Source organism: Cibotium barometz, chromosome 8, assembly GCF_041138505.1.
Source record: "Cibotium barometz isolate CiBa-2024 chromosome 8, ASM4113850v1, whole genome shotgun sequence".
In the NCBI taxonomy this organism is placed as follows: domain Eukaryota; kingdom Viridiplantae; phylum Streptophyta; class Polypodiopsida; order Cyatheales; family Cibotiaceae; genus Cibotium; species Cibotium barometz.
In genome coordinates, this window is record NC_141053.1 from 845,405 (window position 1) to 967,500 (window position 122,096).

At 45.1% G+C, this 122,096-nt stretch overlaps 1 protein-coding gene across 3 annotated transcripts; it reads right to left on the minus strand.

The window, feature by feature from the left end:
* Positions 1–3,375: 3,375 nt before the first annotated feature.
* Positions 3,376–105,833, minus strand: LOC147635817 (uncharacterized). Of its 3 annotated transcripts, XM_086801165.1 has the most exons (7): positions 105,525–105,833; positions 71,137–71,410; positions 54,068–54,283; positions 39,839–40,094; positions 39,401–39,589; positions 3,856–4,140; positions 3,376–3,730 (listed from the first exon to the last, which is right to left on the minus strand). In XM_086801165.1, exons 1-6 carry the CDS (start codon positions 105,748–105,750, stop codon positions 3,871–3,873), a joined length of 1,431 nt encoding a protein of 476 aa, XP_086657291.1. In that variant the 5' UTR covers positions 105,751–105,833; the 3' UTR covers positions 3,376–3,730; positions 3,856–3,870. The 3 variants fall into 3 exon arrangements, with proteins under 3 accessions (XP_086657291.1, XP_086657290.1, XP_086657292.1); XM_086801164.1 differs by having other exon boundaries at positions 3,376–4,140; XM_086801166.1 differs by lacking the exon at positions 54,068–54,283 and having other exon boundaries at positions 3,376–4,140.
* Positions 105,834–122,096: the final 16,263 nt, after the last annotated feature.

Consider the following 122,096-nt stretch of genomic DNA (forward strand, 5'->3'; position numbering starts at 1 on the left):
ATCGACTCTCTATTTTGGAAGAGATCTCATGCTCAGCCTAACTAAGCCCTTGAAACTAAGCAAAACAAGTACAAGGCCTTAACAGAGCACTAGTACATGCGATTTAATTCTTCTTTACCAAGCACAATATGTGAAACGAGATAAACAATTAGGTTTGGCGGCTTTGGCAAGGCCCATTCTGGACATTCTCCCACATGGTGTAGCATAGTTGTGCACGCTTCGGTTGGAAAGCCTATTCCCTTGGTCGATGGCTTTAGTCTCAAAATCTATCACTCGGGAGCCTACGTCCCTAATAAGCTTCTCCTTCCAATACTGCTCTTCCCTTTATATTTTTAATTACTTTTTCCTTCCATCCTCTCACTTTTTACTTCCTCTTACCCCCCTATTTATTTCTCTAATTCAATTGCCGAAAAAAAACATATTCTTATTCCTTTATAATAATTTTTCATTTTGGCCCGATTATATTAAAAACATCATATTTTCCCTATTCACTCTCTAGGGCTTTGTTCATTATTATAAATTTTGCTCTTATAATTCCCCATTGGCTCAAGCCCCTCTCTCTCAATTACCTCCTAGCCCCACTTCGGCCACATATAATCATACCCCACCATTGAACACCCGTTAAAAAAACAAGCCATACCACTCTCACACTACCTCTTTCTTCTAGCCCCCACAGAAGCTCATGGCTCTTTAGCACACTCTCTAGCTGGCATTGGGGTTCTACTACTACTACCTATAGATTGTGATCTTGCTCACCTTCTCAGCATTTTTCCTTGGCTTGTGGTAGCCTATACAGTACTCGTCTCCTCTTGAATGATTCAACCACCTCTTCTCCAATCGCCTTCCTCTCGCTGCTTTGATAACCTTCTTTCTTAGCAAAACCATCCAATATGGTTGAGTTCCAAGGTTCTTTTGTCCAAACTATAGGTTGTTGAAAGCTATCATAAGGTTAAAGAACTTGTATAACGCACAGAGGAGTCAATGATGGTAATATTTTTAGTGCATCCTTTACCCCATCTTTGTCTAATAGTTTTAGACTCTTTTATATATATAAAAAAATTGGGGATACAATCCTTTTTTTTTCTCTTTAGCTGGTTGGTAGAATCGCTATACTCATTTTTGAGTTTCAACTCATAATAGTGCTTTAACACTTTAGCTTTCTTCTTTCCTTTTGCAACCTATAATTATTTTTGGAGACTTGTTTCTTACCATTGGCCTTTCCCAGGTCTATTTACCTACCATTGGTCTTTATTGCTTACCATACTTTATGTGATAGAACTAAAAGCCTCATAGAACCCATACAAAAACCATTTGTCAATCATTATTGCTAATAATGTGTCTAATTAAACATAGGGTGCAATGGTGCATCCTTGGTGGGAAGATATTAGAGTTTTAATATAGTAATGATAGCTTCCTATACTAGCAATTAAGCTCAAAAGTTGAAGCTTAAGAAAATTATTAAGCTACACAACCACATCCATAAAAATCCCTCCATGCATGAATTTTTCCACTAGCTATGTAAAATAATCCCACAAGGACACAAAATTCACCAATTGGTCATCACCATTAGTAGATACCTTAATTACGAAAGTTATAAAAAAGGGGTGGAGTATAGGCTGGAATATAATGAGGCATGGATTTATATTCCCATTTTTTACTTTACTCTCTCTCTCTCTCTCTCTCCTTTTACTTTTCTTACTCTCTCTCTCTCTCTCTCTCTCTCTCTCTCCACGCCCAGAGAGAAGCCAAACTCACAAAAGACAAGAGCCAAACTCACAAAAGACAAGAGCTAGACTCACAAGCCCATAAGCTTTTGCAAAATCCACATGTAGAGGTAATCACTTGCTCCTTGTCACACACAAGCCAAAAAAACTACTGCCCAATGCATGACTACCACTTGTCCAATATTCATTCACATTTACCAACTAATAAACATTCCCACCCTAAAGCTCTTCACATTGGTGCATGATCGATGGGAACCACCTTTGCTCCTCCATTGCCAGAAAGAATGGCCTCTACTCTCACCTCACCTATACGAGTTGAGAATTGGAGAGACAATGAACATCCCTACCTCTTCTATAATTAGTTCTCTCTCTCTTTTGTGAGTATTTAAAATTTTACTAGGCATAGTTGAACTAGGCAATGGAAGAGCAAGGAAGAGGGAGGAACCACTCTGCCAGTGGAGTAAGAGAGGGGAACAAAGAAGTGAATCCATATGATTTTTTTGGAAAATGTTTCCATATAGTAGTGTATCTTATCCATATTCACCTTAAGAGTGAGCGCTTACTCTTATGCAAACTCTCCTCTTCTTGTGTGTGAGTGCGTTGCAACGGTGAAAGATCTCGTCCCTTCTTCTTTCTATTTAGCTAGTGAGGAGGCGTCGGTTGTGTTGCAAGAGGAAAGTTTGTGTGCTTGAGGGTTCACATCTTGCTTGGAGAAAGATGGGAAATACTGTAACCGTCCTTTCTTGGGTTCCTTGCATGTGGAATGGTGAGAGCACTCTATGTATGAGGGAGCCCTTAACCTTATCCTTGGGATTGTTTATGGTGTTGGAGAGAAGGTTGTCTCAAGAGATGTGTATATACGTGTCCAAGCTTTGATTGTGTGATATATGATTTGCTTTTTTGTTTGTTTATTGCATTGAGTAGGGTGTAGGTAGTGTAGGTTCTCTCCAACTAATGCCTTTTTATCGTCTAGAAATAATAATTGATGTGTATTTAACCATAGTTTGCAAATGATCGTATGCTAAAAGTGCACTCAACAATTTTAAAAATTTTGTGTGCTTACTTCTCATGATTCAAAGAAAACAAAAAACGTGACTTACAATGTTAGTACAACCAATGGCATGAGCTCATGACATGTATTATTAAATCCTTTATCTACTAAACTTTGCATCTAATGATTGACTATATTATTAGAATTGTACACAAGTACAACATTGTTTTTTTTTCCATGTGACATCACACTTCGTGAAAGTAAAACAAAATTTGCTATAATGTAAAAGACTCACATGATGATGTCCTCATGTCGAAAATATAGTGTTTCATCTCTCCTCATGCATGTGTGATTATGCTATGTGGTGGCAAGCAAAAACAAGACTAAAAAACCTCTTTGCAAAGCACATCTAATCATTGTGTGCTCATGCTATGTGGTGGCAAGCAAAATTAAAGGCTAAAAAAACCTCTTTGGAAAGCACATTCTAGAGTGATTATGCATCACAAACCTTGGTATTCATTGAGAGGAAAGAAAGGCTACCTTTTTTTAAAAGGCTTAACATCTTCTTGGACAACTTATTTGCTACCTTAAATCTAAGTATAAAATTTAAATTTTGCAAACAAAACACATGACTAGACATAGTAGAGTATGTCTCTCTAAAAATCTAATTTGAATTTCAAGTTTTTGAAATTTGATGATGTGGCATTGAAATCTTCAGGAGGCTTATTTTTCAAGCTTTGTTTGGGTTGGTTGCAAGAGTCTTAGACCACTTAACCAAGTCTTTGGAGAACTTGGAGAGCCTAGGGTACCACTTAACCAAGTCTTTGGAGAACTTGGCCTAGGGTAACTTCTAAGCTCCACCAAACCTCAAAGTTTGTCTCCTCATTACCCTATGAATGCACGATGCTGGTCCTTGATCTGTGTGTGTGCACATAGTTTGCTGCTTGATTCTGGCCAGTTTCCATCTAATGCTAGCAGCGAAGGAACATTTACTCCATCAACAGTGCTTCAATCTCTATTAATAAAAAAGAGTGACATCTTAAAGACATGCAGTTAGCACGGATGAATGCTGTTAGTGTTGCCTAGGGGATTAACCATGTCAGAAAATTCTTTAGGGTTTTTCATCAACAGTCCATTCACCTTGCAAGAAGAGGATTAAGTTGCAACTCCTTGTGCTCTAGAGCCCGTTGATAGTCGCGAAGACAGGCGGCTGTAGTTCTTGGGGACATCAATGCTGGACAGGAATGCAGGGATGACATTACACTTGCGAAGATACCCCTCCAAGAGGACCTCATCTGGGATGTTCAGTGCATATCTTATATGGCTCAGTGCCTGACTTGTTGCAGAGTCATTGAGATCAGCCCCTTTCTTTTCAAGATGTTTGAGCAACTTAACATATTCTTCTGCATTGAACTGTAAGCCGAGCTGCATGCACATCATAACAAAAGAGTAATCAGTAATATCAGAAAATAGAGCATTGACAACGCCTGTGACAGATGTAATGAGGAAAAGCTCCAAGTAACCCGTAAACAACCTTCACAACTGCTCCAGCCCATGCTTCTGCTCTGCTCGTTTCCTCTTTTGAGCTCCCATCTATTCCAGCCCATGCATCTGCTCCAGCTCACATTATTACATCCCGACAAGTCTAGCATTAGGGCTAGATGCGTGTGCTAACCCAAGATTAGGGTTAGAGTTGACCCATGATTAAGGTTAAGATTAGCTGGGGCGTGGGGACCTGGAGGGTTCACACGTGGGCTAAGGGTGCCAGCAAAAAGAGGTCTAGATTGGCAAAGAGCTTCTAATTAATGGCCTAGGGCTAATAATGGCTAAAAGCTTATAAATACAGTAGGAAAGCTGATAAATAAAGCAAGGGCCAATAATAGCCGGGGTATTACTATGTAAGTGACCTTGGGGTCACTTATTAGACCTGAGGTCATGGTGGCTTGGGGCTACCAAGGAAGTGTGCAAGATCGTGTGGCCATGGAGCTGCGAAGTGAGTGGTTTGGCCTAGTGGTATGGCACACTAGGTTGGGGCCATCGGCACCAAGCAAGCTTGTGGGCAATTAGACCTCAGGCACGGGGGGTGGTTCAAGGTATTGAACCCACGGTTGGGTGGTGAGTCACTATCCACAATCTATCGCAGTCATGTGATGTGAATGATGTCGGGTTTATAAAACCTCGTTAGGGTTTCGGTTCTAGGTCAGATAATCCTTGGGTGTGGTCTGCGGAGATCTTACAATCTACTCCTGCTCGCATCTTTTCCACTTCCTTATTAGCATTTTTCTTCCTCTCCTCAGCCATCTTCCTTTCCTCTCTTTTTTTGCCCCGGAAAAGAGACTTCTATTAAGTATGAAAAAATTCTACAAGGTAGATTTCAGACCAAATCTCAACCAATCTGGTGCCTTGCTGGCAGCACAAGGTTCCTTTCCTCTTTTCAGTCCTCAACTTACAGGTTATGGAAAACTTTTGATTGAGTTTATGTTTGCCTCCCAGAGTCCCGCCCTTGATTGGCATAATGGCTTCAGCCTCTCCCAATCCCTCCCGATTTCCTATGGCTGGGAGAACTACATCATTTTCTGAAGACAAGCTTGCTACTCTCAAACATGATACAGACCAAGAAACCTCCAATACCCTCATGGGAAGGATATTTGGTTCCCACTCTTACCAAAGCCAAGTTAGAGTTTGTTGTGTTTCGGCAGCCCTTTCCTCGGATGTGACTGAGCAATTCTCAAATGCACGTCTGTTTGGATGGGGTGTGCTTCCTAGTAGATTATGTTTGCCCCGAGTTGCCACAGGTTTTCGACAGCAACCCTTTTTCTCTTAGTGCCAGGAAGATCTTTTTCTTCAGATTTCAGCTCGGTTTTGACCCAGTTGTTGAGGACCAACACGTGACGCCTATTTCATGCAGGTTCCCTGGCCTCCAGAGGGCTTACTTTAGACTGTTGGACTCTATAGGGGCTGCTTTTAGGGAGGTTTTGGAGGTCCTTGCTCTTCCAGGACACGCCATCTTTGCTATTGCTGCAGTTTCTGCTGATTTTGATGGGCTCCCAGGGTGAGTGTACTTGTTTTGGAGGGTTGCACCCATACTGTTAGGGTTCTGTGATACTAAGTACCAAAAGGAGAATGTTAGACTTAGTGGTGCCTGCTACAATCAAAGCATATCCTCCCCTACCAAGCACCAAGACCTCACCATAAAAATGATCTAATCTTGCATTAATGCATCCATCCTCCTATTGGACTAAGAAAAATTGTTGGTTTCCGGATCAATGATTCAAGCAGACCTACTTGGCAAAGCTTGGCTTTACTAGAATTGAAAGGGGCACTACTGCTTTGATATGTGCACTATTCGATTGGGCTTGACATATCTTCCACGCAGCAAAGTGCACCAATTCTCAATTAACATATGCACAAAACTTCTATGATGGAGCTCTGTGAGATTGGATCTAGCCTTTAAAGAAGAAGTGGTAAACCATGTCTTGTTTGTGACAGCCTGGTTCATTGCTTCATGCTCACATTTCCCATGTGCTTGTGTTGGCCAGTTGAGGAGATCCATAGGCAGATTAGACTGCCTTCCTCTTTTATCTCTATTGTAGAAGCATGGGACACCATCATGCCTCAACAATTAGTTTTTGGAAGGCCCTCAAAAGCCTTCCAGAGGATCAGAGAAAAAAGCCTTCCAGAGGATCAGAGAGATGCCTCTATGCATCATCTCAGAGGAAGCCACAGATGGATTGAGCAGATTGATGCAGCCATCCCTCGTGAGTGGATCACTTGCACTTTTCACCACGAGTATCATCCATGCTAGATAGGTGTTTTCTCCAGGATTGGAGTGCCTATGCAGGTGTTTGCTATGTTGAGTAAGGCTAGGGTAATGGTTGGTGCAGATCAGCATCCCTTTCCTAGTGCTACTTCACAGCCTGTCAAAGTAGTGGGCCGCTGCAGGAAGCATTCATACATTGACCTTTCTCTCAAGTCCGTGGTGCAAGACTTCTGGATTTTATGGCTTCATGGCGATTGCCCTATCAGATAGCTTCATTGGGGTCCTGGTAAGTGGGAGTGCATTGATGCCAAAACTCCCATGAAAAGTTCCTTTTCTTCAAATACACAGTTACGAATGCGAGGCTTTTTTTTGGTTTTGACCCATCATGTCCTAAATGGCCGGCTGCTAATTGAGTCTGTACAACAATGCATTCAGAGTTGAAGAGACTCCTAGTTTCATTGGCAGTTTCACGAGAGACAAAGTTTACATCACTTGAGGCTCTATAGCATGGTTAGCCCAATCTAGTTCACATATTTTTAATGAGGGTAGGGATCGTGGCTCTGTTCTCATGGTGCATAGAGGAGTGGTTAGTAGAGATAGATCCATCTATAGGTCTATGAATTGACATTTTGAACTCCTAGATTTGTTATCTAGGAGCACAGTTCCGTTTTTAGGAGACATGATTTGGCATTGGTCACTTTTCCGCATGATCAGTTCTCCGTCCAGTGTTTTGTGGATGTTGAGGACTTTTTGATTCTACAGGACTTGATGGTCTTGGACCTTTGAATCTTCCAGGAGGTTGTGGTTTTGGACTTATGGATGACAGGACTCTACTTTTTGGTGACTATGGCTTGAGAACAGGACTTAGACCTTGGATTATGTGGGGTGTGTGCCTGAAAGGTCATTGGAGTCAAATAATGGACATGTGTGGGAAACAGGTTATTGGAGAATGTTCACATCATTATTAATGGGTGGGGAAGTTTATCATGAAATGACCGAGCAAAACTATTATAGTTATTAAAGAGCTTTTGGACCGGGATCAACTATGTTTTATGTATGTGGTTTTAAGTGGATGAACTGTGTGTCTTTATTTTAAGGGTTTAATCACATAAACAGTCGTGTGTGAGACCCCGGATTTGTTACAGAGTGGGACCATGGGGTTTCTTCTCAGAGGACTGTCATGGCATCATTGTATCCTGGATATACCTTGCATTTTGGGATGATGTCTCTTTTGGTTGGATGTACCTTGTATTTTGGGATGATGTCTCTTTTGGCTAGTGGCCATGGTTTCATATTGATCTTTTCATACTAAAAAAAAACGTTTGTAACAAGATCTGAAGGTTTTCAGCTACAATTATTCTATGGGGTTATCAACCATGATGGGTATATGAAGGCATGCTCTTGTGATAATCCTCATCTTATATAAGCTGCACCTTCATAAGCCATCAATTGTCTACACATGGTCACTCTTCCTCACTAAACATAGTCACTCTTCCTCACTATCCTTGTTGCATGGACCAAGCATTCATTTCTTGTAGTTGGATCTCCTGTTAATGATTCACATAAAACTTTCAATTTTTGTACACCATTCCAACCTCAAGGTGTTATCAAAAAGGGGGCTGTTTTTGCCTCCCTCTTCTTTGTGCTCTTCCATTACTATCATTAGAATATGGATTTACATGCCAAAATATTAGCCCACAAAGATCCAAGCAATGTAGGATGTATTTATAGCCGTATGCTACTTCCCTTGAGAAAAGTCAACATATTCAAAAAGTGTCTTAAATGTGGAATTGAGACTACCATATCATACCTTGTATAAGGACATAGGATTTCTCCCACAGCGGAGAAATACTATTAATAGAGGACTTAAATGCATGCATAGCGGAGCTCCGACGACGTGCTGAAGTGACGTGAACCTGCGCTGCTGCCCCCGCCTGCCCTCTGTTGCCTCCGCCTGTTTCTCTGCTGCTCCTGCCTGCCTCTGCTGCCTTCGCCTGCCCATCTGCTGCCTTCGCACCCCCCTTCGCCTGCCCAACTTCTGCCCTTCGCTAGCTTTTCAGTCCCCGCCTGCCCTTCAACTACCCCCGCTAGCCCCTCTGCTGACCACCGCCTGCCTTCGCCTGCCCCTTTTGCTGCCCCCGCCAGCCCCCCTTTTGCTGCCCTGCCTGCCCTTCAGCTACCCCCGTCTGCCCCCGTCAGCCCCTCTGCTGCCCCCCGCCTGCCTTCGCCTGCCCCCTTTTCCTGCCCCCGCCAGCCCCCCCTTTGCTGCCCCGCCTCCCCCTTTGCTGCCCGCCCCCTGCCTTCTTCAGTCCCTGCCTACCCCTCTGCTGCCCCCGCCTGCCCCTTTGCCCTTGCTTCCCCAGCTGCTCCCCGCCTTTGCCCCCCTTTCTCTGCTCCCGTTTTCCCAGCAACTATTTTACCTGGATTCAAGTCGGCCGCCCACTTTTCTTGATTGATCTTATGGCTTTTTCTGCCGCAGCCAATCGCTCATCACCCCCACTGGCCGGGAGAATCATCATTTTTTCACAAGACGAGCTCACCTCTCTTCAGCACGACATTGACCTTGAGGTCCAACTTGTTGCGAGAGTTTATGGTTCCCACCCTTCTCGTTCACAGGCCCGTGAATGGCTTCTAGCAGCTCTCCCTTCGGAGCTGATTGTGCACTTTCAGGATACTCGTTTACTTGGTCGAGGCTTTTCCAGGTGGACTTTCATTCTTCAGAAGCTACTTCTCAGGCTTTGGCTAGCAGCCCCTTTCCTCTTGGTCCTAGGGAGATTTTCTTCTTTCAGTACCAGGTGGGCTTTGATCCAGTGGTGGAGGATTAGCGCCTTACCCCGGTCTCACTACGGTTCCCTGCTCTTCCTTGGTCCTATTGGAAGCTTCTAGCTTCCATAGGGGCATCCTTTGGCCAGGTTCTAGAGGTACCAATCCTCCCGAGCTCTCCCGCCCCACCTTGCGCGGCCGTTACCGCCACTCTTGATGGTGTACTCCGGGTCCTTGTGCTTGTTCCTGATCCATCGATTACTGATGATCATGTTATGCTTCAGAGACCTGACGGATCTCATTTCCGCCAGAGGATGGAGATTGCAGGCAGACCTAACCAGTGTCGGATTTGTCGTCGACAGGGTCACATTGCTAGAGATTGTCCTAGATCGAGGGGCCATGCTAGGAGGCGGCGTGGTCCTGCCCATCAGAGGCCTTCTGCAGATGCCGAGACTCTAGCTGCTCCTTTGACACAACAGACCACACAGCGTTGGGTTGTGGTTAGGGAGGCAGGCACCCTCGGACCCCCGTACCTGCCCCTTCACCCACACTCCCTGTGGAGCACCCTAACCCCTATGTAGCTCTTGCCTCACAGGATGTTGATCCTTTTTTGGAGGATGAGGCCTTGCAGGCACATGATCTAGATCCCTCACAAGAGGATGCTGCATTACAGTTACAGGATGATTGCACCCTTGAGGATGATGTTGCACATTCGCATTGTCATGGTACCTCTCCAGTTCTGAGGACGCTTTTCCCCGGAGTGGGAGAGAGAGGTAAGGTTTACATCGTCAGATTTTCCCTCCCTTACCTATGCGAGACGTACTTCCGCCTCTAAAGGGGGTCCTTCGTCGACCACGAGATCTGGTCGTTCCTACTCTGAGTCTTTATGAGGATTGTCTCTTGGAACATTCAAAGTCTTGGGGGTTTTTTTCCACGTCGATGGAAACAAATTGTAAAAACCCACCTTCATTGTGGATATATTGCTCTTGCAAGAGCATAAACTGGATGCTAGTCAGTGTGGGAGATCAGGCAAGCTTCTCTCGAGACACACCTTTTGGTCACCGACTGTTGGTACCAAGGGTGGTGTTTGTATCTCTGTTTCAGCTTTGATCTTGCCTTGCATCATTGGACATGGTGACATTTTGCCTGCGAGAGCGCAGTGGATCCTTCTTATGCAGCAGGGTACTACACGCATTGGTATTCTCAATCTCTATGCTCCTAACAATAGAGGTGAGAGGATTGCCTTTTGGAAATCTCTCACTAGATTAATGCCTCTTGCCGACCATTGGAATATTGGTGGGGATTTTAACATGGTTGAGATGCCAACGGATAAAAGAGGTGGACATGAGGGCTTGGTGCATCCTCTTGAAAGAGCGTCTTGGGAGAGGTTTATACTCCATTCATGGTAGAGATTGTTGGCATGAGGATGACATTTTGAGGAGTCCATCCACTCTTCTTTATTCATGGTCTAACAGGAGAAGAGATGCAAGATGTATCTATGCACGGTTAGACTGATTTTATGTGGATGATTGGGTGCTTGACAGAGGTGGACATACTTTGATTGCTACAGGCACCTCCAAATCGGATCATTGCCCAGTGGTTTTATGTATTAGAGATCCGAATTGCCATGGATCAGCACCCCATGTACGCATCCCTGATCATTTGTTTTCAGATGCAGAACTATCGCGTCGTATGCTTGATATTTGGAGATCTCATGACTTCGTACAGGCCTCTCAAAGCCTGGCCTCTGCTCTCTGTGATATTAGTGACTTTTATCACACTTGTGCCCTGTCTAAGAGGCAAGAGGCCTTGAACTTAGAAAGGGCTATTAGACGTAGATTGGCTGCCTTGCAACAAGAGCACGAGAAACATCCTCATGCTCAATGGGTTGCAGATTCTTTATGTACTATTAGAGCAGAACTTCATCACTCTTGAGCAACGAGCGGAGTTTCGTTTCCATGCCCAGGAATCCTTTTGGACACAGATGGGTGGCAGATGTAACAAACATTTCTTTGCTTCTCACGGCCCATCTCATGCCAGAGATAGTGTCAGGCAGTTGTAGGATTCACATGGCACTCTTCACTCAGATCCTCTCATGGTTAGAGAGATTGCCACCGATTACTATTGCCAGCTTCTTAGTGCTAAGCCGCATTCTGATCTGAGACACATGGCACAGAGGAAGGTTTGGAATGCATTGCCACATTTGATCACCGAGGAGATGTGTGCCGCTCTGGATGCCCCTTTTTCTATGCAAGAGTTCAGTCATGCTCTTCATGCCTTACCTCATGGTAAGTGTCTAGGGGAGGATGGCCTCTCCCCTGTTTTTTTCACTACTTTTTGGGATGAGATTGGGGCTCAGATAACATCGGCTTTGCAAGAGATGTGGGACACAGGTTCTATGCCTTCTTCTCTCACTGAGGGGCTTATTTATCTTATTCTTAAGAGCGGGGATAAGACATTGATTGGCCAGTGGAGACCTATCACCTTACTTGGGACTGCCTATAAGATTCTTGCTAAGGCAATGAGCATCAGATTATTGCAGCCAATTTTGCAGGATGTTATTCATGATACCCAAAATGGAATCTTAGACGGCAAGAGCATCTTTGATAACATTTTCTCGTTTTGGGAGGTCGTCGAATGGGCTAAAGCGAGCAATCAGCCCTTAGCCATTCTACTCTTGGATTTTGAGAAGGCCTATGATAGAGTGGATTGGGACTTTCTTGAGGGTACTCTTAGTCATATGGGCTTCTCTCAGAGATGTATCAAGGGAGTTTCATGCATGTATCATGATGCCCATAGTAGAGTTCTTGCTTGCGGTGATAGAGGACAGCGGTTTCAGATTTCTCGCTTAGTACGAAAGGGCTGCCAATTAGCCCCTTTATTATATATCATAGTTGTAGAGGCCATGAGCATCTTTCTCCGCTACATTGCTGGTATTTCAAGATTGAGGTTGCCTCTTCGTAGTCATGAGGAGTTGGTTGACTCTGAGTGAGCTGATGACACAACCCTGTTTTTGGAGGCTTCACATATATGCTTAAATTCCTTCCGGGTAGCACTAGAGGAGTTTTGTTTGGCAGCAGGGGCACTCATTAATTGGCACAAATCTGTTGGTTTTTGGGTTAGTGATTCACCGAGAGTTGATTGGGGTGCAGAGCTTGGTTTTACTTGGATCAGCAAAGGATGTACTGCTAGATATTTGGGATGCCAAGTTGGGATTGATATTTCTCTTGCACAGCAGTTTGCTCCGTTACTTATGAGTATCCGGAAGAAGCTCCTCCATTGGAGCTCCAGGAGATTAGATTTAGCCTCCAGAGATTTGGTGGCTAATCAAGTTTTGCTTGCCTCAGCTTGGTTTATTGCCTCTTGTTGGTGCTACTCTCGTGCGTGCATTGGCCAATTGCGGAGATTGATCCGAAATTTTCTCTGGTCGGGCTTGGATGGTACCTCGGACACTCGTGCTAGGGTAGCTTGGCTCACAATTATTCAGCCCAAAAGAGAGGGGGGCTTGAATATTATCGATCCGGATGTTCAATGCAGGGCGTTGCTTTGCAAACTTGTGGTCAGAGGTTTCCTACCAGGCACTGAGCCTTGGAAGGATTTTTTCTTGTCTCAAATTTCCAGATGTACACGCAGGGTCGGGAGAGACTGGATGCCCAACACGTTTTTTGTTCACAGAGGCTGATATTAGGACACCATCTTTCCCTCTTATTGCAACCATTGTCACAGCATGGAGAAGCATGAGATATTTTTTGCGACAAAGGCTTCCTAGGTCTTTGGATGAGGCTGACCGACAACCTATTATGTGGGACAAGCTCATTAGGGATGAGGCTGGTCAGCCACTTCGTGCATCTCGTTCTATGCAATGGTCAGGATAGGAGAGATGCGCATACACAGTTCTTGCTTGGAAGACCTTTAAGAGTCTTCCGGAGGATCAGAGAGTTGCATCCACTCAGCATCTTAGGGACTCTCGCATTCATATTGATCAAATTGATGCAACTATTCCGCATGAGTGGCTTTCTGGGACCTTTCACGAAGACTATCATCAGAGTTGGCTGGGAGTTTTTTGGAGGATAGGCATACCTCTGTAGGTCATTGCTCTGCCAGGCCAGGAGGATACAGATTTCCTCATGTATTCTATCATGCCTGGTGGGAGATTGAGGACATGTAGTATGGAGGAGATCATACCAAACACTAGGCTTAGTCCAGTGAAGATTGTTGGTGCTCGGGGAAGCACTGGTTCATTGACCCTTCTCCTCAAATAGTGACTCATGGCTCTTGGTGTTTGTGGCTATATGGTGGCAATCCTATCAGATATCTTCAATGGGATCCAGGAGAGTGGGAGTGGATTGATGCCTTCGATCCTTTGAAAAGCCTTCCTTTTTTCAGTTTCACTGTTCGGAATGCCAGGCTTCTCCTCACTCAACAGATGCATAGGATCCCTACTCTCAGGCCTCATTGGGAGAGCTATGATATTTCTCCAGTGATACAGTGCAGATATTGGCATAGACTTTGGCACTCATACAGAAGGAGCCAAAGCTCTCATTTCTTTTGGTTATTCTTACATGGTGGCCTCCCCACCAATCAGTGGAGATCAGTTTTCGGTGTAGCACCTTCCTAGCCTAGATGTGCGGCACATTCTCAGTCCGTACAACATTGTCTATGGGGGTGCAGCATTGCACAGCAGATTTGGGGTCCTGTAGCCCAACTTATGGGCAAATTGAGTGGCCGAGCCATGCATGTGACTTGGGGGCAGTTGCTTGGCTCTCCCAGTCCGGTCCACAACTTTTTTATGAGGGCAGTGGTACAGATTCTGTTTTTTTCATTCGTAGAGGTATTGCCCAGCATGGTCTATTGCAGGATGTTCCTAACTCTGATTATACACCACCTAGACACAGGATTGACACCAGTTGGGAGATTATTGCCCGTATTACAGCATGGCAGATCTGGAGAGCTAGATGTACAGAGGCTATTGAGGGTGTCCAGATTTTTGGGTCTCAGTGCATTAGTACTATATGGGGTGATATCATCCACACTCTTATGGCTACTTGGGCTTGCATTTAGGGGCCCTCTCGTTGTACGCAGGCGAAGCGTGTGATATTTATGCCGGAATGGGACCATGGCATCTTCTTTTCCTCTAGTACCATAGGTCTTACATAGCATGATGATGCTCCTCAGTGGTTGAAATCACCTTACATATTGGCGTGATTCTATTCTCTTCCGGCTTATAGCTGTGATTGTTGTATGTTTTTCTCATACTTAATAGAAGTCTCTTTCTGGAAAAAAAAAATGCATGCATAGAAAAGAGATGCACAAATCCTTGACTTTCAAGAGGATGCATTGATTCTTCTTTCAACAGATTGAGATGCCACAGTCCCAACATATGAGAAAAACTTAGTTGAAATGAGTGCAACACATGGCTTGCATATATTTAATGGGATGACATGCTGGCTCACACTTTAGCCTTTTCAGGGCCTACTGCGCCTTTAACAAATGCTTTTGACCACTGGGGCGACTGTCACTCTGTTGGGACAATCCTTGTAAGCATGGTTGAATACGCACTTGTAACATGTGCTTCCGTAAGGAAGCACATGTGCTTTCGTAAGGAATTAAGTTGGAGGGATCTTTGTAAGGACACTCTGCAATACAGAGTAGATTGCCTTATTGGGTCCCTCACCTTGATCACACCGAGATACTGGATTTGCCTATCCTGCCACTCATGCCAGGGGCTGACCACACTCAGCTCTCTTTCAGCCTTAAAATCTCTAACAGCCTGCCAACTGGCCCTTTCTGAGATTACTCACTTACCACCACTATCACTTCTCCCATGAACATGACGACATAAGTTCTCATTAGATGCAAAAACGAGCAGGAGTCAGCGTGATATTCATCAAATATTCTTGGTGCCGGTTCCTAGAGACAAAATCAACCACTCCTCTCACTGACCCTGCTATATGGCAAGCCTACACCAGACACAACTCAATGTGGCAAACCACTCTCCCATTGACATCTCAGATAGACCCTGACCCACTAGATCTGCCCTTTTACTACCAAGTCAACTACCCAAGCTATCCAGAGACTCAAAAAAGGTAAGGCAAAAGATCACCAGGACTTACAATTAGAGTTTTTCTTCTGAAGTTGTGAGACCCTTGCACTGATCCTAGCCAAGCTTTTCAACGAGTCCATTTACCATGGCTAAGCCCAAAACTGGTCTGAGAACACCATTATACCCATTCATACGGTAGGGAGCCCAATGAACCCACATACTAACATAATGTCATGGTTTGCCACCTCATGGCCAAGATACATGGATCAGCTGTAGAGGCACATATCAATGACTAGATAGCGTGACAGCTTCGAGCCGACGCCCAATCTGGGTAGGGCAATTCCTCTGCGGAAATCCGCCGGGTATACAGAGTTTTTAGTGGGTGAACTTAACGGCAAGTCCCACAGTACCTGGGCTCCCTCGGGAGTTCTTGGTCGCTGTCATGCCCAGTCTCTGGGTCCTCCGGGGTCATGCCATAAGCTGTTCGAGTCGCAGAAACGAAAGTGTTCGTCTCTGACCCCGGCTCGAAAAACAAAAACAAAACAATAGAGTGACAGCGGGTCAGATCCATGGGCCAAGCAGCTTTGGCAAGACCATTCTACACTAGACTATATTTTTACACTTAGAGCCCTCATTGAGGAAGCCAAATCATGGGACAAAAGCTATCATGTTTCTTTGTTAACTTTTGCAAGGTCTTTGACACGGTCCCACAAGCTTGACTGATTAGCTGGTTGAGACATATAGGGATGGAGAATGAGGTCATGTGGGCCACACTCACGATCTATGAGGTCGGTCATTGACCAGGTACGCAGAGGGCAAAGGTCCATGCATTGTAGGGAAAAAGACCGGTTGATGTGGGGGATCACCACCTCCTGGGGAAGGTTCCAGCTGCCTTGGCAACTACGGAGGCAGCCGAGAAAGGGGAGGGGGCCTCGAGAACCTATCCTAGCCTACAGCCAATCGCTCGAAGGAGTGGCTCCTACCAAAGGGTCCGAACTAGGAGAGAAGCCATGGTGGTAGTAGAAGTGGGCTAAGAACACCTATGCCTCCCAAACCAGTATTGAGCTGCTCTTCGCCAAGGTGCTCTCAGTTTGAGCTGCTGAATCAAACTCGATCCTGATAAAAAAACAGCAATAAGAAATCGGATACCTGGGTCCTCCTATAAGAGTGCTAAAGTTGATGCCAAAATTGTCCTAGCGTGGCCAGAGGGTTGGAATCCTTTGAATCCATCCAAGTAGCAACAATCTAGAATTCCGTGCAGTGTAAGTGAAGAAAGGCAAACTCTTCGAAGGGTTGGCTGCATCAATCCACTCCCACTCACTAGGATCCCAATGAAGAAATTTGATGGAGTAAGAAGGGTCTCAAAGAAACATTATTTAACGACGAACCAGAAGACAGTCTTCGAACCAACACCTATATATCACGCTCATTGAGTCCCAATGATTTTCTTGGGGTAAAATTCAAAAAACTTTGCTAAGAAATGACAATAGACCAAACTTTACTACCTTGGAAGGGTTGATCACTCACAAGCTCCCCTAGTTAACTCAAGGTTGGTAGCCCATAATATCTATGGAACTCAACCTTAATCTTCATTAAATAACACACTAATTTTTGGCAAATATATGGAGAACAAAATGGGGAATGGGCTAAATGTTTTCTTCACTTCAATTAGTGTGTACATCTCTTCTAATCTCTTCCATAGTCAAAAACATTTTCATCTATCTTCTAGATCCTCTTTTTTCTCTAAGCCTTGACTATAACCCCGCTTATGCACCTACTCGTATGTAATCACACATTGTGGTGGGCATTTATTGCTCTTAAATATGTGCATGTACCCAAACACAATTGGCATTCGTTAAATGTCTCAAGACGATATACTCCCATTATGAAGTTACTTGTCATCCATGATCCATTGAGCTTGCATTTTCAACACTCCCCCTTGTGCTCAACTCCATCTAATGCATGCCAAGTTCCTTTTTGAACTTTTGAAACTTCTCAACTCCCAATGACTTCATGAAAATGTCGGCTACGTATCCCCTATGCTAACATATAGTAAATCAGTATCACCTACTACCCTCTCTCTATATGTACTTAGTTCTAGCATGAAACATCAGATTATTGTGGTGGCAAGTTATATACTGCTCATATTGTCATAATATAAAGTGACCACATTATCCATGGGCTGATCCAAATCACCAACCAAGTAGCTTTCTCAATCAAGCTACCTCACATGTATAGCCAGAGTAGCACCTCTATACTATGCCTTAGTGCTAGAAAGAGCAATTGTGGGTTGCCTCTTTGAACTCCATGAAACTATTGCACTTCCTAGCCCAATCTGTATGTTTAAACCCATGCACAACCTACTTGCCACCCTCATACATACTGACACTTCGGGCACTTATTGAAGAGGGCAAGGCACAGAAGAGAAGGATATACTGCTACTTTGTGGACTTTCGCAAAGCCTTCGATACCGTACCACGTGCCATGCTTATGCACAGATTGCATGACATTGAGGTACCCGAGAATATGCAGTGAGGGATATATGCTTTGTATGAGTCTGTGACAGGCAGAGTCCGAGCTCCAGGCGGACTATCTGATATGGTGACCAGCACGATAGGGGTGAAGCAAGGATGCCCGCTATCGCCCACCCTCTTTGGATTGTACATCGATGTGGTCTCCGATTATGTAGACAGATTGGGAGGCCCAGGGGGATGCCTGGCAGGGGTGTTGATACCCATCTTGTTATATGCTGATGATATTGTTCTAATCTCAAACTCTCCAGAGGGATTATAGAGACACCTGGATGCATTACAGGCTTTCTGTGCGGATAGAGATCTGACAGTGAACCTTGGAAAAACCAAGGTTATGATGTTTAACACCACACAATCATGGGTGACGAGATCAGAGCCTCAGTTCACTTTCTCAGTTGAGCCGGTTGAGTACGTCACGTCATATGTCTACTTGGGAGTTACTTTCACAAGACCGTGTTTCTCCCTGAAGGAGGGAGCAGCAACTAGATTAGCTCGAGGGCATGCAGCCTTGGGGGCACTTGAGAGGCAGCGCGCACACATACAGTTTTAGGAGCCGCGCACCAAATTGTGGCTATTTGATACACTTGTCACACACCGACCCTCCTGTACGGAGCTCCAATATGGGGGGCCAGCATACATCACAGATCTCAGAGAGGGACGGATGAGGGATGGAGGCAAATGGAGAGACCACTGATTATGATGATTGCCCGCATGATTCGGAGCAAATCATCAGCACCACATGAGATTGCTCGGGCTAAGCTGGGTGCCGCACCAGTAGTGACCGAGGCCCTATTCCAGGCAGTTACCTTTTTACAGCGGCTATGGGAGCTCCCTCAACAGAGGTACTCCCGATTGGCATTGACCTCATCCATACAGTTGGCAAAGGATGGAGATACTCATTGCTGGTACGCTCAAATGAGATCATCGTTTGACCTACATGGTTTGCGGATAGAGGCACTACCACCCTTTCAATACAGTTTGGATTGTCCATTTTTGGATCTCACCCGCTCAGAGCAAAACCACGATGGATATCATCAGAGTAGACACAAAGAGGACATGGACTAGTCCCCTTGAGCCCTTAGGCACAAAAATGGCTCATTACAAGAGCCATTTTCTACACCTCTCACCAAATGATTTTATCACCCACCCGGCGTACATGGATGTACACCTATCACATGGGAGCAATCCTAGACTTGTAGAAGAGATCTCACCAAGGGCGAAGAAGGTGGTTGGTGCTCTACATCCGAGAAGATAAAACCTGGGCTGTAAATCAAATCACCTCCCCTGATTGGAGTGCACCTCGTAATCTGCTGCAAAAGAAAGTCCTTCCAAGGCTCAATGCCAGGAAGAAATCCTTTGACAACTAGCTTATGAAGTAAAGCCTTACACTGCACCTCCAGGTCAATGATGTTCAATCCTCCATCTTGCTCAGGCATAATAATGGTATCCCAAGCCATACTCACCCTGGTATGTACAGTGCCATCTAATCCTAGCCAAAGGAAGTTCCGAATAAGCCGACGAAGCTGACCAACACATCCTAGCACGACATGACAAACCAAGCCGTTGCCAACAGCACTCAGTTAGCTACCAAGACTCTAGAGGCCAAATCAAGCTTCCTGCTACTCCAGTGCTGAAGTTTGCTTTTAATGCTCATGAGCACAAGAGCCACCTCTTCTGCAAGCAAAATGTTAATGCCAACTTGACAGCCAAGGTATTTGGTAGTGCATCCTCTCAATCCAAACATCCGAACCTCAATTTGTCTATTATGGAGAGTCACTAATCTAGAATCCCGCTAATTTGTGCCAATTGATGGTGGAGCTTGGTGCCAAACAAAACATCTTCAAGGCAGTGTGGAAAGTACAGAGGCATGCATGTGAGGCCTCCAAAAACATGGCAGTATCATCTGCCAACTCTAAGCCAGTAACTCTTTCTCTATGCGAAGAGGCAGCCTAAGGCTTGAAACCCCTGGGGTAACCCTAAGAAGTCTACTCATAGCTTCCGCTACTACAAGGTAAAGTACTGGAGGCATTCCTGCCTCATGGAATGGGAGATCTAAAAGCGCTCACCATGCTCCCCGCCGCAGGCCAAAACTGGCCTCCCTATACATGCAAGAGACCCCTCTGATCCACTCTTGGTAGAAACACATACATGCCATGGTGCCTTCCAAGAAGTCCCAATCCACTCTCTCATAAGCTTTTTCAAAGTCTAGCAAGAGAATGGCAAGGGGTTGTTGGCTAGATTTAGCCCACTCCACACCTTCCCAGAATGAAAAGATATTATCAAAAATACTCCTCCCTTGGAGGAAACCATTTTGTGTATCGTGAATAACGCTTTGAAGAACAGGCTGAAGCCTCATACTCATTGCCTTCCCTAAGATTTTGTAAGTAGATCCAAGCAGAGTTATGGGCCTCTCCACTATCTAATATTGGTCTTGTCCCCACCTTTGGGGACAATGTGCATAAGATCCTCCGTGAGAAAAGGAGTACACCACATCCCCCGCAGAGCAATAGTAACATCATCACCAATGTAATCCCAAAACTACAAAAAGGAGGATGGAGAGAAACCATCATCCCCTGGGAATTTGTCTTTCGAGAAGGCGTGCAAAGCATGTCTCAGCTCATCCTTCAAAAAGGAGGCATCCAAAGAGGCGCACATATCATCTGTAATAATAAGCCTAGGCATGCGCTCCCAGACTTTGTGTTGTGCAACATCTCTGTCCAGAGAGTGGGCCTTTGCAGAGAGCAAGGTCTGATAAAAATCTGAGGCAATACTCCTCACCATATTTGGATTGGTGCGAAATTCTCCCCGAGAATCTTGCAAGCATTTCAAACTATCTCTACTGTGCATAGGTCTATGTGTAAGAAAAGACGTTTGTTGCATCTGCCACCCATCTGTGTCCAAAATGCAAACACCCCACCTATCCATGAAATGCAAACAGCCCACCTATCCATGGCCACTTGTAACTCAGCTCTAGCAGTGGACGAGATCTCGGATCCAAGGGGACTCAAGATGCTTCTCGTGTTCTCTCTTAAGCACAGCCAACCTGCGTTTGATAGCTTGCTCCTTGTCTAGAGCCTCTTCTTTCTTGGCCAAGGAAGTAGAGTGGTAGTGCTAGCTAGTCCTCTCCAAGCCAAGGCAAGTCTCTCCCAGGGGTCAAGATCATCAAAAAGCCTCCAAATCTCTTTAACCTCTAGAGAGGTCTCTGCATCCTAATAGACAGAGTCTCGGATGTGAACACGAGGTACACCCTTTTGTCTTCCAAGTTCCTTGATGCACCCTTTATGAGGAGTCTCCATCGTGGTGAGCACTCGGGCACCCGATAGTTCCCAATTTAGACACTCGCTGGTGGCCAAGTCTGGCCAGATGGTTAGAAGATGGCTTATGCAGACTTGAAACTCTGCCAAGTAGGATGCATGCTTGTGCGGGCTATGTGACGGCATTAGTGAGTGCTGGAGAACAAACTCAGGACACTATTCTCGGGTTGTGAGGCGGCCTGGGTTGAGGGTCCAGATGGTTTCAAATGTCCATGGGAGCTGTGTAAAGTCCCTACAAGAACTTGTTATAGTCTAATACGATCCCAATCGGATAATGTGGTCAGCCATTTTGGACTAAGTCGTGGGCTGGCCAATGTGGCCGACCTACGTCCATGCTGACCCTGGGTACTATACATAGACTAGTTTGGCAGCCTTAGTTGATCATCGAGTTCGTTCTGTTAAAGAACTCTTGCAAGCAAGACATCCTCCGTCCAGAGTCTCTCTAGATTGCAATCAAAGCTCCTTACCCGGAGCACACGGGTGGGCAAACGCCATCAGTTTGTAATCGAGTTTTTGCAAGTAGTAATATTGTTTACTCTCCACTTATTTTTGCGATTCAGTGCTTTGTATTGTGTTGATCTAGCTTCCGCTATAGTGTATTCTTACAAGGATTGCCCAAGTTGGCTATCATTTTTATAAGGTGGATTTAAAATATAAAAAAACTAGCAGATGCAACAAACCGTTTTTCTCAGCGCATGGACCTTGTGCAATAGGGACAGTTTGAGACGCTCGTAAGATTCTCAAGGAGAATTTCATACTAAGCCAGATAAGGTGAGGAGTATTGCCTCAGATTTTTATTAGATTTTTCTCTCTGCAAAGGCCCACTCTGTGGATAGAGATGTTTAATGACAGAAAGTCTCAAAGCGCATGCCAAGGCTTATTACACATGATATGTGCGCCTCTTTGGATGTCCCCTTTTCCAAGGATGAGCTGAAACATGCTTTGCATGCCCTGACGCCCAGGGGATGATGGTCTCTCTCCCTCCTCCTCTTTGCAGTTTTGGGATGACATTGGTGATGATCTTACAACTGCATTGTAGGAGATGTAGTGTACTAGTATGATGCCCTCTTGAAAGGCAAATGCCCAGGGGATGATGTCTCTCTCCCTCCTCTTTGCAGTTTTGGGATGACATTGGTGATGATCTTACTACTGCACTATAGGAGATGTAGTGTACTAGTATGATGCTTCATTTTCTCATGGAGAGTCTTATCCACCTTGTCTCGAAAGGAGGGGACAAGAAGCAAAGGCACTAAGTATGAGGCTTCAGCCTATTCTTCAGAGAGCTATTCATGATACACAAAATGGTTTCCTCCAAGGAAGGAGTATTTTTTATAATATCTTCTCATTTTGGGAAGTTGTGGAGTGGGCTAAATCTAGCCAACAACCCCTTGCCATTCTCTTGCTAGACTTTGAAAAAGCTTATGATAAAGTGGATTGGGACTTCTTGGAAGGCACGATGGCATAGATGGGTTTCTCCCACGAGTGTGGATCAGAGGGGTCTCTTGCATGTATAAGGAGGCCCATAGCATAGTTTTGGCTTGCGGGGGGCGTTGTGAGTGCTTTCAGATCTCCCACTCCGTGAGGCAGGGATGCTGCTTAGCTCCACTACTTTACTTTATAGTAGCAGAGGCTATGAGCAAGTTTCTTAGGGTTACCCCAGGGGTTTGGGTCTCAGGCTACCTCTTTGCCTAGAGGAAGAGTTATTGGACTCAAAGTAAGCAAATGATACTGCTATGATTTTGGAAGCCTCACAGGCATGCCTCTGTGCTTTCCACACTACCTTGGAGATGCTTTGTTTGGCAGCACGCTCCACCATCAATTGGCACAAATCAACAAGGTTTTAGATAAGTGACTCTCCGTAGGCGGATTCGGGGTTTACTTGGATTGAGAAAGGATGCATTGCCACGTACCTTGGCTGTCAGGTTGGCATTCACATCTCGCCTACACAAAAATTTGATCCTATGCTCATTAGCTTTAAAAGCAAACTTCAGCATTGGAGGAGTAGGACGCTTGATTTGGCCTCTAGAGCCTTGGTAGCGAACCAAGTGCTACCGCTGGTGACCGCTTGGTTTGTCGTCACGTCATGCTCAGTTTTTCACAAGGGATGCATTGGCCAGATTTGTCGGTTTATTCGGAACTTCCTTTGCTCTAGGTTATATGGCATTGTCCACACTAGGGCGAGAATCGCTTGGGATACCATTATTATGCCTAAGCAAGAGGGAGGATTAAACATCATTGGCCAGTTTCGTCGCCTTATTCGGAACTTCCTTTGGTCTGGATTAGATGGCACTATATACACAAGCTTGGGATACCATTATTATGCCAAAGCAAGAGGGAGGATTGAACATAATTGACCCTGAGGTGCAACGTAAGGCTTTTCTTTGTAAGCTGGTTGTCAGAGGATTTCTTCTTGGCACTAAGCCTTGAAAGGACTTTCTTCTACAGCACATTACGAGGTGGATTAGGGGAGGTGATTGGATTTACACCCCACGTTTTATCCTTTCGGATGCAAAGCACCGGCCACCACCTTCTTCGCCTCTGGTGAGATCTCTTCTGTGAGCCTAGGATCGCATGAGGAGTTTCTTGGTTCATGTTTCTCTGTGGACAGTTGAGAAGGCTAACATGCAGCCCGTTGTGTGGAATGACTTGATTTTGGATGAATATGGTAGACTTGTTGGGACAGCCAAGCATATCCAGTGGACTTCCTCAGTCCTCAGCGACTCTTTTCTCCACAGTGTAGGATTGGAAGAGGCTCAAGCATAGTCACAAGAAACACCATTCTCGGTGGTCTGGAACGGCGTTTCCTATGCTCATGGAACGCTAGAACGGCATGGAACGGGCGGTGATGTGGTGGTTTAGTGGGAACGGCTGTTGCCATTTTGAGAACAGCGCTGCTGTTTCCAAAACGGCCAGGGATGCAACAGCCACCGTCCATCTGTTAAAGGTACCAAAGGTACCTGATATAGTACCTAAGGTACTAAAGTACCTTCAACTGGTACTTTTGACAAGATAACAAAAAAAACGGACTGTTGTGTGTATGCGCTCACCGCTGGCCGCCTCTCCCTAGGACTGAGCAGAGCGTTGTCACTCGACCTCCTTAAAACTTGAAGTTCACAGGCTTTACACAAAGGTGACCAGTGTGCTCCTCCTCATCACTTTCATCTTCTTCTCCTTCAATCATCAATCATTCATGGCACCTAGAGCTTCAGGCAGCAAGTGATCCAAGAGGCAAGCTACTTGGTCATGGTGGGAAGAGGTGGACTGTAATGAGTCATATGCAAGTGGAGGTGCCAGGAAATGGAAGTGCAGGTATTGCAAGCAAGCAAAGACATGACGTGCCAATTGTTTGCAAGCTCATTTGATGCATGAACCTTGCCATGATGTGGCTTTTTGCCAATCAGTTCAAGAAGGATGAGTTACAAGAAAGGCTCAATGCACAGGTGTTTTGAGCTCCACCTCCAAGGTCTGTGGTTGTAAATCCCTCTTTTTTTGCTTCTAGTGCATCTAGTGGTACTTATGCAACACAAGCTGGGAGTATTGGCTGTACTCCGGGTCCTCTTGGGCCTTTTGTTGTTCCCATGGCACCACCATCACGAGGTGGCCAAAGAACTATTCTTGGTTCATGGGATCCTCGGAAGCCAGAAGTAGTGGATGCTTCACCATATTTCTAAGAGATGGTCCATGCAATCGTTGGATTTGGACCCACATATACTCCTCCATCATCAAAGACTTTGAGGACCACTTTGCTAAAAAAGGAGAAAGAGGCCATTGATGCAGCATCAGAGAATATTTGTGTTGGGTGGAAGAGGAACAGGGTGTCTCTTATCATTGGTGGCTGGAGTGACTCTCACTCTCACACCATCCATGGTATAATGTATTGTGGCTTATTCATGAGTTGCTCTGCATTTCTTATCCATACATGATGCATCTGAAACAGGGAAGAGCTCCAATGTGCTTGTGGAGGAGTGGGCAAACACCGCCGACACCATTAGCCTAATGAGGTAAGAGGAGTTGAGAGCATTTCCCAAATTCGATGGGATAAATATCATTCACCCTTGCATGCAGCTGGTTTTGTGCTAGATCTAGAGTTCCAGCGGTGCCGCCAAGAAACTGATGAGGTGGTCGTAGATGGTTGGGAGAAAGTATTGGGAAAATTGGTACCAAATCCTTCCCAAAGGAGGTCTATCAAAGATCAATTTTCAATTTATAGAAGCAGGCAAGGAAGATTTGGTTCAGCAGATGCGCAGAGAGACAGATGCAGTGTGGGTGCTGCCTTATGGTGGGAGGATTATGGAGCAGGGACTCTTAAGCTTCAATGTCTTGCCATTTGTATTTTGACCCAAGGAGCTAGTTCCTCTCCTATTGAGCAATTGTGGAGTGTATTTAGCCACATTGCCTCAAAGAAGCGGACTATGGGCCCTGGTGAGTAGGAGTGGAGGGATGCCACGTCAACACACACACACATATATATTCCCGTTGCCTCAAAGAAGCGGACTCTTGAACCCCAGTGAGTAGGAGTGGAGGGATGCTTTTAACCCCATGAAAAGCATGCCCTTTTTCAATTACACTGTGTGGAACCCCAAACACCGGGTTCTAGGACATATTCAGAGAGTCCCTACTCTTAGACCTCATTGGGAGGCTTATGGGATCCCCCTTGACATTTCAGAGAGATTTTTGGCAAATGTTGTGGCACTCATATAGGGAAACGATAATTTCCTCTTTTATTTGGCTTTCTCTACATGGTGGTCTTGCCACCAACCAATGGAGATCAGTCGTTGGTGCTAGCCCAGATTGTCCGAGATGTGCAAGAGCTTTAGAGACAATCTACCATTGCTTATGGGAGTGTAGGGAGGCACAGAGGATTTGGATTCCTATAGGTCACCTTTTTGGAAGGATGAGGAGGGATTCCTACATTTGTTCTGGTGGTATTGCTTGGTTGACACAATCAGACACTCAACTCGGGTTTGAATGAGGATTACCACTCCTTTCATGAGGATTACCCAAGGAATGGGTCGGCGGTGGTGTCTTGAAGACATGTCAGAGTCTGGTTACATATCACCAGCACAAAGGTTGGACATTGCATGTCGCTAGCATTACAACTAGGCACATTTGGAAGGCTAGATGCACTGAGGCCATGGAGGGCACCTCAATTTATGATACACAATGCATTTGCAGGATTCGGTGTGATATTATCCACAAGTTCATGGTCACTTGGGCCAGGCTTCAGGGATCTTGGAGGGCTGTAGAGAGAAAGTTTGGCCAGCTCGTGAGAGAGTCGGGACCTTGCTAGTAGCACAAGGCACCAGATTGGTTGAGATTTTCCCCCTACTTGATCTGAAATCTCCCTTTTTGTAATTTTTTTTCCATACTTAATAGAAGTCTCTTTTCCGACTAGGGGAGGGGGGGAACTGGCATTGACTACCATTACACTTCAATGAGATTGACCTATACATCTTGTGTATTAGGGACTTGTATTTTCAAAACAGAAAACCAGGTGCAAAAAATTTGTCCTGTGACCGCGAGCTCCCCGAACCCTGAAACGCTCCCCTCCGCCTCTGTTCCTCTGCCATCGCTTCCTTCCTCCATCGTTTCCTTCCTCCTTCGCTGCCTGAATCGCTCCCCTCCGCCTCTGATCCTTCCTCCGCCTCTGTTCCTCTGCTTTCGCTTCATTCCTCCATCGCTGCGCCCCTCCTTCCTCCTTCGTTTCCTTCCTCCTTCGTTGCGCCCATCCACCTCTCTTCCTGCTTTGCCCCCCATCCTCCTCCACCGCCCCTCCTCCCCTCCTCCCCTCCTTGCCTCTGCCCGCCCTAATTCGCCTCTTCCTTCCCCTCTGTTCGCCCCTACCCCTGCTCGCCCTTCTTCGCCCTCCTGTTGATCGTTTCACCTCCCCTCCTCTAAACACCTCCCCTCCTTCCTCCGCCTCTTCCCTCTACGCAGCCCTGTTGTGCTGCCCTTCCCCCGCCCCTCTTCGCCTTTGTGTCCAGCCTCTCCCCCTTGCCTCCCTTTCCTTTTGGCTTTTCCCTTTTCCACCCTCCTTTCCTTTCCTCCGCCTCAACGCCTTCCTCTTCCCCTTGGTTCGGATTGCTCCTCATCCGGGTTCAAGTCCGCCTTTTTCTTCGATTAGCATCATGGCTAATCATTCTCCCTCGGCCGGGCGAACCATTGTATTTTCCAAAGCCAAGCTCGCGGTCCTCTACGCCGAAATAGAGAAAGACTCCAAAACGACCCTCATTGCCAGAATCTTTGGATCTCACCCATCCCGTCTCCAGGCTCGAGATTGGGTCCTGGAGGCTCTGCCCTCCGACCTCGCTCTACACTTTCGAGATGTCAGGTTGCTTGGAAGAGGTTTCTTCCAAGTGGATTTTGATTCTGAGGACCAAACAGCAAGGTCAATCAACCAGATCCATGCCCGAATTCGGAAAACAACTCTTACTCCTTATTCAATATCTTCCCCGACGTACTTGTGGGTATCTTTTGCGCCCCAGAGCCCGAGCACCGTATGGTCTCAACACCCTCTAGGATCCTTCGCAGGTCACCTAGCGCTTCACTCATAGGCCGCTTCCTTGGTCCCTCATCCACCGTACCGGAAGCTCACCATTTAAATCGAACCGAGGCTGGTCAAGGCCTCGGCTGACCTTGCTATGCGAGACGTCCTCCGTTGACTCTCCGTCAGCTGTTACAACTTTATCAGCTAGGTCCACGATCTCATTCACAAGACGGTCAAAATGCTTCCCCAACCATAAGACAGTCATTTAAAAATAGGTCATAAATACAATTTGTTTTGAAGGGCAGCCCTTTGCCATTGGGACCGAGGAAGATATTCTTTCTTCCCTACTCCAGCTATTTTGACCCTGTTGAGGAAGACCGGAACCGTTTCCCGATTACTCTCAGATTCCCAGGTCTTCCTTGCACATATTGGCCTATGTTAGAGAGAATCAGGTCTGCCTTTGGGCTTGTTCTTCAAGTGCCCCCCCTTCATGCCTTGCCAATATCTTCTGCCCAGGTGGTCACTTCCTCGACGGATGCTGTCCCCAGGGTCATGGTTCTTGCCCGTGACATTGAGCTCTTTGAAGACTATGTTTTGCTTTCGAGCCCTTGTGGCCCTTTGAAGCAACGTATGGAGATTGCAGGTAAACCCAATCAGTGCCGGGTTTGTCACCAACAAGGTCACTTTGCTCGAGATTGTCCTCGGACTCGAGGTTGCAGGAGGCCTCGTGTCACGTAGGCTGTAACGCCTGTGACGGAGCTTTCTCTTCAACGCGTGGGGATAATCCCCGCAAGGGATAATCCCGGCAAGGCACAGCCTCTTGACCATTTTTATTTTTGTTATGAAGACTCTGGGAGCGTAGCCTCGCCAGATTTCAATTTACACTTTTGCGAACGTCGTCTTGCTAGAGTCAAAGTTTTTGTTCGGAAAAATTTGTGTTTGTTTTGTAGTGACAAACAAATGTGTTCTTCTGTAGACACACCTTCTCTGCAGTGTCACCACTCAGGTCTAGTCCGGAGTGACTTGGTCCTAATTCGAAGTGAATTGAGGGTGACACATGTGGTGATCACACATTTGGTTCAGAGAAACTAAATTTAAGCTGAGCATAGACTTAGTATTGACCATCAAAGTCACGTAGTTTGGCGATAGTGTAAATCTAAAACTGCGGTGTGTTTTACTTGGGCTAAGAGGACCGGCAATGGCGTCAGTTGTGCCCAAATTAGACGAAGTGCTTATCACGAGAAATCAAGGTAAGCCTAATTAAGCCGTAGTGCTCATAACCCTTCACAATCTTTTAACATTTGCTAGAAGATTGTGATAAACTTTGGCAAATGAGAACCATGTACAAGCGTAGTCTTGATGTGGTTATGCCTTGTGTCCAAACAAGTTGCTTACTGTTTGTAGCAACAAGAGAGCCTTGGCCCGTAGAGGCAAGCTGGCCCTTGTTGGTAGTAACAAAATAGTGTCACTACTTGGGCCTAGAGAGTAGTGACCAGTTTGATTTAGTCACGTAGATTGCCTTGTCAAAGTAATCCCTAAGGTGTGTATTACTTGGGATAAAGGGGCTAGCAGTGCTGCTAGCAGTACTCAATTGAATGGTTTATCTAGGAGTACTAATCTGAGGGATTAGCATACGCCTAGATAATAATAGCAGATTTAGGATTGATTTGTAGAAATCAAAGGTAAATCTGAAGGGATATAGTCTTGAGATGTAATGCTCAATGCCCTTATAGAAGTTGATCGACGAAGAGAACTATTCTTAAACTTACTAGCATGGTTTTCTCTTCTTTTTATTGCCATGCGTCGACATCCCACTGCTCGAGAGTTTGTGGTGATCTTTCGAGGGGGGAAAGAGCATTTTTATATGTTACATCAATTGGTTTGGTGGTAATTTGATGGTATGGGACATCAAATTCTCACGGAATCGATTGTAGTCTTGGTGGAATGAGACGCCAAGGCTTGTGCATGTAACTTGACTCTTTGGCAGGTCTGTATGTACACTTGTCTGTAGTGATAAAGTGTGCAAGATAAAATTTGAACTTTGAAAATTACCAAATATAGCCATAAGTTGAGATAAAACCCAGTTACAGAGTTCGGAGAAGCTCTAGGTAGCAAGACCATGATGGTGTACTAGTGCTAACAGAGTGATTTAGTTTCGGAGTGATCTAAATCTAGAGGTTAGCAGTAAGACTAGTTTGGTTGGACAGTTTCATGCATGGGGGATGCCCTATAGCATTTTGCAAGCGTAGTCTTGCCTATGTTCAATATAAGTGTGCGATTGTGAGCACATTTTAGTTGCTACCATATGAATTTTGGAAATATATTACTTTCCTACATAAGCAATTGTAATATTACATGACAGGCTATTTTGCTTACAAAGTTCATGTGCGTGTAAACCCTATAAGTCGTATGACCCCTGGGGAATGAGTGGAGCATTTCTAGGATTTAATAAGGTTTTACATGGCAATAGTGAGTAGTATCTCACTCCAGACGAGCCTGGTTGTTGTTAGTATCGGATCCGACATATGTAGTGTACATAAACTCGAGCTGAGTTAGGATAGAAGGCTAAGCCGGAGAGCTTAGTGGTAAATCCTACTGTATCTGGTGAGTTTTGACTTAACCGGAGTGTTAAGAAGTAAACTCAAAGTCTGGGGCTGAACTGGAGTGTTCGGAGGCAGACATATCTTTTGTTAAATCGGAGAATTTAGCAACAGATGAGCTTGGGGTGAACCATGGTACCCAGGAAAAAAGCTCTTCACACTAAAATAGTGCACAATAATTTTAGGGTGATAAAAATCCATCGCAGGAATGTTTTACAACTTTCCATAGATGATAGATGAAGACCATGTACTTTACGGAGTTAAAGTACATAGGTGGTGACTTCGGCGCCACATTTTTTGTAGGAAGTCACCAGTGGTGTGGTTAGGTCAGCCGAGACTCCACAAGACCTATGCACTAGTTTTTAAGTTGACCTCTATGATAAGGACGTCCAAAAATTCGTGTTGTAATACCAGAGATTGTACTGCAATGTGCAATGGAGGGGTCAATTTGTGTAGTCACTTCTTAGCAGCAAGTGACTTAAGCATCTTGTTATAGATAGCTGTATATGGTACTCCCACTCGGGGGAGGTACGCCATTGGGTACGGAGTTACTCACAGACTAGTATGTCAATTTGTGTAGTCACTTCTTAGCAGCAAGTGACTTAAGCATCTTGTTATAGATGGTTGTATATGGTACTCCCACTCGGGGGAGGTACGCCATTGGGTACGGAGTTACTCACAGACTAGTATGGAGCTACTAGTGTGATGATAGTGGGTACGTAGTTACTCACTACTAATACATAGCTGCTAATAAAATAAAGATCCTCGAGTGAAAGATACTCTAGATCAACATTTTAAATTACCGAACCACAATCCATGAGTATTGAGGTACTCATAAATATGTTGACGTTGCTCAAATCGAGGGACCGATTTGTTCGATGGTATGGAATAAGCAAGGAGAGTGGAGTAACTTAAAAGTTACACATCACTAGTCCTAGTGAGTTGTCGAGGTCATCCGTAGTTTGATGATCCCCTCTACCTATCAGATAACATTCAATTTTGCAAGCCCTGGCATTTAATCCGTAGTGATTATGAGTTTGGTGTGAGATATGGTTATGAAGTTCTTACAACAGTACTCGTTTATTTGCTTGTCATTGGTTATAGCTTGGTAGAGATTGCCACCTGTGATGGGTAGGTAGCTTTGCCGCTATAATGAGGAGGCAGCAAATAATATTCTCATAGTTATACTTCATACCAACACCAAACAGGGATAGGATGATATTCCTAAGTTCATCATCATGAAGTACTGTGATGTTTGCATTTATATTGAATGTATGATGTAATGAGACATTGGGCTTGTGTAATTACCATCAATTATCTAGCAACCTATGGCTTCGCAGAAAGCTCAATCATTATCTGTGGATTGATAATGTGGTTATTTGTAGTTTGGAATTTTTCTTGATAGATGGTACAACCCACCCAAATGATTCATAAGTGTGTAACCGCTTATAAAGGATAATAATATGCAACAATGAAGCACTTTGTTACAAGTGTGAAACCACTGATCTGTTGCAAAGCAGTTTATCAATAGTACCACAATATGTGCGTAGACACTATATCACATCTTCGTTGCAAGATGTTTAAAAGTTTCTTGGAAGGACTCAAGAATATAACATATGATATTAAACACGGTCTAGATTTGTTCTTGGACCTATGACGCTAGCGTGTAGTCCGCTTGAGAGTAGAGTTTTTGAGGACAAAAACCTTTCTTGAGGGATATCCTCAAATATCACATAAACTCGAATAGTTGTGTGAGTCCAGACAATACTTGAAGGGTTGTGTCTGGTAATAGCAACAAAGAGTTGTAAGTGATTGGATGTAACTCCAGACACCCGTAGTGGTGCAAGAATCTTTATCAAACATCTCCACATACTATATGATCTGCCCGCATATATAGTATGGCATAAGAGATAGGAAGTTTGATTGTTATATTTGAAGGGAAATATTCAAAACTTACATTTACTCTGAGTTAGAGTGGAATTTAACCATCCGTAGATTGATGGTAGTTAGAAACTCAACAAGATTCTAGAGCATATGCTTGTGCAAAGATGTTACTCTAAGAGAGAAAGTATCTCTCAGCTTTGGAACTAATCCTTGTGATGCATGATTAGATTGACTCTAGTTTATTTCTCCTATGGCCGTAGAGCTTTCCAAGGAGAAGTTTTAACAAGTTGGTGATGCAACATGGTAGCGTAGTCTACAAATATCTAGTAGCATAGTCTAAGAACTTGCGCTACTAGAGTGCTCTCCAGTACATTAGCTTCTGTGCTAATGACATGATGCAAAATCAAGGCATGAAATTTGCCTTGGGGTTTTGGTTGAAATACCAAATCACGGCTTGCGTGAGTACTACTAGACATTTGCTTACCAATGACTTCCCAGTTAATGGCACGTCGGATTGCCCGTAGCGGCGGTCGAGCTTGACCGGACACGTGGGAGAAATATGCTAATTACTCCATTGACGACGGGTACTTACTTTAGAAGGGTAGAGTATGTGTACCAACTATTGGTGACTTTCGGGCCCAAATTCTTAAAGAAAGTCATGATAGTCCAAGTGCGGGTCATCCTGGGATTCAGAAGACCTATGCACTAGTAAAAAGACAGTTTTATTGGCCTAGTTTGTTTAAGGACGTCCAAACTTATGTGCTGAAATGCAGTAAGTGCCAGGTCAATAAACATGAACGTCTTAAGGTTGGAGGACTACTCCGTCCGCTGGAGATTCCTCAAGGGAAATGGGAAAGCATTTCCATGGATTTCATTACTAGTTTACCCAAGACGAGTCGAGGGAATGACTCGGTGTGGGTGGTAGTGAACAGGTTAACTAAAATGGCAAAGTTTATTGCCACGAAGAAAACTGTTAAAACGCCAGAGTTGGCAAAACTCTTTATTGAACATCTCTACAAGCTATATGGCCTGCTCGCAGATATAGTGTCGGATAGAGATAGAAAGTTTAACAGTCATTTTTGGAGGGAAATCTTCAAAAAGTTGCATACTACTCTGAGTATGAGTACGACAGACCATCCGGAGTCTGATGGTCAAACAGAAAGGGTTAACCAAATACTCGAGGATATGTTGCATTCTTATGTAAGTAAGAAGCAATCAAATTGGGAAGAATATTTACCCATAGCGGAGTTTGCTTATAACAGCTCCAAGCATTCAGCGAACGACTGGATTTACACCATTCATGTTAATGTATGGATTCCAGCCGAGATCTCCAATGGCTATAGGCCTAGAAAAGGAGAAGATTCAATCTGTCAAGGATTTCCTTGAAGATATGAATGATATGCTCAGAGCCGCACGTGAGAGCATTCGTAGCGCTCATGATCGCGCTAAAACTTATGCGGATAAAGGACGTAGAAAGGTGACCTTTGCAGAAGGTGACTTTGTATTCCTCAAGGTTCCTGCGCAGTCAGAAACCATGAAAACGGGAAAGTGTGATAAACTTTCTCCGAGATATTTTGATCCTTTTAAAGTCCTTAAGAAGATTGGGGACGTAGCCTACAAACTTGAGTTACCGTAGAGTTCTCAAGTTCATCCTGTCTTCCATGTTAGTAAACTGAAGAAATCAGTTCACGGGTTAGAGAACGTAGTTTCTCTAGATATTTTGGTGGAATTGATCACTCCACCAAAGATACCACATGAACCGGAAAGGATTCTTGGATATCGAGACAGACAAACCCGACATAAAGTGTACCAAAAGGTACTTGTTAAATGGACAAATAGGAGGTAGCTACCTGGGAACGCCGTAGTGCAATTTCCAAAAGGTTTCCCCAGTTTGTTTTCGAGGACGAAAACTCTTCTTAAGGGGGGATAATGTCATGTAGGCTGTAACGCCTGTGACCGACGGCAGACCGGATGGCCATGTCCGGGGTTCAGTGGGAGAGGACGCCCATGCGGAGTCATGGGCGGCCAGGCTAGTGTGGACGGCAGGCCACACACTATATAGCCTGGGGGGTGAGGGGCAATCCTCATTCTTCCTCTATGGCTGGGTGGTGAGCCAGAGGCCGTCCCCTGTTGTGGTAACGCCCGTAGCGGCGTTACGGATATCTAACACCTCGTAAGCATGCCTCTCACACACCACCTCCCTTGGTTCCTTCCCGTCCTTCAGTCCGCCAGGTGTGGCGAGCTGTTTCTCACGCCCACCCCCTTGGTGCGATTGATGGGAAGGCTTCCTCGAATCATGTACAGATAGATGATGTTTCTGGTCAGAGGGATGTGTCAACTGATGCATCTTTGCAGAGAGATGATATCTCAGATCAGGATGACTCTGTGGAGTCCTCTCTACTTGGAGGGGGCAATATGCAGGATGTTCAGCACAGTGGGGATCATGTATTGCAGAATTTTCAGCATGATGCCATTGCCCTTGATGCCCCGCAGTGCGAACAGGTTTCTCGTACATATGCAGGCACGGTGCAGGGCCTTGGACAAGGGCATGTCAGTGGACTTTGCCCCGTGGATTTTCCCGTCCTCCAGCATTATGAGAGGCGTCCTCAGGCTGCCCGTCGTCTTCTTAGATCGGGAGTCAAACCCTCTTCTCTTCCATTGGAATCGTCTCATCGAATGTTCAGGGCCTTGGAGGGCTTCCCACCCGTGGTAGGAAGCGCCTTCTGAAGGACCAACTTCACCCTGCTGTTACAGGAGGGTCTATGGATGTGCTTTTGTTTCAGGAACACAAATTGGATAGATCTCAGTGTGGCAAAACTGGTAAGATGCTTTCTGGCCACACCTTCTGGTCCTCGGTAGTTGGGACTAGAGGGGGTGTTTGTATTTCAATGGCACCATCTATTATACCTCATGTTATTGGGCACGGTGTTATCATCCCTACTAGAGCGCAGTGGATCTTGATCATGCATGAGGGTCAGAAATTGGGAATCTTGAATATCTATGCACCTAACGTGAGAGGTGAAAGGGTGGCCTTTTGGGACACCATTACAAATGTCATTCCCCAAGTTGATCATTGGATAGTGGGAGGAGATTTTAATATGGTTGAGCAACCTTCTGACAAGAAGGGTGGACGCGAAGGGGGTTTACACCCTTTGGAGCGAGCCTCATGGGAGAGGTTCACGCTTTCCTTTTTTGGCAGGGATTGCTGGACTAAAGATGACTTCCGCAGGAGCGGGGATGAGAGCATCTTTGCATGTCTGGACAGGTTTTATGTGGATGATTGGTCCTTGGACAGAGGAGGCACCATTGCTATTATGCCTGGCACCACCAAATCCGATCATTGCCCCGTCGTTTTGTGTCTCAGGGAGCCTGGGGCTCGCTCGGCCTCTCCCCGTATCCGTATCCCCGACTCTCTTTATCTAGATGCTGGCATTTCCCTTGAGATCAGAGAGATATGGAGATCTTGTGACGGTCCTGATCCTCGTCATAATATTGCGCTAGCTCTTGAGAGGACCAACCATCATTATCATAGCACTGCCTTGTCTAAAAAGAAGGAGGCTCTGGACAAGGAGAGAGCTATTAGGTGTAGGATTGCTGCTCTTCAGAGGGAACATGAAAAGCATCCACATGCAACTTGGATTATACACCTGTTGACCACAGTTAGTAGAGCAGAGCTACAGTTGGCCATGGACAGGAGGGCTGAGTTCGCCTTTCATGCGAACGAGGCCTTTTGGACTCAGATGGGTGACAGATGCAACAAAGAGTTTTTTTTTGAGCACATAGGCCTTCCCATAGCAGGGATTCTATGAGGTGCTTGCAAGATTCACAGGGTGAGGTTCAAAGTGAGCCTGATAAGGTGAGGGGTATTGCTTCAGAATTTTATCAGTCTTTGTTAACTGCAGAGGTGTCCTCCCCTCAGAGAGATGTGGCACGGCAGAAAGTTTGGGAGTGCATACCCAGGCTCATTACAGATGCTATGTGTTCTTCCTTGGATGCCCCTTTCTCGAAGGATGAATTCCTTCACGCACTGCATGCTCTTTCCAGTGGTTCATGCCCAGGGGATGATGGTCTTTCACCCGCCTTCTTTATTCTTTTTTGGGATCATATTGGAGATACTATCACTGCTGCCCTTTAGGAAATGTGGTTGTCGGGTATGATGCCTCCATACCTCACGAAGGGGCTGATTCACCTTATCCCCAAGAGTGGGGACAAGACTGTCATCAAGCAATGGAGGCCCATCACCCTCCTTGGATCTGCATATAAAATCTTAGCTAAATCCTTGAGTATAAGGTTGTAGCCAATTCTCCAAAGGACTATCAATGATACCCAGAATGGGTTTCTCCAAGGAAGGAGTATATTTGATAACATCTTTTCTTTCTAGGAAGCTGTCGAGTGGGCAAAGTCTAGTCACCAACCTCTTGCCATTCTTTTGCTTGATTTTAAAAAAGCTTATGACAGAGTGGATTGGGATTTTTTGGAGGGCACTATGGCATACATGGGGTTTTCCCAAAACTGGATCAGAGGTGTGTCTTGCCTATACAGGGAGGCTCATAGCACTGTTTTAGCCTGTGGGGGGCGCGGTGAGCGTTTTCACATTTCCCATTCAGTGAGGCAGGGCTGCCCCCTCACCCCTTTACTGTACCTCATTGTAGCTGAGCCTATGAGCAGGTTTCTTCAGGCTGCCCCTGGTGTTGTGGGTGTCAGGTTACCTTTTATGTACGGAGGAAGAGTTTTTGGACTCTGAGTTAGCAGATGATACGGCGTTGTTCCTTGAAGCTTCACATGCTTGTTTATGTGCTTTTCGGACAGCCTTGGAGGCCTTTTGTTTGGCAGCCGGAGCTTCTATCAATTGGCATAGGTCAGTTGGTTTTTGGATCAGTGATTCTCCTCTTGCAAATTGGGGTATAGATGTTGGTTTTACTTGGATTGAGAGAGGATGCTCTGCCAGATCCCTTGGTTGTCAGGTGGGCGTTGACATCTCCCCTGCACAACAGTTTGCTCCAGTGCTCTTAAGCATTAAAAGCAAACTTCATCAGTGGAGTAGGAGGAAGCTCGACTTGGCCTCTAGAGCTTTGGTGGTTAACCAAGTTTTGCTAGCCATGATTTGGTTTATCGCTTCGTGCCGGATTTTTCATAAGGGCTGCATTGGCCAGCTTCGTCGCCTTATTCGAAACTTTCTTTGGTCAGGGCTGGATGGAAATGCACACCAGGGCTAGAGTTGCTTGGGAAACCATTATCAAGCCTAAGCAGGAAGGGGGATTGAATATCATTGACCCTGAGGTGCAATGTAAGGCTTTGCTATGTAAGCTGGTTGTTAGGGGCTTTCTTCCAGGCACTGAGCCGTGGAAGAACTTTCTCATGCAGCAGATCACGAAGTGTGTCCCTATTCGCAGAGGTGACTAGACTCTCAGCTCACGCTTTATTTTTTCGGATGCAGTTCACCGCTCCCCTTCATCCCCCCTGGTTAGGTCCCTCCTATGGGCCTGGGACTGCCTGAGGAGTTTTTTGGTACACATCCCCCTGCGTTCAGCGGATGAAGTTAGCCGGTAGCCCATTCTGTGGAATGATTTGATCTTAGATGTGCATGGTAGGCCTCTTGGGGCAGCTATGCATATTCTTTGGGCTGGCTGGGAGACCCTTTGCCCCACAGTGTCGGCTTGGAAGAGATTTCAGAGCCTCACCGAGGTACAGAGATTAGATCACACCCAACATTTGAGAGGCTCTAGTCAGAGGATTGCGCAGATTGATGCAGCCATTCCCAACCACTAGATTACTGGATCTTTTTTGGAAGACTGTCATCATTCTTGGTTTGGGGTTTTTTCTGGGATAGGTGTTCCTCTTCAGGTTATGGGTCTCCCCTTGCCTAGGGAGGATGATGTACCGGTCTTTTTTTCTGTACAGGATGGATGGCAGTTGGCGAGATGTGATATACAGGACCTTATTGAGGGCCCCCAGATTCGTCCAATCAGAGTTGTTGGCAGGTTAGGGAAGCACGTCTTTGTTGACCCCCCCCCCCGGGATGATCACAGAGAGTGTTAGCCTTTGGTTGTATGGTGGCTGCCCTATCAGACATTTGCATTGGGACCCCGGTGAGTGGGTGTGGAAGGATGCTTGTAACCCCTTGAAAAGCATGCTTTTCAGTTCTACGGTGCGGAATGCAAGACATCTTATCTTGGGACACATTCAGAGTGTCCCTACTCTTACACCCCATTGGGAATCTTACGGCATTTCGACTGACATTCAGAGGGTTTTTTGGCGGAGATTGTGGCATTCTTATAGGAAGCCACATATTTCCTCCTTTATCTGGGTTTCTCTTCATGGTGGTCTGGCCACCAATCAGTGGAGGTCAGTTACTGGTGCTTGCCCATCTTGCCCTAGATGTGCAGGAGTTTCGGAGTCAGTTTACCATTGTTTATGGGAATGCAGGGAAGCACAAAGGGTTTGGTCTGCCATTGCACACCTCTTTGGTAGGATTAAGAGGGATGCTATCATTTCTTTTGGTTCTATCATTTGGTTGACACAGTCTGGGCCTCAGCTGAGATTCGAGGGGACTGACAGGAGCTTGGCCATTATGGTTAGGCAAGGAGTTGCTCGGCAATGTTGTCTTCAGGATTTGCCACTTTCACACTTTGTCCCTCCGGCACAGAGGTTAGACAGCTCTTGGGAGATTATTGCTAGCATCTCAGCCTGGAATTTCTGGAAGGCTAGATGCACTGAGGCCATTGAGGGTACTCCCGTTCTTGTTTCTCAGTGTCTTTGCAGGATTCGGAGTGATATTATTCACACCATCATGGCTACCTGGGCTAGAATCCAGGGATCTTCGAGGGCTGCGGAGAGGAAGTGCAGCCAGTTTATGAGAGAGTGGGACATTGGTATCTTTTTCACGTCCTCTCACTCGGGTGGCAGCACAGGGCTCCTGATTGGTTGAGATCTCCACCTTTCTTGGTGTGAAATCTCCATTTTGTAAAATTTTTTCATACTTAATAGAAGTCTCCTTTTTGGAAAAAAAAAAAAAAAACCAGAAAACCATACCCAAGAAAACCCTCTATTTATACCGATAACGCTGCAACATGTGACTGGTTTCAGGTCTGCCCATGGCTAAGGCATTTGGGCCTTTTGAAGGTTATTTTTAAACTCACACAAATAGACATACAATCCTGACCTTATGAGAGCCAATCCACAAAGAATAAGACCATCAACTTGATGATGCATAGCCTTAACTACATGCCATCACATGCCTATGAGTTATCTGTATGATATGATAGACCATAAGGAATAAATTAAAAGAAGCTAAGGATTATACCTCTAAAGCATGGGCTACATGTGCCAAAATATCCAACTCTGGTTTTGAAGGTCGCCGATTCCCTAGAAACATCATGTCGATAAGCTCATCATACCATCTATGGCTTTCAAGATTCATCCTAAATGTCTCTACTCGGCGAGGGCTGTCAGTTGGTCTATTGTCCCAACTCTTTTGTGCAGGACTTAAATGCTGCAAATAAACATTTAAAAGTAGAGAAGTCAAAGAATCAACACCTTCCAAATGATAACCTTCACGTACTATAACCATTGCCTACATATCTGTGGGTGCATATTTTACTACTTCAATTACTTAGCAAGAGTGGCAAGAGCATCAGACTTATGTTTCATTATGCTTCGCATGAAAGAAATACAGAATTTGTGAATTAGACTTATGTTCATAATGGTTTGCATGAGGGACTTCTAAAGGAAAAATGGTTACCTTCAAGGACGTGAATTGGCGGGTGTATGAGAATGGTCGTGTAGAATCTATGGCTCTGGATACTTGTCTCATGTGCTTGTTGAGGTTTTCCTGGACTGCTGTGAACCTCGTCTCTTTATCTAGGATGTTACTTAATTGTCGTAGGCTTGCATCTGCAACTGCTTTTGGAGGTACAGCACCGCAAGAATAACGTTCTGTAAGCAACCCTTTGGCAAAAGAGGCTGAAAAATTGGCAGCTCCGTCGATGTTGAATGGCCTTACAGAAATAGTTGTAGATCTTAGTAAAGAGCAATTCAAATTCTAGGACCTACTTGTTAACAAGGTTAAGATTCTTCTTTTTTTCTTTCATTCAGTATGAAAGATCTATACAAAATCATGGCCATATTGGCCCATCAGCCGTATATGCAGCCAATCTGGGATACAGTGTCAATCCTCTGCAGAGGTGGTCTTTGCTGTGTATAAGGAATATCCAGTAGCATGCAACGTTTCTCCATATTATTATAGCAGAATCCAGATCCCTGCCCTCAAAAAATATTTGTGGACTAGACTGCATGAGCCAAGCAATAGCACCCCAAGTAACATAAATGGTCTCTCTCCTCAATCTGCACATAAGCTGAGCTATAGAGCCCCAAATCCTCTGCACCTCTACAGTCCCAGAAGACATCGGGTGTCTCATCTGCTCCAAAAATAGCCCTCCACTGATAGAGAGGCCACCATGTAAGAATAACCAAAAGAAGTGGGAGATCTAGCTCCTCCAATATGGCAAGTCTGTGCCAAAATCTCTTTCGAATCATGTAAGAATAACCAAAAGAAGTGGGAGATCTAGCTTCTCTTGTATGACAAGTCTGTGCCAAAATCTCTTTTGAATCAATGGGATGATGTCATAACTCGTTGAGTGCGGCCTGAGTGTAGGAGTCCTCTGAATCTGTCCAAATAAAACCAGCCTTGCATCACGGACAATGTAGCTGAAAAAAGACTTACTCTTCATAGGATTGGCTTCATCAATCCACTCCCACTCACCAGGATCCCAATGAAGATATTTAATAGGACATCCACCATACAGCCATAAGCACCAAGACCCATAGGTCACAGTATCAAGCAGAGGGTCAACATGCCAAGGCTTCCCTAAGTGACTAACTACAATCACTGGATGAAGGGCAGTTCCAAAAATAAATATCCTGTGTGTCACATTACATCAATCTCCATCCTGGTTCGATAGAATAACAAAAACGATATCCCTCCTCATCTTGACCCAACAAGGCTAATACCTATAATGGCACGCTAGTCCTAGTGAAAACATCCAGCCACCACCTAGGATGATGCTGATCGTGAAATGTGCCCGTAATCCACTCATGAGGTATAGTTGCATCAATTTGATTGATCTGTCTAAGACTCCCTTTGAGGTGCTGTGGGTGGATACAAGTCTCCAATCATAGGAAGACTTTTAAAAGTCTTCCAAGCAATAATAGTCGTTGCACATCTCTCCAGATGCAACCAAAGGTCGCCCAACCTCATCTCTTTCTTTTTGGGATTTTCCTAATCTACACTCCCCCCTCCCACAACAACCCCCCCCCGCCCCCCGCGGCACCCTTACAAGGTGACACTCCCACAGCAACACATTGAATGGTATCAAACCCAACACCTTGGCTAGAGCATTCAAAGACCTTATCGACTTAGCTACGCTCAGGTGGTCTCGCCCAACCTCATCTCTAATATCATTGCCAGTGTCACAACTTGGCAGATTTGGGGGGCTAGATGCACAAAGGCTATTGAGGGCATTCTGTGCATTTGTACTATATGGGGAGATATTACTCACTCTCTTATGGCCACATGGGCTTGTCTACAAGGACCATCCAGATCTGCGCAAGCAAAGCGCACTGTTTTCATGAGGGAGTGAGATCAAGGGATCTTTTTCTCATTGACCCCCACAAGACTCTCTTGGCACCTTTGTGCCCCATATTGGTTGAGATCACCCTACATTCTGGGATGAGGATTTTTTGTTTAGGCTTCTAGCCGTGATTTTGAATGGTCTATTCATACTTCATATAAGTCTCCTTTGTGCAAATAAAAATGTCATGAAAGCCTAGAGGAAGAAGATGAGAAGAAAACCCCATGGTCCATTCCTTCATAAAAGCAATGCGCCTAGCTTGTGCAAATCTGGAAGTTCTTGTATATGAGACCAAATGGCCATAAGTGAATATATAAATGATGCATATGGACTGAATATAATGGGTTTGAGTGCCATGATCAATTCATAGTTCAAGTTTTCCAAGCTGTGATATTGACAATAGAGCCCTCTGTGCACCAGGCAGGGTCATGATACCTACCCTCATAGAAAACCTGTGGACCGAACCGGGTTAATTATGACCACTCTGTGCACCAGGAGGGCACGGTCATGATACCTACCCTCATAGAAAACCTGTGGACTAAACCAGGCTAACTATGCTATAGGGCCCCAAGTAATGTAAACTCTCTCTCGTGCGAAGCTGCCAATGAGTCAGGCATGCAAAACAACAAATCATCTTGTAGTCTCTGCAACCCCAACAAGTACAATGCTATACATACTCAATAGCAGCGGGTTCGGATTGCTCCTCATCCGGGTCCAAGTCGGCCTTCTTTTTCGATTAGCATCATGGCTAATCATTCTCCCTCGGCCGGGCGAACCATTGTTTTTTCCGAAGACGAGCTCGCGGTCCTCTTCGCCGAAATCGAGAAAGACTCCAAAACGACCATTGCCAGAATCTTTGGATCTCACCCATCTCCAGGCTCGGGATTGGGTCCTGGCGCTCTGCCTTCCGACCTCGCTCCACACTTTCGAGATGTCAGGTTGCTTGGAAGAGGTTTCTTCCACGTGGATTTTGATTCCGAGGACGTAGCCTCAGAGGTTTTGAAGGGCAGCCCTTTTCCATTGGGCCCGAGGCAGGTTTTTTTTCTTCCCTACTCCAGCTATATTGACCGTGTTGAGGAAGACCGAAACCGTTTCCCAATTACTCTCAGATTCCTAGGTCTTCCTCGCGCATATTGGCCTATGCTAGAGGCCATCGGGTCCACCTTTGGGCTGGTTCTTCAAGTGCCCCCCTCCACGCTTTGCCGACATCTTTTGCCCAGGTGGTTACTGCCTTGGCGGATGCTGTCCCCAAGGTCATGGTTCTTGCCCGTGACTGTGAGCTTTTTGAGGACACTGTTTTGCTTTCAGGCCCTAGTGGTCTTTTGAAGCAACGTATGGAGATTGCAGGTAAACCCGATCAGTGCCTGGTTTGTCACCAACAGGGTCACTTTGCTCGAGATTGCCCTCGGGCTTGGGGTCGCAGGAGGCCTCGCAAGCATGCTTCTTAGGCGCCACCTCCCTTGGATCCTTCCCGTCCTATAGTCCACCAGGTGTGGCAAGCTGTCTCTCACGCCCGCTCCCCTGGTGCGATTGATGGGAAGACCTCCTTGGATCTTGCACCTCAAATAGATGATGTTTCTAGGCAGAGGGATGTATCAGCTCATGCTTCTTTGTAGGGAGATGATATATCAGATCATGATGATTTTGTTGAGTCCTCTCTACTTGGAGGGGGCCATATGCTGGATGCGCAGCGCTGTGGGGATCATGTATTGCAGGATTTTCAGCATGATGCCATTGCCCTTGATGCCCCGCAGGGTGCACAGTACATATGTAGGTACTGTGCAAGGCCTCGGACAAGGGAATGTTAGTGGACTTTGCCCCGTGGATATTCCCGTCCTCCAACATTATGAGAGGCGTCCCAAGGCTGCCCATCGTCTTCTTAGGTCAGGGGTCAAACCCTCTTCTCTTCCATGAGAATCGTCTCATGGAATGTTCAGGGCCTTGGAGGGCTTCCCACCCGTGGTAGGAAGCGCCTTCTGAAGGACCAGCTTCACCCTGCTGTTACAGGAGGGCTATGGAAATACTTTTGTTGCAAGAATACAAATTGGATAGATCTCAGTGTGGCAAAACTAGTAAGATGCTTTCTGGCCACACCTTCTGGTCCTCGGCTGTTGGGACTAGAGGAGGTGTTTGCATTTCAGTGGCAGCATCTGTTATGCCTCATGTTATTGGGAACGGTGTTATCATCCTTGCTAGAGCACAGTGGATCTTGATCATACATTAGGGTCAAAAATTGAAAATCTTGAATATTTATGCACCTAACCTGAGAGGCGAAAGGGTGGCCTTTTGGGACACCATTACAAATGTCATTCCCCGGGTTGATCATTGGATAGTGGGAGGAGACTTCAATATGGTTGAGGACCCTTCTGACAAGAAGGGTGGACGCGAAGGGGGTTTACACCCTTTGGAGCAAGCCTCATGGGAGAGGTTCACGCTCTTTCTTTGGCAGGGATTGTTGGACTCAGGATGACTTCCAGAGAAGGCCAAATTCCTTATCTTTCTCTTGGCATAACCGCAAAAGCAGGGTTGAGAGCATCTTTGCACATCTGGACAGATTTTATGTGGATGATTGGTCCCTGGATAGAGGAGGCACCATTAGGCTCGCTCGGCCTCTCCCCGTGTCCATATCCCTGACTCTCTTTATCTAGATGTTGACATCTCCCTTGAGATCAGAGAGAGATGGAGATCTTGTGATGGTCTTGATCCTCGTCATAATATTGCGCTGGCTCTTGAGAGGACCAGCCTTCATTATATCAGTGTTGCCTTGTCCAAGGAGGCTCTGGACAAGGACAGAGCTATTAGGCGTAGGATTGCTGCTCTTCAGAGGGAACATGAAAAGCATCCACATGCATCTTGGATTACAGACCTCTTGACCACAGTTACAACAAAGATGCAGTTGGCCATGGACAGGAGGGCTCAATTCGCGTTTCATGCAAATGAGGCTTTTTGGACTCAGATGGGTGGCAAATGCAACAAAGAGTTTTTTTCAACACACAGGCCCTCCCATAGCAAGGATTCTGTGAGGCATTTGCAGGATTCATAGGGTGAGGTTCAGATTGAGCCAAGTAAGGGGTATTGCTTCAGATTTTTATCGGTCTTTGTTGACTGCAGAGGTGCCCTCTCCTCCGAGAGATGTGGCACGGCAGAAAGTCCGGGAGTGCATGCCCAAGCTCATTACAGATGCTATGTGTTCTTCCCTGGATGCCCCTTTCTCCAAGGATGAATTCCTTCACGCACTACATGCTCTTTCCAGTGGTTCATGCCCAGGGGATGATGGTCTTTCTCCCACCTTCTTTATTCTTTTTTGGGATCATATTGGAGATGCTATCACTGCTTCCCTTCAGGAAATGTGGTGGTTGGGTATGATGCCTCCATACCTCACGGAGGGACTGATTCACGTTAACCAAGAGTGGGGAAAAGACTGACATTAAACAATGGAGGGCCATCACTCTCCTTGGATCTGCATATAAGATCTTAGCTAAAGCCTTGAGTATAAGGTTGCAGCCGATTCTCCAAAGGACTATCCATGATACACAAAATGGGTTCCTCCAAGGACGGAGTATATTTGATAACATCTTTTCTTTCTGGGAAGCCGTCGAGTGGGCAAAGTCTAGTCACCAGCCTCTTGCCATTCTTTTGCTTGATTTTGAAAAAGCTTATGACAGAGTGGATTGGGATTTTTTGGAGGGCACTATGGCACATACGGGGTTTTCCCAAAACTGGATCAGAGGGGTGTCCTGCCTATACAAGGAGGCTCATAGCACTGTTTTAGCTTGTGGGGAGCGCAGCGAGCGTTTTCAGATTTCCCGTTCGGTGAGGCAAGGCTGTCCCCTCGCCCCTTAAATGTACCTCATTGTAGCTGAGGCTATGAGCAGGTTTCTTCCGGCTGCCCCTGATGTTGTGGGGGGGCTTAGGCTGCCTTTACGCACGGAGGAAGAGTTTTTGGACTCTAAGTTAGCAGATGATACGGCATTGTTCCTTGAGGCTTCACATGCTTGTTTATGTGCTTTCCAAACAGCCTTGGAGGCCTTTTGTTTGGCAGCAGGAGCTACTATCAATTGGCATAAATCAGTTGGTTTTTGGATCACTGATTCTCCTCTTGCAGATTGGGGTACAGATGTTGGTTTTACTTGGATTGAGAGAGGATGCTCTGCCAGAAACCTTGGTTGTCAAGTGGGCGTTGACATCTGCCCTGCACAACAGTTTGCTCCAGTGCTCTTAAGCATTAAAAGCAAACTTCATCACTCGAGTAGGAGGAAGCTCGACTTGGCCTCTAGAGCTTTGGTGGTTAACCAAGTTTTGCTAGCCACATCTTGGTTTAATGCTTCGTGTTGGATTTTTCATAAGGGCTGCATTGGCCAGTTTCGTCGCCTTATTCGGAACTTTCTTTGGTCACGGCTTGATGGAAATGCACACACCAGGGCCAAAGTTGCTTGGGAAACCATTATCAGGCCTAAGCAGAAAGGGGGATTGAATATCATTGACCCCGAGGTGCAATGTAAGGCTTTGCTCTGTAAGCTTGTTGTTAGGGGCTTTCTTCCAGGCACTGAGCCGTGTAAGGACTTTCTCATGCAACAGATCACGAAGTGTGTCCCTGTTCGCGGAGGTGATTGCTCACACTTTAATTTTTCAGATGCGATTCACCGCTCCCCTTCGTCCCCCCCTGGTTAGGTCCCTCCTACGGGCCTGGGACTGCCTCAGGAGTTTTTTGGTACACATCCCCTCGTGTTCAACGGAGGAAGGTAACCGGCAGCCCATTCTGTGGAATGATTTGATCTTAGATGTGCATGGTAGGCCTCTTGGGGCATCTATGCATATTCTCTGGACTGGATGGGAGATCTTATGTCCAATAGTGCTGGCTTGGAAGAGGTTTCAGAGCCTTACTGAGGTGCAGAGATTGGATATCACGCAGCATTTGAGAGGTTCTAGCCGGAGGATTGCACAGATTGTTGCAGCCATTCCCAACCACTAGATTACTGGATCTTTTTTGGAAGGTCGTCATCATTCTTGGTTTGGGGTTTTCTCTCGGATAGATGTTCCTCTTCAGGTTATGGGTATCTCATTGCCTAGGGAGGAGGATGTACCGGTTTTTTTTTCTTTATGGGATGGATGGCAGCTAGAGAGATGTGATGTGCAAGACCTTATTGAGGGCCCCCAGATTCGTCCAGTCAGAGTTGTTGGCAAGTTAGGGAAGCAAGTCTTTGTTGACCCCCCCCCCCCCCCCCCCCCCCCCCCCAAGGATGATCACAGAGTGTTAGCCTTTGGTTGTATGGTGAGTGGGAGTGGAAGGATGCTTGTAATCCTTTGAAAAGCATGCGTTTTTTCAATTATACGGTGCGGAATGCCAGACATCTTATCCTGGGACACATTTAGAGTGTCCCTACTCTTAGACCCCATTGGGAGTCTTACAGCATTTCGATTGACATTCAGAGGGCATTTTGGCGGAGATTGTGGCATTCTTATAGGAAGCCACAGATTTCCTCCTTTATCTCGGTTTCCCTTCATGGTGGTATGGCCACCAATCAATGGATGTTTGTTAACTGGTGCTTGCCCAGCATGCCCTAGATGTGCAAGAGTTTCAGAGTCAGATTACCATTGTTTATGGGAATGTAGCGAAGCACGGAGGGTTTGGTCTGCGATTGCACACCTCTTTGGTAGGATTAAGAGGGATGCTATCATTTCTTTTGGTTCTATCATTTGCTTGACACAGTCTGGGCCTTAGCTGAGGTTCGAGGGGACTCACATGAGCTTGGCCATTATGGTTAGGCAAGGAGTTGCTCGACAATGTTGTCTTCAGGAGTTGCCACTTTCACGCTTTGTCCCTTTGGGCAGAGAGGTTAGACAGTTCTTGGGAGATTATTGCTAGCATCTCAGCCTGGAATCATAGTCACAAGGGAACGGGAACGTTTTGGGGAACGGATGACTGTTTGGAACGGGAACGAAAAGCTTGAATAAAAGGGAACGGAATCGGGAACGCCACATCATTGCATAAATGTGTTTATAAATTTACTTTATATATCTGTAAATGCTTTGGAAAGAGGCATAGTAAAGAAATAACCTCAAACCATCTCAATAGTGGCCATGATAATGCATAGATGTGTTCTACATGATACATAGTTCACTTATATTTCTTACATGGTCTGCGGTGCCATTTTGGAACGGGAACGGGAACGGCTATCTCTATGGAACGCGTTCCCCCGTTCCAAGAGCTTGGAACGACGTTCCCTTGTGACTATGCCTGGAATATCTGGAAGGCTAGATGCACTGAGGCCATTGAGGGTACACCCATTCTTGTTTCTCAGTGTCTTTGCAAGATTTGGAGTGATATTATTCACACCATTATGGCTACCTGGGCCAGAATCCAGGGATCTTCGAGGGCTGCGGAGAGGAAGCACACCCAGTTTATGAGAGAGTGGGACATTGGTATCTTTTTCACATCCTCTCACTCAGGACCCTATTGGCAGCACAGGGCTCCTGATTGGTTGAGATCTCCACCTTGCTTGGTGTGAAATCTCCATTTTATAAAATTTTTCATACTTAATAGAAGTCTCCTTTCTAGAAAAAAAAAAAGACTCGATAGCAGCAGGGCATCTAGGGCAGTCCGCACTAAATAGCTCTACAATAATTAACATGCAGCCCACCAAGTAAAATTAACCACAATAAATGGGAGATCTGCCTCCTTCTATTAGAATGCCTAAGTCTATACCAACATTTCTTCTAGATAACTGGAGTGATTTCATAACTCTCCCAATGTGGTCTAAGAGTAGGAGTCCTTTGAACATGTCTCGGCAAAGAAAGCCTTGCATTCCTAACTGTGTACTCAAAGGAAGGGAAACACTTCATGAAATCCAATCCCAATGAAGATATCTAACCAGGCAATCACCATCAAGCCATAAACTCCAAGACTTGTATGTCATGGAATCGGGAGAAGGGTAGATATACCAATGCGATGAAACCAGGGCGAAGATATTGATCATCAAGTTTGGTGACTTGGAGAAGAAGAAGGCCTTCCACCCCAAAAGGATGGCCCTTAGGGGGAAAAGATTTATTTGGATGAGGACCTTACACCGGCAGAGATAGCACACCGGAAGGAACACAAGCCGCGTGTGCTTGAGGCAAGGAAAGAGGGGAAATGGGCGGTATACAGAGATGGCGGAGTCATCATTACAGAGAGGAGGCCCACTTGATGGTCCGCGGCCTATGAGACCTTGCAATTCACGGTGTGGAATTGCAACGGAGCCCTTAGAACATATGCAAGATACTTTGAGGATACTTTCAGACACAGTGATATTGCTATGTATACAGAGACCCATCAGTGCACAAACAAGAGGCTTCCTGACGTCCGGGGTTATAGATGGGAATCAGTTTTCCGCCCTCAGCCACGCACAGTGGGAGGTGGATCTGGAGGAGTGGCAATACTTTACAAGGATGAGCTTCGTGACAAAATACATGTGGTACATAGAGATGCAAATGCGAGGTACATGTGGGTCCGAATATGCAGAGAGGGGCTCCGCGAGCTATATGTGGCAGTATGCTACTTTCCCCCAGCCCACTCCAGGTTTGCACCATTAGGAGAGTCGCCCTATATACCACTATATGATGATATCATGAGGTTTGCCAACATGGGAGACATATTACTATTGGGAGACTTTAATGCACGTACAGGCACAGAGCAGACAGAGTTGTATGATACTCAAGAGGCTATGTACCGGGAGATCACGGCAGAGGATGTAGGGTTGCAGAGATCAGCACAGGATGAGGGGGAGATTACAGATTATGGCAAGCGTTTTCTCACACTCAGGAGTGCACATGGGTTTGTCATATACAATGGCTTATCGAGATGGCAAGGATCAGATGCTCTCACACACTGGATGGATCTCCTTCATTGATACCTGATGTGCGGGGTTTCACGATTTCCAGTAGGCCCATTGGCATAGCAGCCGATCATGCATACCTGACTTTCACACTAGTAGGTAGATCGCCGAAAGATGGGCCAGCCACTCATCTACCTCGGTACCCGAGATATCAGTTTACACGTGAGATAGTTGGGGTTTATCGGGATGCAGTATCTGATGGCTTGTTCGATTTAGACCCGCAAAGCCCTCTGGGCGAGATCACAAGAGGATTGGCAGGTGTTCTACATGCATCCGCCTCATATGCATTTCCCTGCACTATGATCCCTTCCACCCACCCCCGCACCACTGCCCCACAGAACAGTTGGTATGATGATGAGTGTCGTGAGACACGACCACAACTACAGCGTGAGATTGCCATTGGGTCTCACACGCATAGACAGGCTAGGACGATCTTTCGGCGCCTTGTGCGGAGGAAGAAACTAGCCTATCTGGCTAAGCTAGAGGAGGAGATCTACCAACTCTTCCTGGGGAAGGACAGCAAGAGGGCATGGAAGATGTTTCAGGAGAGACAGCCTGGTACTCCGATTACTGCACCTGAGGCATGGCATACTTATGCTAGAGAGCTATATGATGCACCAGGACAGCCCCCCACTCCCCCTCCACTGGAAGCTAGACCGGCTAGCAGCACCTTTTTTACTATGCGGATGGTGCTAGATGCGATAGACAGGTTACAGAATGGAAAGGCACAGGATCATAATGGACTAGTTGGAGAGCACTTCTCATATGCACGACACACTTTGGCTCCGCTCATCGTACATGTGTTTAATCGTGCCATTTGTGAGGGTTTTCCAACAAGCTGCACAGAGCATATCATTGTACCACTCTTTAAGAGTGGGGACCCCATGGTACCAGGCAACTACAGGACGATCATAATTGGTCATTACTTGGCCAAATTATATGGCTCTATATTGGAGTCGGAGCTGAGCCGATGGGCAAAGAGGCATGGTCATCGAGCACATGGACAGGAGAGGATTTACTACCTTGGATCACAGACTGACACTTCGGGCACTTATTGAAGAGGGCAAGGCAGGGCACAGAAGAGAAGGATATACTGGTGCTTTGTGGACTTGCGCAAAGCCTTCGATACCATACCACGTGCCAGGCTTATGCACAGATTGAATGACATTGAGGTACCCGAGGATATGCAGTGGGGGATATATGCTTTGTATGAGTCTATGATAGGAAGAGTCCGAGCTCCAGGCGGACTATCTGATAGGGTGACCAACACGATAGGGGTGAAGCAAGGATGCCCGCTATCGCCCACTCTCTTTGGACTGTACATTGATGCGGTCTCTGATTATGTAGACAGATTGGAAGGCCCGAGGGCATGCCTCGCAGGGGTGTTGATACCCATCTTGTTATATGCTGATGATATTGTTCTAATCTCAGGAGACACCTGGTTGCATTACAGGCTTTCTGTGTGGATAGAGATCTGACAGTGAACCTTGGGAAAACCAAGGTTATGGTGTTTAACACCACAGAGGCAAGGGTGACGAGATCACAGCCTCAGTTCACTTTCCGAGGGGAGCCGATAGAGTACGTCAGGTCATATGTCTACTTGGGAGTTACTTTCACAGGACCGCGTTTCTCCCTGAAGGAGGCAGCAACAACTAGATTAGCTCGAGGGCATGCAGCCTTGGGGGCACTTGAGAGGCAGTGTGCACACATACAGTTTCAGGAGCCGCGCACCAAATTGTCGCTATTTGATATGCTTGTCACACCGAACCTCTCCTGTACGGAGCTCCAATTTGGGGACCCAATATACATCACAGATCTCAGAGAGGGACAGATGAGGGATGGAGGCAAATGGAGAGACCACTGATTATGATGATTGCCCGCATGATTGAGAGCAAATCATCAGTACCACATGAGATTGTTCGGGCTGAGCTGGGTGTCCCACCAATAGTAACCGAGGCCCTATTCCAAGCAGTTACCTTTTTACAGCAGCTATGGGAGCTCCCTCAGCAGAGGTACTCCAGATTGGCATTGACCTCATCCATACAGTTGGCAGAGGATGGAGATACTCATTGTTGGTATGCTCAGATGAGATCATGGTTTGACCTACATGGTTTGCGGATAGAGGCACTACCACCTTTTCAGTACAGTCTGGACTGTCCATTTTTGGATCCCACCCGCTGAGAGAAAAACCGCGTGATCAGGATGGATATCATCAGAGTGGACATAGAGAGGACATGGACTAGCCCCCTCGAGCCCTTGGGCACGAAAATGGCTCATTACAAGAGCCATTTTCTACACCTCTCACCGGATGATTTTATCACCCGCCCAACGTACATGGATGTACACCTATCACATGGGATACGTTGTGCCATTGGACAGATCCGGACCTCATCACACCGGCTGCGGATTGAGACAGGGCGATATGTGCATCAGATCGTGGATGACCGCATTTATCATCTATGCTACCAGGCGGTAGAGACAGAGCAACACTACATTTGCCGATGTACAGTCTATTATGAGATCCGAGGGAGATATCACTGCCTCTTCCGAGAGGGTTTTGGGCCGTTACGCAAGGTCATGGAGTTTGAGGATCAGAGATGCCTCGGATTGTTTCTACTTGAGCTCAAGAGACACAGAGAGACCCTCTTGGCAGACAAGAGGCCGAGCCATGATGTACCTAGACAGAGGACCCTGGCAGATTTCTTCGGCACCAGCACCAGCAACCCAACCCACACACCTCCTGATACCTCCTCCATTGGGCCATCAAGGCACCGACCACGCTCCCAGGGAGTCACCACTGATAGAGCGGTTATCTTATGTCGTGCTCGTCGGCCATGCCCACCAGGATCCCGACCACGGCATCCTCACCATCGCCAGATCAGAGCCATTATTGCTCGGCATCAGAGGCGCCTACCTCGCTTCTACGACCTCTCCATTCTAGACAGCCCCATGGCGGAGATACTTGATCTAAGGAGAGGGCAACAATTCAACTGATCAGCACACATGGATCTACCTGATATACATTTTCCAGTATTTTTCAGTATTTTCTACTCAGTATCATCTCGGAGTCTTGCAGTTTTGTTCTTATAACTGTAGGACAATCAGTTTATTGTACTTTTTAGTCTTGTTCTCTTTGATGAGACACCAACTTCAGATGTACTCTCAGTTTTGGTCTCATAGGCCACTATGGCCTCTTAGAGACGTTAATATATCATTTCATTTCTCTCTATTGTGCACATTTTTAGGGTTTGCTTAAACCAACAATACTTGGCTCCTCATGAACGAGTGCCAAAATCTCCTCTGAATGGAGGGTGTAATGTCATACGCCTCCCACTAAGGCCAAAGAGTGGGAACTCCGTGAGTCTGTCCAAGCATGAGCAACCTGGCATTACGGACAGTGTAGCTAAAGAAACGTATGCTCCTCATGGGGTTAGCCGCATCAGTCCATTCGTTCTCACCAAGGTCCCAATGTATACATCTAATAGGGTATCTATCCACCATATAGCCATGGGCACCACGAAGCATGATGAACCATCACAGGAGAAGGGTCAGTATACCAACGCTTCCCAGAGCGACCCACTACTCTCACTAGATGGATCACAGAGCCAAGCGTGATCACCTGTACATCACCTCTCTCCATCCGCCATCCAGACTGAATGCAATAGAAGGAAACAGCCTCTTCCTCCTCTGCTTTCAAGATGGACTTTAATCTCAGCCGATATCAGCTTGTCTTAACAGCCCATAATGTGAAATGAGGCAATCACTGACTATGTTGGCAGATCCCTTGGATCTTCAGAATATATGCAATGGTCTAGGTGGGACATCCGCTTAGCTATTCCCTTGGAGTGGTCCATAGGAGATAGTAGACCCACTAAACCTGTGATATGGTTAGGGCACTTCTGCGGTGTAGGTGTTTGCCTCCAGTTGATCAGTATACTGTACTGGGAGGGATGCAGAAGAGACTATCAAGACTATCCATACCTATCATTTTGATTTCCTCTTTGTCATGTCATCAAATATTGTCCACACCCACTCAAGAGGATTTCAAATCATGTACACAAGCTGAAGCCTTTATAAAGATTTGGAGTTACCAATCCTTTTTCCACTCCCGTTGGTCTCATTTGGGTTCATCACGTCTGACTGGCTCACCACTAGTGCTTGTAGTATAAGGAGACTCTTCCTTGTTAGAAGATGACTCCCTTTTTTAAGGATTCCAGATTTCTGTTCGACTATTCAAACTTGAGTCCCTCCATCTTTTAGGGGAGGGGGTGGGCGAGATTCTCAACCAGCATGCTACTTGTCATAAACTGTCAACCTAAGAAAGGACAATAAGATGAAAGTATCCACCAAAGACAAAAAAATATACGTTGCCATTTTTTTTAAAAGAAACACCCTAAACATAACGGTCTTCCTTCTTGTTGTTAAACAGGATCATAAAAATATGTTAAGATGTTTCACTTTACCAACCTGGCAGATGCAATGCGTTTGGCTTCCACACGATATGCAAAAACAAGAGCAGCATTATTGGCAAGTTGTTTAGAGTACTCGAAATCTTGATTAACAGCCTTTAAATTCAACTTTGGAACAGTTGGCCGTAAGGATCGTGATCTAAGAGGGCTGTCGCTTTTAGTAATGGGCTTCACTTCTATCCGGTTCAAGTTTTTCAAAAAGTACCTTCCCATCCTAGTGTCAATAATGTGTACAATACATAAAAGGCGTAAGGAAAATTTGTTTATTGACCCTTGTTGTATATTCATTTTATTTCAAAGTTCTGATTTTCTTGTGCATTTAAGACTTCTTCCTTTCATGTAAAGGTGATTCGTTCTATTTCAAAGTTTTGGTTTTATTTTGCTTTTGAAAAAATCTTTCTTTCATGTAAAGTGTAATCCAAAAAAATAGTTTCTCATATTAAGGTGTGAATGCTAGTTATCTAGGTCCTATCACATTCACCAAAAGACAACACTCTAGGCATGTATTTAATACCTCCCTTCTCAAATATACACTCAATCAATGTCTTGGCATAAACTTAATCTAGGAGTTGTTACCAAACTACTTGCACTAAATATGCCATAGAAGGTGCATAAGTCAGTGTCACTAATTCTATTGGCATCACTAATTCACTAATTCTATCGGCAACACTTCTTATGATGACACATGACGACTAGTTATCTTTGCAAACACGTCCATGCCATGCAAAGCATAACCACAATATGCGAGTCTGTGTGATCCTTGAGCTTTTTTAACCACATTCAACATTCTCAGAGGTCACAAATCTTGTTATATCAAACACTAGTAAATTGTAATGCACCCACAGCGCCCCGGTAATAGGCACTGGTCATGGCGCTTTACCTTACTTGGTTGGTGGTGTCCTACACAGGCTGCGCTTTGTTCAAGCAGAGGTTGTGTGTGATGGAATAACATGATGGAGTGACAAGGGGCTGGATGAGCTCACCATATGTGAAGAGGGTCAGGGAAACAACGTTGTACAGCTGTACAAACAGTGTCGGGCGTTCAAGCCTGCGTGTGCAAGGCAGACAGGAGAAGGGTAGGCATCTGCATGGCAGCGTGTTGGAGTGAGCAGAGGTGGCGTTTGTGGGAGAGAAGCAGGGTAGCACACAGGCACAAAGGCGGCATGGGCGAATGGGTGGGACAAAGAGACAAGGGGTTGAGGCAGAGGCATGCGGGAGGAGAGGAAGTAAGTGGCACTGGAGCCAGCAGGGCGATGAGGGCAGGGGCCGTGGCGCTAGACACAGGAGCGACGGGGTTTGGTACCGTGCGTGGCCGGGAAAGAAGGCGGCAGGGCGAGGGATATAACACGCAGATTCCATTTTTTGTTGTTTTATTTATTTATTTATATATAAATTACGTTTTGAAAAAATATCTAGAAGGCTAGTTAGGCAGATTGCGAGGAGTTTTTTTGTATTTTGTTTTGTTTTTTTAATAAACCCAAAAAAAAGCAAAAAAAAAAAGAGGGGGAAAAGAAAGAAACAATAAAGAACATTTTTAAAAAATGAAAAAATCAAATAATAAAACTTTTAAAAAACTTTAAAAAAAGCAAATAAGGGATTTTTTTAATTAATAATTTTCAAAAAAGAAAGAAAAGGAATAGGGGGCTTTTGCGTGTGTGGTTTGTTTTGTGGTTTTTGTTTGTTTGTTAGTTTTTTGTTTTATATATATATATATATATATATAAGAAAAATAAAACAATGGAAAAATAAAAAAGCAAGGGGTGGTGGTGTTTTTCTTTTTTTCTTTTGAGAGGGGCGTGAGGGGGAAAATAATTATTTTGGGAGGGGTAATCAGGGGATGCGGGCATTGTACACGCGAATGCATGCGTGAGCGGGTGCAAAGGTGTGTGCACGTGCATGCACGAGGTGCAAACGTATGCAATCACACATGGGCATGTGCAAACGCGGGTGAATGCGTGTGTGAATGTGGAAATGGGAAAAGTGCATGTGCACAAGTGTGTGCATGTGGATGTGCACGCACGTGTGTGCATGTATGGGGTGTACGTGTGGGTAGGTGGGTTTTCACATGCAAATGCAAATGCGTGAATGTGTGCATGCGCGCGCGTGTACGTGTGTGCACGCGCACGCGCACGTGCACATGCAAATGCAAGTGAATGGGCAAGAGTGGGTGCCCATGCGGGTGCAATGAGCAAGGTGTATGAATGTATGTGCGTGTGAAGTGAATGAACACAAATGCATTTGGAAAATGGCAGCTAACTCACTGGGAACATTTATTTGGCCATGTGGAGGGTAAGATTTCTGGATGCCTTTATGTCTCTCATCTCCTTGCAGATTGGAAGCTTATTTTGCAATATATTTAGTTCCTGAGACTCGCAATACTTTGAGAGAAGAAAGTGTCTTTTGGAACCGTGCATTCCCTCCTTTGGCTCTCCGTTCCCCACAGCAAGCTTACTATCTTTCTACAAAAGGCATTCGGGTTCGCAAGATGATGTCGATGCTAAAGGAAATGTTATGTCCTTTCCTCGAGCTCAAAGCCATTGGCGTGTTGGGTATGCACTACAGACCTTTATGGTGCATGTTACAGGAACAATTGCAGCCTTCTACTCCTCTTCCGGTTGTTTCAGATGGTGAAAGAACAAAGGATTGGATTTTCTATAGGACAGATCCTGGACGTTATCCTAGTTTCTCTTTCTCTAAGGTTTCGGCTGCTTTGATCTACAAGATCATTATTCCTACGCCTTGGTTTGTCGATCAAGTTAATAAGATTTGGCTCCTCACTAAGACAGCCCATTGGTGGAAACAAAACCTAAAGAAAATCTGGCATAGTAAATTGCTACTCAAATCTAGATTATTTTTATGGTGATGCTTGTTGGAAGTTGGAGAAATTCTTCATAAAAGACACAAACCTACTGTGAAATGCCCTTGTCATTGCCTAAAGGAAACTATGATGCATCTTCTTTGGTCTTGTATAGAGACCAAAAATTTCCTTCAGAAAATTTCACATTCTCTTGAACTTAGATTCCCAGGGTATTCCTTCTCTAGAGTTTTTTGGTTGTTTGCCAGGTGGCCTTCTAGATTGGATCATGCACAACTCTTTTTGATCTAGACTAGATATTGGGCTTTGTGGACAATATGGCATGCAAGAAATCAATTGGTTTTTCATTTTCTCGGAGCCTTGTTAATGAGTCACAATGGGTATGATTCCCGATGCTCATTTGGACTTGGCTAGATAGATCAAGTTGGTACTATACTCGAATAAGGATCAACTGGTAGGATTCTCAGACCCTGTGGTCAAGTGGTACAGTTCTTGGACCATGTTAGATGAGCTCATCGATTGGACTCTTGAAGAAATCACGCATGCGATACAAGAGTAGGAGATCCTTGGACTAGTTCACCATTGCTCATCTAGGACAAGACAAGGGTATGGCTTGGTACTAGATGCTAATCCAAGATGGGACTTGGTCGTGCGCAATAGCCTAGTCAGTCCACACTTTGGTCTTCACTCTATACTTTTTTGACTAAGTGTAGCTGGTAGAGTCGTGATAGAATCATGTGTTTAGTTCATTGATGACTTGGCATAATGATTCCAAAAGAGGGGGAATGTTGTATTTTCATTGGCTTTGGACAGCTCTGGATAGCTCTGGAATGTGATGGATAGCTCTTGAAACATTGGACCCAAAGACTCGATACGACTCGGTGATTTGAAAACAAAGGTAATCATATATTCTGAGGAGTCTCTTGTCTTGGGTATGTTGGTTAAGTACATGTGTAAATTTCTATAAGGCCAGTTGGCAAGGAATATCATGTCACCTACTCCATGGGGAGATGAGGGCTACTGACGAAGGAAGAGAACTCTAGGGACTCGTTCCCTAAGCACCCTTCTAGGTTTCGCTTGATATGTTACTTCTGTGTCTCATGTTGAAAATCTGGTGGTGGTCCTTCAGAAAACACACTTTGGATGAAGAGATTGGCTTTTGTGCCCATCTTTTGGGTATTCATGAAACATTGGCCAGTCTTAGTTTAGCCTTTGATTTGGCTACTTGTTTGGAGACACATGTAACTCTTGTTCTTGTACTTGTTGAAACCTACAGGTAGGTTAGGGTTAGCAACAACAAGACACTCGTAGTAGAGCTCAAACAAAGTGAGAGAGTGAGAGACACACAACTCGATGATGATTACCAAGTAGAATGAGTGGTACAAGGTACAAAGGATAAGTACACCCCAAATGATAAGTGTTAGAGGGTGTTCATATGCACGGGGCAAAAACCTCCTAAAGAGGAAAAAAATGTCCCGGCTAGACCGAGAGTGTCCAAAACACCACTGCCCATGACATAGATGTCTACAAACCCCCCTAGATGATGTTGTGAACATGTACAAGGATCTCAAAGATCAATCTCCAAAAGACAATAAGCTTAGAGCTTTGCGGAAATCTTCAAGCTTTTCACGAGGAAGAGCCTTCGTGAATAGATCTGTCACATTATCATGTGTAGATACATAAACAAAGTTGATCTCTCCTACGTGGAGCCTCTTCCTAACATAATGATAATGCACCTCAATGTGCTTAGTGCAAGCATGAAACACTCGGTTCCTCGCAACTGCCAACACGCTCTAAGCGTCAGTGTAGATAGGAGTGGAGGACAGTGACTAAGACCTGCCAAAAGGCCTCTGAGCCATATACACTCAATGGTGGCTGTAAATATTGCCCTGTACTCAGCCTCACAGCTAGATGTGGCGGTTGTTTCTTGCTAAGCCAAGAAACAAAATCCGCCAGTGGACACCCTGGTGTCATAACATCTTGCCTATTCCGAATCACTAATGGCATGCAGCTGTGACTCACCTTCCCGGGATAGAACAATCCAAGGAACTAGGTGCCGTATAAGTAGTGGAAAACCCGCTTGACACCTTGCCAATGCATGAATATACTCAACTATGAGATCCCATACTGAATGTCTGACCTCGTGTTGCATAGGTAGATCACGCATCCAACAACTTGCTGATATAGTGTCAGATCAAAAGGCTCTCCAGAATCCTGAGTGCTAAGCCTAGCAGCTGTCTCAACTGGTCTAGACACAAGTTTACAATCCTCAAGATTAAACCTTTTAAGCACTCTTTGTATGTACTTTGACTGCATCATGACTATCCCATCATCATACTGTAAGAATTGAATCCCCAAATAGTAGTGCAACGGGCCCAAATCCGACATCCCAAGAAAAGCTTGTAGTTCAGCCTTGAAGGCTGAAATCCGATCAACATCCGGGCCTTTGAGTGGGAGAAAAGGTCTCATCATAATCTATGCCCTTCTGTTGTGTATAGCCCTTTTCTACAAGTTTAGCTTTGTAGCAATCAATGCTACCATCAGACTTTCTCTTAATCTTAAAGACCCACTTCGTACTAGTAGCCTTCTTGCTGAAAGGCAAGTCAACTAAATCTCGAGTGCCATTTTTCAAAATGGAATCATATTCCTGCTATGTGACATGCATCCAATGACGATCCTCTTGTGCATTGTGCTTCTTCAAAGGAAACAAGTTCTTCATCATTGCAAGTAGAAGCACTGAGAGCATGATCCACAAAATGCCCAGCTGTATGGCAGGACTAGCACGTGTTTGCCCTACCAAAGGAGCCACTACATTGTTGTCCCACAAGATTTGCAACGCACCAATTTAGCTTGCTGAATTGTTGTTCTCTCTTCTTCCAGTGCATCATAATTGCGTGCCTCATCAATGGGTGCAACATCTCACATAGCTGGTTTCTGATTTTTTTTTTTCGAGAAAAGATCCTTTCATTAGTTATATAAAAAACGCCCGTACGGCTACAAAAGATCTCGCCTGCTCATAAGAGAGACAGAGCAGTGAATACAGCATGGCAGCCCGGGAGACTCTCCCTAGGTGCTGCAAAATACAAGCATCAGTACAAAGAACTGAGAGGCTAAATCATACAATAGGGGGGGGGGGAAGAGCCAAACAGGTGGCCTGTAGTGCCAACGGGGGGATCCCGTGTGTAAGGTGTAGAAAGGGCCAGAGCGCCAAGTGGTGTGAAAGGCCTGGCGCCGTAAGATCGCCTCATTCGAGTCTCCCCGGATGCGGTCGTACTGTCCTCGCAGGGTGTGGATCAACTCCTGCCAAATCCCCCGTACAGTCTCTGCTGGTGGCTCCAATCTCCCCTCAAAGGCCGTAAAGCACCGGGCCCTCCAGGTGAACCAGATGGTGAGGCCGCTGAGGAGCTCCCATCGTAAATCCCTCTCCTGTGTCCAGCTGGCAGACGAGAAATCCGGTGCCGGAACCAGGCGAGGCTGGCCCCTAATAAATCTGATGGCCTGACTGCCCTGCTCCATCTCATAGCCCATAGCAGGCCCTGACGAAGTCGACCAAGCAACGGCACCCCACCTAAACATACCCTCTGGAGAGAGGGGGGCCAGAATACGCAGCATCCGCAGCCAAATCTGCTGCGCCTGAGGGCAATCCCAAAGGCAATGTCTCTGTGTCTCCATAGGGTGGCCGCATCGGACGCAGGCCGCCGGAAGACTGCTGTAAACAAGCCAAGTACCAACTGCTGAGCCCCTGTGGTGGGCGACCAGCCACTGAAAAGTCGAGATCCTGCGGGCCTGTCGACTAGCCCAGAGCCGAGCCCAAAAATCCTCTAGGAACTCCTGTGAGAGTCCCTGTAGTCGCCAATGCCCCGCTGCCGCTGGAGAGACCGTCCTCCTCGCCGTCAAAATATGTCGCCCCAGCCGAACAGTATACTGGAAAAAGGTGATCTCTGTGGCCTCAAGGGATGCATAAGGATCATGCCACTCGTACTCCCCGGGGTCCCACTGTAGCCGGGCCAAGGGGCGCGCTGCATATGCCCATATGCGCCAATCCGGGAGCACATCAGCAGGGTCGGGGTCAATATGCCACTTCCGAGAAGCGGAGGCCACTACCCGAATCCTTTGAAAGGTGCACTCTGCAACCAAAGGCGACTCCACCTCCACTCTCTGGAGTCTGCCCTCATCCTGAATCTCATAGTAAAGGCAACTGCCATCCTCAGTGCAAGCTCTGACAGCAATCAGGATCTCCAACTGTGTAAAGGCTCCCATCCACCGTGGGGCCACTGGCTCGAGAGGCGTGAACCACTCCTCTGTGAGTGCCTCCTGAATATCATCCCTCATAATCAACCCCCCTCTGAAGTGCCTCAGCCTCTCCACCTGGATCTCCTCTGGTAGACTGCAGAAGGCCTGCCAGTCTCCAAAACTACGAGCTGGGCCTGCCGTTAAAGGCCCCCAGGCTAGCCGAGGCCGAGAACCCAACATATGACCCTGCTCTGTGCGAACCGCTGGGCTCCAGATGAGCGGCTGTCTGGCCCGCTCCTCAACACAAGAAGGAGGTCGCTGAGAGAGCCCCGGTCTCAGCAGCTCCCAAGCTCTCAGGATACTCAAAGCAAATCTGTCCTCCCATCCTCTACTGAGGCCTGTCCTCCTCATCTCTATAAAGATCCAGCGAATCTCTGGTGCCCAAGTGCCCCCTACTGGGGGCGCCCGAGCCTGCAGCCACTGCAAGAGGAGCTCTTTCCAAGGCTCAGCGCCTGGAAGCAACCCCCGAACGATAAGCTTCCCCAATAAAGCTCTACTCTGATCGACTGGATCTATAATGCCCAAACCTCCCTGAGCCAGCGGAAGTGTAATAACTGCCCATGCAACCTTTGCCCGAGCTGGCTGACCGTCCCACCCAGACCACAGAAAGTTCCTGATCAGCCTCTGTACCTGGCTGATGCAAGAGCTCGAGAAGATCCAGCAAGACGTAATGTACCACATGGTCGCTAACAGCACCTGATTTGCCACCACCACCCTCCCAGCCAAGGATAGTCGACCTGTACTCCAATACAAAAGCTTCTTCTGAATGCTCAGAAGAAGCGGGGCAATCTGCTGCTCAGGTGACAAATCTAGGCCAATCTGGCATCCCAAATACCGCACTGCTGTGCCTGGAGGAATCCATCTAAAACCGGGGTCCGGGCTCCATGCCGGAGTGGGAGCACTACTGATCCAAAAGGCCACTGTCTTGCGCCAATTGATCAATGCTCCCGAAGCTGCACTAAAAACCTGGAGCGACTGCTCTGCCCGAAGAAGATTGGCCTCTTGGCCATGCAAAAATAAGCCCGTGTCGTCTGCAAACTCAGCATCAAGCAGGTCCTCCCCCCGGACTGGGAGCTGAAGTCCTCTCAAACCGACCTCCTCTGCCGTCAAATACATGCTCATAGCCTCCGCAAAGAAGAGACAAAGAAAAGGGGCGAGGGGACACCCCTGACGGACTGATCTGGTCAGCTCAAAACTCGGCCCCCGTCCTCCTGCAATCAACACCTAGCTGCGAGCTGTGGAATACAGAGCCGCCACCCCTCTGATCCATCCTGGCTCAAAGCCCAGGCGAAGCATAGTGCCCTCTAAGAAACCCCAATCAACTCTATCGTATGCCTTCTCAAAATCGAGAAGCATCACGACCAAGTCCTCGCCAAGAAATCTAGCTCGGGCCGTCGCCTCCCAGAAAGTAAAGATGTTGTCAAGGATACTGCGCTCCTTGACAAATCCTGTCTGAGTAGCATGAATCAACTCCCCCAGGAACGGCTGGATCCTCAAACTCAAGGCCTTTGCTAAGACCTTGTAGACCGTATTGAGGATCGTAATAGGCCTCCAATGCCTAATATCATCTGATACTCCCTCCCCCTTGGGGATAAGATAGATCAAGCCCTCTGAAAAGCTCTGCGGCATCACCCCAGTGTCCAAAACATGCTGAAAGCCCCTGCGGAGGCCTGGCCCCAAAAGGTCCCAATAGCGCATAAAAAAGGCCGGCGTCAGTCCGTCCTCCCCTGGGCAACTATGTCGCGGCAGGACCCTCAAGGCCTCGGCAAGCTCAATCTCTGACAGAGGCGCACCTAGAACTGTACGCATACGGTCTGTGACCCTCCTCTGCACATGGGCCCACACAGTCTGTCTGCAAACATCTCGATCCTCAATGGCAGGCTCCGCTGAAAGCTGGTCTCTATAGAATGCAGTGGCAATGGCTCTGATCTCCCCGAGCTCAGTAGCTACCGATCCATCCGGTCTACCAAGCTGGCGGACTCCTGCTCGCGCATGACGGGGCCCAGTGATCTCAAAAAACTCTCCAGTCACTCTATCACCAAGCTGCGTCCACTGAGAGGCCTGACGACGATAGTAAAACTCATGTCTCTGCTCCTCTACCTCTCGAACCTCCTGGCGTGCCTGGCTCAGCTGGGACGCCATTCACTCACATGCAGGCTGCTGCTCCTGAAGGCGCTGTAGCGAAGCAAGGCTGCGTCTCAGTCGATGCTCCCGCTCGCGAATCTCTCCCAACCGTGTCAAAGCTGCAGCGTGCAGAAAAGAGCTAAGATCGATGAGTCCCTGGGCACACTGGCCCGCTGCATCCTGGTCAGAGCACTGACTATCATGCCAGATCCTCTCAATGTCCTCAGCGAGACTGGGATCTGTAAGTACCCTCTCTGGGATCCTCAACTGCAAGCTGGGCTCCCGTGTCCTCTCCTCCAATGTCAAGATAACTGGCGCATGATCTGAAAATGAGGTGCCAGCGAGAATGCCGACGGAGCCCCCTCGCTCCCCTAACCAGTCGCCCACATAAAAGCGATCAATCCATGATAGATTAGTCCCTCCCTGCCGGCGATCCGACTGGGAGAAACTAAGACTGTCCTGAGACCGGGAGAAAGCCCCATGCTGCCATGCATCAGTGATCCTCAGTGACATGCACAACCGATCCCAAGCTGCAAGCTCCGTGCCGTGCACTGTAACATGACTGCCTCCCACCCTATCTGCCGGGTCCTCAAGCATGTTGAAGTCTCCCCCGACACACCAATGTGCGGCCTCTGGCAATGCATCCGTAACCTGGGTCCAGAACTCTGCTCTGGCACTAGCATGATTGGGCGCATAGACGTTGAGCACGCCCAATAGCTCATCATGCATCCTCAGAATGACATACTGTGCTCTACCAGGCACAATGATCCCTCGATCCACAATGGCCTGCCGCCATACATCTGCAATGACCATGCATACTCCTCCCTGTCCACCCAAAGGACCAAACCCTGCAGACCAAAAAGTGTCCCATCTACCAGGCATCACCGAACCATATCTCCGGATCCTGCTCTCACCCAAGTGGTGCTCCTGCATCATCAAAATATCAATGCTGCCACCAACCAGGCATCTCTGAAGCTCCTGCCTCAAGCAACCACAATAGCGTATAAAATGTGCTCCGCCAAGGCCCTGTACATTCCATGAGATGATCCTCATGGATGCCCTGCTGAGGTGGATGCTGTCTCAGCCGTACGGCGGGCCTTCGCAAGCGGCTTGGATGGAGAGTAGTCCCCATCCGAGCGGCTGCGAATCTGCCCACCCGGTGTGCTGCAAGAATCCCGGATCAGGCGCCAGTGGCTGTGGCCCATGGCGACTGCCTCCCGCTCTGACAAAGCAACCTCGTGTATACACACATATCCAGTCACGTGCTAAGTCTGCCACTATGCGAACGACCAAATGCCGAATCCCTGAGGTATCCACACTCCCGGGATCCAAGAAAAAATGAGCCAACTCCCAAAGTCGGCCTATCACATCTGTCACCTCCAGATCGCTCATGTGATGAGAAAACTCAACTGCCTGAGTCTTCAAAGTGCTGAGAGCGAGCTCTAGAGTCCACTCCCGGTCGCAAGGGCCACATAGAGGGAACGAGAAGGCCACCGCTGAGTCTAGTGCCTCCTCCCCGCGGGCCGGAGGTATCACTACATGAACTCGGATGGGTGCTGGCTCATGGGGGCCCTCTGCTCCAAAAAGCCGTGTGAAGGTATAATCAAAAGCCTCCGAGCGCTGTCTAATGCCAAGGCGACTCAGCCGACTGCGGATAGATGAAATCCGTGAAGCCCTAATCGGCATAGGTCTCCTCTGTGATGCTCGAGCGAGGTCAGTGCTCAGCGCTCTCCGGACTGCAGGTGAACGCCAGGGAACTGCCAGGGCCTCCCGGGAAGGTGAGGCGGGTGGAGGGGGGGGAGGGGGAGGCGAGGGGGATGGAGAGGGAGCCGCTGCCGAAACCGGAGCGGCGGAGGCGGGAGGAGGCGATGGTGGAAGCGAGGCGGTGGGAGGGGACGGGGGTGGGGGGGGGGTGGGGGGGGTGGAGGGGGGGGTGCTGGCATCTCCTGGTCCTCAGTCGTCACCGCGGGGGTCTCCTCCTGGAGGGGAGAAAAGCTGTTCCTCACGGGAACCCAGTGAGGCTGAGACTGTGGCTACTGCTGCAGCGGTCTCTGGACGTGCTGCTGTGGCTGTCTCCCTCGGCGGCGCCCCTGTCCAGGCTGCCACTCCGAGGCCTCTGTGGCCTGAGCAGGTGTCCCGGAGGCAGCCTGCCGAGCCGAATCTGTGGGCGGGCCATCAGTAGCCTGCTGTGGTGAGGGTCGGGGTCTCCTGCGAGGGCAGGCCTTGGCCAGATGGCCGACCTGTCTGCAAATGAAGCACTGATTCGGGAGCCCCGAGAACTCCACTCTCTGATCTATCCATCCCCCCCCTATCCTAGGTAGCTGAATGACCTTAGGAAGGGAGGAGATGTCAGACACCAACACTCTGACCAAAGGTAGCCCAGCTGCTCTGGCCACCACTGAAGCAGCTGAGGGGCCAGTCTCTAGTACCGAGCCCACCAATGCTCCGAGCCTGGGGAGGAGTGGAAGATACTCCCGGCGGAGTCCAGGGAAGCAAACTGTAACATGAAAAAGGCGCTCTCCCTGCTCCGCCGCTGCTGGGTCAAATCCATGCTGCCAAGGTCTGAAGAAAGCCCGAGCACCCCTGATGTCAAGGGGACTCATGGCAAGGACCTTGGCAACACTCTGGGCGGCCTCGAACTCGATCTGGTAATGTCCACGGCCCAATAGCTGTACATCCAGGATCTTGCCCACATCTGCAAGAAGGCGGGCCTGAAGAAGATCCCGGATCTCCCCTCTGCTGGGGCGAGTGCCGACTATACGACAGATGGTGGAATGTGCCTGGAGGCGTTCCACCTCTGCGGCGAGGCTCGCTTCCTCTTCTGGCGAGAGAGAAAGCCTGATGGGGGTATCCTCAGGGGCGGTCGAGGGGGCTGCAGAAGAGTCCCTCTAAGGTGGGGCGGGAGGAGCCTCCATCAGAGTCTGAAGCTGTGGCGAAGGCGGAGCGAATGCGATACCTGCAAGAACCGAGCTGCACGCGAAGGGCGGAGAGGGAAGACGGGAGGATTTAAAAAAAAAAGATCCCCAAAAAAAAAAAAGATCAAAAAAAAACCAGGGGGAGGGGGGGGGGGAGGGCGACGAAGAAACAGGGGGGGGGGGCGCGGGAGCAGCGCGAAAGGAGAGGCGGTGGGGGGGAGAGAGGGCTGGCGGAGGGGGGGGGGGGGGGGGGGGCACTGACGAGGGGAGGGGGCGCGAAGGCGAACTGAAGGGGGGGGGGCGAAGGCGAACTGAAGGGGGGGCGCGAAGGCGAACTGAGGGGGGGGGGGGGGGGGGGAGGGGGGCGCTTCAGCACGAGAGAGGGAGAGAAAGCGCGGAGAAGGGGGAGGCGCGATGGCGAGAAGAGGGGGAGGCGCAAAAAGCGCTGGAAGGCGGGGGGGGGACAGGGCGCGAGGAAGGGATGGCGAGGGGCGAGCAGCGCGAGCAGGGGGGTGACGGCGGGAGCTTCAGCGAGCCATTCGTAGCTTAAGAGAGCCTACTACTATTCACAGTGCTCTTGGGAAAGATTGACTGTTTTTCCTCCAGCTGGTTTCTGATTTACAGCCTCACAGGCTGATTTCCAGCCATAGGCAAGTGTCTATATGCCCAACACACTGGTATGTGTGTCCCGTACAAGCGGACAACAGTATCAAATAGATCCTGTGAGCCAACACATGGCTGTTTTCTGCATTCAAGCAAGGGTTGAGATGAATTTGACCACGTCTCGACTAACCATAATCCGTTGAGAAGCAAGATGGTAGAGATGGTACCCTTTACTCTCTACACTAAAGCCCCCAAAAGTACATTTCACTCCCTTGTCATCAAGCTTGGTACAGTGTGGCTCAGGCACGAGCATAAGCCAAGCAATTGAAGACATGCATCTGAGCCACATATGGCTATCTATCATGCCGAGCTTTGTAAGGAGTGATAGTCTTCAAGGCTTTCATTGGACACCTATTAAGTACATATATGTGGCACACATGACAGCTTCCATCCAAAACTTTGAGAAGGTACCCTTTACTCTCGAGTCTCCATAGTACAGCCCACAAAAATACATTTTAGTGCCTTGTCATCAAGCTTGGTAGGGTCTTGCTTAGGCACAAAAGCATAAGCCAAGCAACTGAAGACATGCTTCCTTGGCGGCATCACCTACGGGTGGATAAATAAGTGCCTAGGGCGGTGGTCTATGGGCAATTAAATTTGGTAACTATGGGAGGATCTTGGGCCAAAGGCCTATTTTTTTTTTTTGGGGGGGGGGGGGGGGGGGGGGGGAGGGGAAAAAAAAAAGAGGTGGCTGATCTTATAGCCACTACCACCAAATGCTTTGCCTTTGTTTTTGCCATAGGCAGCAAAGCTCGATCCCCAATCCTCATGCCAAATCTGTTCATTCTAGATTACTCCTCTTGCAGGAGTAAGGACACCAACTCATCAAAAGAGAATGTGTTGTGATTGCCCTTCATAAGCGAACTAAGTGTGGTGGAAAAACCCTGATATGATTTAGGTAATGCATTGAGGATAGAAGAGACAAGAGAAGAATCAAATCTGGCCAATTAAGAATTGCTTCCACCTTCGATGGATCCGTACGGACTCCATGCTTAGATACAATATGCCCCAAGAAGTGTATCTCTTGCAAGAAGAACTCACTCTTCTTGCCATTAATAACCAACCTATGGTTCCGGAGTTCTGCAAACACAATGGCCAGATGCTTTCTATGCTCTTCCTTAGTTTGTGAATGCACAATCATATCATCAAAGAATGTGCCCACAAACGCTCTATGAGGCCAAAAAATCCTGTCCATCATTCTGTTAAATGTGGCAGGTGCATTTGTCAAACCAAAGGGCATAACCAAGAACTCATACAACCCAAACGTGGTTCAGAATGCTGTCTTATGCACATCCTCGGATCTAATACGTATCTGATGATACCCGCTTTTCAAGTCAATGCGACTAAAGACTGTAGAGCCCTGTAAGCGGTCCAAAATGTCATCGATCCTCGGAATAGGGAATCGATTCTTGATGGTATTCTTGTTCAGCGCCCTGTAATCAATACACATGCACCAAGAACCATCCTTCTTTTGTACTAAGAGTATAGGTGAGCAAAAGGGTGATGAGCTAGGCTGTATCAACCCTTTATTCAACAGCTCCTGTACCTGACTCATAATTTCTTCTTGTTGGGCTGCACTAACACGGTACGGCAGTCTATTTGGTGGAGTACTACTAGGAATTAGATCAATGGCATGATCTTCTGGCCTCTCTGGAGGAAGTTCCCTTGGTAATGACTCGGAAAAACAATCTTGGAACCCACATAAGAAATAAGTCCTGTCCTTATCTAACATAGACAAATTAGACTTAGACTCATCATCTTTTGCATCCTTTACATAAATCAAGTACGTGGAAAGATGCTTTTTCATTACTGATGAAATTGCGAACTGATACAATAGGAACAGATTCCTCTTTAAGTTTTACATCCAAAACATGTTCTTTCCCTCTATGAGTCAAAGTGATCTTCCTATTGTATGTATCCACCACCGCATGTACTCTGTGGCACCATGGCATACCCAACAAAACATCACATCCATCAAGTGGCATGATGAAAAACTCTTCGCTGTCCACATAACCCTGCAAATGAAGCCTGAGCTTCCCAATGATAGGAGTGACGGGTTCTGCATACCCAGGACAAGCCATGTTAGCCTCATATAACGGTCCCATCTCCTCTGCACGAATCCCCAATCGGCCAGCCAAATCCGGTGAAATAAAGTTGGCTCTAGCACCTGTGTCAAAGAATATCAAGGCATTTTGATCTCTCACTTTGCCCCATGCCCTGCACAACTCTGTCTCTTCACCACCTGGCTGTTCCCCAACAAGATCAGGAACTAACCCTGCAGAAGGTTTTGGTTTCTTTGACTTGGGCTCTCCTTTATTGTCAGAGTCCTTTTGGGACTTTCTCTTGGAACAATTAAAAGACATATGTCCCTCTTCAGTACAGTAAAAACATTTCCGAGCATCCCTCAAAGCCTCTCTCCCCAGGAGTTCTCTTGGTCATTGGCAACTTCTTATACCGCGTCTCTGTAGACCCTTTTGCATCACGCGAAGCATGCCCAGATTTTTCAGATTTCTTGCTCGAGTTCTTACTTCCTTTAAATCCAGATGAGACTCCAGTGAGTAACGCATTAGCTATCATAGCATTCTCTATCATCTGTGACATTTTTGTTACTCCAGTCTTTATACAATAGTCACGCACTTCCTTGGGCAGCCCACAACAATACTTCTCTACCTACTCAAACAAAGGCACTACATAGTAAGAAGTAACGAGGAGTAAAGCTTACCAAAACTTCTTATTGTAATCTTCGAGATTTTCACGTTTTGATGCATCCAACTTGTGCCATGCTGTCATTACATCCACCTCAAACGTAGATGTGAGCCATACGGAAGAGAACACCTGTTTAAATTGTACCCAAGTAGATGGTGCTATGCCCTGCAAAAGAAGAGTAGACCACCACTGCAACGCATTGCCCTTGAGAAAAGTGGCAGCTTTTCTCACTTTAGAGGACTCCGTGTAATTACCACCAGAAAAAGCAGCATCAAACTGTTGTAAAAAGGTAAGTGCTTTTAACTTATCTTTGGCCCCACTGAATGTATCAAATTTCACAGCAGCTCCCCCTTCGCCTTACCCCCCCTTCGCCTTACCCATAGGCGTTAGATTATCGTAAGGAAGTGGCTTCACAAGATTGCTACCCCCAGCATTCATGCCCATCATATGGTCACAACATTACCAATTCCCACACCTGGCATGCCATACATTCCAGCCATGTTTCCAAACATACCATTATGCATACCAGGCTGCATGCCCCCATACATATTTGCTTGCATTCCAGGTTGCATGCCCCCAAACATGTTTCCTTGCATACCGGACTGCATACCACCATACATATTCCCCTGCATACCAGGCTGAAAATGAGCTCCACAAGTTCCTAGCATACCCATGCCTCCGTGAGGATAACCCCCAGTCATGGATTGGAACACAGAGCCACCACCAAAATAACCTGGATGAGGGTAGCCATGGCCATTTCAAAGAAAGAGGGACATGATCATAAAGGGCTGTAGAAAACCAGAGCAAAATTTCTTGATTGAATCCCAAAGTTACCAACCCCTAGCTTAGCTGCAGGAAGGCACATGTCCAACCAATCAGAGATTGAGCTGCATCAAAGGCAATGAAAAACTGCATCTGTCAGTACTCTTTTTCTGTAAAATGGGTAGTGCAAACGTGGTAGAGGTTATCTGAGGTGAAAGCCATCACACATAACTGAAACAAAGAGACAGGTTTCCGTTCTGGCATCTGAGAAATGAAGAAAACATGGAGGTAGTCTGTGAGGGCAGGCTGAAGAAAACATGGATGTGAGGAAAAGTGGGCTCCTTTCCTGGCTTCTATCATGAAAGCATAGCACAAGCTTAGATCTGGTCTGTGAAAGTTTCTTCCAAGTGCTCAGAATGGAATAGAAATGCAGCCCACTACACGGAATGGTTTCATACATGATGAGATGGGTTGGCCCTTGGTGGCTAGACTCTTGGCTGGGACAGTGTAGGCAATTCCAAAAAATGTCATCAGCCTCCACTAGGTAACCGAAGTCATATCCCCTCCTTTAAGGATGAGATGAATGAGGCCATGAATCTTTTTTATATCTTGATTTGATTCTAGACCCCATATAATTTACAAGCGTGCCCTAGATGTCTGATGATTATGCTCTATAATGTTATTCAAGAAACATCGTAGCTAAAGGATTAAGTATAATAAAACAAATTTATTTAAAAAAAGTATCCTTTACCACTGTCATAGCTCTAGTGTAAGAGATAAAGACATTACCTACATGCTATGAGGCGTTTATGTGACTTTCTTATCTTATCGTGTAGGAACTCAAAACCATTACGAGCTGAGGCCAATCTTGGCAAAAAGGGAGTGCCACACCAACGTTCACCATTCCAATAGCACCCCTTCAATCTCATTGGCAATACCAAGGGTTCTATTTCAGCTTGAATGTCTTCAATCTCAAAATCTTCTCCCTTTTGAGAGTATCGAGAATGGTATAAAATGTAACTTTTTGGCAACAGTGATCTATCCCTCTTAACATCAGGGGTTCCTGATACAAAATTGTAAAAACTAGTTTGAGTAAGCTACTATAATCGGAGCTTATACAAGGAAAAAAGTTATTAGAATCTATAAAAATTTGATCCTTTTATATATTTACTTCATTACATCATGAAATACAATACTCCAAATCTTATAGGTTCACCATGTCACTTCATTTTTCTAGTCAGATGGGTGTGACCAGCATCTGCATCTAGAGACAAAAAGCCAGACTTGTTGACCATATGTAAAAAATAATGAGGTAGAAACTGAGAACTCATTGAGAGAGGCATGCAATAAGGGCTAGGTAGAGTTGGTAGAGGGTTCATTTGGGTAGGTGGACTAAATGCAGACTGAGAGGTGGATGGTGCCCAATGGGGACTAGCACTCTAGTCGATCACCCTCATCCCCACTCTGGTCAATCACCCCTAGACCCCACGCTGATAGATAACCCATACATTTGGGTAGGTGGACTAAATGCAGACCGAGAGGTGGATGGTGCCCAATTGAGTGCCGAGTGGGGACTAGCACTCTAGTGAATCACCCTGCACCCACTCTGGTCGATCACCCCTAGTCCCCACTCTGGTAGATCACCCCATGCAGCTGGAAACAGACCCATCTTCCCTCGTGTATCCTCAATGCCCTTTGTTCAACCTCAAAAGACTTTCCATATATGCATATGTTTATACATACATGCATACATGTTTCATAGATAAAAATGCATGTATGTTTGTTAGGAACATACGTGTAAGTACTAAGCTTATCTACTGGTTCGAAATGTGGTACAGATGGCTTACTCTTGATCATACTTGGCAGCATCACCTGAAGTCTCTATGCTCTTCGAGGTTGCCTTGCTAAGATCTTGTCCCTGGAAGGGAGGACCATACATCGTTGTTGGGTGCACCAAGGTATCAAATAACCAACATTTGGTGCGGGGATCCTATCAGCTTATGTGCAGATTGAGGAGAGAGACCATTTATGCTACTTGGGGTGCTATTGCTTGGCGCACTTAGTATGGTCAACACGTATTTTTTGAGGGCAGGGATCTGGACACCACCATTACGATATGCAGAGGTGTGTCCCAATGCTGCATGCTACAGGATATTCCTCATAATGCTACAAGATATTCCTCATACACAGTATAGGCTACCTCTGCAGCAAGTGTGGAGTAGTTTCTCTTGAAGCTTGCTGCCTGGTCCGATATTCTATCCAAGCCCCTCCTCTACAAAGCAAGTCTCGGACTCTAGTACTACCCTATAAATCTTCACCATTATATGGCCAATCATGATAGTCATGGGGTCTCCTGTACCTCATGCGAAACAGATAGGGTTGCTTCAACCTTTGCCAGTTCTTGAAGGTCCTTTCCAAGATATCAGTATGGACTTTGTTGGACCTCGTTCCGCCGCATTTGGATCTCGGAACACACGATGCACGACCATTGTGGACCAATTCAGTAAATTTTGCATGTTGATCCCGTGCAAGCAAACGGCCACAACTGAAGACATCACTCGCTTGTTCATTCAAAATTGGTACCCCATTGGAGGTTTGCCAAGGAGAATAACATCAGATAGGGATCCCAAGTTTACTTCAAATTTTTGGAGAGAATCATTCAACAAATTTGGGACCAAGTTGCATCTGTCCATTCCATCCGCAGACAGACGGCCAGACAGAAATCTACAATTAGCTAGCTTTTGTTGTTCTCAAATCGTTCTTCCTTTGGTTCAGGCCAACCTCAACGACACTCATTCATCTAGCATTGGTCGGACTCCGTACGAGGCAACATTTGGTCACCGTTTCTTATCACTACTTACGAGAATGGTATCACCTTCCTTGGAGGCCAAAAAGACCACCAAAACTTTTTCAAAGATCATTGAGTCCGTCAAGGAACACCTTGCCAAAGCACAAGAAGCATACACCAGGCAAGCCAAAAAATCAAGACGACATGTCAACTTTAAAGAAGGGGATTGGATATATCCCCGGATAATGAAGCAGAGATTTAGGCAAGTGCACAAACATTGTCCAAAACTCTCCTTTCGTAGCTTCGGATCCTTTCCTATCATTAAAAAGATAAATGATGTCTCTTTGAAGCTTGAGCTTTCAGATAGTTAGAGTATGCATAATGTTTTCCATGTTTCTTGGTTGAAGCCCTACATTGGTCCAGTGTTGCAAGATATTGCAAATGAGCAACAACCAAATATGATAGACGAAGCCAAAGTCATTGAGCCTGAACAGATTCTCCTCCACATATGGAAGCATGGATCCGGTCCAAGACAAAGACAATTCTACACGAAGTTCAGGGACCGAGGTACCCATGAAGCAGTCTAGCTTGACGAAGAGTTCTTTCTAGAGTACCCCCAACTCCTAACGGACTACTTGGAAGCGATGAACCTGCCGCCAAGCTAAGCACGAGGGAATATCACATGCACCCTGCACTGGAGTGCTATGTGACACACTGGCTCTACATCAGTGCAACATTCATACAATAGGATTTATCTTTTTCGGAATTTGTCATATGCCGTGACCCCATTGTGTGCCCCAGTCTGGGACATGTCACGCACGAGCTACGTAGATCAGTCTCCACAGCCATAGAGAGTATGCATGTGTCCGTCCTCTTACCCACTTGTAGGTTCATCACATAGGTTCATGTGCATCTTAGAACATGCACATGGGCTAGTCTATGCACCAGCCCATAAGGCACCCCTTCATGGGGGTTTCCTGGCACATGGGTCTAAGGATCCTATATGCCAATGCTCCTAGGCATGATAGCTACCATATTGGCCATCTTCTTGCCCATGGATGGCATAGGCAACCAGTCGGCAACCTACAAAGGCCTCCATAGTGCAGTCGGCCAGCATCAGGAGCCTCCTTTCATGAGTCGGCCAGCATCAGAGTTTGTTAGGGCAGCTAGTCGTGGAGCATCCAGTCGACCAGCATGAAAGGGGCAACAGAAGTGTTAAGCACAGCATTAAATGCTGTAAAAAAGCATTATTTGACCCATCAAAACAGGCCGACAGTAGCCATACCGGCTGACCGGCAACAAATATTAATATATAAGTAGGCGCATGATGTTCAGGAAAAATTATCCATTATCAAATCAGTCTACAACAGATTTTCCATACCAAAAGCCTCCAGCTTCCTTGTGCATACTTTCAGCAGTCAACACCTCAGTGTGCTACAGTTCCCAAGGCCTCCGCGAAGAGATTCTTCATCATTCAGCCAGCATATGTGCATCCCTCAGTTTTGGGCTTGCATAGTAGCTATTCAAAGGAGCTTGGACAGCATCTGGATCAACCTGCGTTCGGTCCACTTCGTCCTTGCGTTTGGCAGTTCTCAATCATCAGTCATATTCATTGTAAAAGTTCTCCAAAGATACATAAGCAAATACTCCTGCTTGCAGGAGGCTTCAGTGGGTAATTGGGACCCTATACTACGTCGACTCTTCAATCTTCTCCCTCTCTCTTCTATTCTCTCTCAAGTAAAGTGGAATTGCATAAAATCACTGTGAGTTATGACGATCAACCTATTGCATGCTACATCGGCGGACTCCCGTCAAGCGATCATTTTTTTCTTGGTTTCACATTGGATGTCGTCATGGGTCTTTGTAAATAATATGTGAAGTAGTATTTTTGCAAAAGAGCTTTTTAGATGTACAGGTGAACGCTATACGAAACATGCTGAAGTGTTGAACCTCTGCTCCTGCCCTATGTTGCCTCCGCCTGCTCCTTTGCTGCTCCCGCCTGCCTCTGCTGCCTTCACCTGCCCAATTGCTGCCTTCGCCTACCCTTCTGCAAACCCCCCGCCTGTCCCTCTGCAGCATTCGCTAGCCTTTCCTCAGTCCCCACCTGCCCTTCAGCTGCCCCCGCCAGCCCCTCTGCTGCCCCCCGCCTACCTTTGTCACCAATTGGCCAACCATTTGGTCCATCTCCAGTTTTTTTCTCTCGTTCACTTGAGGCCAGGCCGGTGTCTCATGTGAAGAGGCCAGTATTCTTGCTTGACATGGACGAGAGCCAGACTGGTGCCACCCGTGTGTTAGCAGGATGGCGTCGTATGGACAGGAGCCAGACTGGTGCCACCCGTGTATGACCTGGACTGTGTTCGACCCATGGGATTGTCACCCCTTGGAAGAGCCAGTATTCATGCCGTGTCTTGCCTATGGGACTGTCACTCCATAGGGAGGCTCGTGCCTGGAACTGTGTTTTACCTATGGGACTGTCACTCCATAGAAAGACCAAGATTTATGTTTTACGTCGTGCCATTTTTGTGCCGACAGATATTTTGTACTTGTTCCATGAACGGGGGATATGTCCATGATACTATTTGAACATGCACTCATGTTTTGCATGTTTGAAACTGTTTTCGCATGACTTGTATTTTTGTGTTTGCCTGTTTCACACGTCACTTACTGGACGCCTGCCAGTGAGTCGTGAAGTTTGCTCTGTCTTCTGACAAGTTTTGTTGCGTGCGAACAAGTGGTAAGTGTATTGCACATGTTGGTTTAATACTTTAATCTCTAACCTTTCATTTTATAAGGTTATATGTTCACTCTCACTTAAAAGTGGGCACCCACTTAGGGGCCAAGTTGGGAAGCCTCACTTAACTTGTGTGTGTGTGGGGGTGGGTGCATGGTCACCTACCCACACCACCATGGAACTAGCCGCCCACATGCAAACGTCGGGAGCCAGCCAAATCTAATTGTTTACTCCCCCTCCAACATTTACAAAAAGGAGCCACCACCTCTATCGTAGGAGTCACCCAGTGTTCATCTATTGCGCTCGTTTTCCGACAGGCGGCTGCCATCTCCATCAGAACTGCTGCGCTTGTCTCCTATCTTGCAGGCGGCTGTTTTTCCTCCCCTACCAGGCGACTGTTGTTCCTTCAGCGGGCAACTGCATCTCTGCAGGCTGCGCTGCCTCTTCTCTTGCAGGCAGTTGTGGGCCATCTCCAGCAGGCGCTGCGCCCCATCTTCAGTAGGCTATGCCTGTCCTCCAGCAGGCTGCCCACTACACAGTAGGCGGCTGTGCAGGCTGCAGCCAGGTGGCTGTGCACAGCAGCCAGGCGCCTCCTATCCATCAGGTGGCTGTTTTCCCATCCTCTCAGGCGGCTGTGCCCTCAGCAGAAGGTGTCTGCGCCTGCTTACCAGCCTGCTGTCCACTCTTGTCGGCGGCTGTGTGCCACCCTCCAGCAGGCAGCTGCCTACTCAGCAAAGCGGTTGTGCGCTCCATCACCAACAAGGCTCCTGTGCTCTGCATACTGGTGGTAGCTGTGCCCTGCATAAGGCGGCTCTTGCTCTATCTCCTTCAAGCGACTTCACCACTCATCCACTTGCAGCCATAGGCGGTTGCGCCTGCCCACAGCTGGCGACTGCGCATGCCTCTCCTCCCATACAGGCTTTTGTGTTCTTCACCAGGCGGCTGCATCACTAGGCGGCTGTAGCAAGACAAGCTACGCCGCCTCCTCCACAAGAAGGCAGCTGTGTCCTACACAGCAGGTGGTTGTGCCTCTTTTCCACAGGCGGCGTCTTCCTTCTTCAAGTGGCTACATCTTCAACACAGGCAGCTTCTCCTCCTCCTTTTCGATAGGCTGTTGTGTCTTGGTGTCCTCCACTCATGGCTGCACACAAACAGACACATCCGGGTATTGGTCTTCCATCTGCCATCCACAAGTAAGTGAATTTTCAGATTTAAGTAAAGTACTTTGTGATAAATCTGATAAGGGATTCTCTCCACGGCAACACCCATTCGGTGCCGGGTAGTCCAAGCCTCTTGGAGAACCACGGTCCAAAGGTGCTGAGATCGGGAGAGCCAGGCGTTAGTACAAGAGCACCTGTTTGTGCGTGGTCCTGGAACACCAGTGGGGCGCTCTCCGTGGAGTCCAGTGAAAGCACAGGACCGTAGAGACTAGACCACGCAAGTGGTCGCTCTACTTCGAACATCTACTTCCAGCCTTTTGTTTGGTACTGTATTCATTTGTACATGGACATCATCTGGTTCTTTGAACCCATGGAGCATTGTATTTGTTAAATACTCCCAATAAATATATCATATATTGAGGGGGGGGTCGGCCCATTCCGGCCCCAGTGCTGGTGTCCATCTATTTCATTTCATTTCATTTCAATTTCAAGTTGTTATTGAGTTGTCCATTTCAAATTGTGATATTAAGTTGTGCTATTACGCGTGTGGGTGTCCAACGGAGTCTATTCCCACTCGACGGGATCGGTTTCATTGGTATCAGAGCACGGTTGTTTTCCTCTTCTTAGTGGGGAAACGAACCTGTGTACTGGATATCCCGCTTCTAGCACACTTAACACAATGGACAGCCAAGGCAACCCTTTGGAAGTGCCAAATTCGAGGGGCCCATCAAGTGCCTCGCGTGGTTCTGATGCTCTACAAGGAAGGCACAAGCCCCTTGAAAGGGTTAATGATAGTGAATCAAAGGGACAACTGTCTCGAGAAAAGACAGTCATACTTGATGAAGAGCCTGATGCAATGAGGGCTGATATGGAACATATGAGAAAGCTTTTGCAGGCACAAGAGCAAGAGCTAAAATTTTTGCATGAAGATCCCCATGTGCAAAGTGCCATTGAAGCAAGAAAAGCCGATGCAATGGTAGATGTGACTTTTGAGTCCATGGCACGGGAAGTGGGCAAGAAGCCAAGGGAGTTGGCACTTGCCTACCTCCTCCGCAAAGGTGACATCAAAGAGGAGGACGATGGAGAGCTGAAATTCAGAAATCCACCTCGCTTGAAGCATGGAGATCCCGCATCTCAAAGGTTGAGGTCTTTCATGCAAAAGGAAGAGGTGACAGTCAGCTCTCGTCATGCATCTTCTCCACAAGACACAAAGCCTGACAGGTATATGTATGCTAGTGCTCATGGAGGGTATGAAAGTCACGTGCATTCAAGACATGTATCCCATGGTAGGGGTAACAGGTCTGCATCTAGAAGAGTTTTTCCCACTGAGTTGTCTCATGGAGAGACATTGCCTTATGCAAGAAAGTCACATGCATCTGATTCTCAAGTTCGTGGAGCACATGCCACCGTGCTTCATGAAACTTCTATGATGGCCTAGGAGCCCATGCACATAGGGCTACCCTGTTGGATAAGGGGAAAAGAAAAAGAGAAGACCATGAGCCTCATGCCAGAAAGCTCAAGGAATTTAAAGCAGGTGACAAGTCTGTTAAATTTGATGTTTTTCATGGAGAGCATGATGCTTCCGAAGTGTTAGCATTTGTGGCACAGTTCGACATTGCTTTTAGCGATGAGGACTTCACTGAAAATTCTAAAGTACGCCATGCTAGCATGTTTTTGAAAGGGACCGCTGCTCATTGATGGATCACTGAAAAGATCACCAAGGATCCCATTTGCACCTGGAAGGAATTTAAGGACAGATTCTATGCTCAGTTTTTGCCACCAAATGCGGAGCAAACTCTCAACCAAAAGTGGGATAGACTTGAGCAAAGAGATAATGAAAGCGTGCAGCAGTATGTCAACAAATTCTGGAAACTATTGCTGGAGGTAACTCCTTTTATGCAAATCACTGAGGATGAAAGAAAGATGAAGTTTCGCTCTGGATTGCAACCAGCTTATCGTTCGGGCATTGAATTGCACCCGAAACATACTTTGCAACAGCTCATAGCTTCTGCTCTTGCTACAGAGCAATTGGTGCTCAAAATTAAGCAGGATCAAGGCGGTTCAAAGAGGAAAGACAAGGCTGTCCCAAATCTGCAAAAATGTGGACAGCCACCTAGAAAGAACTTCCGGGAGACCCACAAGGGAGGTAGAGCTGAAAATACCTCATCTAAGGATCAAGGCCCAAAGAAGAACAAATTCGGCTTGACTCCGGAACAAAGAGAGCAATATGCCAAGGAGGGAAAATGTTTTTTTTGTGGTAGCAAAAAGCACATGTTTCGACAGTGCCCTGACCGCAAACCTAAGCACGAGGACAAGCAGACCAAGGCTAATGTACATGCAGTTCCCAATGTGCAAGGAAACACTGAACATGATGCAAAAGAGCGAATGGTATGCAAGGCTTGGGGTCAAATCAAGGATCAGCCCGCCTTATTCATGTTTGATGACTGTGCAACCGATAACTTCATCTCCATACAAACGGCAGCTGCATTGGATATTGAGGTTAAGAACATGGGACCCCAGATTGAAGCCGAAGCTGCATTTGTTGGAAAAGAGGTGCAGGTTATCCCATTGATGATAGGGAAGTTGCGCATACATATCCAGGGCTACCTTGATAATGAACATTTCTTAGTTGCTCCACTAAATGGATGTCATGTATTGTTGGGCAAGCCATGGCATCATAGGCTTGAGCCCTGCAAAGAGTACAAGACCAATATGATTTCTTTTATGCATAAAGGCCGCAGGCATTTCATTGATGCTGGCAAAGAAGGGGATTCCATCCCACTTGTATCTCACATCCAAATTAATAAAGCAATGAAAAAGAGTCTTTCTGCGTACTTGGTTTTTGTTCGTGATAGCCTTGTACCAAGTCATCAAAATGTGGATGCTATGACTAATGATAGGCTGAATTTTCTTCGTGCATTCAACGACTGTTTTGCTGATTCATTGCCAGGTGAATTACCTCCCCAAAGGCCCGAAGATCATCGCATAGATCTTGTGCCAGGTAGTTCTCCACCTAACAAACCCGCATACCGAGTGAGTGCTGCACAACAAGAAGAAATCATGAAGCAAGTAAATGAGCTATTAGAGAAAGGTTTGGTCCAGCCCAGTTCCTCACCTTATTGCTCTCCTGTGCTTCTTGTTCAAAAGAAAGACGGATCATTCCGCATGTGTGTGGACTATAGAGCTTTAAACAAGCTTACCATCAAGAACAGATTTCCAATTCCGCGTATTGATGACATCTTAGATAAGCTTGATGGTTCGGCTTGTTTCACCCGACTTGATTTGAAGAGTGGTTATCACCAAATACGAGTGGTGCCACAAGATGTCCATAAAACTACCTTCAGGACAGCCTTTGGATTATATGAATTTTTGGTAATGCCTTTTGGTCTCACCAATGCTCCTCCCACGTTTAATCGTATGATGGATAGGATATTCCGACCCCATCGCAAATTCATAGGAGTATTCTTTGATGATATCTTGGTTTTCTCCAAGAATGAGCAGGAACACAAAACTCATTTGGTCACAGTGTTCGAAGAGTTGCGGAAGCATAAACTTTTCATTAATGCCAAGAAAAGTGAGTTTTTCCTTTCAGAGATTCATTATCTGGGTCATATTGTATCCAAAGATGGAGTAACAATGGATCCTGCAAAGATAGAGACCATTCAAAATTGGCCCGAATTGCAAAACGTACATCAAGTACGTAGTTTTCTGGAATTATGTTCGTATTATAGGCGTTTCATAAGGCATTTTGCTAGGATAGCCACTCCTCTACATGATCTCACAAAGAAGAAAACCACTTTCAAATGGACTTCAAAAGAACAGGATGCTTTCTTGCAGCTCAAGCATGCTATCATATGTGGACCAATTTTGATTGTTCCTGACTTGCACAAGTCATTCGTAGTTGAATGTGATGTTTGTGGTGATTGTATAGGAGCTGTCCTAAATCAAGAAGGGCATGCAGTTGCATATGAGAGCCGTCGTTTACATGATGCTGAGCTTCATATGGATATCTATGAGAAAGAGCTCTTGACTGTAATTCATGCTTTAAAGATACGGAAACATTATCTTCTTGGGGCTGAATTTGTAGTCAAGACAGATCATCAAAGCTTGAGATACTTTCTATCTCAAACAAAGCTTTCAGAGAAGCAGATGAGAATAGCAAACTTTCTTTCCATGTTTCATTTTCAGATTGTGCATACTCCAGGAAAGAAAAATGTGGTGGCCGATGCATTATCCAGGAGGCTTTATGTAGCTGCAGTCTCAGTATCCTCTCATGGAGACTTATCTGCTATGCGTGATTTGTATCATTTGGATGCGTGATTTGTATCATTTGGATGCTGATTTTTGCCATATATGGACTGATTTGATGGCTGGTCATTCACATGCCTCTTATGTTATCAACGAGGGTTATCTTATGAAGGATAATTGCCTATATGTGGTGAAGGATTTGCGTCCAAAGGTTATGGACGAATGTCACGCTCCACCTTATGCTCGTCGTAGAGGTATTATGCCCACTACACGCATGATTAAGAGATATTTCTTTTGGCCAAGCATGCGTAAAGACATTGAGGCTTATGTACGTGCATGTATTACTTGCCAATAGGTGAAATTTGACAGGCAAAAACCTCCAGGTTTGCTTCAGCCAATGCCTATTCCCTCGCAACCTTGGGAAAGTATTACTATGGATTTTATTATGGATTTGCCTCGATCTCAGCATGGGAATGATGCTATTTGGACCATTGTGGACAGATTTAGCAAGCAAGCTCATTTCTTGCCCGTCAAGAAAACCATTAAAGCTGATCATATGGTAAAGCTTTTTCTTGCTAATATCTTCAAGCATCATGGTATGCCTAAATCCATTGTTGGGGATAGAGATCCCAGGACTACAAGCCTCTTTTGGAGAGCTTTATTTGATAATATGGGTACTAAACTTGAGTTTTCATCAGCTTATCATCCCCAAACGGATGGCCAAAGTGAAGCTGCAAATTCAGCCGTGTTGGATTTATTGAAGTGTTGTGTGGCAGTCAAAAGACTGCATGGGAGAAGTATCTTCCACTTGTTGAGTTTGCCTACAACAATACGATCCATGCCTCCACGGGAAAGGCTCCGTTTGAGATCATTTATGGCAAAGTGGTATTGCCACCCATCCTTCGCACCAAGGATGAGATTTTTGCAGCTAATGAATATGTTCGTGACTTGGATGTAGCTGCGGACAGCCATTGCAAGATCACAAGATAAGCATAAAATGACTGCTGACAAGCATAGAAGGGACATGCAAGTCAAAGAAGGTGATTGGGTTTTGCTGAAATTTGAGAAGGTTAGGCTTCAGAAGAGGCCAGCACGAGAAGGATCGTATCCTAAGCTTTCTCCTCACTATTATGGACCCTTCAAGGTGATTCAAAAGATCAATGAAGTGTCATATAGGCTTGCTTTACTTAGTTACTGGAAGATTCACAATGCATTTCATGTGAGTCTATTTCAGAAATATGTGGGGCCAGATCCTGACGAGCCTGAAGATCCGCCAGAGATTGATGAGCTTGAGGAGATCCTCCAGCCAGAATAGATTGTTTTTCACAAGGAGGGAAAGCTACCTGCAGGAAAGCTTTCCAGGAAATACCTTGTGAAGTTTATGAATTATTTGCCTATTGATGCCAAGCGGGTCAATGAGGATTATTTTGTTGATTACCCACAGTTGTTGCAGGCATATCTTGAGGCTTTTCAGTTGAGGACAACTCTTTAGAAGCCCGAGGGGATGTCACCAATTGGCCGACCATTTGGTCCATCTCTAGTTTTTGTGTCTCGTTCACTTGAGGCCAGGCCGGTGTCTCATGTGAAGAGGCCAGTATTCTTGCTTGACATGGACGGGAGCCAGACTCGTGCCACCCGTGTGTTAGCAGGATGGCGTCGTATGGACGGGAGCCAGACTGGTGCCACCCGTGTATGACCTGGATTGTGTTCGACCCATGGGATTGTCACACCATGTGTAACTCGCGGCGGGTGCCCAGGGGACTAGGGCCTTTGACACACTTGTTGATACCATCAATGCATATTAAAACATTTAAACATGGCCACAGCCTTAACACATATCCATCATCACTTTGCATAAAACATAAAGCTGGACAAATGCTACAAATGGAGCTTGCACGAGTGACACTGCATAGAGGCCAGAATGGGCCGACCCCCCCCCCCCCCTTGGAGTATTTTATTACCCAAGGAGAATAATATCATGTACAAGCTTTGAGGGCCTTACTCTCCCCACAGGAGATGCCGGATTATCCATATACAAATGCCATAACACAGCCCAACACGAGGCAACCAAGCCGGAACATAGGCTGTAGAAATGCCGAGCCAACAATATAATCCATATACCTCCGTGTGGGTACTGATTCTTCCCCAAAAACCACGGGTCTTCATGCAATAGAGTCGGTACAGCAAGTACCACTCTCCATTCAGCCGGTACAGCAGGTACAGTGGCTGGTACGACAGGTACAATGGTTGGTACAGCGGGTACGGTGGCTGGTACAGCAGGTACAGCAAGTACAGAAGCTGGTACAGTTGGTACAATGGGTGGTACAGTAAGTACAAAAGCTGGTACAGCCGGTACAAGGGCTTCAGTATTACTTCGCGATGGAAACCTCCCCAAAACAGTCCCATACATCCGGTATTCTTCATGGGCAGCCTTCAAGTGAGAGAGAAAGAGAGTAGCCATCATTAGGGAAGCCTTCAACGGTGGTAGAGGCTAGTGTGCAGCAAAAGAGCCTCCATTAATGAAGAGAGAGGACTCCAATTTATAGATTTGGGCCTCCCATGAGCTAAAATGGCAAGAGAAGGCTACAATGACAAGTGGAGAGACACACAATAGCTGAAGTGACAAGTGTGAGGCCACTTGTCTCACTTTGATCCACTATATAACAAGTGTCAGGCCACTTGTCTCACTTTGATCCACTTTTCTAACAAGTGTCAGGCCACTTGTCTCACTTTGGTCCACTTTCTTGCCACATGTCCCAATCTAAGAGATGGGTCCTTCCATAATCTTTACCTCTAAAAATATCCCAACTGGTAGACATTCTGTCATAGGCACTTTGCCAACTCTTGGTATCTGCTCAATTTCAGATGTAATGACGCGAACAGAATTTCCATCGGAGTCGGGCCAAAAATAGCAACTCTCCGAAATTTTAGGAGTGTGGTCCTTAGTATTCTAGGATAATCCCCCATTCCCAAAGCTTGTACTTTCCAAATATTTAGGCATCCTGGAGTCCACCAGACCCCTTTCATACTGGGAAATGTCCAGGCTGGTGACATCCTCCCCAACTTCTTAAAAGTTGTCCGCAACTTTAAGCTCCAAGCCATATGTTCAATATATCATCATGTCCCATCAAGTGGGCGAGACGAAACAGTCTCAAAAATCCAATATAACCGAAGATTCCATGTCCCAAAGAAATGGGTGAGACCAAACAAGTCTCCATAATACCAATATCATGTCCCAAAATAAATGGGCGAGACAAATCAGCCCCATAAGTCCAGATATCATAATCATGTCCCAAGATAAATGGGCGAGAGAAATCAGTCCCATAAGTCCAGATATCATAATCCATGTCCCAAGTAAATGGGCGAGACAAAATAAGTCTCCTGCCAACAAGACATCGGTCCACATGACCCTTGGCATAGACATAAGTCCCGTCATGTCCACTTTACCACTTACACTCCGTGTTGGTACTCTGACCACACACCTTGGATGAGAGGTGGGCTTACAAGAGACACACAATGAGCCGGAACGGCCGACCCCTCCCTTGAGTAAATTGTATTACTATTGGAGAAATTCAATACATAGCTTCACGGGCATCCATGCCAAATCCTCCATGCCAATGCATATGAAATTCAGCATTTAGAAAACAATGGTATGTCGATGTAGATCACCAAGGAGCTGCCTTGACGCCCGGCCCGACTTCAGTGCCCATATTCTCTACCATTGGCTCTATGTTCTACCAAGCAAGGTAGCAACATCTTGAAGAGCACTTAGGACAAAAGAAATACTACACAGGGCGGCTAAACAAGGAGTCCTGAAAACAATCACTCGCAGGCATAGATAACCTGGTGTTCCATACGCATTTCTGCTACACATAGTTTATAGGCATTTCGGCCACCAATAGTTTGTAGGCATTTCGGCTACCAACTCACACTACCCTCTCAAGTGCCCATGTTCCCTTCCATCTGCTCTCTATTGTTCCACGCACACATGGTAGAAACAATCTTCAAGAGAGCACGTAGGACAAGAGAACACTACACAGGGTATGTTGTGCTTGTCACTACCCTTTGAAGTGCCCATGTTCCCTTCCATCTGCTGTCTATTGTTCCACCCTCACATGGTAGAAACAATCTTCAAGAGAGCACGTAGGACAAGAGAACACTACACAAGGTAAGTGAACCATGAGTTTCATAAGTCCAATGCATCCCAAATAAAGGGAGCCAAAAAGAATAATCCATAAACCTGAGGATGCATCCAAACCCCTAGAAAAGAAGTCCAGGAATCCATAGACCTGTATACCATAATCCTTGTATACCATAACTCTTACCACATACTCCGTGCTAACCACACACCTTGGAGTAGAGGTGGACTTTATCCATAAAAGCATCATATCCATGAGATATCCAAAGATTTCTTCTTTATAAACTCGGACAGATTTGTCCATAGAAATTGCTTGTGAAGCCCAATATCTATATAAATCTCGTCCAAGAAAGAAATCTCCATGGATATAATCCATCCCAATAAAGGGAGCCATGAAAAGAATTCATCCCATTAAAGGGAGCCATAAACAATGTTTCCCTGAAACCATCTCAAGCAAACAACAACACCTTTCTTCTTGCATAGCTATACAAGGGTTAGTGAACATCAAAAACACTTCATAGTAAATAGCAAAAGGCACACTAACTTTGCAAACTCAAAGTATACTTAGCTTTTCTTTGCCAGGTTGGTCATGAAGCCAGAAGAAATATCTCATCACCATATCCTTAAGATATCCTAAGATATATCTCCATATAGCTTGCCTGTAAGCTTGATAATATAATCCACAATATCCATATGGAAAGAGTGCTAAACGTGTGCACATAAAGCCAACTCCATACTTCCAAGATAAATTTTGTGAATTCATAAATCCTTAGACCAAGCTGTCTAGTGCTCATGCTCTTGCTTCATAGGCTCTGAAGTGGCTGGCCATGCTTAATAGCAATGATGGTAAGTGTGGTCCCCACTCGAGATCTTTTCTCTTCCTTATTGATAGAAGGAAGCCTCCGCTTCCAAGAAAGCCTATGCTCTGATACCAATGTAACTCGCGGTGGGTGCCCAGGGGACTAGGGCCTTTGACACACTTGTTGATACCATCAATGCATATTAAAACATTTAAACATGGCCACAGCCTTAACGCATATCCATCATCACTTTGCATAAAACATAAAGCTGGACAAAGCATCCACAAATGCTACAAATGGAGCTTGCACGAGTGACACTGCATAGAGACCCGAATGGGCCGACCCCTCCCTTGGAGTATTTTATTACCCAAGGAGAATAATATCATGTACAAGCTTTGAGGGCCTTACTCTCCCCACGGGAGATGCCGGATTATCCATATACAAATGCCATAACACAGCTCAACACGAGGCAACCAAGCCGGAACATAGGCTGTAGAAATGCCGAGCCAACAATATAATCCATATACCTCCGTGTGGATACTGATTCTTCCCCAAAAACCGCGGGTCTTCATGCAATAGAGTCGGTATAGCAAGTACCACTCTCCATTCAGCCGGTATAGTAGGTACAATGGCTAGTATAGCTGGTACAGTGGCTGGTACAAAAGGTACAGCAAGTACAAAAGCTGGTACAATCGATACAATGGGTGGTACAGCAAGTACAAAAGCTGATACAACCGGTACAAGGGCTTCAGTAGTTCTTCGCGATGGAAACCTCCCCAAAGTGTTGCTTGTACTATTTGCACATGCACTCATGTTTTGCATGTTTGAAACTGTTTTCGCATGACTTGTATTTTTTTGTGTTTGCCTGTTTCACACGTCACTTACTGAGCGGGGACGCCTGCCAGTGAGTCGTGAAGTTTGCTGTCTTCTGACAAGTTTTGTTGCGTGTGAACAGGTGGTAAATGTATTGCACATGTTGGTTAAATACATTAATCTCTAACCTTTCATTTTATAAGGTTATATGTTCACACTCACTTAGAGGTGGGCACCCACTTAGGGGCCAAGGTGGGGAGCCTCACTTAACTTGTCTGTGTGTGGGGGTGGGTGCATGGTCACCTACCCACACCACCATGGAACTAGCCGCCCACATGCAAACGTGGGGAGCCAGCCAAATCTAATTGTTTACTCCTCCTCCAACATTTACAAAAAGGAGCCACCACCTCTATCGTAGGAGTAAGCCGGCGTCCATCTCTTGCGCTCGTTTTCCGACAGGCGGCTGCCATCTCCATCAGAACTGCTGCACTCCACCTCTGTCTCCTATCTGCAGGCGGCTGTTTTTCCTCCCCTACCAGGCGACTGTTGTTCCTTCAGCGGGCGACTGCATCTCTGCAGGCTGCGCTGCCTCTTCTCTTGCAGGCAGTTGTGGGCCATCTCCAGCAGGCGCTGCGCCCCATCTTCAGCAGGCTGCGCGTGTCCTCCAGCAGGCTGCCCACTACACAGTAGGCAGTTGTGCAAGCTGCAGCCAAGCGCCTCCTATCCATCAGGCGGCTGTTTCTCCATCCTCTCAGGCGGTTGTGTCCTCAGCAGGTCTCTGCGCCTGTTTACCAGCCTGCTGCCCACTCTTGCCAGCGGCTGTGTGCCACACTCCAGCAAGTGGCTGCCTACTCAACAAAGCGGCTGTGCGCTCCATCACCAACAAGGCTGCTGTGCTCTGCATACTGGTGGTAGCTGTGCCATGCATACAGGCGGCTCTTGCTCTATCTCCTTCAGGCGACTTCACCACTCATCCACTTGCAGCCATAGGCGGCTGCGCATGCCTCTCCTCCCATACAGGCTTTTGTGTTCTTCACCAGGCGGCTGCATCACTAGGCGGCTGTAGCAAGACAAGCTACGCCTCCTCCACAAGAAGGCGGCTGTGTCCCACACAGCAGGTGGTTGTGCCTCTTTTCCATAGGCGGCGTCTTCCTTCTTCAAGTGGCTACATCTTCAACACAGGCAGCTTCTCCTCCTCCTTTTCGACAGGCTGCTATGTCTTGGTGTCCTCCACTCATGGCTGCACACAAACAGACACATCCGGGTATTGGTCTTCCATCTGCCATCCACAAGTAAGTGAATTTTCAGATTTAAGTGAAGTACTTTGTGATAAATCTGATAAGGGATTCTCTCCACGGCAACACCCGTTCAGTGCCGGGTAGTCCAAGCCTCTTGGAGAACCACGGTCCAAAGGTGCTCAGATCGGGAGAGCCAGGCGTTAGTACGGGAGCGCGTGTTTGTGCGTGGTCTTGGAACACCAGTGGGGCGCTCTCCGCGGAGTCCAGTGAAAGCACAGGACCGTAGAGACTGGACCACGCAAGTGGTCGCTCTACTTCGAACATCTACTTCCAGCCTTTTGTTTGGTACTGTATTCATTTGTACATGGACATCATCTGGTTCTTTGAACCCATGGAGCATTGTATTTGTTAAATACTCCCAATAAATATATCATATATTGAGGGGGGGGTCGGCCTGTTCCGGTCCCAGTGCTGGTGTCCATCTATTTCATTTCATTTCATTTTAATTTCAAGTTGTTATTAAGTTGTCCATTTCAAATTGTGATATTAAGTGTGCTATTACGCATGTGGGTGTATATTCCCACTTGACGGGATCGATTTCAACCTTCACCTGCCCTTTTTGCTGCCCCACCAGCCCCTTTTGCTGCCCCGCCTGCCCCCTGCCTTCTTCAATCCCCGCCCGCCCCTCTGCTGCCCCCGCCTGCCCCTTTGCCCTTGCATCCCCAGCTGCTCCCGCCTTTGCCCCCCTTCCTCTGCTCCCGTTTTCCCAGTTGCTATTTTATCTAGATTCAAGTCGGCCGCCCACTTTTCTTGATTGGTCTTATGGCTTTTTCTGCCGCACCCAATCTCTCATCACCCCCACTGGCCGGGAGAATCATCAATTTTTCACAAGACGAGCTGTTGGCTTTTGGATTAGTGATTCACCGAGAGTTGATTGGGGTGCAGAGCTTAGTTTTAGTTGGATCAGCAGAGGATGTAGTGCTAGATATTTGGGATGCCAAGTTGGGATTGATATTTCTCCTGCACAACAGTTTGCTTCGGTACTTATGAGTACCTGGAAGAAGCTCCTCCATTGGAGCTCCACGAGATTAGATTTAGCCTCCAGAGCTTTGGTGGCTAATCAGGTTTTGCTTGCCTCAGCTTGGTTTATTGCCTCTTGTTGGTGCTTGTCTCGTGCGTGCATTGGCCAATTGCGGAGATTGATCCGCAATTTCCTCTGGTCGGGCTTGGATGGCACCTCAAACACTCATGCCAGGGTAGCTTGGCTTACAGTTATTCATCTGTCGAGTGAGGAGAAGCCTGGCATTCCGGACAACGAAACTGAAAAAAGGAAGGCTTTCAAAAGGATCGAAGGCATCAATCCACTCCCACTCTCCTGGATCCCACTGAAGATATCTGATAGGACTGCCACCATATAACCACAAACACCAAGAGCCATGAGTCACTATCTGAGGAGAAGGGTCAATGAACCAGTGCTTCCGCGAGCGACCAGCAATCCTCAGTGGACTAAGCCTGAGGGCCAGCCTAACCTTGTATGCCCCCCTAGTATCTGGGATGATCTCCTCCATACGACATCTCCTCAATCTCCCACCAAGCATGATAGAATAAATGAGGCAATCTGTATCCTCCTGGCCCGGGAGAGCAATGACCTACAGAGGTATGCCTATCCTCGAAAAACCTCCCAACCAACTCGGATGATAGTCTCCGTGAAAGGTCCCAGAAAGCCACTCATGTGGAATAGCTACATGAATCTGATCAATACGAATGTGAGAGCCCCTAAGATGTTGAGTGGATGCAACTCTCCGATCCTCCGGAAGATTCTTAAAGGTCTTCCAAGCAAGAACTGTGTATGCGCATTTCTCCCATCCTAACCATTGCATATAACGAGATGCACCAAGTGGCCGACCAGCCTCATCCCTAATGAACTCGTTCCACATAATAGGTCCACCACTCGGAACGGCAACCCTCTCTACTCTTCATCACCCCTCAGGTACAGCAACACCCTTGTCACCAGAGCCTGCATCACTTCACCTTCCTCTGCCCACTACCACCTCGGAGTGCCTCTGCATCCACCGACGCGAGCCTTTGACACCGACCACCTCACGGAGTGCCTTTGCCTCACATCAACACAAGCCTTCATCACCGACCGTGCTTCAGCTCCGACATCGTCTTTGCTTCTGCACTGATCTTCTCCACTAAGTCTCCTCACATCAGAGGACCTCTTGTACATATTTTCACTCACCATTATATATAGAGTCACTCACCCATTTCATGCTATGTTGTTTTGCTCTGATCTCTCGTACATCTGGTCCTTTCGTCCTTTTGCCCTCGCATGGTATCAGAGCTATCGTGAGCAAAGGGATTGAAGACCTCGAGAGCACACAGCATGGATTGTCTACCCGCACTCTTGGAGGACCAATTTGTTGATTCTCCAAACTCTGATCTGGACCACACAGGGAATGGGACTTCTTACTTAGAGGAGAGCCCCGTTCAAGATCTCACATCGGGAGACAATCAACCCATCTACATCAGCTCACCTTCACCACCTTTGCCCTCACGATCTCCCTCTCTAACTTTATCAAACTTTGCTTCCAAAGGGGGATACATTCCTTGTGTCGGTGTGGGACCCTCGCATCCATCATCTTCTCTCATGGTCCCCTTTTTGGCCTGAGAGGGGGTGAGTGAAAATGGTCTTTATCGAGCCCTAAAAAGGGAAATTTTCTGGATTTTATTTGTTTTATTTCATGTTTTTTGGGTCTTTCTGCTGGCCGACTAGCAGCCCCACAGACTATATATAGTTTTGCCTCATCACCACATCATCTAGTACCACTTCATTGACACATCAGGTACCACATGATCTACTGCTGTTGCTGCTGTTGTCGGCACCTACACTGCATCTGCTTCATCATCCTCACCTGTACATCAGCGCTTCATATCAGTTCATGGGACAGCAGCCCTCTCTACTACAGTAGAGCATACCATCGTTTTACCTCTGCTCATGGGACAGCAACCCTCTCTGCTACTGACAGCACCTCAGCGTTTTATCTTCAGTTCATGGGACACCAGCCCTCTTTGCTACCCAGTACAGAACCTCTGCATTTTATCATCAATACATATCTTGGGACAGCAGCCCACTCTCTGCTACAGTACTTCATTGTTTTTCTTCTACAATTTACCTTGGGAAAGTAGCCCACTCTCAGCTATAGCTCATCGTCGTTTTTCTTCTACAGTTTACCTTGGGACAGCAGTCCACTCTCTGCTCACCATCTCACACAACTTGGGATGGCAGCCCTCTCTGCTCCTCTCCATCCCTTAGGTATTGCAGCACCCTTGTCACCAAAGCTTGCACCACTTCCACCACTCAGGACGGCAGCCCTCTCTGCTACTCACCACCACTCAAGTATTGCAGCACCCTTGTCACCAGAGCTGGCACCACCACCACTCGGGATGGCAGCCCTTTCTGCTCTTCATCACCCCTCAGGTACAGCAGCACCCTTGTCACCAAAGCCTGCATCACTTCATCTTCCGCTGCCCACTACCACCTCGGAGTGCCTCTGCATCCACCGACACGAGCCTTCGACACCGACCACCTCACGGAGTGCCTTTGCCTCACATCGACGCCAGCCTTCGCCACTGACCGTCCTTCAGCTCCGACATCGTCTTTGCTTCTGCACTGGTTTTCTTCACTGAGTCTCCTCACATCAGAGGACCTCTTGTATATATTTTCACTCACCATTATATATAGACTCACTCACCCATTTCATGTTGTGTTGTTTTGCTCTCTCGTACATCTGGTCCTTTCGTCCTTTTGTCCTCACATCCTCCTGTGAGGGGATTGTTTTTTTTCCGAGCAGTAAAAGAGCTCTAAAGTCAGCAAACGACAACTTTTTCCTTGAAGAATGTTCATGCGCACTTGATGCTTGTGTGTGCGGGCTTCTTGACATTACCTTCCGGTGACTATTGAAGGATAGGACACTATCAGTGGTGGTATGCGTGCAGACTAATCGGGACAATACCCTCTTGACGCTTCCACGAACACAAATTGACACATTCACATAGATCCTCAGACGCATCACATTTTTGGTGCGGTGAGCGTGGAGGCCTCTCTTCGATGTGGATTGCCAACTAGTATCACTTTCTAGTGATTTATCTATCTTTTTCCAACATGGATTGTTTTACCCCAATGGTTCTTTGTCCGTGGATGTGTTTCTTGCAAAGTGCAACTGCTCCCCATGGGAGACCAACCACAATCGGAAAACAAGTGCACAAACTTAGATCACTTGACCTTGATAATTAATGAACAACATAAGCATCCACAAATCTGAAAATGACAATACACAACTTGATACGACCACTAGGGCCGGAAGGGCCGACACAACCCCCCCCCCTTACAAATTGTATTTCTTGGGAGTATTTGATGATTACAAGTTTCATGGGCCTAGGAGCCAAATTGTCCAAAACATGGAGTGAATACAAGTACCAAAATAGTGTAGGTGTCAGTGAAGAATTATGTTTGATGAAGACCAATCTTAGGCAATCCTCACCTTTCCTGGGCTGAACACTTGCACGAAACTGGTGTTCCGGGACCGTGCACGAACAGGCACTCCCGTACTAACACTTGGCAAAGTGCTCAACCACAGTGACAGGATAGCTGGTTCTCCTAGAGAAACACTCCCAACTTCAATCCCAGTCTCTTATCCCGTTTTCTAGCATCCTGACTCTTCCTTCCTCAAGAGTTCCATTGGTAGAAAGAAAGTAATGGAATACTTTTACAAGAAAAGCTTTGCCAAACCAGGGTGAAAAAAACTCGACTTGCTAGACAAAAAAAAAAATAGATAAACCTGTTTTTACTGTTTGAGTAATTGCCAATCCACGTGGGGCTGTAAGGTTCAGCCTACAAGCTGGTTTGAATCAGGTACAGGCCATCAGGTGGAAGAAGAAAGACATTTCAAAGGCTTTCACTCAGTCCATCGGGTGAGAGAAGATTGAATCAAGTACATGCTATGCAGTACAGGTACACTGTGTGTAGCAAATAGCAACATAGGATGAGAGAAAGAGTCGGGTACAGGCAGTAGCAAATGAGGGAAAAGAGTCGGGTACAGGAAGCAGCGAATGAGAGAATAGAGTCGGGTTTGCTGCAGTCCACTAGTGATAGGAGTTGGGTTCACTTCAGTACGCCGGGTGAGAGGAGAGATTCGCTTCAATTCGCCAGCTGAGAGAGGAGTAAGGTTCGCTACGTTTGCCAGAAGAGAGAGAGAGAGTTGGCGAAGGTTCTTTCCTCCACGCCTTCCTCTACGTGGCCCCCGTCCAACATACTTACGTGTGCCTATTCTTCATGGCAAGTTTCATTTACACAAGACTTTCTTCCAAATGAACTTTGGGCACCCACACTAATTCTTGCCCCTTGCCAAGAGTTTAATGAATGTGAACTCATAGCCTTATAAATACAAAGGTTAGCATAGTTATAAATATAACATTAGAAAATGGGTTACTTACCACCTGTTCACATGCCACACCAACACGTCAGCAAAGGCAAGCACACTCACGGTACACTAGAGGGCATCCCCGTCCAGTGCACTGGCACGACATAGCAGGCAATCACACGAAAACAAATCCAGCATACAAAGATGAATGCACGTACACATAATGGACGAAATCTCCCTTTCGTGAAACGTGTACAAGACATTCTAGTCGGGCACGAATCTCGCACGACAAAATGTGAAAACCCTGGCCTTCCTATGGAGTGACAGTCCTATAGGCAAGACGCAATACAAACACAGGTCCTTCCATGGAGTGACAATCCCATGGATAACACACCGTCCTAGCCATGCATGGATGGCGCGATACAGGCTCCTCTCCATATGACGCGATCCTGGTCACGTATGGGTGGCACGAGACTGGCTCCCATCCATGTGACACAAAGTAACTGGCCCTTTCACATGAGACACCGGCTTGGCCTCATGTGAACATGGCACAAATCTGGCCGTTCTATGGAGTGACCGTCCCATAGAAGTGGTACCAGAAATGGAGATGGACCAAATGGGCGGCCAAATGGTGACACAAAGTATATGCGTATGACATCCATACCACTCCCAATGCAAGAACATTCCAGACAACCACATGAGACTGACACACACGTCTAGTCTCCAAACCTACCCTGCCCAATACACCCACCGCTTCTTGTCCATCACACTGATCAAATCGAGAGCACACCCATGTCTAACCAAGATGGGTCTATTAGAAGTCATCTCCAGTCTATTTTTATACACCAGGGCCTCTGTTGTGGGTGTGCCCGCCCTTATTAGGTGTTTTCTCATTTTTCCCCACTCTCCGTATTTTTTCCCATTTTTTTGTGGCTTGGGAGGTAGCCCTGAGATGGCAGGAGGACTCAATTGCAGGCCGACTGCATCAGCATGTTTATGTTCTCATTTTGGAGCTGGCCGACAGGACTGGACAAGTCGTGGACCTTCTATGCTGGCCGACTGCTGTTTGCAAGTCATGGGTGTCCTGTCGGCTACCCTACAGCAGGCCAACTGCTGTTGGGGGGCCATATAAAATGGCCCCCAGCCCCCTTGTCAGTATTGTACCTTTTCCGGGATTCTTTTGTGTATATAGAGCAGAGTTACACGCCTCTATCTCTCTCTCTCTCGTGCTGTGATTTTCTGCATTGCGTTTTGCTCTTGTGTTCCCGGATCTGGTCATCATCTCCACTGCGTATTCTGACATGGTATCAGAGCCTAGGCTCTAGATAGTTCTTGGGATTTGTGTGAGCAAGAGGGGGACTGTTGTGTTGCTGATTGGTGGACCATATGGAACTGTTCGGGAAGAGGAGAAGCAAGAGGACGGCGGGCTGATTTGTTGGACAGCCACTTGCAAGTGTTAGTTCTTCTTTGTTCCCACCCACCCACCCTTTTTCAGTGTACATCCCCGCAATGGCAGATCTGTTTGAGATGGCCGAGAGACATGTGAAGATCCTGACACTCCCCATGTTCCCGGTGGACCGTCAGTTGGACGGGAACAACTACGGCATATGGAAGGTTATGATGGAATCTGTTCTGGAGTCTTACGACCTCGCTGATTTCGTCATTGTTGGGGTTCCACGGCCGGAAGTAGAGGAAGGAGAGTTACCGTCGATCCGAAAGGACCGGGAGACTCAGACACAGATGTGGGATCGTGTCAACACTAGGGTCCGTTCGTTTATCTTTCTCAACTGCACACCGCAGGTAATCAAGCATGTAAAGCATATGACGCTGGCCAGAGGTATATGGCAGCATTTGGCTTCTCTTTACAACAGGGTATCACCCATGAAGAGGATTTCCTTGGAAGTAAAGATGCGGGTTATGAGCCCTGCAAAGTCGTTGACGATGCGGGAGCATATTAACAAGCTGCAGGCTCTTCAGCAAGAAGTTCTTCAGGCTGGGAAGGAGATATCGTCAGAGGACATGGCCATAACGTTGCTGTCACATTTGCCCTCTCAGTACTCAACATTTTACTCGTCTTTGATTACCGGTGGTGGCAGGCTCAGCACCATCACGTGGGAGGAGCTTGTGCCCATGGTCTTGGACCAGGAGGAACGATTCACAAACCCTCCTCAGGGTGGAGGTTCAGAGGCCTTAACTGGCCAACGGTCGAAAGGCCGTAACACAGGCAAAGGGAAGGCTTCGTCGGAGAAGTCTTCTGAGAAGAAGTCCGTTACTGACCGCGAGAAACTAAAGGCAGAGAGGACCTGTAATGATTGTGGCGAGAAAGGCCACTATTGGAGGTAGTGTCCCAAGCGGAAGACCGAGAAGGGTGAAGATTCCTCAGCAGCAATCATGAAGACTCTTGCTTTTGTGCACCTGGAGGTGAAGGACACCGATGTTTCATTTCCTTCAGGCAGGGAGGAGATTGGAGGATTCTCCACAACGGATACTTGGGAGTGGATTCTAGACAGTGGTGCTTCCAGGCACACGACTCCTTCCAGTTCAGATTTACAGGATCTGTGCAGGTAATCTCGTCACATTCTTACTGGGAATACATCCACTATCCCAGTTCACAGTGAGGGCAGGTTGGAGATAGTTCCCGATGGCAGAGGGAGGAAGCATTCCTCCCAGGTGTTGTATGTTCCGTCACTTGGTTTTCATCTATTGTCAGTGCATCAGGTTTGCAAGACTGGCGTACGGGTGGAGTTTGATGAGCATTTTGTTGCTCTCCGGGACAAAGCAACAGGCCAAGTGGTTTGGGAAGGCGGAGTGGAGAATGGAGTTTACAAGCTTTCAGCACTCTCTCTCCCAGGTCCTCAGGTTTGTGATGAGTGGCAGTCTGGTAATGGCCACTTAAGTGTGGATACGCTGCAGGTGCAGGCTTTCCGGGACCAGATGGTGGATAGCTTGCCAGTTGATGGCAGCAACAGTTGGCAGGCACTTTCCAGTACTGATGTTGGTGGTTCTTGTGTTCGTCAGTCAGAGGAAACTGAACAGGTAACTTATGCTCTGATGTCTCGTAGTATTCGGGACAAAGAAACTCCTGTAGATGAGCATGTTCTTTGCGTTCAGTTATTGCAGCAACAAAAATCCATGATTACCCAACCTAGAGAAGGGGGGGTAGCCCAAGTGGAGTGTTTTCATTGCCGAGAAAGTGACCATGTGCATCACAATTGTCTAGGACTCTCGGAGGCCGATCCATCTTCTCTACCAAGAGCTAATGTTTTGGGCATGTCTATTGAGGAGATAGCTTATGGAAACACTAAACAAGTCGAGGAGAAGGTTCTTGTGGGTAAAAGAACTCGCCGTCAAGTGGAGAGGAACACGAAAGAGGCTGAGACTTCTCATGCGGCACAGAAACGCAAGAAGAAGAGTTTGAGAAGGAGATCGGGTTGGGAGATTTCGAGCTTGGCCGTGGCATCAAGGCCTATGACTTGATGGGGGAGGATCTACAAACACTCAAGGTGGACATGACTCTTCCGCAGCTTTTGGCTATTAGTCCAAGCATGAGGAAACAGTGGTCACGAGCTATTAGCAGCAGGTCATCTAGGTGACGTCAAAGGGAGTTCACAAGGAGGCTAGTGATATTACGATCCATTTGCATTATGATTTGCCAATGATAGTTGTGATTGTTCAAGGTTTAACCATTCACGGAGTCTACATCGATAGAGGAGCGGCCGTGAACGTCATGAATCAAGCTACCATGGAAAAGGTTGGGCTTCATTGCCATGAAGCTTCTCCCTTTCATATCAAGTTGGCCATGTGTGAAGAAACAACACTTTTTCCAGCCCTAAAAAGAGACTTTCTGGATATTTTATATTCTATTTTTGGGATTTTTTGTCTTGGCTGCTGACCTACACCTTTATGGTCACCGACCAGCACCCATCAGCATTTGTCAGCGCCTACATCAGAGCATACATCAGCGTTTATACATCAGCTTACATCTGCGTTTTGGTTCAGTAGTCATCAGCATTTTGCTGCAGCACACATCAGCGCTATACATCAGCCCACATCTGTAAGCCCAACGGGGCGTGCAGTGACAGACTCAACCACGTGTCCAAGAGATAAAAATATAAAGAGAGAGGGGAGAGAAAGAAAAGGAAATTGGGATCTTGCACAATACACCACATTGAGCGGGGAACACGCCCCACCTCCTTTCAGGAATTTATTCAGGAACAATCCACGAGCTTTTCCAAGCCAGGACCAATACAATATATGAATACAATATCAAACAAAGTGTCGATGTCGAAATCGGGCCGAGGTCGATGTCGAGGCACAAGATAGCCGATGCCGAGCTCACCACAAAGATGACCCGCAAGAGGCTTACACCGGTCTAGTACAAATCCAAATATCCAAATCCAAATCCAACGAATCCAAATCCAAATCCAAGTCCAAGTCCAAGTCCAAATTTCAAATCCAAATCCAAGTCTAAGTCTAGATCCAAGTCCAAATCCAAGTTGAGATCCAAATCCAAGTCTGGATCCAAATCCAAGTCCAAGTTCCATGTTCATGTCCAAGCTTCATGCCCAACCTATATGTCCAACTTCCATGTTTATGTCCAAGCTTCATGTTCCATGTCCAAGCTCTATGCCCAAGTTCTCCATATCCAAGCTCTATGCCCAAATCCAAGAAACACTCGCTCATCCCATGAGTAATCTCCACAACTCCTACAGCCTTGTCCATGAAGAAAACCATGGAAAAGCTCTTTCTCGCAAGAAAATTGATATAAAACCTGTTTTAATGGTTTTTGGGCAATAAAAACATCCAAAAGGCAATTTTTAGGGTTTTTGGAGTAATTTTAGGGTTTTTGGAGTAATTTCTGTCCGTACAGATCCGTACATGCGTTCGTAATGCCCATGCATATGCCCATACGAATCTAGGGCTACCGTACATCTGAAAAGCAAGTTGGAGAACGTATTGATGGCAAAGACGAAGTTCTCCATGATCATAATGATGCCCACACATACACTCCACGATCTCCTTCATTCTTCAATGATCTTGTTCATGGTACTACAAGAGAAGTCCAATCCTTTCTATCCTTGTAAGAGACCTTGCTTTTTGCCAAAAAGCCTTCATGCTTTTACTTTGCCTTTTTATTCTTTGCTTTTCTCTTTTGCCTTTGCTTTTGCTCTTTTTACTTTTATTAATAAAATATTACTTAACTTTTGGTGCTTTGCTTTTCTGGCTTTAAGGCCTTGCTTTTTGGCCTTAAGAGTTGCTTTTTGAGAAAGCGCCTTTTAGCTTTTTGGTCCGGCTTAGTCTCCCCTTTTCATTGGTGCCCTTGGCTCGCGGTCAACCATGTTCGACTTTTTGCTTTTTCTTGCTTTTTGACCAAGAATGGTGCTTTTTCATAATCAAACCTTATGGACCCTATCCCCATGTCTTCTTGCACCTGTTTGGTGTCCGGGCATGGATTTCATCATGTGAAATAGAGCTAGGAGGACCAAATAGTTACATTCCCTCTCTCTTACATCGCAATTGTCCTCAAATGCGGACCGCAAGTGTTCCAAGTATGTCCATATATTCCAAGTATATCTGTGTGTTCCAAGTACATGAAGTACTTCCATAGCCCCATCTAGTGAGCTTGTGCATCTGGTCTTTCCCCATATCTATGGTGTCATCTGCTCATCTGGCAACATCTCAATGCCTTTTCTTTGACCAATGTCCTTGTTCTTGATGGTACATCTTCATGGCTTGTCACATGTGTTAGATAAAATAAATGCATACTGACCTCTTGCAAAAACTAGACACAAGCTAGTCAACAAACAAGTATGCATCATTTGCGTCTACTAGGTATTCCAGGTACTGGCCAGGTAGTCTGGAACCCAATGGACTATCACATGCCATAAAGCCAAGCATTGTCCACACATCAAAAACAACACACAAAGTCAAAGAAATTCAAACATACATCAATATGCAATGCACAAGTAATGATCCTCCTGTTTATGGATTGTCCTGTCTGGTTTCATCGAAACCGTGCTGAGCCATCTGGCCACTAGGACCGCTCAGACTATCCTCAAGGCCATATCGTCACTAGGACCGCCCGAGAGTTCATCAATAGTCACTTGGGCCATCTGGTCGCATTGACCGCCCGACTATGAAATCCCATAGAGTCATATGGGCCATCTGGTCGCAATGACCACCCAACTGCAAAATCCAATACAGTCATCTAGGGCATCTGGTCGCAAGGACCACCTGACTACGAAATCCAATACAGTCGTTTGGGCCATCTGGTTGCAATGACCGCCCGACTACGAAGTCAAAGATATCTGGCATCGTTGCCATCCAATGGGTCATCTGGCATCATTGCCTCCCATATACAAATCTCGTTCTGGCATCGTTGCCGTCTAATGGGTTATCTGGCATCGTTTCCTCCCATACACAAATCTTGCTCCTTGGGCTATCGGGCATCGTTGCCACCCAAACTAGAGCATGTCCAAATAACCATTATAAGCAGAATAATGATCAATTCCAGTCCAATATATATACAGTGAAGAGGGCTAGAGGTATGATCCCTCCCTCTTGAATCTGTCTTGATCGCAAGACGTCCATATCTGTACTTCAAATACATCTCAACCAACCACTTCCTCAATGCTCATAAGCTCGAAGTATATCTGGATAGTCCTAGAAGTACTTCTTTGGCATCCATTTCACGTCCAACAGCGAATAACTCTTGAATTCCAAGAGGAACTTTCTGACCACTATCTTTCCTCCTTTTCTCACTAAATGAAACACAATGTGTTTTGGCTCTTCCACCCCTGGTGGATTCTTAAAAACAAGTTCCTCTAGGAATAACCTGTACATGGTTTCAATAAACTGTCACGGAAAACATTACATTCATCAGCCGCAACATTGCCTACTTGGTTCAAGACTGCTCCAATGCAATCTCATCATGTTCAACCACAAAAAGGCCTAGAATAACCAACACCAATCCTTTGCCAGCATAAAGTCTCAATGCTTCAAAAGGGTTTTGTTTCAACTTTGGTCCACAAAGATTCCATGGCTTTATTTGTCGAAATATGCAATGGGCTAAACACCACTCCAAACCACTCGTCGAACTTTCTGGCATGATGTCAATCTGATGATCTTTAGATCTCTTTGGTGTCTTTGCCTTCCTTTCCCTTACTTGTCCCGAGGAAGCTGCATGTGAGAGAGCAGGCCTAGGAGTAGCTTCCCTGTCTCCTCCATAAGAAATAGAACGAGTAGCTCTAGATCCTTCTGCAATGGTGACTCAAAGATAGGCTTAAGAACATGGTCACCATGAAACTCGTTTCCGTGGCTTTGAAACTCGTTTCACGTTTCAGTGTTGAAACGTTTCATGTGGACATCAAACCATATCGTTTCATGTGGGGAAAAAGGTTTTGATTTTGTGTGCTTTTTATCTTTTATAATTCTTTCTCTTTTCTTCTTTCATCCAATTCTTTTCTCTTCTCTTTTGTATGTCTTCTTTGTTTACTGATCATAAATATGCTGATATCATCTTATAACTATTAGTCGGTACCTTCAGATTTTATGTATATCATCATTTTGGTCCAACGTTTCACTGTCCACCTACCTGGTGTTGAAACGTTTTGTTCCAAAAGAAATCGTTTCAGCATCATTTCGTTTCAATAGTGAAACATTTCACGGTGACCTAAAGGCTTCAACTCCTTCGGCTTCAATGGCTTAATCCTTGATGAAATCTGCAAACATTTGAGCCCTTCTTTGGTCCTGTTCTCTCTTGGTTCTCCAAGAAAGAAATTCTTTCTCTAAGAAATAGTCTGAAGTACTGAAAGTCACATGTGGTACTCTTCTGATGACATGGTACTCTTCTGATGACATGGTTGCGGTCTCATGAAGTAATGGATCAATGACCCTAGTTCTTATCTTGAAGTCCTGGATCGGCCTGATAGTTGTTTCCTTCATTAGATCCTTGGTTTCCCTCTTCTCTCGACACGGCTCTTTCACCCCAAGAAAATTTCTTCAAGGGAAATCCTACTCTGATACCCCTGTAAGCCCAGCGGGGCGTGCACTGATAGACTCAACCACGTGTCCAAGAGATAAAAATATAAAGAGAGAGGGGGGAGAGAGAGAAGGGAATTGGGATCTTGCACAGTACACCACATTGAGCGGGGAACAAGCCCCACCTCCTTTCAGGAATTTATTCAAGAACAATCCACAGGCTTTTCCAAGCCAGGACCAATACAATATATGAATACAATATCAAACAAAGTGTCGATGTCGAAATCGGGCCGAGGTCAATGTCGAGGCACAAGATAGCCGATGCCGAGCTCACCATAGGGATAGCAGCCCTCTCTGCTACACATCGGGGCAGCAGCCCTCTGCTACATCGGGACGACAGCCCCCTCGGCTACTTCCGGACAGCAGCACCCTTGTCACTAGAGCTTGCACCACTCGGGACGGCAGCCCTCTCTACTTCAGGTACGCAGCACCCGTGACATCAAAGATTGCACCACCATCATCGTCATCGACATTACCTTTTTCCGCTGCCACTATCACCTCGGAGTGCTTTGCCCCACATCGACGCGAGCCTTCATCATCGACCGTGCTTCAGCTCCGACGTCTTCTCTGCTTCAGCACTGGTCTTCTTTCTGCTCAGAGTCACCTCTCATATAAGGGCTCTTGTACATATCTGCACTCAACCTTTTATATATATTCACTCACATATTTCATGTGTGTGGTTTGACTCTGATCCCTCGTATATCTGGTCCTTCCGTCCTTTTTCCCTCACATGGTATCAGAGCTATCGTGAGCAAAGGGATTGAAGACCTCGAGAGCACACAGCATGGATCATCTACCCGCACTCCCGGAGGACCGATTCTTCTCACCAGAAGATGCTTCTCCAAACTCTGATCTGGACCACATAGGGAATGGGATTGTTTACTCAGTGGAGAATCCTGTTCAAGATCATTCTTTGGGAGACGATCAACCCATGCACGTCACCTCATCCACACCACCTTTGCCATCACAATCGCCCTCTCTGACTTTATCAGATTTTGATTCCAGAGGGGGATACTTTCCTTCTGCCACTGTGTTTGTGTGGGACCCTGGCATACTTCATCTTCCCTCATGGTCCCCTTTTTGGCCTGAGAGAGGGTGTGAAGAAACAACACTTTTTCCAGCCCTAAAAAGGGACTTTCTGGATATTTTATATTTTATTTTTGGGGGGTTTTGTCTTGGCTGCTAGCCTACACATTTATGGTGACCGACAAGCACCCCCCCTTCACTATATATAGCATTGCCTATACCTCATCACACATGTACCACTTCATCGCCATATCAGGTACCATTTGGCCGCCTACAGCAGGGGCTCACATCAGCGTTTTCCTCTGCTGGTCCAGGCCGCCTTCACATCCGCCTTACATCAGGCTGTTCGTGGCACTTACATCAGGCTTTCTTCTGCATTTTACTTCTGCATTTGTCAACGCCTACATCAGAGCATACATCAGATTACATCTGCGTTTTGGTTCAGCAGACATCAGCGCTTTACTTCAGCAGTCATCTGCGTTTTGCTGCAGCACACATCAGCGCTATACATCAGCCCACATCTGCACTTACATCAGGCTTACGTCAAGGCTTATATCAGCGTTATCTCAGCCTTACATCAGCGCATACATCAGGGCTCACATCCGTGCTTACCTTCAACATATCTTGTGCGTTTTGCCACAGCTCTTGGGACAGCTGCCCTCTTTGCTACACATGGAGACAGCAGCCCTCTCTGCTACTTCGGGACGGCAGCCCTTTCTGCTTCAAGTATGCAACACCCGTGTCACCAGAGCTTGCACCACTCGGGATGACAACCCTCTGCTTCAGTTACATAGCACCTGTGTCATCACAGAGACTGCACCAACCAACCGTGCTTCAGCTCCGACGTCTTCTTTGCTTCAACACTAGTCTTCTTTCTGCTCAGAGTCACCTCTCATATGAGGGCTCTTGTACATATCGGCACTCACCCTTTTATATATATTCACTCACATATTTCATGGGGTGTGGTTTTACTCTAATCTCTCGTATATCTGGTCCTTCCGTCCTTTTTCCCTCACACCATGTGCAGGCTCTTGGGGTGATTAGGAAGCTTAACATTGATATATGTGGTATGCAAGTGCCTTTGGATTTTCAATTTTTCAGGTTATTCCTACTAAGGTGGATCGAGCAGCCTACCCTCTTAACTTGGGACGGCCTTGGATGCGACAAGTGAACATGACTGGAGATTTTCTTATGCAATATGGTGACTATCAAATAAAACACCACATTCGAAGTGGGCAAGCCCAAGTGTTGGAGGAGGAGGAGACCTCTTATGATAGTGGAGAGTATGACACAGATTCTGACCCGCACACATGACCATAATCCACTATGCTCTGGCAGGTATGATAACACCATATCCAATAATATGAGGCATAAGTGACGCTACAATACACCCCCTTTGGCCCCATCTATCCAGAACCAATAAGTGTGGCCAAAAAGAATCTTGCCAGTTTTATCACATTGGTGCCTAGCCAATTTGTGCTCCTACAACAAGAGCACATCCATAGCTCCACTTGAGACTCTGTAAAGTGATTAACCCCCCGTCAGCATTATGAGAGGTGGGCACAGACACCGGCTAAGTGTTTGCTTAGGTTCAAGGTAAAAACCACATCTTTACCATGAAGATAGTCTCATGGAATGTGTAGGGCCTCGGAGGGCTCCCACCCCCCGCAATAGGAAGCGCCTCGTGAAGGACCATCTCCATTCTGCTATTAACACAATGGGCGCCTTGCAAGGAATCATGATCAGATACATCATGCTATATATCCTGCAAAGCCTCATTCATAAGAGGGCAACATGTCCTAGTCTACATGATCCCCGTGCCATGTACTTCCGAGATGAGATCATTGGAAAATTAGGGTTTGCTTCTCAGAAGCCTACAGATCGTTATGATCTACATAGATCTCTCCTTTATGGATTGCTCAAACATTTTAAAGTCAAATCTGTAGGAGGAAAATCCACAATGAACTATATGGCAACACATTTTGGTTAAATATGTGGCCTTTTGTGTAATAGAAAAATGTATGGCAATAATCGTTGCTACCTTGCAAAGTTCTTTTTGAGATCACAAATGCGACACTCTTTTATCTGGCTGTAGGCAACTTTCCATTCCTTGTGGGCACCTGAAGCTTAGGCAGCCTGCTGCAACTTCCTCGTATAGTGGTGACGCCTGAGAGGTGCAACTCAGCTTGATCGTCACTGTTGGCTGCATCTAATCAACCAGCAGCTGCTTTAAGCTGAGATGGATTGTACATCCTTCTTCCAAGAAGAGGACATGGCAGTCTTTTGCCACCCTTTTGATAGCATTACTCCATTAATCTGTAAGACTCAAATCCACAATGAAATCTATGGTAATGTTCTTCTATGATCTAGTCAACAAAAATAAGCTTCTAGCAATCATCCATGGCTAATTGGCATGTCAAGAATGCTGAAACAAAGGTCTTCTCATAAACTCACAAACTAGACCATGGGAGAGCATGGCTGAGGAGAATTCTACGTGGGGTCCCTTCATCTTATTCGAGTGGCAACGTTCTAGAACGTCCATCCGCTGCAACGAGCAAGGATTGAAGCCACATCAGCGGCCCTAGCTTTGACAGCCTTACCAACTAGACTACACAGCGGGGGACCGTACATTTTCTTTTTAAATATTCCCCACACACACACACACACACACATGGATTCATATCCTTTCTTAACAGGCCAAAGACAATGCATGCAATATTGATGCCATTGTTCAATGAAGCAAGTACTCGAGGGGAAGGGAGAGGGACGTACCGAGAGGCCGGTAAGATGCGACACGGGAGGAAGCGAAGCCTTTTCGTTGGGAGCGGGCGGTGTCGAGTTGAACTTGGAGGCCAGAGCGAGACCAAGGGTCCAGCCGGCTGCTCAGCGGATGGTACTCCTCCTCCTCCTCCTCTCCAATATCGACCGCATCAACAGTCGGGCAATTAGGGCGGATGGCCTTCTTGCCCCCACAATTAGAAACGCTCTCCGTATCCATCCCTCTCTCACTGCAGCACGCACTTCGTCATGCTTCACAACACAAACCAGTTCGTATCCTCTTCACGCACTGCGCATGCAATACTCTTTGCGTTCATAATATATATTCGACGAATATTATTTCTGGTTGGCGAGAACGCCCAGAAGGCATTGTTCAGACGGGGCCGCCCAAAAGGTCTAAATCTCCACATCAGAGATGTCCACATTCATACATAGCTTCCGGCGGTCGATGGGGCGGACGCCATCTCACAATAGTGTCGACAACAAACTTCCAAGACCACGTTAGAGATGTCCCCATTCATAAATAGCTTTCGACCTCAAAGGGGTCACGGGGCAGAAGCCATCCCACAAGAGTGTCGACAACAAACTACCAAAGCCACATCAGAGATGTCTGCATTCATAAATAGTTAGTTTCCGACCTTAAAGGGGTCGACAAGGAAGAAGCCATCTCACAAGAGTGTAGACAACATTCCGCCACAAACTACCAAGAGCTATGATGGGAGTAAGGTGTCAGACTCTTGTTGAGGTTACCATCGTTGCGTGTGAACTTTTCTATCGCCCCAAATAGGAATCTATCCTCAGTTTCTAACTACTAGGTGTCTCTGTAGAAAGAAGCCAATGAGATATGCATCTTTCTAGTCATTTCTATTCTTCTCTAAAATATAGGCCGGTGCCACATGTGGTGTCATCAGATAAATGTTGATTTTCATCTCTCTATTCCCTTTTTTTGGCATGTCCTGGTAGGCTTTGTGTTGGGTTAATTTTGGGTCTTTTCTCAAAGTTATCCTTGAACTTAGTAGCCTTAATAAGATGTGAGTTTAAATATAGTTAGCTAGATGATATTTCTATTGTAATTTATCAAGTTGAAGCTCTCTTATTGTTGACTTTTGTGATATTACTTGCCAACTAGGATTAAGTCCTTCCAGATTGCTAGATTTTATTATCCTTCTCTCAATTCTTTTTTGGATCTATCTATTGGAGTTGAGTCCTTATATTGACTTTTTAATATGGGACTAGAGTCCTTATATTGGACTAGAGTCCTTATATTGACTTTTTGGATCTATCTATTGGAGTTGAGTCCTTATATTGGCTTTTTTGCTATAGACAAGAGGTTGATTCTTCCTTTGTTGATAGGAACCCATTTTGCATATGATTTTACAACTTGGTAACTTGTTTCTACCAAATTTATAGACATGAGACAACTTTTATTTAGGAGGCTATAATATGTCACATATATGAGAGACATATGTCAAATATATGAGCTCTCCATGAAAGAAAGGATAATGATATTTACTTGCCCCCATCAATTTGAGCATGATAAGGAGACTTTTATTTAGGAGGCTATAATGTCACATATATGAGAGACATATGTCAAATATATGAGCTCTCCATGAAAGAAAGGATAATGATATTTACTTGCCCCCATCAATTTGAGCATGATAAGGAGACATTTGATACACGAGAGGTCAACCTAATATCGTCACATATACTGATGATTTGGACTTAGGGTTTTTTTTGTCCAAATTGCCCATGGTGTCGGCATATGCATCGATATAAATGTCACTACATAACTCATCCTCATGTGTGTCGGTATATGTGGTGTCAAGCACTGGCGCATATACAGATATTGTTTAATATCAAAGCGTTGGTATATAAGTCAGTAAATCGACATACATATCAATGCATATATTAATGCTAGTTAATACCAACGCACATATCGACACTCGGAGAAAAAAATTGGGCAGATATAATAGATTAGGGCAGTTTGCCCCAACCTATCTCATTCTGCGCACAATACTTATTAGATATAGATACATTAGGTTAAAAATAGATAATTTAACATTAAAAAGACAAAGAATACATAAACAATTATTGAAATTATGAGTTATATATACTCAAAGTTTGTACATCAAAATTATTAGTTATATATACGCTAAGTTTGTACACCGTTGTCTTTACAAAAAAAAAATGAGAGGAGCTTTTACAAAAAAATATGAGCTCTTACAAAAATTTTGAGCATAGCTCTTATAAAAAAAAGGAGCAAAGATAAACAAAAGCCCATGTACTAGCTACTCGTCTCGTGATCATTATGCCCAGCGCCTTCTCCCTCTTCCACATCATTGCATGGATCCTCTAGAACTCCCTGCATGAATAGAACCATAATTTTTATGCTAGAAAACCATAAGTTATATGCTTAACGATGCTATATACTTATATAGTTAACAATGTGGGTCCAGCTGAGCTCATGTCCTTCCCGCTCCATTTGGTCAAACAACGATGTAGTTTCGTAACATCATGCAAAGTCATACTTTTCTTAGGTATAGCCACACCCCACACAGATAAGAAGCATTTCACATTTTTTTGTTCTCTTAAAATTATTCAAAGTTTAGGTTACAAATTGAATATTTTTAAATATATATTATAGGTTTTGGAATTTTTATTATTGCTATGAAGAGACTAATTTTAAATCTTTGGTGTTGCTCTACAGTTTATGAAGCTTTCAACCTTCAAGGCATGCTCTAGCAACCTCCCATTTCTCCAGTCACCAATGTTGAGATATGAAGGCTTACTCTTTCCTTACTTCATTGCTGCTCGCACCTTCAATGGGCTCATTAGGTCTCTCATTCTCTCAAGCATCCACTTGTTGTTAAATTGCTTCTCACACCTTCGATTGGCTCATTAGGTCTCTCATTCTCTCAAGAATCCACTTGTTAAATTGCTTCTTGCACCTTCGATGAGCTCATTAGGTCTCATTCTCTTGAGCATCCACTTTTTGTTGAATTTCTTCTCGCACCTTCGATGAGCTCATTCTCTCGAGCATCCACTTGTTTTTAAATTGCTCTTTTTGGGTTGGCAAAGGGAGAATGCAGCTACTCAATAATGTAGTTTTTTTTATCATTGGGTTGGTCATGCCACTTCTTTGTGATGAGGATGCCGTGGCCAAACTATACAATACAAAGCTAATGCATACACGTAAGTACCCTTCCACATAGCTCATCCTTAATGATGGACCCATCATCATAGCATCTATAGGAGTACACGGGTCCAAGGAATAATGGGAGCGCGAGCATAATAAGTGCTTGCGCGATGCCCCAAAGTGGCTATAGGAGTGAGACCCAAAATGGCTATAGGAGTGAAACTCAAAGTAGTGTGTGGAGTAATCTCAACAGAACTTGTAGGAGAAGAACGATGTGGTGGAGTAACAGCATCAGTATCACCACCACCTCCACATATACCACTGCCACAACAACAACCACCACCACCACCACCACCACCACCACTACCATGGCCACTACCATTGTTATGTGACTTGGTGACCGAGAACGAGTGAAGTGAGCTCTAACCTAGCTACTTGACACCGCTTAGTGAAGAGCATCTGGAAGAAATTTCAGATCTCATCTTTCATGTAGCCCCACAGATTACTAGATATGGTAGCTTCAAAACAAAACATGCATTAGGAAAATGCACTTATGCAACATACATTAGGATGCTTAGGCATACTCTATGCATAAGGACTTATGCAACATACATACTTATAAATGTTTTCTCTACATGATGTTGCAAGCATTCGGGTTCTCATTATCATCACTAAACGTTCTCCACTCAATTCTCCTCGTCTTTCTTCTCCTTTTTGTTAGTGATGAGAATCCGAATGCTTGCAAGATCATTTAAAAAAATATTTAAGAGTATGTATACATAGAGCTTAGAGCTCTATCTATGTATGCATACAGCTCTATGCATATATGGAGATCTATACATGCAAAGAGTATTTCAATGTATGCATAGAGCTCTATGTTGTATGCGTACATGCAAATCCCTATATATACATTGAGCTCTATGCATGCAAAGGGATTTATGCATACATGTATAGAGCATAGAGCTCTTACGTACATAGTGCTCATGCATGCAAAGAGCAAAGAGAATCTCAATGTATACATAGAGCTCTATGCTCTATACATACATAGAAATCTCTATTTGTGCATACATAGGGATTTATGCACGCATGCTCAAGAAAAGAGCTCTTGAATGCATAGAGCATCGAGCTCTTACATGCAAAGAGCAGAGAGTCAAGCATGCATAGAGCTCAAGCAAAGTGCTCATACAAAGAGCTCTTACGTAGATCCCTATGTATGCATAGAGCCTACAACTTTATGTATATATATGCATAGAGCACATATAGAGAGCTTTATGCATACCTAGAGCTCATGGATATATGGCCTTACGCTCTATGGCTTTATGCATAGAGCTCCAGCAAAATACTTATAGGAAGACAAACCTAAGGTGATCGAGTATGCTATGCAAAGAGGAAATTTAAAAATAAACAAAGATTAAAGAGAACTAAAGTGCTTATGAGTTCAGGAGTAGATTTAAGAGAGAACAAAGCTTGCAAAAAAGGCCAAAACCCAAAGCACGATATTAGTTTATAAAAAGTAAAAATAGAGAAAAATAATACAAAACAAAGTAAACTTACTCCTTCATTGGTTAGATATCTGGAAAGAGAGAAGTAGAGAGACCCTATTTGAAATCCTAACTTGCAAAAAAAAAAACCAAAAACCACATAAGAATCACTAAAATAGAGAAAAAAAAAAGATAATGGCTTATTTTTTTAAATTAAAAAGACAAAACCATTATCTCTCTTGGCATGGCTCCATGGAGAAGAAAAAGAGGGAGGGAGATGCTTAAAGGCTACCCTACACAAAAAGCATATAAGAATTTTAAAAAAATGAAGAAACTAAAAACATAAAAAAATACACAAAAACCAACACTTGCTACAGATCTGCAGTGGAGAGAATAGCAAGAGGTGAGGGAGGGATGGGCAAGAGGTGAGAGAAGCTTGGATATATATATATATATATATATATATATATATATATATATATATATATAGAGAGAGAGAGAGAGAGAGAGAGAGAGAGAGAGAGAGAGAGAGAGAGAGAGAGAGAGAGAGAGGCAGGAGAGAAAACCAAAGTATGAGTTCAAACAAAAAGTAAAGAGAAAATAGTCTTGGGTTTTTATTTTTGTGACATCTGTATAAGCGTCGATAGTAATTTTTTACAGCATCGGTTATCGATGCATATAACCGATGGCTATACTGATTTCATAGTTTATTTTCTTCATGTTTTAAATTTCATGGAAAAACAATTAAGCCTTGCGGACTCATAATTCTTTTTCCTACTTAAAGAGACCCTTATTTTCATATCCCTATAAGATTTCTATTAATCTCTATTAGAAACTCTCTTGATCCCCATAACATTTCTCTTAATCCCTCTTAATCCCCATAACATTTCTCTTAATCTTTGACACCCTAATTTCTTTTCTTCATGTTTTGAATTTGATGGAAAAAAATTAACCCTTGTCGACTCATAATTCATACTCCTACATAAAGAGACCCATATTTTCACATCCCCATAACATTTCTCTTTATCTCTATTATAAATTCTCTTGACCTCTCTTGAACCCTCTTGATCCCTCTTGATCCCTATAACATTTCTCTTAATATCTCTCCATCTTGTCAATGGAGCATGCAAACAATTGACCATCTTCAAAGGAAAAACCTAAATAACATAGCATGGCATGGTTAAATCAAAGTATCCAATGTTCATGTGCACACTGTAACTACTCTATTAGAAGATGATGTCAAATCACTATACAATAACATGTGAATGATATGGAGAGTTTGATAAGTCTTTACTTAAACTAGCATATAATTCTAATGAGGTTAGTTGATTGGGCACTTGTTATACCCTCTCCCTATCCCTCCCACTCTCCATGATCTCTCTCCAAATTATTTTAAAAATTATGTAGAATGTAGATGATACGAAGTATATGCGAATTCAACCCGGTGAGTCCATACATTCTAAAAAATTTAGGCAAGGTACAAGCATGAAAATCTTGGAGAAGAACAACAAGAACAATGAGAAGAATTGATTGATGATATGGAGCCACACATATAAGAGGATATGGCAAAGTAAATATCTTTGATTGCATCATCCACTACTACAGGAGGGAAATCTCGGTTGACCACCTCATAGAACAAAGGCAAGTGATTGGTTGGAATTATGGAGAGCTAATGGTAATGAAGAACCTATATATGGAACGAAGAGGCTCTCCCCTTTTCACCATCTCCCTTACTGGAATGATGATAAAGGCAGTAAGGGTGCTCGAAATGACTTGAAGGAATTTGAAATGATGGAAGATTTTGGGCACAAGTAGATGAATCAAGCAAAGTAGTCCTATCCCCAGCACCCTCGATTTATCCAAGAGAGAGAGAAGAAAAGAGTGAAGAAGATTATTGCATCCTTTCGTACACCAATGGGACAAATTCATTATCTTAAGGGTACATTTACTCAAAACAATACGCTGAGTGGCCTAAGTCTCATGATTGGCATAAGTTTTGTACACCAACGGGACACATGCAACTCATTTTCTCTCTCCTGTATTATATATATATTCATTACTAACATACATGTGTCACATTGCAGTTTATGCTTCCTATTACAATTAAAGATTACGTAAGTGAAGACATTAGGAGTGCTATTTACAAGATCATTGCCTTAGTTTATCGATGGATATCCTTAAAAGAGATAAACTTGCAAATGCAAAAATGAACTCCTTAGAAGTAGTGTGTTTAATTGAGAAGCACTTTCCAACGAGTATTCTCACCATTCAAATGCACTTGCTCACACATGTAGCTGAGGAGGTTACAATTGCTAGCACTATTCATAGCTGATGGATGTATTTCTTGGAGAGATTCATGAAGAGTTTGTTGAAGAGTTTGTTCAAAAAAGGGAAAGGCCAAAAGGGAGCATGGTAGAAGGTTGGTTAGGACAAGAATCATTAGTGTACATCTCCGGGTTCCTTAGATAAATTAATCCTGACATGCCTTAACTTTGGGCACAACAAAGAGGATGAATGAATAGTTTGAAAGGTACCAGAAGGCAAAGGGCTAACTCATAAGATGGATGAGACATTACGAGACAAGATCAATAGACTTTGTATATTGAATCCTCTAGAAATGAAAAAATGCCTTGATAGATATAAAGAGACATAAGTGGAGGCATGAAACACGCAAAAAAAAAAATTGGGAGAACACAGACATTTTCCATATCCTCTTAAGCTTGCACAACTCCCTAATAATATGATGCTTAAATGGCTAGAACAAACTCTAAGGAAAACAAGAGAGGACGGTGAAAGGATCAGTGATGATGAGCAAGAGATGGAATTTGCAAGAGGACGTGATTGGCATGTATGTAAATCAAACTAACACATCCATATTTAATAATTAATTTTCTCGACATACATTTAAAATAACGCTCTCTTTAAAAGTCTTTTTTAAATATAATATATAGCATCATAAATATAGAGCACCATGGTCGCATGGGAGTCATTTTTGTGTGGAGAGAATAGAAAAGAAAAGAACAACTTTTGACTATGGGTTAATAACTAACTTTCTACAAGAGAGTTGAGCTAGTACTAGCAACCTAAATGGTATTCTGTCTAAACTTGAATATTGTGGAACTATACAAGACATAATTGGAGTTAGATTTAGACAGTTTGACATGTTCATTCTTGATGTACAATGGTTTAAAGGGTTACCAATGGTCCATACATAATTGTGAGAAGAGACAATAGTGGATTTATTGCAATTGAGTTCAGTAAATTGTGGACATACTACCACAACAATGTGAGCAGGGATTATTTTCTCTAAAGCTTACTTAGACATACTACCACAACAATGTGAGCAGTTATTATGTTGTATAAAGCTTACCTATTATTATTTTATCTTTTATAATGTGCACTTAATGAGAGAATAACAAGTAATTTCTTAACCAGTCCCTTTGAATTCAAAATGGTCGTACGTAATTCAAGTTGCTTCTCGTAGCAAATAAATTTTTGAAGATACAGATTTGGAGGAGGAAACTGTTACTATAGAATCTCCAAAGGGAAGAAGTAGATTATACCCTATGCACAAATGAATTATTAGATCATGAAACCCAGGATTTACAGATTATAATAGATCACACTCATGATCATAATGAAGAAATTTAAGATGACTTCAAAAATCATGATGTTAAACACAACAATGACGATGATGATGCCTCGTCAACTTCCATCAAAACCACTCATGGTATCTCCTCATATCGTTCCATGGATGCTAATGAATTACCTTTTAATCATATGTTGGCCAAAGATGTAGGGGATATAGAGATAGCATTAGAAATTGGTCTCTTCAAAGCTATGGATTATAGAGATAGCATTAGAAATTGGTCTCTTCGAAGCAATGGATATAGAGATAGCATTAGAAATTGGTCTCTTCGAAGCAATGGATATAGCAATAGCATTAGAAATCGGTCTCTTCGAAGCAATGGATCTTGTGGAAGATAAATAGTCATGAAGTTTATGTAAATCAATTGTTAATATTTTTTCTCAAAAAATTGATACAAATTTAAGTTTAATGTTTTAACAAATACCAATGCTTATAACGTTGCTTATACATACACTGTTATGGATGTCTATACCGGCACCTATACCACCACTTATATTGATGACAAGAGCTAGGAGTAAAAAGTTCACCTTTAAAAAACCATGGGTAAAGGGACAAGGGCTTGTAGTGATGTATGAGCTCTCCAAGATAGAAAAAATCATATGTGAAAAGTTAAAGGAGTAATTAATAAAAAGTAGCAAGCTAGCATATGCATTCATTTGGTGAGCATTTTCAGCAGGTGATCTTTTTGCAAACAATTGGCACATTTTGGAGTCACTTTTTCTTTTCTTTTTTTTTTTAATATTGAGAATGTATAAGTGGAAAATTAATTAACATCAATTTTGAGTTGCTTCCACCTTGGCACGATGAGTTCCATTTTAGTAAAAGGACCATCATGTATGAATTTTGGCATTGCATGATGATTACAAACATATTTCAATAGAATCCAAACTTGTTATTAATATAGCTCCCAATATCAATATGGAATGGGAATGACATACTTATCAATATCAGCACTATATGACAAAGTAGAAACATCCCACAAGTCTAACATTACATTTCTAATTCAAAACATGAAAATGCATCCATGATTTAGCACTAAAATGGTCGCTTACACATCACAAAATAGATACACATTACAAAAGGAAGACACGATGCATGGTCATTAAAGGAAAGTTTCTCATTTTTAATTCAAACTATAATGGCCACCTACACATCACAAAATAGATACACATTATAAAAGGACACACTAGATGGTCATCAAAGGAGCAAGTTTCTCAAATTTTCTAATTAAAATTAGAGAAAAATAAACATGCATCAAATAGAAATTCCATTGGTTGATTTGACATCACCACCTTTTATTTTATACCTCAATAGAAAAACCTATGGATTGCTTTGCATGAACTATTCTTTTAGAGAAAGAGTTGCTTATTTTTTATTAAAATTAGATAAGACAAGACATGCCCCAAAATAGAAATCCCATTGGCATAAATGCATTTTTTGGTCGAGTCTTGATGCAAATAATTTTCAATTTTACAAGTGGAATACTGTTATTCTCTCTTTGCTTCTATAGCATTTCTCTAATTTTTTCATTATTTTATCTCTACCTCCATCTTTCTATATATTAATGTGTGTGTGTGTGTGTGTGCACGAGCGCGCGTGCATGCTTATAAATGTCTACACACACAAAATACTTTTATAATTATAAATATATTACTATTACGTATATTATATTCTTTTACTTTAAAAGAATTATAGAATAAATAAAGCTTTATATATATTAATGTGTGTGTGTGTTACACACACACACACACACACACATATATATATATGTGTGTATATATGTATATATATATGTATATGTATATATGTATATATGTGTGTGTGTGTGTGTGTGTGTGTGTGTGTGTGTGTGTAGTTATTTATATGTTATTATCATGTGTTATATTGCTATACTCTAAAACATAATTGTAGGGTATAATAAACTTATCAATTCTTACAGTACTAAGAAAACTTTTATCCCCAATATTATATTCAATATAAGATACTCATTAATTTGTAGCTTTATAATAAATATGTTAGTAAAGAATGTTATATGTCTAATTATGCTTCAAATAATGCATTAGATATAATCCCCCCTCTCTCAGGTGCTAGCATAGCTACCATGTCAAGAAAGCCCAAGCCCCACTCCTCTAGCTTCCATGCCGGGTATAGAGCTTTTAAAGTGAGAATTCATGAGACACTAAATTGTATTAAATGCATTCTACAAAAGCTCAACTATGAGAAGATAAACTAGGATATAGTATTTGCCAAAGTTCCACATCAAGGTACTCATGCAGTAAATAATCACCTATTAAATCACTTATTGTCCCAAAATTGATAAGATTGGGGTTATAAAATGGTTATTCAAACATAAAAGACACAACAGTATAAAATGTAGAGAAATTAGCCCCAATTCAGCTTAAGTAAAAATATGCAAATTAAGTTATATTTAGAGTAGCTCAAAAAGAAGGCAAATGGGAACATATATTTAGCTAAAAATTGGCATGGTCATGATAGGTCTCATGTCTCTTAGGTCATTTTGGCCTTTTGCAAATGTTAATATGACTCTCTCTCTCTCTCTCTCTCTCTCTCTCTCTCTCTCTCTCTCTCTCTCTCTCTCTCTCTCTCTCTCTCTCAAAATTACATCCAAATCCTTTTGGCAAGATGTAGGGAGATGAAGCAATATTGGCAATGTTCTCTTGTTATTGTTAGCATACCAACTCTCTATTGTTATACATTACATTAGTTAGGAGGTCCTACTTTTTCCAATAGATAGTTGGGAGGATCATACCCAAAAGCAGTTTAAATGGAGTTTGGATAGATTTATGCATGCCGGATTTGTTCTTTATTGCTAATGTGACAACATCTAAAACCTACATATGCTGGATTAGTTCTATACTAGTGTCATAACATTGAAAACCCATTTTGATAAACTCACATGCAATTTTTCACTGGCATAACATTAAATCCATATTGAACCCTTGCATTTACCCATCCATTAATGTGGCATCTAAAAGTTTGCGATCATATTAACTATGTATCAGAGGCATTACTTTACATGATTAATAATGGGACTCAGAGCTACAACATGGAAAGTTGATCTAAGTTTTTTTAAAGGACATTTCAGTGGAAAATTTGGCTCAAAATGTCCCTGATTTGCATGTAATATTGGTAGCTACTAGGTATTTGTAAAACATCTTGAATAAGTTCAATAGACCCTCGAGGGAATTCTTGGTGCACATCAACAAGCAAAGCATCACATCACAAATGAAAGGTCACTTCTTTATTCAACTACATAAAAGCAGCATAAACACCCCTCATAGCTTAGTTTTTCTATTAAAATTACATGTATTTATCGGGGGTCTATATGAACTCACCCCACCCATGCAAAAAGATAAATGCCTAACAAAATCTGACAATGGCATGGATTTAGTCCTCTAGGGAAATCCCTCTAATTGGCCACCGCCTTAAGATTCCATATTGCATGCTCTTCCTTTAAAAAAATCTTGAAAATACATGTGATGTAATATTTTGATCCCACAAATGTTGTATTGATGGTTTGAGAAAGCACTTGTAGAACTTGGAATATATGGAATTCATCGTGTTAAGAGTATCTTAGAAAACTTACAAGGTACAAATCCCCATTCACTTTTTGTAAATTCTTTCTCGACAATGTCATACTTTTGCAATTGGAAGTTTGAAACAACTACACATGGGGGAGCTTATCCACAATGGCTACAATACCCCCTCCACTTTTGTTACATTTCACGAGAGTTTAGCTCCTTCAATCTTTTTGGATTCATATTTATACTTATCATGTAAATGATCTAGTTTGATAGTCTATGGGAAGGTTTATTTGTTGGAATGCTAAGAATAAGCTACCCAACCCTTAAAATGGAGGTGCTAGAGTTGATAATCATAATCATAAATAGCCAAAAAAAAAAGTCCTAGGAAGCTCCAAGATGTGTCAATTATAAACTAATTTTGATCAACAATGAAAAGTAGGTACCAAGCTATATAAAGCAGTTAAAAGTAGTTAAAAGTATGTAAAGCACTTAAACTCAAGAGAGAAAGGGTAAGGAAACATACTATGACTGAAAAAGAGAGTTAAAAAAATGAACCTACATCCTTTCTATAATGAGTTCAGGCTTGCCACCTAGCATTTGAAAGACCTAAGTGAAGGATAGCAAACTTTGTTTGATAAGTATAATCAATGGGTGGAAGCAGGCTAAGGTTGCCCTCTTTTAATCCTTTTTAGCACATTTAGATAGCAAATATAAGGAATTTTTAAATCTAGATATAAATTATGAATCTAAAGATAAAAATGAAAAGTATAGCATTTGTTCGTAATCAATACACTCTCAAATTCTGCCTCCCATAAATGGCTGCGAATTCATTCCCTATTTCCTTTACATCTTCACACGTGGAATTAATAAGCTCGCATGATCTACAATGTACATATAACGCATTTCCTTATGGACCTTGGTTCTCCCTACCTTAAGTGAAAGTAAGTCTTATTGTTTCCTTGCATGCTTGTCCCTTACACGCTTGTCCTCTGCTTGTTTTCCTCTCTCATCCTTACAGCCTTATCCCTTACCCCCCCTACTTGTTCCACTCGCACCCTTGTAGCCTAATTAGCTTGGATTAAGGAAAGCTTGAAAGATTAACACTAAGAACAATGAAAAGTACAGTGTAATGATAGTCTAAAGATATCAAAAGGTTCAAAAGCTTCAATAGTCCTAGAGCACATATCTTTTATAGTCCCAAGGCCCATGTGCCCCAATCCCACATGTAAATGACCCTAAGCCCATGTGCCTACCATCCCATGTGCATGTGCATCTTAAAAATACTTTGTTACAAACCATCCTCGAAATCTAAGGGTGGTCGTGCATGAAAATACACATACAAGAGGCTATACATGAAAGCCAAAAATCGAACATATAGTCCGTATATATCCAAGAGTGGAAATGAAGATTGTGGCGACATAGACAATGTAAAGGCCTCCTTGATCAATTGGAAAGCCAAACAATTGTACAATCAAGGACATAGATCTAGTGCCACCCGAGTCAAAAGGGTAGGTCATATTTCCCTCGCCACCACGAGTGTGCGACCACCTGGGTCAAACGTGGAGTAATGCTGCCCCACCATGAAAATGTGATCTCTAACGATACTGGGATCAAATGGGAAGGTCAATGGACTCTTGTCGATGATGAGGCTAGACAAGCTCCTGCTTGGATCGAAGGGAAATACAAGGCACTCTAAATCCAAAACAATGGCCTTGTGTGATAATCTGGTGTGAATGGAGAGGCTAAGGAACCATTGCCGATGGCGAAGCTAGTTGTGTACACTCCAGGATCAAACAAATAGGTAAGGTACACATGAGGGATCCTCAATATCGTTGTCGTGGTAGTACCAGGGTCGAAGGGAAAGCTCGTAAGCCTGTCCACATGGCCATGGTGTGAATCTGAATCCCAAGGTATCCACCAAGAGGAATCAACACTCCTAGCATAAATGTGGAATGGTCGCGACGTAGAAGAATGCCACAACTGAGATGTGCTATAGGTGCATCAAAATGATGTGCCACATAGTCAGTAACCATGTGCCACATAGTCAGTAACCATGTGTCCAAAGTGGCAAATAATGCCGATGTGAGTGGAAACACGATCCGAACCATGCACTACAACCTCAAGTGCAAGATCGTCTATGTGTGTGTGATTTACCAAGATAAAAGCATGATCAATAAGATCACCATAGACCTCATCATCACTGGAAACGAATAGAGTGTCTACACATGAAAGGTAAGTAGAGTCACCATCCGTCGGAATCTCCAAGATCACTAAGGTCACCCCTATAAAAATGATCTATAACAATCCATGATGCCCCTATATGACCTAGATCCCACGATAGATCTATCTCTAATAACAATGGATCTAAGTAGATATCTAGATCAAATGAAAAGCTCTCTAGATCCATATGCATAATCCTCTCTCTCCTACGAGGTCTCACCTCGACAAAGTCATTGCTATGCTCATGTGCAATGTGCTTGATTGCCCAAATATATGCACTAAACCCAAGTGAATGCTGCCAGGCATGTCATGAGAGCTAGGAGTAGAGATAGAATCATAGATATGTGAATAGAAGACCTAAAAGAGTAGCTTGACTCATCTAGCACTAAGAACTTAGGTCTACGCTCCTCATGCACTATCGTGTGCCCATCAACATGTGAAGTATCATCTTCCCCAATCTCAGACGTGCCAATGGATGCATTACTAAATCAAAATCTGATTCCTATGATAGTACACTTTACTTTTCATTGTTCTTAGTGTTAATCTCTTAAGCTTTGTTTAATCTAGGATAATTAAGCTAATCCAAGACTAATCTAGATATTGCTTTCTTTTTTATTGATACCAATGAAAGAAAGTGACATCTAGGTTAGCCTTGGATTAGCCTAATTAGCCTAGATTAAGGAAAGCTTGAGAGATTAACACTAAGAACAATGAAAAGTAAAGTGTACTGACAGTCCAAAGATATAAAAAGGTTCAAAAGCTTTGATAGTCCTAGAGAACATACCTTTTATGGTCCCAAGGTCCATGTGCCCTAATCCCACATGTAAATGATCCTAAGCCTATGTGCTTAGGCCCATCCCATGTGCATGTGCATCCTAAAAACACTTTGCTACAAATTTACGGCTGTATCACTCAGACGAGGGATCTAGTGCTCTATTGTTGATGAAGATTAGTGCTAGCCAATTCTCAAACATCAAACCGTAGCATTGCATGCATGTATGTATCATGATGGTGTGTTATTCCGTGCCAAAATCTCTTATTTTCTTCAGACTTTGTATATTTGCATTTGACATTGACTTTACCTTGTACTTGTCAAAGTAAGTATTGCTCACAAACTTGTTAAGTTTACAATCATCAACACCAAGTTTTTTACCAAAATGTTCCTTGCATAGCACTTTTGGCATAGAATTGTAATAAAATTACATTTCAGACATTTTCTTGATGAAATGCATCAAAGATATTGCCATCCATTGTGTGTTACAAACAGTGTTTTCTCAACACTTTTTGGTAGCTTCTCTTGCAATCATCAAATCTAATTAAACTTAACTTAGAATGTACAAGATTGCATTGCATACATCAATATTGCATGAAACTCTTGCACTGTTTCAATCCTTTTTGCTTTGCATGCACTAAGGTTACATGTAAATTTTCCTTTTTGCTTGGTAATGAATTTTAGCAAGATTCACAAATCTTGCAACACTTCCATGTTCTGTCTTCTCTATGTCTTAATCTTGATAAAGATCTTATAAACTTTACACAAAAATCTAAAAGATTGAAAGAGAGTAGGGAGTAGATGCTTACAACTGTTTTCAACAATCTGCACATAAATCTTTGCAAACTAAGTTTTGCACAATCTTCAATACTCTGCACTGTTCCACACAAAAAAATCTTTGAAAAATTATGCACAACAACCTTTGAAATTTGTAAATTGCTCCCATGACTGCTTATACTCTGCACAAGAACCAAAAAACTCTGCACAGTAGCCTAAAAGACTTTGCATAGTAATATGAAATTTATGCACCAAATTTTTGCACAACAACCTTCTTGCAAGAGGATTTCAGTCTTGAAAAAATAAGGGCTCTAAGGATTAATTTTTGAAAAAGTATGCTGCCTAAGTAAGAAATCACTCAAGACTCATTGCTAGAATTTTTGTAAAGCCCAATTTTGGAAACCAAGAAAATTTTAAAAAATCAAGATCAAGAATATCAAGGACTTCAAGAAATCAAACAGTAAGGTGGATTAGGATTCTAAAAATAGTGATTAATACAAATTCAAAATGATTAACATAAATTTCATTGCTAATCTTTTCAAATCAAGAAATTAGCAAATCTAAAAATTATATAAAAATCAATTCTGAAAATGATTAACACTAATCATGATCAAGAGAATGTATTTTTTGAAAACTAAGTTAACAGTAGTCCAAAAAATGATTAATCTCCTAATCAAAGCATCAAGATCTAAGCCAAGAGCTCTGATACCAATGGTCGAAAGTAACATCTAGGTTACCCTCCTTGGATTAGGCTAATTAGCTCGGATTAAGGAAACCTTATAGTATAGCAATCGATAGTGCTATAGTATAGCAATGAAATAGTAGTCTTGTACTATATATAGCAATCAAATAACAGTCTTGTACTATATATAGCAATCAAATAGCAGTCTTGTACTATATATAGCAATCAAATAACAGTCTTGTACTATATATAGTAATCAAATAGTAGTCTTTATACAATCTCCCTCATAATTGATATATAGCAG

What these genes read in the sequence shown, in the direction of transcription:
- LOC147635817 (XM_086801165.1), bottom strand. Translation starts at nt 105,750, where the DNA reads ATGGATACGGAGAGCGTTTCTAATTGTGGGGGCAAGAAGGCCATCCGC. An exon ending in CGCATCTTACCGGCCTCTCG is followed by an intron (nt 71,411 to 105,524) that starts GTACGTCCCTCT and finishes ATTTTGTATCAG; the next exon opens with GAACCCCTGATGTTAAGAGG. An exon ending in ATGTAGCCCATGCTTTAGAG is followed by an intron (nt 4,141 to 39,400) that starts GTATAATCCTTA and finishes ATGTGCATGCAG; the next exon opens with CTCGGCTTACAGTTCAATGC.